This window comes from Helianthus annuus, chromosome 1, assembly GCF_002127325.2.
Source record: "Helianthus annuus cultivar XRQ/B chromosome 1, HanXRQr2.0-SUNRISE, whole genome shotgun sequence".
NCBI classification, from domain to species: Eukaryota; Viridiplantae; Streptophyta; class Magnoliopsida; order Asterales; family Asteraceae; genus Helianthus; species Helianthus annuus.
This window is the reverse complement of record NC_035433.2, coordinates 142,550,869-142,695,047: the sequence shown is the minus strand read 5'-3', so window position 1 is coordinate 142,695,047 and position 144,179 is coordinate 142,550,869. Positions and strand designations below refer to the sequence as shown.

The 144,179-nt window shown below is 36.7% G+C and overlaps 5 long non-coding RNA genes across 57 annotated transcripts; 2 read left to right on the top strand and 3 right to left on the bottom strand.

Annotated features, from left to right (window-relative positions):
• Positions 1–23,899: 23,899 nt before the first annotated feature.
• On the bottom strand, positions 23,900–42,883 carry LOC110940749. Its single transcript, XR_002593503.2, has 3 exons — positions 42,756–42,883; positions 41,472–41,555; positions 23,900–24,040 (listed from the first exon to the last, which is right to left on the bottom strand). It is a non-coding gene; the product is annotated as an uncharacterized LOC110940749 (long non-coding RNA).
• A 6,113-nt stretch (positions 42,884–48,996) lies between these two features.
• Positions 48,997–51,446, bottom strand: LOC118480905. The gene is made up of 2 exons (XR_004864228.1): positions 51,003–51,446; positions 48,997–50,522 (listed from the first exon to the last, which is right to left on the bottom strand). It is a non-coding gene; the product is annotated as an uncharacterized LOC118480905 (long non-coding RNA).
• A 6,392-nt stretch (positions 51,447–57,838) lies between these two features.
• Positions 57,839–59,036, top strand: LOC110882829. Its single transcript, XR_002560245.2, has 4 exons — positions 57,839–57,887; positions 58,195–58,237; positions 58,630–58,779; positions 59,004–59,036. It is a non-coding gene; the product is annotated as an uncharacterized LOC110882829 (long non-coding RNA).
• Positions 59,037–60,392: 1,356 nt separating this feature from the next.
• On the top strand, positions 60,393–63,171 carry LOC110882816. 5 transcript variants are annotated; one of them, XR_002560235.2, is made up of 6 exons: positions 60,393–60,974; positions 61,093–61,192; positions 61,259–61,373; positions 61,502–61,599; positions 62,178–62,257; positions 62,948–63,171. It is a non-coding gene; the product is annotated as an uncharacterized LOC110882816 (long non-coding RNA). The 5 variants fall into 5 exon arrangements; XR_004864227.1 differs by having other exon boundaries at positions 60,409–60,666; positions 60,811–60,974; positions 61,093–61,373; XR_004864226.1 differs by having other exon boundaries at positions 60,409–60,666; positions 60,807–60,974; positions 61,093–61,373.
• A 9,094-nt stretch (positions 63,172–72,265) lies between these two features.
• Positions 72,266–80,174, bottom strand: LOC110882788. Of its 49 annotated transcripts, XR_004864209.1 has the most exons (14): positions 79,950–80,166; positions 79,779–79,845; positions 79,430–79,503; positions 79,170–79,308; positions 78,894–78,945; positions 78,528–78,831; positions 77,415–78,236; positions 77,068–77,297; positions 76,909–76,984; positions 76,266–76,349; positions 75,669–75,942; positions 74,693–75,361; positions 74,369–74,465; positions 72,266–72,524 (listed from the first exon to the last, which is right to left on the bottom strand). It is a non-coding gene; the product is annotated as an uncharacterized LOC110882788 (long non-coding RNA). The 49 variants fall into 49 exon arrangements; XR_004864195.1 differs by having other exon boundaries at positions 76,266–76,984; positions 79,950–80,171; XR_004864181.1 differs by having other exon boundaries at positions 76,266–76,375; positions 77,068–78,236; positions 79,950–80,167.
• Between the last annotated feature and the right edge of the window lie 64,005 nt (positions 80,175–144,179).

Here is a 144,179-nt window from a genome sequence, read left to right as displayed (position 1 = left end):
ATTAACTTCTTCATTCTCCCCCTTAATCTTGAATTGGACTCACTTCATATCCGCATCGTTATCGACTACTCCAATCCCTTGACCTCGCTTCTTGCTACTTGCTAATTCGTTCTTGCTTGCTTATGTTCTTTCACTCTTTTCTTGCTTTAGCTGAAAACGGTTTTCTTTCTAAAACGTGCTTTCTCGCTTGATTCGAATTTGTTCTTACTTGCTTGCTTCGAATCAACTTTCTTTCTAACTTGCTATTCGAACCATGCGGTTCGGTCTTTCTCGTTCTTCTTTACGAACCACACAAGTTCGCTTCTTTCTTTCTTTCGGTTATCGATTATCTTTCTTCTTTCTGATCGACTTCCGTTCTTTCTTTCTTGTGGCTTGCTACTTTCTTACTTTCTTGCAACACCATCTTTCTTTCTTTCTTTCTTATGAGGCCATCTTACTTTCTCCCGAAGCGACGCCTGCCTCTTTTTTTCACTTTCTTGTGACGCCTCTTCTATCTTTCTTGCTTGCTTAATCCAAATTGGATTTCCTTTCAACATGAACCATAAAGGTTCAAACTTGCAAACATTTTCAAACTTTTTTTTTTTTTTCTCAACCTTGCTTGCTATCACTTGCGAAAAAATAACTTTGCTACTTGCTTTAGGAACTAACTTACTCTCTTGCTAACTTGCTTGCCCGCAAAGACCATACATTTGCAACTCTTTGCTGTGATCACTTCTCTCCTGTGTCGGGCTATTTTTTCGCTGCTTCATTCATTAAAAAAACTAGTTGCCTTGCTTTTTGTTTCTCGTTCTTGGCTGCTTCAACAAAAAACAACCACACAACCAACAAATTTGCTTCGAACAGACCATGATCTTGCCGCTTGTGGTGGATTTGTGTATATTTGTCTCAAAAAAACCAACAACTTGTTGTAGGTTTGAATTCCACAAAATAGAACAAACAAAAATACCTTGTGTTTAGAATCTTGGTGAGAGAATTAAGGTATGTGCCTTCTTGCTTAAAAAAATAAAATTCTTTCTTGCCTGATTCCTTTGATGATGTCAGCCGTCACTTTGAAATTGTAGTGCTTCCTAAAATTAACTCACCACTCGCTTCCTTTTCAACGTGAATTAACTCCTCCACAATTCCTTTCTTCCGTTCGTAAGTAACCTATTTATCACCGTTGCTTTCTCGTTCTCTTTCTCTTCTGCGACTTCTTCGGCCCCGCAGCCAATGGCTGCTCTCTTACTCGAAAACGACTCTCAAAACCGCAGGCACCAAGCTCTGATACCAATTGTTGGAAATCAGGCCCTTGATCAAATAAACAAACACGTAATATGAACAAACTTGTTCGACTCTTTTATTAATTTATCAATGAAAGCACACTAATTACAATGACTCTAACTATCTATTTATACTAAACTTATTCTAGTCCTAACCCGACTCAAACTCTATTAATAAAATAAACAAAACATCCTATCCTACCCATACTAGAATTAATTTACTTGCATGACATCCTAAACCTACCATAATTCAAAGCCTACAAACTAGATAAACCTATCTAATAAACCTAACAATTATCCATATAAAGACTCAATAAACAATTCAGTATAATTATCTATAGCCCGTCTTTATCTTTATCTCCTAATTCAAGATTAACTTCTTCAAACAGTATTCCAAAATATTCATATATGTTATAAAAAATTTGAAATAAAACTAAAAATTACGACTAATTTACAATAACATTTGAAGAAAACATATATTACCTGCTTGTGCCGATGCTGTGATAATTAGTAAAAGGCCAAAGAACATGCAAACCATAAGCTTCATGGATGATGTTTTGTTGTTTTATATTCAAGTGTAGTGCCTACAATGAATTGAAAAGTTTTGTATTCAGACCACCCGTAGTGGTTTAGAAAAATAATGCCCCCACCATGGGGCATTATTCGACACGTGTCATCCCAGTCAGCATGGGGCGTTATTGCAAAAGTGGCGTAGTGGGAATAATGCCTGATAAGGCCCCTTCCAATCATTAAACAAAAAAATGCAAACTATTTTCTCATTGGTGGGTCAAACCCAGTTAAACCTTCCTTCTTCCAATTTAGGCGTTTTAATTATAATGCCCAAGCAATTTTTTTTCAAAAATAATGCCCCATAATGCCCTATGTAATGGGAGAGTGAGCGTTTTTTTTTTTGAAAATCATGCCCCCATAATGCCCCATTACACATGGTCTCATAGTTTTCCTTTTATTGACTCCAAACATTAAATAAAGAGTAAAATACCAAAATTGTCCTGGTGCGTTTTTTTGCTTGTTCCATCCTAAATAAGATTTTTTTGTAACTGGATTTCTGACGTTTTATTTTTGTTTTCATTTCCATCAAAATCACTAATTCAGTTAAAATGTATCGTTAACTTTTATGGATGATTTTAGCGATTTCCAAACACTACTAGAAAAATTAAAATTTCTGACACCATTTTTCGTAGTAAATGCGTCACAACTCGCGATTTTCTACGAATTTATGACAAAATGCATATGTAGGAAAACCACTCGTAGGAAACTGGTTTCTTATGCATTTTTGACGCATTTTCCTACCCATTTCTGACAGAAAAGGGTTGTCACAAATTGCTACACATTTTCTACGCATTTTCCTACCCATTTAACGGAAGTTAATTTTTAATTTTTGCTACACAATTGTCACGAAATTTAATTTTTATATTTTTTCATAGTTTATGACAAATTTTTGACTACCTGTTTACTACGCATTTCTGACGAATTTGTAATAAATAAAATGAAAAAAAGAAAAGGTTTTTGGCGATATATTTTGTGTCACAAATCCATCAGCAAAAATATCTGATATTTATTTTGTAATAAATATATTTTGTTTTATTCTATTTATAAATCATCCGAAAGATCTGATACAAAAGCAAATAAAACTAAAAACTATACAAATTTAATAACATTAATCATAAATTTATACAAATTTACATACAAAAAATATATAAAATCTAGGTACATAAAGAAAATATAATTACATATTCCATTAACAAATTCAATAACATTTCTATCTATCTTAATTTTTATAAAATCTCAGTCGGAACTTGAAACAGATCTTGAGGGAAACGTAACCCGAATCCCAGTCGCCTGAACCGAGCCATCATATTCTGAACCGCCAAATAGAACATCAGTGTAACATCTTTCAAACCTGAACATCATCTGCTGGATTGTTGACCGGATTACTTGTCGGAGCCAGGTAACACCGCCGCCATTGTCGCCTGTTCCGCCATCGATCTCTCTCCAGTGCACCATGAATTATATGAACAATATGTGCAACAAAGGTGGCATCATACCTGTAACAAAAGAGAGAAATGAGCAGAGGATGACACTAAAACCCTAATACATTTAGATAAAAAAAAAGTTCGCATTAGCTTCTCAACCATTGAAGCATACCCTGAATAAATAGCCCTTTCGTCAACACTCTACCTCTCTACTGTGTTTTTCAGCCGCCGTATGCCACCACCATAGTGTGGCGGCCTGTTGTTTTTCAGTTCGGGTGGGGGAACAAGGTGCAAGGAAGTGATGGTTTGTTTGTGTGGGTTTGTGGTGTGCTGCTGCAAGTAAAAGGAAATTAGGTTTTAACTAATGCTTTTGTTTCTAGAGGATTTTAAGCCGTTAGATTAAATATATGATGAACAATGGCCATTGGATGATGATCCATGTGAAGCATAACTAAAGGTTTTGATTGGCTAGTTAATTCTCCATTATCCTTTTAATAAAATAGAAAATGAGAATATATTACTTATATTATTATTAACTAGTTAATTAATGAAAAAATATTATTATTAATATGGTGACACATAAATTATATCCAGTTTTTTTATAAATCACATTTTTCGTAAACTATACTACGTGATGTAATTAGATTTTAAATCTTAAACTAGTTATAAAAAATATCGCCGCGTTGCAGTTGGCACCGGTTTTTACGTTTATATACCGATACCCCATCAGTTGGCACTGAGCTCATCCCTACCCTGGAAACTAAAAAAAAAGGTGTACGATACCGTTGTTGTTCGTGCGGTACCCGTGATCAGGGATGAACAAATGGTACTGGGTAGCAGTACCAAATTTCTCGAACTTAAAGACTATCAAACTCAATCCGGTACCGACTTTTAGCGTTGAACCGGTATTTTCGATACAAGTACTGGTTGACACCAAACTTAGCAAACTTAAAAAATAAAGAGAATAACAATTATTATAATATTTTATTATAATATAAGATATAGAAAATTACTGAAGTTGTGAAGTGTTAATGCGGAGAAATTAGAACGAAACATAAAACATAGAAAATAATAACTAAGTCGATTTAGGACCCGTGCGTCACGATGAACCTATCAAACGGGAAAAAAAGGACGATCATTAAAACATTGAACCACACACGCACGTTGCATAATGTATTTTAGTTGAAAATTGGAATCTATGAGTTTTATTATTGTTGCACATAAATTATCAATGTATTATTGAAAGGGCATTTATATTATCAATGTTTTAAATACCGGTTTTTAAATCAAACCGAATTAGGCTAAAAAATGGTTCAACCGGTTGAACCAGTTTGTACCGAACGGTATGTTTAAGCCATTTAAGAGTTGAATACATCAAATTCACAATCGCATAAAACTATTGAATAAGAACTTTTAGTTACAAATAATAAAAATAAGTAACAACCCAAACTAAAATAACCCTGGGTCGGTACCGGTATTACGTTTCAAACCGGTATACATTTCCTACGCAATAAATTTTCCATCACAAATGCGTAGCAAGTTGCTACACATTTCCTACGCAATAATTAATAATAATGTTGATTAAACATTAAAATATAATCTAAGTATAATAAGAAATATTTCGTCATAAATGCGTAGCAAGTTGCTACACATTTCCTACGCAATAAATTTTCCATCACAAATGCGTAGCAAGTTGCTACACATTTCCTACGCAATAATTAATAATAATGTTGATTAAACATTAAAATATAATCTAAGTATAATAAGAAATATTTCGTCACAAAATGCGTAGCAAATTGCTACACATTTCCTACGCAATAATTAATAATAATGTTGATTAAATATTAAAATATAATCTAAGTATAATAAGAAATATTTCGTCATAAATGCGTAGCAAGTTGCTACACATTTCCTACGCAATAAATTTTCCATCACAAATGCATAGCAAGTTGCTACACATTTTCTACGCAATAATTAATAATAATGTTGATTAAATATTAAAATATAATCTAAGTATAATAAGAAATATTTCGTCATAAATGCGTAGCAAGTTGCTACGCATTTCCGAGACAATACTTAGAATTAGTATTTTTGTCACTATTGTGTCGCAAATTGGTCAAAAAAATGAAGGTTTTTTTTCCGAAGGAAATGCGTAGTAAATGTGTCAAAATTTGCGACGCATTTTTTTGCGTAGGAAATTTCCGTAGCAAAATGACCACTTTTCTAGTAGTGAAACCTCATAGCTCATTTTGACAATTTACCCATTTATTCTTTTGGTTTTTAAATTTTTCTTTTTTATCTTTAAATAAAAAAATTATAAATATAATATATATATATATATATATATATACACACACACCGCTAAAATAAAAATCACCTCCAGTTGTAAGAACCGTGAGAACCAGTCTCCACCAATCAGATTATGTCAACCAAAATGGTAGTTTGGTCATTTACCCAAAATGTCAAATCTCCCCATCTCTCTCTGCATTTAAAGCCATGACTCCTCATTTTGATTCCTATCACGTTCTCTCTCCTCATTTCTTGATAATCAAAGAGACCTTCATCTTCTTTGATTCCAAACCATAACCCACCACCATCTTCTCCAGACAACACACACCCACACTGCCCTTCTTCTCCAGATCTGAGTTTTACGTATATGGAACATTGTGCGGGTGCCGGAACATTGTGCGGGTGCCGGAACATTGTGACGGTGTCAGATGACGGTGCCGGAACATTGTGACGGTGCCGGATGAAGGTGGTGGGGCAGGTGTGTTTTCAGAAGTCGGTGGTGGGGCAGGTGGTTGTGGGGAAACGGTGCCGGAAGCTACAGATCTGAGTTTTACGTATCTGGAACATTGTGCTGGTGCCGAAATCAAGTTTAGGCTGTCTGTGGGGAGACGGCGCTGGAATCAAGTTTAGCCTGTTTGTTTGTTGATTCGGAATTGTTAACTTATCTCCAGACGGATCTGGAAACATTTTTGCCGGTGGTACCGATGGCTGTTTGTTTGTTGATTATGAATTGTTAATTCATCTGCACACTGATCTGGAACATTGTGGGTATGATGGGTTTCTTTTGATTTTGGGTATGCTGGGTTTCTTGAATTTTTTTTGCTGGACTTTTTTGATTTTGGGTATGCTAGGTATGCCGTATTCTTGATTTTTCTGGTGATTTTTGGTATGCTGTGTTCTTGATTTTTCTAGTGATTTTTTGATAAGTGAACTATGTGGGTTTTGATCGGTTGGATTTTTGGTGGCGATGATGAAAAAAACCTAGATTTTGATGACGATGGCGCGGCAACGATGGTGGAGGGTAGGTTTTTGAACCTGCAACCCCACTTTGCAGCCTTTTGATTATCGGAAAATCTGAGCCAAACCCCGTTTTTTTCGATATACACTTTGTTTTGATGTTGTTGGTTTTTTATATTTTTTCCCTAGTCGATGATGATAACAATCTATCTGAGACACCTACCGAGTTTGCGGTTTCTGGGTGCGTTCGTTTCACATAAAAAACTTTTTATATAAAAAAAGTTAAACTATAAAATTTTTAACGTAAAACGGAAAAACGTAAAACGTAAAACGTAAAAAGTGTAACGTAAAAACGTAAAAAGTGTAACGTAAAATGTAAAATGTAAAAACTTTAACGTAAAACGTAAAAAGGTTAACGTAAAAACGTAAAACGTAAAAAGTTTAACGTAAAATGTAAAACGTAAAAAAGTTTAACGTAAAACGTAAAAAGTTAAACGTAAAACGCAAAAAAGTTAACGTAGAAACGTAAAACGTAAAAAGTTTAACGTAAAATGTAAAACGTAAAAAGTTTAACATAAAACGTAAAACGTAAAGTTTTTAACGTAAAACGTAAAAATTTTAACGTAAAAACGTAAAAAGGTAAATGTAAAAACGTAAAACGTGAAAGGTTTAATGTAAAACGTAAAATGTAAAAGTATAAAAAATCGTTAAAAAAAATCTGAATTTAAAAATGCTTTTAATAAATAAATTATGTTTAAAAATAAAACTAATGTAATAATACACAAAAGTAATAAAAAACAATAAAGACAAAAAGACAAAATAAAGTAATTTTACCAAACTACCCTTTTTGATTAAAATATTAAAAATATAATAAGACAAAAAGTATTTTATATGAATTTTAATAACTTTTAATCTCACGCATCCATCTTGTTAATCTAATAGCTAGAAAGTGGTTCTCTCGGTTCTTACAACTGGAGGTGGTTTTCATTTAACCGGTCCCACCCACACACATATACTACACACTTATTTTTTAAAATTTTCTTTTTACCTTTAAATAATAAATTAATGATGTTTGGTACGACGGGAGAGACATGTGATGTTTGGTATGATGGATCGACGTGAAGAGATGAGGTACGAGTACCGAGATAGACGAGGTGGTTGTGGCGATGGTTGTGGTGGCGATGGTTGTGGTGGCGATGGAGGTGGATAAGATAGAAGGACAGAAGAGAGAGTGTGTGTGTGTAATATAATTATAAATGTGTGTGTAAATGTATATGTATTATAATTAATTTATCATTATTATTTATTGAGTTAATTGCCATTTTCGCCCCTGGGGTTTGGACACACTTGCCATTTTCGTCCAAAATGAAGGTTTTGTACCATTTTGCCCCCAACGTTTGTAACTGTTTGCCATTTTCATCCAAATTCCTAACTAAGTTACTTTATATCTTATTATGGGTTATTTTTGTGACAACTCGAACTTTAGACCTATTTTTGTGTAACGTTATGAACACGACACAACTATATGAACTTGATTGATTAAGCGAATATTTATTGAATGTTATGTGACATGTGTGTTTTAATGAATGTTTCGTTATTGTGATGTAACGTATGTATGTATGTATTAACCCGATCGCACAACATCACACATCCACTCGACCGCACAAGGCCATTGGGCCATATCACTTGTAAACGGACTCAAGGGCAGCCCGAGCTAAGGGGCCGGCCCATCCCTTGTATACGTTCAAACACCTTTAGGGACTTGGTTTTTCCTCATTGTTACAATCCTCACAAGAACACACACACAACCCTAGACAACTTTTGCTCTCTCTCGTTTTGCTTGAAACCGGCGGCCACCAAGACTACTACTCGGATCATTCTTACTACTCGTAATCCAGTTAGTGTTTGATATTAGATTGCTTGTTAAATGATGCTTTGATTATGGATTATCGGATTGTTTGTATGATGTTAATAGATTAATTGTTGCTAACCGGCTGTTGATTGACGTTATGTGGTTTTCGCATGTGTTAGAATTGCATGATGATAAATTAGGGTTCATGTTAGTAAAATCATTGAGAATAGAATACATGGTTGTTGATGATGTTAATCCGTTGCTATGATTCTGTTTCGGATTGGTAACTTATTGATGTTCATTGATTGACTTCATGATTGTTAGAATCGGATGTGTTTATGTGTTTGGATAGGTGTTCTTGATTTTTGGGTTATTAATATTCAAACGAATTCATGATGAAAAGGCTTGTTTGATCGGCATTAGGGTAATCGTATGCTGGAAATCATGTTGATTGATTGAGGAAAAATAGGAAACTGATGATAGAATGTAACTGATTGCATAAATTCTGGATTTTTCAAACCGATCGCACAAGGGTTGATGCATTGCACAAGTTGTCCAATTGTTCAACTGTTGGGCTTATCCTACCGGTTGGGCCATAAGGCCCAAGACCCACTCGCACAAGCTGTTACCAGACGCACAAGGTGCCCGAGTCGCACAAGTGTGATGTTGGTCCGGGTGTACAGTTTGGGCCGGACTACCTTAGATCGCACAACCCATTTCCTGATCGCACAACCCAGCTGAATCGTACAAGGTCAGCTGGATCGCACAACGTCATTGTGTGTTTATTTGGGCCGTACATGTGTTATTTGATTGTTTGGGCCGGATGGAATGTTGGGCTGGGCTACTATAGATCACACAACATGAACTGGATCGCACAATGTTATCCGTATGCTAATTATTTGGGCCATGAATGGTTAAACTGTTTATGTGTATGATGGGCCGGGTATAGATTGGGCTTAGTCATGTAATCGCACAAGATGGATTGGACTCGCACAAGCACTTTGGCCCAACCATCCGAATCGCACAAGTGGTGTATTTAATGTGTTGACTATTTGCGTGCCTACGTGTTTGCTATGATGTATACGTGCATTTCCTTAGTCAAAACCTGACTTGTATTACAACCATGATAGGACGTGGTTGACCATTTACTAGCTTATCTGTACTCTTTTGTGTATCTGCCGAGCAAACCAAGGTGAGTTCACACAGCCAAGGCATGGGATTCCTGGGTTGGGAATTGGGTTGGAGATGTTGATATGGAATGATTACTCGTACTTACGCATTCACTAGACTATAGACCATCGTCCTCAGGATAGTCAGGACACGTTACGTAAATCCTGCGTAACCCAGTAATTGCCATTTGTCTCCCGGGTCGGGAGGACACGTTACGTAAATCCTGCGTAACCCAATACCCTCTACTGTCTTCCGGGTCGGAAGGACACGCTGTGTAAATCCTGCATAGCCCCCACGCGTACCACTGTCCTCGGGGAAGGGCACGTCACGTAAATCCTGCGTGACCCTGTACGTATTCCTGTTCTCGGTTTAAGAAGAACACATGGTTGCACTAGTCTAGTAAGTACTATAATGGGAATCCCCCATTGTTAAGGATAAACGTGAGAATCCCTCACCACTAGATGAACTTACGCATTACTGTTATGAACTTACTTTCTGTGAACTCGCTCAACTAGTTTGTTGATTATTTGTTGCATGCCTTGCAGGACCTTAGGTATATTTGGAGCTTGCACCAGAGGAGAAGCGGGTCGTTGTGGACAAGAACATGTGAATGCTTATTGAACACTTTTACATTCACACATTGATACTTATGTTTTGGGTTTTACATTTAATGCTTCCGCTACATATACAATGTTTGGTTTTGAACATCAATTATGTCTATGATTATTATTAAATGCTATGTTTGATATAATTGGTGGCTTGATCCTGGTCAGTCACGCTCCCAAGCGGTGGTACTCCGCAGTGTGGGATTTTAGGGGTGTGACAGATTGGTATCAGAGCCATTGGTTATAGAGAACTTGGTTTTAATATGGGAAAACGTTTTTATTAAAACCAGACTATAACCAGAACAGTGCTCTCAACGATCCACAACGACGCTTCGCTCCACGTGCAAGACTCGTCATCCTAGGTAATAAGGTTTATGTTTATTGCCTGTTTGCTAGAACTGCTTAGAACTTTGCTCGCATTACGTTTAGATACACATGATACTATAGCATGAGAATCCCTACGTGCTTACACTTTTCTGTCATCGCCCTATTCGCGAACCACTCTCACTCACGTTACTTTTTACTATGAAGATCATGTCTGGACGAATCAACATGACTCAAGCCCAGCTAGAGGCTCTCGTTCAAGCTCAAGTTGTTGCGGCACTTGCAGCTGCTCAAGCAGGTAGTATATCCTGTAGTCATAACTTACGCTAGGATCTTTAGATCTTACACTCCTAAACTAGCCCTCGTATTTAAACTTTGCCCTATTCGTACACAATAGGTCAACCAGCGCAGCAAGTTTGCACCTTTAAGAACTTCATGGACTGTCGTCCAAGTATCTTCAGCGGCACCGAGGGGGCAGTGGGACTCCTCCATTGGTTTGAAAAGCTAGAGTCAGTATTCGAAATGTGCGAGTGCCCTGAGGCTCGCAAGGTTAAGTATGCAACCGGCACCTTGGAAGGAATCGCGTTAACCTGGTGGAACGCGCAGGTGCAAATTCTGGGGTTGGCAGCTGCTAACGCCACACCCTGGAACGATTTTAAGGAACTTATCAAGAGGGAATATTGCACGCGTGAAGATATTCACAAGTTGGAAGACGAGCTGTATAATCTGAAAATTGTTGGGTCAGAGATTGAAGCGTATACTAAGCGGTCGAATGAGTTGGCCGTGTTGTGCCCAACTATGGTGGACCCTCCATACAAGCGCATTGAGATGTATCTCAAGGGATTGGCGCCAGAGATCCAGAGCCATGTTACCTCGGCTAATCTCGACAACATCCAGGATATTCAGCGTCTCGCTCATCGCATCACCGACCAGGCAGTGGATCAGAATAAACTGCCTAAGCGTGTCAACGCTACTGCTACAGTCACTCCTTCAGCTACTCCTGCTACTACTAGTGACAGCAAAAGAAAGTGGGATGGAGATTCTAGTAAAGGTTCAGCATCCGTTCAGTCTCAAGCTCAGCAACAGAAGACTGACCACTACCAGAGTCCCAGTCAGCAATCCTCTGGTGGTCATAGACGGGGAAGATATCAGGGATTTCACCCCAAGTGTCACAATTGCAACAGGCACCATAGCGGCCCATGCAGCAAGGGTCGTTGCCAAAGGTGTCTCAAGATGGGGCATGAGGCCAAAGACTGTAGGAGTCCACGGCCTGCAAATCAGAACCAGCAACCACAACAACCAGCTCCACAGAACCAGCAGCAGCAACAGCAGCCACAGCGTGGAAACCGGGGATGTTTCCAGTGTGGGGCTGAAGGCCATTTCAAACGCGACTGCCCTTAGTTGAACCAGAATCGCAATAACAATAACCAGGGCAACGGGAACCACAACGGTGGAAACAACAACAATAATGGCAACGAGGCTAGGGGACGCGCTTTTGTGCTAGGTCGAGGTGACGCAGTGAACGATCCCAACGTTGTTATGGGTAAGTTTCTCCTCGACAATATTTATGTTACTATCTTATTTGATTCGGGTGCGGATACAAGCTATATGTCTGTGAAAATGTGTCAACTGCTAAAACGTGCACCAACACTTTTACCCACCAAACACGTAGTAGAGTTAGCTAACGGTAAAAGTCTAGAAGCCACGCACGTAGTTCAGGGTTGTAATCTTAATTTAGCTGGCCAAGCTTTCTCTATCGACCTCATTCCCATAGTTTTGGGTAGCTTCGACGTCGTGATTGGGATGGATTGGTTATCCCAACACCAGGCAGAAATTTTATGTAGCGAGAAGATTATTCGCATTCCTCGTTCTGGTCAGGAACCTCTCGAAGTTCAAGGTGACAAGAGTGGTGCAGTGGTCGGCATCATCTCTTTCTTGAAGGCTCAGAAATTCTTACGAAAGGGGCACACTGCCATTCTGGCACTCGTTACAGACGTATCAGCAAAGGAAAAGAAATTGGAGGATATTCCAATTGTACGTGACTTTCCTCAGGTGTTTCCTGAAGACTTACCTGGCTTACCGCCTCATCGTCAGGTCGAATTTCAAATCGAGCTCGCTCCAGGAGCAGCACCCATAGCTCGCGCACCATACCGTCTAGCTCCATCAGAGTTGGAAGAATTGTCAAAGCAGCTACAAGAGCTCTTGGAAAAGGGTTTCATTCGTCCAAGCTCTTCGCCTTAGGGAGCTCCAGTGCTTTTCGTGAGAAAGAAAGACGGTACGTTCAGGATGTGCATCGACTACCGTGAACTCAACAAGGTGACGGTGAAGAACCGTTATCCTCTTCCACGCATAGACGACTTATTCGACCAGTTGCAAGGGTCGTGTTACTATTCGAAGATAGACTTGAGGTCTGGTTATCATCAGCTGAGAGTCCGGGATGAGGACGTCTCCAAAACAGCATTCAGAACTCGCTACGGCCACTACGAGTTTCTTGTCATGCCGTTCGGGTTAACGAACGCGCCTGCCGTATTTATGGATCTTATGAACAGGGTGTGCAAACCCTATCTCGACAAGTTCGTCATTGTTTTCATCGACGACATTCTGATCTACTCCAAGAGTCAGGAGGAACACGAGCAGCATCTACGCCTCATTTTGGAACTCCTTCGGAAGGAGCAGCTATACGCTAAGTTTTCGAAATGCGACTTCTGGCTTCGTGAAGTCCATTTCTTAGGCCACGTAGTAAACAAGGATGGGATCCATGTCGATCCATCCAAAGTAGATTCGATCAGGAACTGGCCTGCACCACGAACACCAACGAAAATACGCCAATTCTTGGGTTTGGCAGGTTACTACAGACTGTTTATCAAGGATTTCTCGAAGATTGCGCAGCCGCTTACGCTCCTGACACAGAAGGGTGTTACCTATCGCTGGGGAGAGCCCCAGGAGACTGCTTTTCAGCACTTAAAGGATAGACTTTGCAGCGCACCTATCCTCTCTTTGCCAGAGGGCACAGATGACTTCGTGGTTTATTGTGATGCATCCATTCGGGGACTTGGATGTGTGTTAATGCAGCGCGACAAGGTTATTGCTTACGCTTCACGCCAACTTAAGATTCATGAACGGAACTACACGACGCACGATTTAGAGCTGGGAGCTGTTGTTTTCGCGCTTAAGATATGGCGACACTACCTGTACGGTACCAGGTGCACGATTTACACCGATCACAGGAGTCTCGAACATATCCTTAAGCAGAAGGATTTGAACATGCGTCAACGGTGATGGGTCGAGTTACTGAACGATTACGAATGCGCTATCAAGTATCATCCAGGCAAAGCCAATGTTGTGGCTGACGCCCTCAGTCGGAAAGACACTTTACCTCGGCGCGTGCGAGCGCTACAGCTTACGATTCAGTCTAGCCTTCCTGCACAGATACGAGATGCTCAGGCAGAAGCATTGAAGCCCGAAAACGTCAAGGCTGAAGCCTTACGCGGCTCACGACAGCAAATGGAACAGAAGGCAGACGGCGCCTACTATGTAACGGGGCGTATTTGGGTCCCACTTTATGGCGGTCTACGCGAACTTGTAATGGACGAAGCACACAAGTCTCGCTACTCGGTACATCCAGGGTCGGATAAAATGTACCATGACATCAGAACCACTTATTGGTGGCCTAGCATGAAGGCCCACATCGCTACTTACGTCGGCAAGTGTTTGACCTGTGCGAGAGTCTAGGTTGAATACCAGAAACCAGCGGGTCTACTTCAGCAGCCTAAGATACCTCAATGGAAATGGGAAGAAATTTCCATGGATTTCGTTACAGGCCTACCCAGATCCCAGCGTGGGAACGATACCATATGGGTGATCGTGGATCGACTCACCAAGTCTGCACACTTCCTACCCATAAAGGAAACGGATAAGTTCTCCACTCTCGCAGACGTCTATCTTAAGGAAGTTGTTTCAAGGCACGGGGTGCCCACATCCATCATTTCGGATCGCGATGCACGATTCACGTCAGAACTTTGGCAAGCAATGCACAAATCTTTCGGCTCACGTTTAGACATGAGCACAGCATATCATCCTCAGACGGATGGGCAGTCTGAGCGAACGATCCAAACTCTAGAAGACATGCTTCGGGCATGCGTCATCGATTTCGGCAACGGCTGGGAAAAGCATCTCCCTTTGGTGGAGTTCTCGTATAATAATAGTTATCACACCAGCATCCAAGCCGCTCCATTTGAGGCATTGTACGGACGTAAATGCCGGTCACCTCTCTGTTGGGCAGAGGTGGGGGATAGTCAGATTACGGGTCCAGAGATAGTAGTGGACGCCACGGAAAAGATAGCACAGATACGACAACGCATGGCGGCAGCACGCGACCGTCAGAAAGCTTACGCGGATAAGCGTAGAAAGCCGTTGGAATTTCAGGTCGGGGACCGGGTTTTATTAAAAGTTTCACCCTGGAAGGGTGTGGTACGTTTTGGCAAACGGGGCAAACTGAATCCGCGATACGTCGGACCATTCGAAATCATAGAAAAGATTGGCAAAGTAGCCTACAAGTTGAACCTACCAGCTGAACTCGGGGCAGTTCACAATGTCTTTCATGTGTCAAACCTAAAGAAGTGCCTATCAGATGAAAACCTCATCATTCCTTTCAAAGAACTCACTATCGACGAGCGGTTGCAGTTCGTCGAGGAACCAGTTGAAATCACGGACCGGGATGTGAAGGTCCTCAAAAACAAGAGAATCCCTCTTGTTCGAGTACGTTGGAACTCCAAACGTGGCCCAGAGTACACCTGGGAACGCGAAGATAGGATGACAGAAAAGTACCCCCAATTGTTCGTGAACAGTACAACCACTGCTGAGGCTGAAGCTACTACTTCGGAATTTCGGGACAAAATTCCAGATCAACGGGGGGGGGGGATGTGACACCCCAGGAAAATCAGTGAACAATACAGTTTACCTAGCTTCCTCAGTGAGTGCATACCAAATTTCGGGACGAAATTTCCAATTAGTTGGGGATAATGTGACAACTCGAACTTTAGACCTATTTTTGTGTAACGTTATGAACACGACACAACTATATGAACTTGATTGATTAAGCGAATATTTATTGAATGTTATGTGACATGTGTGTTTTAATGAATGTTTCGTTATTGTGATGTAACGTATGTATGTATGTATTAACCCGATCGCACAACATCACACATCCACTCGACCGCACAAGGCCATTGGGCCATATCACTTGTAAACGGACTCAAGGGCAGCCCGAGCTAAGGGGCCGGCCCATCCCTTGTATACGTTCAAACACCTTTAGGGACTTGGTTTTTCCTCATTGTTACAATCCTCACAAGAACACACACACAACCCTAGACAACTTTTGCTCTCTCTCGTTTTGCTTGAAACCGGCGGCCACCAAGACTACTACTCGGATCATTCTTACTACTCGTAATCCGGTTAGTGTTTGATATTAGATTGCTTGTTAAATGATGCTTTGATTATGGATTATCGGATTGTTTGTATGATGTTAATAGATTAATTGTTGCTAACCGGCTGTTGATTGACGTTATGTGGTTTTCGCATGTGTTAGAATTGCATGATGATAAATTAGGGTTCATGTTAGTAAAATCATTGAGAATAGAATACATGGTTGTTGATGATGTTAATCCGTTGCTATGATTCTGTTTCGGATTGGTAACTTATTGATGTTCATTGATTGACTTCATGATTGTTAGAATCGGATGTGTTTATGTGTTTGGATAGGTGTTCTTGATTTTTGGGTTATTAATATTCAAACGAATTCATGATGAAAAGGCTTGTTTGATCGGCATTAGGGTAATCGTATGCTGGAAATCATGTTGATTGATTGAGGAAAAATAGGAAACTGATGATAGAATGTAACTGATTGCATAAATTCTGGATTTTTCAAACCGATCGCACAAGGGTTGATGCATTGCACAAGTTGTCCAATTGTTCAACTGTTGGGCTTATCCTACCGGTTGGGCCATAAGGCCCAAGACCCACTCGCACAAGCTGTTACCAGACGCACAAGGTGCCCGAGTCGCACAAGTGTGATGTTGGTCCGGGTGTACAGTTTGGGCCGGACTACCTTAGATCGCACAACCCATTTCCTGATCGCACAACCCAGCTGAATCGTACAAGGTCAACTGGATCGCACAACGTCATTGTGTGTTTATTTGGGCCGTACATGTGTTATTTGATTATTTGGGCCGGATGGAATGTTGGGCTGGGCTACTATAGATCACACAACATGAACTGGATCGCACAATGTTATCCGTATGCTAATTATTTGGGCCATGAATGGTTAAACTGTTTATGTGTATGATGGGCCGGGTATAGATTGGGCTTAGTCATGTAATCGCACAAGATGGATTGGGCTCGCACAAGCACCTTGGCCCAACCATCCGAATCGCACAAGTGGTGTATTTAATGTGTTGACTATTTGCGTGCCTACGTGTTTGCTATGATGTATACGTGCATTTCCTTAGTCAAAACCTGACTTGTATTACAACCAGCGGGTCTACTTCAGCAGCCTAAGATACCTCAATGGAAATGGGAAGAAATTTCCATGGATTTCGTTACAGGCCTACCCAGATCCCAGCGTGGGAACGATACCATATGGGTGATCGTGGATCGACTCACCAAGTCTGCACACTTCCTACCCATAAAGGAAACGGATAAGTTCTCCACTCTCGCAGACGTCTATCTTAAGGAAGTTGTTTCAAGGCACGGGGTGCCCACATCCATCATTTCGGATCGCGATGCACGATTCACGTCAGAACTTTGGCAAGCAATGCACAAATCTTTCGGCTCACGTTTAGACATGAGCACAGCATATCATCCTCAGACGGATGGGCAGTCTGAGCGAACGATCCAAACTCTAGAAGACATGCTTCGGGCATGCGTCATCGATTTCGGCAACGGCTGGGAAAAGCATCTCCCTTTGGTGGAGTTCTCGTATAATAATAGTTATCACACCAGCATCCAAGCCGCTCCATTTGAGGCATTGTACGGACGTAAATGCCGGTCACCTCTCTGTTGGGCAGAGGTGGGGGATAGTCAGATTACGGGTCCAGAGATAGTAGTGGACGCCACGGAAAAGATAGCACAGATACGACAACGCATGGCGGCAGCACGCGACCGTCAGAAAGCTTACGCGGATAAGCGTAGAAAGCCGTTGGAATTTCAGGTCGGGGACCGGGTTTTATTAAAAGTTTCACCCTGGAAGGGTGTGGTACGTTTTGGCAAACGGGGCAAACTGAATCCGCGATACGTCGGACCATTCGAAATCATAGAAAAGATTGGCAAAGTAGCCTACAAGTTGAACCTACCAGCTGAACTCGGGGCAGTTCACAATGTCTTTCATGTGTCAAACCTAAAGAAGTGCCTATCAGATGAAAACCTCATCATTCCTTTCAAAGAACTCACTATCGACGAGCGGTTGCAGTTCGTCGAGGAACCAGTTGAAATCACGGACCGGGATGTGAAGGTCCTCAAAAACAAGAGAATCCCTCTTGTTCGAGTACGTTGGAACTCCAAACGTGGCCCAGAGTACACCTGGGAACGCGAAGATAGGATGACAGAAAAGTACCCCCAATTGTTCGTGAACAGTACAACCACTGCTGAGGCTGAAGCTACTACTTCGGAATTTCGGGACAAAATTCCAGATCAACGGGGGGGGGGGGATGTGACACCCCAGGAAAATCAGTGAACAATACAGTTTACCTAGCTTCCTCAGTGAGTGCATACCAAATTTCGGGACGAAATTTCCAATTAGTTGGGGATAATGTGACAACTCGAACTTTAGACCTATTTTTGTGTAACGTTATGAACACGACACAACTATATGAACTTGATTGATTAAGCGAATATTTATTGAATGTTATGTGACATGTGTGTTTTAATGAATGTTTCGTTATTGTGATGTAACGTATGTATGTATGTATTAACCCGATCGCACAACATCACACATCCACTCGACCGCACAAGGCCATTGGGCCATATCACTTGTAAACGGACTCAAGGGCAGCCCGAGCTAAGGGGCCGGCCCATCCCTTGTATACGTTCAAACACCTTTAGGGACTTGGTTTTTCCTCATTGTTACAATCCTCACAAGAACACACACACAACCCTAGACAACTTTTGCTCTCTCTCGTTTTGCTTGAAACCGGCGGCCACCAAGACTACTACTCGGATCATTCTTACTACTCGTAATCCGGTTAGTGTTTGATATTAGATTGCTTGTTAAATGATGCTTTGATTATGGATTATCGGATTGTTTGTATGATGTTAATAGATTAATTGTTGCTAACCGGCTGTTGATTGACGTTATGTGGTTTTCGCATGTGTTAGAATTGCATGATGATAAATTAGGGTTCATGTTAGTAAAATCATTGAGAATAGAATACATGGTTGTTGATGATGTTAATCCGTTGCTATGATTCTGTTTCGGATTGGTAACTTATTGATGTTCATTGATTGACTTCATGATTGTTAGAATCGGATGTGTTTATGTGTTTGGATAGGTGTTCTTGATTTTTGGGTTATTAATATTCAAACGAATTCATGATGAAAAGGCTTGTTTGATCGGCATTAGGGTAATCGTATGCTGGAAATCATGTTGATTGATTGAGGAAAAATAGGAAACTGATGATAGAATGTAACTGATTGCATAAATTCTGGATTTTTCAAACCGATCGCACAAGGGTTGATGCATTGCACAAGTTGTCCAATTGTTCAACTGTTGGGCTTATCCTACCGGTTGGGCCATAAGGCCCAAGACCCACTCGCACAAGCTGTTACCAGACGCACAAGGTGCCCGAGTCGCACAAGTGTGATGTTGGTCCGGGTGTACAGTTTGGGCCGGACTACCTTAGATCGCACAACCCATTTCCTGATCGCACAACCCAGCTGAATCGTACAAGGTCAACTGGATCGCACAACGTCATTGTGTGTTTATTTGGGCCGTACATGTGTTATTTGATTATTTGGGTCGGATGGAATGTTGGGCTGGGCTACTATAGATCACACAACATGAACTGGATCGCACAATGTTATCCGTATGCTAATTATTTGGGCCATGAATGGTTAAACTGTTTATGTGTATGATGGGCCGGGTATAGATTGGGCTTAGTCATGTAATCGCACAAGATGGATTGGGCTCGCACAAGCACCTTGGCCCAACCATCCGAATCGCACAAGTGGTGTATTTAATGTGTTGACTATTTGCGTGCCTACGTGTTTGCTATGATGTATACGTGCATTTCCTTAGTCAAAACCTGACTTGTATTACAACCATGATAGGACGTGGTTGACCATTTACTAGCTTATCTGTACTCTTTTGTGTATCTGCCGAGCAAACCAAGGTGAGTTCACACAGCCAAGGCATGGGATTCCCGGGTTGGGAATTGGGTTGGAGATGTTGATATGGAATGATTACTCGTACTTACGCATTCACTAGACTATAGACCATCGTCCTCAGGATAGTCAGGACACGTTACGTAAATCCTGCGTAACCCAGTAATTGCCATTTGTCTCCCGGGTCGGGAGGACACGTTACGTAAATCCTGCGTAACCCAATACCCTCTACTGTCTTCCGGGTCGGAAGGACACGCTGTGTAAATCCTGCATAGCCCCCACACGTACCACTGTCCTCGGGGAAGGGCACGTCACGTAAATCCTGCGTGACCCTGTACGTATTCCTGTTCTCGGTTTAAGAAGAACACATGGTTGCACTAGTCTAGTAAGTACTATAATGGGAATCCCCCATTGTTAAGGATAAACGTGAGAATCCCTCACCACTAGATGAACTTACGCATTACTGTTATGAACTTACTTTCTGTGAACTCGCTCAACTAGTTTGTTGATTATTTGCTGCATGCCTTGCAGGACCTTAGGTATATTTGGAGCTTGCACCAGAGGAGAAGCGGGTCGTTGTGGACAAGAACATGTGAATGCTTAATGAACACTTTTACATTCACACATTGATACTTATGTTTTGGGTTTTACATTTAATGCTTCCGCTACATATACAATGTTTGGTTTTGAACATCAATTATGTCTATGATTATTATTAAATGCTATGTTTGATATAATTGGTGGCTTGATCCTGGTCAGTCACGCTCCCAAGCGGTGGTACTCCGCAGTGTGGGATTTTGGGGGTGTGACAATTTTTAACCTAACAAAGTTAGTTTATACCTTATTATGGGTATTTTTGAAATTTATCAATTATAAGGGGGTATTTTATAAATTATCATCTAGCTGACATTAACTCAGGGGCATTTTTGTCACTCTACATTTTTCTTTTCATTTTGCATTTTCATCCAACCCCTTTCATTTTAGAATACAAAAAACAACAAATATATTTACTAAAAATTCCTACAGTCCATGTATCATCTCAAAATCTCATTCAAACTTTAATTACAGAGGATGGTGGTTCCGGTCACCATATGTGGATCACCAAATCAATTATATATACACCCACTTAATCACTTACATACACACACCACCATAAAAGTTGCAGATCATACAACAGTCTTCAATGGGCGAGGATGATGACAGTGAGCGGCGGCCGGAGGTGTTCTTGAGCGGGGAAGGGTGTGGCAGCTGGAGGTGTTCTTGAGTGGATCTGGACTCAAATCAAAATTTAGATCCATGACCACCACCATCGTCATGAATCTGGACTCAAATCAAAATCGGCAACTAGCCCCACCACCACCTCTTCTCTCTACTTTCTCTCTCTACCTATGAAACCCTAGACCACCGTCTCCCACCTATCTCTACCATGTAACCGCATAGCCGTTCAAACACCTTGCATCCACACACCGTTCCAGCCGTCGTTTCAAGCCCCTAGGGTTCCGGCGAAGTGTAGCCACCGACGAATCAGGGGATAGGGTTCTAAGGTCTTTGATTAGTGAAGAATAATGTGTGCTTGTCATTGGTGAGTTGTAGTGGTTGGTTGTTTGAACAAGATTTGTGTTTTGGTTTGAATGGTGGTGCTAGTGGGGGTTACGATGGGCTGTGGTGGCAGAAAAGAATTACAGAAAGAGGTGGGTAGCGGCTGATGGTGGTTACATGGTGAAGGGGGTGACGGCAGTGGAGGTCGGTCGTGGAAGTCAGTAGTGGAGGACGGTGGTTGTGGGTGTTAAGGAGTGGTGGTTTATGGTGGGTGTTATATACTGAAAGAGGGAGAGAGATAATTGAGGTGAGGTAGGATTTCTAATAATAAAAACAATAACTAGAAGATAATTTATAAATTACCCTCTTATAATTGATAAATTTCAAAAATACCCATAATAAGGTATAAACTAACTTGGTTAGGTTAAAAATAACCCATAATAAGATATAAAGTAACTTAGTTAGGTATTTGGATGAAAATGGCAAAAAGTTACAAACGTTGGGGGCAAAATGGTACAAAACCTTCATTTTGGACGAAAATGGCAAATGTGCCCAAACCTCAGGGGCGAAAATGTCAATTAACTCTTATTTATTTAAAGGTAAAAAAGAAAATTAAAAAATAAGTGTGATGCGTGTGTATATTATATTATAGGATTATTGGATTTTAATAATCTTAAGTTTCACCTGTTGGCCATAATAATCACAACTTTAAAAGTTTCCTCTAACGATCCCAACTTCTAAAAGATTGGCCCCCACATTTTCTAACATATAAGAATTTGGCTTCCTCAATAAATTTCAGTACACCTGCAGACTTCTTAATTGATTTAATTGCACCTATGTTAGAAAAGGGTCACTGAAGGCCAATTTTTTACATGTTGGATCATTTGAGAGAATTTTTAAAGTTGTGATTATTATCAACTAACAGGTGAAACTTAGAATTATTAAAATTCAATAACCATATATTATATTTATAATTATTTTCTTTAAAGGTAAATAATAAAAATAAAAACATTAGAATAGATGGATAAATTGTTAAAATCGTCCCTAAAGTTTGAGAATTGCCAACATATACATTTTAATTGAGTTGGTGATTTTGATGAAAATAACAAAAAAAAACTTCAGGAGTCTAGTTAAAAAATAAAAAACCCCTCTTAATTTAGATGGAGCAAATAAAAGTGTCCAAACCTCATAAATGATTCTAGTATCTTACTCTTTAGATAAAAGTTTAACATATTAAATGGCACACGCACACACAAATATATAGGTGCAGATTCATTGCATAAAAGTAAATTATTATGATAACAAAATAAACAAACCTAAATCATTTTTTTTTTCAAATTTAAATTTTTTTTTTTTCTAAATAATTCAATTTCATTCATACTTGTAAAATTACATCAGAACAGAAGGTAGACGGGCAACAAGCTGCGCCGCTACCCCTTTCTGAATTGCAAGGTCTCATCTGTTGTTTCGTAATTTGCATGATATTTATTATCTTGATGTCTTACTCTACTACAATGTGTACACAATTTAAATCATTTAATATTTAAATTAATGAATTTTATTTTTTATTTTGTTTTCTAACTTACATAAAATTGTGTATGTTATATACTAGCAGGAACCCATGTTTGACTGTTGCGTTTGGTCACTCTCCTCGTTGGTGTTGTACATTATACAAACATGCTTAATGTGTAATATATGGGAGAGGGTGTACAATTTTTATAGGAAATAGGTGTACACATTGTAGTAGAGTAAGACATCAAGATAATAAATATCATGCAAATTACGAAACAACAGATGAGACCATAGCGATTTCTAAAAACAAAGAACATAAGTGAAGAATAAATATTAAGATAATTTTTTTTATACATTTTTTTTTTTGCCTTTAACCACAACAATATCATTCCACACGAAAAAGGGCAATTACAAGCCAATGACTGGTAGTCGGGCAACAAGTTGCGCCGCCACCCCCTTTTGAATAGAAAAACTAATTCTACTAAATACAAAGTTTGAAACCTTTAGCGACGAAGAATTACTATTAACGACTAAATGTTTGAGGAGACAAGAGTCTCAATCTGAAAGGATCCTATGAGGAGACAAGAGTCTCAATGTAAAGGGATCCTTTGAAGGCGGAGAAATATTTGTATACATAGTGCTAATCTCATTCAACTACATCATATTCGTAGACATCTTCATAACATTCCATCCAAAGGAGGAGATGGTTAGGAATGGCAAAAATACCCGACTCCGACGGGTATACCCGACATTCCACATAAATGGGACGGGTATACCGATACCTGACGGGTATTGGGCCTGGTATGGGATTAGTTTTAAAAATTTTCGTGGGTACAGGTCGGGTATGGGAATAGGTGATACCCGACCCGGTTACCAGTAACGACATACCCGTTTACCCGATGTAAGACCCTAACACGCTTTAACTGAAAAGACGCAGCGGAAATACGTACCATAAAATTTCTTTCATTATAAACGCTTTGACTTACTTGAAAGTTCATTTTAAAATAACTCTTTTACAATATATGCATCTTCGTACTCATTTAATAAAATAAAAGCATAACTTATGTTTATCAAATTACATACTCAAGCATTCCCGTACAATCTATCTTGTGACACGGTCCTTGATCGCTACTCCTCGTGATGATAATCTGTGATTCGTACAACCTGCACCCACCACATACATTCGCAACATTAGTATACATTATATACAAACAAGATTCCCAATCATGTAGTCTCGTTACGTTCTATCCACATATACTTTCCATCCCAGATCTTTCTACATTTAATCATTCCATCCGGGTGTCTAATCCTTGGCGAAACTTCAATAATGTACCTACATTACATTTCGTTCTCGAGGCACACTGTTAATAACGTCAATACTTAAATGTATTGAAACCATGTATACAATACATACATAACTACGTACATACATACATACCTTTACTTGCATACATACGCATCTACTTACATATATACATGATTACGTCTTCACATACGTATTTACTTACATACATACATACATACATACATACATACATACATACATACATACATACACACACACACACACACACATACATACATACATACATACATACATACATACATACATACATACATACATACATACATACATACATACATACATACATACATACATACATACATACATACATACATACATACATACATACATACATACATACATACATACATACATACATACATACATACATACATACATACATACATACATACATACATACATACATAGCTACTCACATACATACATAACTACATATATACAAGTCACATTCACTTATTTGTAAGTTGAGTCTTAACTACAAACATATCAACACAAATCGATGCAATTACAAACAAACATAACCGACTAACTTCCAACAAACATGATGAACATTCAGCAACATAATGAATATCCCATCAACACGATGAACATTCACCAACATAATGAACATTCCATTAACACGATGAACATTCAGCAACATAATGAACATCCCATTAACACGATGAACATTCAGCAACATAATGAACATTCCATTAACACAATGAACATTCAGCAACATAATGCACATTCCGTTAACACGATGAACATTCAGCAACATAATGAACATTCCATTAACACAATGAACATTCAGCAACAAAATGCACATTCCCTTAACACGATGAACATTCAGCAACATAATGCACATTCCGTTAACACGATGAACATTCAGCAACATAATGCACATTCCATTTAACATAATGAACATTCAGCAACAAAATGCACATTCCCTTAACACGATGAACATTCAGCAACATAATGAACATCCCATTAACACGATGAACATTCACCAACATAATGAACATTCAGCAACATAATGAACATCCCATTAACACGATGAACATTCAGCAACATAATGAACATTCAGCAACATAATGCACAGTGACACCTCGAAAATTCCTGTCCATTAGAATAAAGACACGTGTCATGTGTGACAGACGTGTCAGAAAAACCGGATTAAATAAAGAGATATGTGGTAGGATTTCCAGGGCGTCATGTTATTTAAAATACCTCTGAACGACCCAAGGGCGACACGTTATTAAATCACCTCTGAGCGACCCAAATTTTATAAATCCCAAGATCCTTAAATCAATTGATGATCATCTCATACGATAACCGGTTGTTCTCGAATAAATAAAGTTTCATCTTTATTAAGGGCTATGGAATTATAAGTTGTTACTACTCCTAATTTAAATAAAATTCTTATGAATAAGAATTGATATAAGCTTGGCCAACTCTTATGAAAGTCCAAGACTTATTCCTTTGAATCTCCGTCAATTACAAGTCCCTTAATGAATTTAGTGAATGGGGAACATGTAAGAGGAAGTGAGGCATGCAATGGCTGGTCTTGAAGGCCCCACATCTGAAAAGAGACAACATGTTTCGGGTATTGTGGTTGCATGGTCAAGACTTAAAAGTTTTCAAACTTTTGTCTTCTGGCCATCGCTTACGGACCGCAAGGCCCTAGGCTTACGGTCCGTAAGCAGGGTACCTAGGAATGTCCCGCAAGGAGTGGTTACGGACCGCAAAGCCTTAGGCTTACGGTCCGTAAGGAGGACACCTGAACCATGTTTTAGCAAGGTCGGTTATGGACCGCAAAGCTTTAAGCTTACGGTCCGTAAGGAAGGCATACGGACCGCAAGGCCATATGCTTACGGTCCGTAAGGACGTCGCTGGCAGCAGGTTTTGGACAGCTGCCTGTCCAGCAAGTTAAACCGACTTAAAACGTAACATTTTGATTCTATGGGCTTCCTAGGCAGTATATAGACCCTTAGGGACATTTGGGATGATCTTGTAACTATCCTAGAGTTGCTTGGCATGATCCTAAAGCATCTAGTTCACTATATAAAGAGTTCAAGTGTGTTCTTTGAAACTTGCTCATTTGGAACATTTGGCTCAAAGCTTTCTGGAACTCCTCTGGTCACCAACTCATTTTCTTAGGCTCTCTAATCCATCTTAGGACTCTTGTAAGTGTCCTTAACCCTCTTTAATCCTTTCTAGCTTAGCTAATTAAGTAAAAGTCAAACCGTCGTAATTAAGGTTTGACTTCGTGATTAAGCATAATGTACTTTGTCAAATCACGAATTAAAGATACCTTTAGGAAGGTAATTAAGTGGGTAACAAACCCTTAAAAGGGTGTTTCCAGATTCCCACTCTAAGCATGTCAATTGTCGAGTCAAAGCTAATCGTAAAAAGTCAACAGAATGCTTAATTTCGAATTAACGCATAATTAGCAATGTAGGTTATATGTAACCTGTTTGAACATTAATATAACTTGGTAATAAGTATAAGAACATGTTCCAACATGTTCAACTCGACAATTTTCGGTTTAGACCCGGTTCGGAACCGAAAGTCACATAGTTTGACTTTCGCTTTGACTTTCAGTTCTGACCCGTTTTAGTCAAGATTAAAATTGCCTTAGAGCTTCTTTTGGACCTATTAACATGTTAGTATATCCTCCTGTGATTATACAATGTGGTTCATTAGATATCTAGTTCGTATGCATGTTTCCGTTAAATGCCCATATGTTGACCATTATGCCCAAATGTCCAAAAATCATGATTTTTGAAAATATAAAAGGGTAGGCACCTTAGTTACGAAATATAAAGTTGTCCCCAAAATTTGACATCAGTTTGAGGTCTAGATTAAGAGTTATGCTCATTAGCGTAATTAGAAGCTTTCTTAATGAATAATTAGCGTAATTAACGCATAACCTATTTAAAACCGAATTTTGCATCAAAACTTTATACCCACTGTTATATAATAATATTTTGGGAATTTTAAAGATTTTTGTTCATTTTTAGGCTGAGCATAACTAGAGGTTCTAAGCTTATTTCAGCTTATGCCGGTTTTACCCTTTTCGGCCATAAAAAGAGATTTACTAAACCTTTTGACCCCAAACCTTTTCCTACTGATTCATTATGATAAATATGATATTTTGAGCCTTCTGGAAATATAAAAATATCAGCTTTTCTTTTAAAACCCGGAAATGGCTCCAAATCGCCTTTTTAGGCATTTTTACGACATAGTATATGTCGAAACTAGATTTTATGTAAAAGGTTTGATACCTACTGATGTATTTAATAAAAATTTATATTATATCAGTAAACTAAAGTTAGAAACTCAGATTTTCCGTTTTTACCCTTTTAGCCTATGTAAAATTACCAAAATGCCCTTTCGAGGCGTAATTGGCGTTTAAAAACATTTGGGGCATATTTGGACATACCTTACTGATATGACAACATAATTGGTGCATATTATCTCAGGAAACTTGCATATGACATATATGGCTACTCGTTACGCACTTTCGCGTTCGGATCGGCTTATGTGACTAGTTCACGCATATTAGCCGAAACGGGTCAAACCGTATCATCTTAGTCTCTAAATTCTGAATGTGATTAGTTTACCCATATTATACGAGTATCCAAGCTTGTAGGGTCTAAATCACATTCCTCCCCGGTTTTCGCATTCCTCGCGATTAAACCATATTTACTCTTTGAAACTAACCGGTCTAAGCCTAGGCTATATTAAAGACCCGTTAGGATTCTAATAGGTTATTATAACCTTCGTTCCAGAATAGGAGCCCAGTAAAAGACACGTGCATTTTGAATTTGTGGTTATACTTGCTCAGGTAAATACTTTTAACTCATTTTCCCTTATACGGGCTTGGGGGTACGGTATATAAAATACCGCTTGGTCGGGCAATTGACCCCAACTCATTAGTAGTTGGGTATTATCAATGTGACCCGTTTGAAAACTTGGTGTTGTTTGTTTTTATGCCTTTGGGAGCTTAATGACCATGTCCCGGATATCCTTGGCATCATTTTTGGCCACGACCTTGACACCCGGGTGTAGGCGTACACCCGGTATTATGTCCATTATTAAGGTATAAAAGTTGGCTTCCCGCCGCGGACTTATACTAAGTGGTGTGTCATTTAACCTTAAACCCGATACGGCTCGGGCGACTGAACGGTTAACAAACATGTAAATCTTTTACAAGTTTAACTCTGATTAATTATTCCCAAGTTATAAAATGTTTTGTGCCTTGTGCATTTAAAACCAATTTTTCAAATGTTTTCAAAATGAGTCAGTTAAATTGTATTTACCAGTGCAAACTGACGTATTTTCCCCAAAAAGATTAAGTGCAGGTGCTATACGAAATAGGCTGGTTTCTCCTTAGCATCGTAGAGTCTCGCAAGCTTTTGGGATGCATATATCTGTTGAACAATTTCCTTCTTTTATTTTCTATCCGCCTGTGGATCTATTTCGACAAATTGTGATACTTGATATTACACTTTAATGTTGAAATAAATCTATTTTCTTTTGCTTCCGCTGTGCAATATAATTTGTGTTGTTTGACATATGATGATATCAACTACGTCACGATACTCCCCCACCGGGCCCACCTGTGACACGTGGAAATTAGGGGTGTGACAGGTTGGTATCAGAGCCAACACTGAGTGAATTAAACACTAGCCTTTTGTGTTTAATCTCAGTGCACAAATTGCACATTCTTCGAGTTCCAAGTCTAGACATTGAACATAGGACAAACTCTGCTTTGTTTTATTTTTGAGTCTTTTATTATATTGTTGTTGTTATCTAAATATTGTATGCAGGTCATCATGCCACCCAGATTCCTTCGAGGTAGAGGCAAAGGACCCGTGTCAGGCCATGATCACGAGGCCGGGCCGTCGCATCGACGTACTCCATCCATCACTATGAGCACAAGCCCGCAGGAGCCATGGAGGCTCTATGTCGAACCAGGAAGGCGATCTGTATCCCTTAGCTCTTCACCTTCATACCAACACTCTTTTGGGCCCCATTCAGAAAACGAGCCCAACAACCAGCCGCCAGCTTTCATACCTCTACAGAGATCCAACTCTCATCATTCTTTTGGCGACCCAACACCCGTTTTCCAAAGCCGATTTAACCCGGCTAACCTTCTGCCAGAACCCGTGGGTTTTAACCCACTTGGACCGGAAGACCACTTTTCAGGAGAAAACGACATGGATGAGGATACTGACCCTGTGGAGCCTGCATCAGGAACACCAAACCATCCCATTGAGATATCAGATGGGTCATCCTTCCATGGATCGCCATACCGCGGACCGGACAGTTTTATGGAGAAGTTCAACCAGTATGATTGGTATTTTACCCCGTCTGAGCACTCGCATCACGAGCAGCAGCAGGATCCTTCGGTGGGTCAACAGTTTGTGGCAGTCACGCCGCCGCCACCACCGCCAGTGGATCAGCAGCCGCCTCCGGAGCCACCGAGGCGAAGAAGGTCAAATGCACGGATATCCGTGCGAGGTGGAATTCGGATTAGTACTCCCCAACCATCGAGTGGCAGCCATTACCCGCCACTCCAGGAGGAAGAGGACCCGCAGATGGGTGGTCCAACAAGCCCTATACCAGATGTCAACTCAGTACCAGTGGTACCACCTTTGGGTTTCGATAACCCGATTCCTGCGTATGTTGGGTCAGCGGCATACAACCCATTCGAGCAGCCGGCGCACACCCACTACAACTACAACTACAACTACGGTTATGCGGAGGTAGATCCGTATCAAGTAGCTCGGGATTACAATGCCCTTCACCCTGAAGGACCATACGGAGGGCCATGGACTACTGGTTACCCGACTTATGGGTACCAGCATCAGCCACCTCCTCCACCGGTGTATCAGCCATCACAGCCACAGATTCAGCAGGAAGTTCTTGAAAGGCTGAACCAAGTCGAACAAGAGGTTCGTGAAGACCGCAGAGAGCGGCAAGGTTTCTTCAAAGGGCTATCAGACTTGCTTAAGGGGAAGTCGAAGAGGAGGGGTCATTGAGAACCCTTGTTATATTTATATTGTGTTGTAATTCAGTCCCTGCGTGGACTTGTTATTCCAGTATTCAGCTCCTGCGTGAGCTTGTTGTTGTATTCCGCTCCTGCGTGAGCAAGTTTGGTTAGTTAACCCCTGCGTGGGTTTGTTCTTGTTTCCCGCCCCTGCGAGGGCATTTTCATCTATTTTTAATAGAAGTCCCGTTTGGGCAAATGTTGTTCTATTTTAGACAATTTGTGGGATGTTTTAATTAAGTTTTCATTTTATTGCATGCATAAAATATGAAGATAAATGAAATATTTAAAAGGATCTGCCATTATAATTAATTGGAAAAATCTAAAGTGAACCAAGACCTAGCCTTATAGTTTATAAAACAAGGCCAAGATGGTAGCTCCATAATTAGGTTAAGATCCATAATTAACATCTCAATTTAGGACTATTCTGCGTTAATTATTAAAGAATCTTAGAGGTTAAACCTAGCCCTTGTGTCATTTCAGACCTGGCCAAGATGGTATAACCCACATAATAGATTCAAATTATTAACATCTGTTAGTATGTTAATGCTCTTGGCAAACTGTGAATCAGTAAAGTCACACAGGCCATATATTTTTGGGTTAATTTTAAATTCCCTTAAATTGTTTAACCACTTCTTTGAAGTGAAGTGCCTGTGGGCAATAATTTAATGTCCTCTGTGACTAAGGACAGTGGTAGCTTATGACTCCCTGTTAATAGATGGTAACGAACTATGATTCGACCTAAAACACCTAGATACTATGAAATCTTGGTTATTAAGTATCTTAACTGTCCTTGTGACTAGGCCTTATGTGCTAATATTAAGAGTATTATAGGATAATAACAACATCCTAATGTTTTGATAAATTAACCTAAAATGGCAATTCAAAACCTTGGTTAATAAAACATAAAATACTATAAAGAGCCTTTAAGATAAAACTTTGCCTATTTATCATATGTAGCGTTGAAGCTACATGGCCAGATCAGAGGAAGCCAATAGCCATCCGGTTGAGAACCGTGAGGATGCAAAGTTCCTAGTGACTAGTGCTGAGCTAAAAGCAATTGTGAATGAAGCGGTTGAGAAAGCCTTAGCGCGACAGTACAGTGAGTACAGTGAAACCCGCAGTAGAACTCTGCCTACACCGCATGCTAAACCAAAGAATCATTCTGAGATTCGTAACAAGCCGCCACCTACTCCTCCCAAATCTAAGAAAGATGATGATCGTCATTCCTCAAATGAAAACAGTGTTCACCCCAAGAAGCTTGTGGTTGACGAAGCCCCACGTGCTAAGGGTTGCACGTATAAGTATTTTGTGTCATGTAAACCTCGAGAGTTTACTGGGGAGAAAGGGGCAGTTGATTGTATGACATGGCTTGATGAGATTGAGACGGTAGTAGATATCAGTGGATGTGCTGAGAGGGATATGGTTAAGTTTGCATCCCAGTCCTTCAAGGGTGAGGCTCTAGCCTGGTGGGGAGCATTGATCCAGGCTTCTGGAAAGGCTACCCTGTATAGCATGTCTTGGGAGCAGTTTGTTGCTCTTATCAAGGAAAACTACTGCCCTCAGCATGAGGTTGAGCGTATAGAGTCCGATTTCCTATCTCTGACCATGAAGAACCTTGATTGCCAGGCATACCTCACCAGTTTTAACACCCTATCCAGATTAGTTCCTTATCTGGTAACCCCTGAACCTAAAAGGATTGCGCGTTTTATTGGGGGTTTGGCCCCAGAAATCAAGGCCAGTGTGAAGGCTTCGCGACCTATTGCATTCCGATCTGTCACCGACTTATCTCTGTCTCTCACTCAAGATGCAGCGAGACAGAGAGCTCTGAGAAGTGCGGAATCTGACAAGAGGAAGCGTGAAGATGATAATTCACGTAGATCGAGTAAGAAGCATAGGGGAAACCGTGATGGTAAGAAAGGGTTTGAGACCAGGAGGAGTGAGCACCAGTCGGGCGATAGGCCCAAGTGCAAGAGCTGTAGGAAGCACCATTTTGGAAGGTGCAGATTTGAACAGAAATCCCAGTCTAAGATGTATGGGATATGCAAGTCTTCTGAACACCGGACTCTTGAGTGCAAGAGGTTAAAGGATGTGATGTGTGTCGGTGTGTATATATTTTTGATATATATTTAAGCCCCTTTTTACACTTTTAACCAAGTTTTAAATTTATAAAACACGATATTTACTAACACTAAACACACATATGGGCAAGTGCACCCATCGTGGACGTAGTATAGTGTTGGTAAGATACCGAGGTCGTCCAAGGACACAAGAGCTTTTAGTACCGGTTTATCCTCAACGTCTAATCAAATCAAAAAGGTTAGAAAAATGTTTTAAACTAAGAAAATAAAAACTAACTAAATGCTGAAAAATAAAAATAAAATAAAAACAGATAGACAAGATGAATCACTTGGATCCGACATGTGTATTAGTATAACCTTTGATTATTTTTGCACTTTTGCACTTATTTAAGAGATTATCTTAGTTATTGTAGTAGGCCCCTCTTTTGAAGGCGATGTTACCCTCAACCCAGTAGTTTGAGTCAGCAAGGATACAATCCTAAAGGGTCGGATTATTGAAAGATAATTAATTAAGTTATTAATGCAAATTGTGGTAGGCCCCGCTTTTGGCGGTGACGTTACCCTCGGCTAAGTAGTCTGAGTCAGCAGGGATACAATCCTAAATAGCCGGGTTATAGTATTAATAGTAGTTAACTTATGAGGGGGTCAAAGAGTTTGGATCCCCGCCATCCAATACCTATGGGCATTGAAGGAGATCCTACTAAATTTGACCCAGGTCCCAAGCAGGACCTCTAAACGCTGAACAAGGGCAAGACCCTTACCAAACCGTTCCCTTAACCCCCGACCAGGTAGCCAACATACCTCCATATAGACCGTGGAGATATGAATGGTGAAAATCTTTTATTTTATATAGACAGTAAAATAATGCCAAGACACCACGGACAAACGATAAGGAAAGATCACCTTCAACATAAGTAACTAGTTATTAAAGTCATTAATACAAAACCAAATAAAAAGTGCAAAAGATTAAAAATAAAAAGTATTATACTAAACACTTGTCTTCACCAAGTGATGTAAGAGACTTAGGCAAACATGGCCTTGATTGTCAAGAACTCTTACGATCAATCTTGGATCCCGAGACGACTCACACACTCTACGATGGACAATGGATGATGGTGGTGGATGATGGTGTTATGGTGGTGGTGGGTGGTGGATGAAGTGTGAGAGAGGTGGTGTGCCAAGGGATGAGAGAAAATGAAGCCAAGCTCCTCTATTTATAGGCTGAACAGAAGGCTGGACACGGCCCCGTGCCCGTCTGACATCTTTCACCACACCCCCGTGCCCGCTGGACACGGCCCCGTGGTGGGCAATGGAAGCTTCTACTGGTTTGTCTTTTCTGCTGCTTCCTGGGCACGCCCCCGTGTTCGCTGGACACGAGGCGTGTTCAGACTCTGTTTCTTCTCTTTTGCTTTGGGAGGTGTCGTTGAGGGTCCGGGCAGTCTACTTTTGTTCCTTTTCTTGTATTTATGGTAGAATTAGTTGTCTTTTTGCTTCTTTTGTGATTTTGAGCTCATTTAATCCTGAAAATACAAAAGGAAGACAAAAACACTCTTTTTCCAACATTAGTACTTAAAAAGGGTTAGTTTTATGCCTTAATTGATGTGATTATATGTTGCATTTTACACACATCAGGATGCAACTTGCTTCAGTTGCAACGAAAAAGGGCACATCAAGACCAACTGCCCAAAGAATGCTAAGAAGACTGAAGAAGGAAAGAAGACCAATGCCAGGGTCTTTCAAATGAATGTTCAAGAAGCCATCCAGAACGATAACGTCATAACCGGTATGTTTCTCATTAATGACGTTTTCGCAAGAGTATTATTTGATTCTGGGGCAGATAAATCTTTTGTGGATAGTAAATTCTGTGAGCTGTTAGGATTGCCTGTTAAAGCCCTTAGTGCAAAGTATGAGGTAGAGTTAGCAGATGGTACCTTAGAAACAGTCTCGACTGTGTTAGATGGATGTGCTATATCCATTAGGAACCACTCTTTTCCTCTATCCCTGCTACCCTTCAAGTTAGATGGTTTTGATGTAGTATTGGGCATGGATTGGTTATCACATAACCAAGCCCAGATTGTATGCAGTAGAAGGCAAGTAATAATCAAGACTCCATCTGGTGAATCTCTCACCATTCAGGGAGATACGCGTCATGGATTGCCTAAGTAGATGTCTATGCTCAAAGCATCCCAATGCTTGAAGAATGGTTGTGTCATCTATATGGCACAAGTAACCATTGATGAGCAAAAGCCCAAAATTGAAGATATTCCCGTTATATCCGAATACCCTGAAGTCTTCCCAGAAGAACTGCCTGGTTTGCCACCAGATAGGCAAGTGGAGTTCAAAATCGATATCGTTCCTGGAGCTGCACCTATCGCTAGAGCGCCTTATAGGCTAGCGCCAACGGAGATGAAGGAATTGAGAACGCAGCTAGACGATTTGCTAGCCAAGGGTTTCATTAGACCTAGTTCGTCCCCTTGGGGAGCACCGATTCTATTCGTCAAGAAGAAAGATGGTTCGATGCGTCTATGTATCGATTACCGAGAGCTTAACAAGGTTACCATTAAGAATAGGTATCCTCTACCCAGGATCGACGATCTATTCGATCAACTTCAAGGGGCAAGCTACTTCTCCAAGATCGACCTGAGGTCGGGATATCACCAATTGAAGGTTAAGGATGAAGATGTGCACAAGACTGCGTTTAGGACTCGTTATGGCCACTACGAGTTCCTAGTGATGCCTTTCGGGCTCACAAACGCACCTGTCGCATTCATGGATCTCATGAATCGCGTTTGCAAACCTTATTTAGATAAATTCGTCATCGTCTTCATCGATGACATTCTCATTTATTCCAAGAGTCAAGCTGATCACGAGAAGCACCTCCGTTGTATTCTGAAGCTGCTTCATCAAGAAAAGTTATATGCGAAGTTTTCCAAATGTGAGTTTTGGTTGAGAGAAGTCCAATTTCTTGGACACGTGGTCAGTGAGCGTGGTATTCAAGTGGATCCCACTAAAGTTGAAGCTGTCATGAATTGGCAGGAGCCAAAGACGCCTACGAAAATCCGCAGTTTCCTAGGTTTGGCAGGATACTACAGGAGATTCATCGAGAATTTCTCAAGGATTGCAGCACCCCTAACTTTGCTGACTCGCAAGAGTAGCAAGTTTAATTGGGGACCTAAGCAGCAAGAGTCATTCGATACTTTGAAGCAGAAATTAAGTAACGCTCCTGTGTTGACGTTACCTGATGGGATTGACGAGTTTGTAGTCTATTGTGATGCATCACACACCGGGATGGGTTGTGTGTTAATGCAGAGAGGCAAGGTCATTGCCTACGCTTCACGACAATTGAAAGTGCACGAGAAGAATTACACCACTCATGATTTAGAATTGGGTGCCGTTGTATTTGCACTAAAGTTGTGGAGGCACTATTTGTATGGCACTAAATGCGTGATCTATTCTGATCATAAGAGCCTTCAGCACCTGTTCAACCAGAAGGAATTGAACATGAGGCAGCGACGATGGATGGAAACTCTAAATGACTATGATTGTGAAATAAGATACCATCCAGGCAAGGCCAATGTAGTCGCAGATGCCTTGAGCAGGAAAGAAAGAATAAAGCCAATCAGAATAAATGCCAAAAGCATTGAGGTCAGGAACAGTTTGCATGAAAGGCTGTTAGCTGCACAGAAGGAAGCAGTGCTAGAAGCTAACTACCCTAATGAGAAGCTAGGAGTGACTGAAGAACAGTTATCCTATGGCAAAGACGGAATCCTGAGATTGAATGGAAGAATATGGGTTCCTGTTTTTGGAGGTCTTCGTGACGTCATCCTTAAGGAAGCCCACAGTTCTAAATATTTCGTCCATCCTGGAGCGGATAAGATGTATCAGGATGTAAAGGCGAATTACTGGTGGATAGGCTTGAAAAAGTCTATAGCCACCCATGTGGCTAAATGTCTGACGTGCGCACAAGTTAAAGCTGAGCATCAGAAACCGTCAGGATTGCTGCAACAGCCTGAGATTCCCACCTGGAAATGGGAAAAGGTAACGATGGATTTTATTACCAAGTTGCCTAAGACGCCGAAAGGAAATGACACTATTTGGGTGATAGTTGATCGACTGACTAAGTCGGCACATTTCCTACCCATTAGAGAAACTTTCAGTTCTGACATGCTAGCTCAACTGTACGTGGATAAGATAGTATCCCTGCATGGCGTACCAGTATCCATCATCTCTGATAGGGATACCAGATATACATCTCATTTCTGGAAAAGTTTCCAAAGGTCTCTGGGTACGCAGCTGAATTTTAGTACAGCTTATCGTCCTCAGACGGATGGGCAAAGTAAGCGTACTATTCAAACCCTGGAGGACATGCTTCGTGCATGTGTGATAGACCTAGGCGGAAGTTGGGATTGACACCTGCCTCTGATCGAGTTCTCATACAATAATAGCTACCACACCAGCATTAAGGCTGCGCCTTTTGAGGCATTATACGGTAGGAAGTGCAGAACACCCATCTGTTGGGCAGAGGTAGGAGACGTTCAAGTATCAGGACCCGAATTAGTCCTGGAGACGACTGACAAAGTTACCCAAATTACTGAGCACCTAAAAGCTGCCCGTGATAGGCAAAGGAGCTATGCTGATGGTAAGCGAAAGTCCCTCAAGTTCGAGGTTGGCGATAAAGTTTTGCTCAAGGTATCACCTTGGAAAGGGGTAATGAGATTTGGCAAGAAAGGTAAGCTAAGCCCAAGATATATTGGACCATTCGAGATCATCAAATGTGTAGGATCAGTGGCTTATAAGTTGAACTTACCAGAAGAGCTTAGTGGTATTCACAATGTGTTCCACATCTGCAATCTGAAGAAATGTCTAGCTGATGAATCGCTAGTCATACCGCATACAGATGTGCATATCGATGAAAGCTTGAAGTTCATAGAAAAACCTGTGTCGATTGAGGACCGACAGGTAAAGAAGCTTCGGAGAAAGCACGTACCCATTGTCAAGGTCAAATGGGAGGGCCGCAGAGGTCCTGATTATACGTGGGAGTTAGAATCCACGATGAAGGAGAAATACCCTCAATTGTTTCAGTAAATCTCGAGGTCGAGATTTCTTTTAAGGGGGTGAGGATGTGACACCTCGAAAATTCCTGTCCATTAGAATAAAGACACGTGTCATGTGTGACAGACGTGTCAGAAAAACCGGATTAAATAAAGAGATATGTGGTAGGATTTCCAGGGCGTCATGTTATTTAAAATACCTCTGAACGACCCAAGGGCGACACGTTATTAAATCAACTCTGAGCGACCCAAATTTTATAAATCCCAAGATCCTTAAATCAATTGATGATCATCTCATACGATAACCGGTTGTTCTCGAATAAATAAAGTTTCATCTTTATTAAGGGCTATGCAATTATAAGTTGTTACTACTCCTAATTTAAATAAAATTCTTATGAATAAGAATTGATATAAGCTTGGCCAACTCTTATGAAAGTCCAAGACTTATTCCTTTGAATCTCCATCAATTACAAGTCCCTTAATGAATTTAGTGAATGGGGAACATGTAAGAGGAAGTGAGGCATGCAATGGCTGGTCTTGAAGGCCCCACATCTGAAAAGAGACAGCATGTTTCGGGTATTGTGGTTGCATGGTCAAGACTTAAAAGTTTGCAAACTTTTGTCTTCTGGCCATCGCTTACGGACCGCAAGGCCCTAGGCATACGGTCCGTAAGCAGGGTACCTAGGAATGTCCCGCAACGAGTGGTTATGGACCGTAAAGCCTTAGGCTTACGGTCTGTAAGGAGGACACCTGAACCATGTTTTAGCAAGGTCGGTTACGGACCGCAAAGCTTTAAGCTTACGGTCCGTAAGGAAGGCATACAGACCGCAAGGCCATATGCTTACGGTCCGTAAGGACGTCCCTGGCAGCAGGTTTTGGACAGCTGCCTGTCCAACAAGTTAAACCGACTTAAAACGTAACATTTTGATTCTATGGGCTTCCTAGGCAGTATATAGACCCTTAGGGACATTTGGGATGATCTTGTAACTATCCTAGAGTTGCTTGGCATGATCCTAAAGCATCTAGTTCACTATATAAAGGGTTCAAGTGTGTTCTTTGAAACTTGCTCATTTGGAACATTTGGCTCAAAGCTTTCTGGAACTCCTCTGGTCACCAACTCATTTTCTTAGGCTCTCTAATCCATCTTAGGACTCTTGTAAGTGTCCTTAACCCTCTTTAATCCTTTCTAGCTTAGCTAATTAAGTAAAAGTCAAACCGTCGTAATTAAGGTTTGACTTCGTGATTAAGCATAATGTGCTTTGTCAAATCACGAATTAAAGATACCTTTAGGAAGGTAATTAAGTGGGTAACAAACCCTTAAAAGGGTGTTTCCAGATTCCCACTCTAAGCATGTCAATTGTCGAGTCAAAGCTAATCGTAAAAAGTCAACAGAATGCTTAATTTCGAATTAACGCATAATTAGCAATGTAGGTTATATGTAACCTGTTTGAACATTAATATAACTTGGTAATAAGTATAAGAACATGTTCCAACATGTTCAACTCGACAATTTTCGGTTTAGACCTGGTTCGGAACCGAAAGTCGCATAGTTTGACTTTCGCTTTGACTTTCAGTTCTGACCCGTTTTAGTCAAGATTAAAATTGCCTTAGAGCTTCTTTTGGACCTATTAACATGTTTGTATATCCTCCTGTGATTATACAATGTGGTTCATTAGATATCTAGTTCGTATGCATGTTTCCGTTAAATGCCCATATGTTGACCATTATGCCCAAATGTCCAAAAATCATGATTTTTGAAAATATAAAAGGGTAGGCACCTTAGTTACTGAAATATAAAGTTGTCCCCAAAATTTGACATCAGTTTGAGGTCTAGATTAAGAGTTATGCTCATTAGCGTAATTAGAAGCTTTCTTAATGAATAATTAGCGTAATTAACGCATAACCTATTTAAACCCGAATTTTGCATCAAAACTTTATACCCACTGTTATATAATAATATTTTGGGAATTTTAAAGATTTTTGTTCATTTTTAGGCTGAGCATAACTAGAGGTTCTAAGCTTATTTCGGCTTATGCTGGTTTTACCCTTTTCGGCCATAAAAAGAGATTTACTAAACCTTTTGACCCCAAACCTTTTCCTACTGATTCATTATGATAAATATGATATTTTGAGCCTTCTGGAAATATAAAAATATCAGCTTTTCTTTTAAAACCCGGAAATGGCTCCAAATCGCCTTTTTAGGCATTTTTACGACATAGTATATGTCGAAACTAGATTTTATGTAAAAGGTTTGATACCTACTGATGTATTTACTAAAAAATTATATTATATCAGTAAACTAAAGTTAGAAACTCAGATTTTCCGTTTTTACCCTTTTAGCCTATGTAAAATTACCAAAATGCCCTTTCGAGGCGTAATTGGCGTTTAAAAACATTTGGGGCATATTTGGGCATACCTTACTGATATGACAACATAATTGGTGCATATTATCTCAGGAAACTTGCATATGACATATATGGCTACTCGTTACGCACTTTCGCGTTCGGATCGGCTTATGTGACTAGTTCACGCATATTAGCCGAAACGGGTCAAACCGTATCATCTTAGTCTCTAAATTCTGAATGTGATTAGTTTACCCATATTATACGAGTATCCAAGCTTGTAGGGTCTAAATCACATTCCTCCCCGGTTTTCGCATTCCTCGCGATTAAACCATATTTACTCTTTGAAACTAACCGGTCTAAGCCTAGGCTATATTAAAGACCCGTTAGGATTCTAATAGGTTATTATAACCTTCGTTCCAGAATAGGAGCCCAGTAAAAGACACGTGCATTTTGAATTTGTGGTTATACTTGCTCAGGTAAATACTTTTAACTTATTTTCCCTTATACGGGCTTGGGGGTACGGTATATAAAATACCGCTTGGTCGGGCAATTGACCCCAACTCATTAGTAGTTGGGTATTATCAATGTCACCCGTTTGAAAACTTGGTGTTGTTTGTTTTTATGCCTTTGGGAGCTTAATGACCATGTCCCGGATATCCTTGGCATCATTTTTGGCCACGACCTTGACACCCGGGTGTAGGCGTACACCCGGTATTATGTCCATTATTAAGGTATAAACGTTGGCTTCCCGTCGCGGACTTATACTAAGTGGTGTGTCATTTAACCTTAAACCCGATACGGCTCGGGCGACTGAACGGTTAACAAACATGTAAATCTTTTACAAGTTTAACTCTGATTAATTATTCCCAAGTTATAAAATGTTTTGTGCCTTGTGCATTTAAAACCAATTTTTCAAATGTTTTCAAAATGAGTCAGTTAAATTGTATTTACCAGTGCAAACTGACGTATTTTCCCCAAAAAGATTAAGTGCAGGTGCTATACGAAATAGGCTGGTTTCTCCTTAGCATCGTAGAGTCTCGCAAGCTTTTGGGATGCATATATCTGTTGAACAATTTCCTTCTTTTATTTTCGATCCGCCTGTGGATCTATTTCGACAAATTGTGATACTTGATATTACACTTTAATGTTGAAATAAATCTATTTTCTTTTGCTTCCGCTGTGCAATATAATTTGTGTTGTTTGACATATGATGATATCAACTACGTCACGATACTCCCCCACCGGGCCCACCGGTGACACGTGGAAATTAGGGGTGTGACATGCACATTCCGTTAACACGATGAACATTCAGCAACATAATGAACATTCCATTAACACAATGAACATTCAGCAACAAAATGCACATTCCCTTAACACGATGAACATTCAGCAACATAATGCACATTCCGTTAACACGATGACATAATGCACATTCCATTTAACACAATGAACATTCAGCAACAAAATGCACATTCCCTTAACATGATGAACATTCAACAACATAATGAACATTCCATTAACACGATGAACATTCAGCAACATAATGCACATTCCCTTAACACGATGAAACTATCATCTTAATTTACATTAAGGATAGACGAAGTTCATATGAACTTACCTTGGTACTTACCCTTACCTGTAAAGTCTTACTTGGTTTCCCTATATACAACATACCAAACTTCATTTATAAATAAGAAGTGATTTCGGAAATCACTCACCTTAAGTGTCTGTATTCGCATCCGTTTCCTCGCCTCCTTTTGACCCGTTAGCCTTCCATGCTTCCATCCATCTTGACATGATCCCTATACTTTCATGTCGTCGCATTCACATTCTTGTTAGCATACATGATTGTACATATTAACGATCATATCAAATTCATGTTTTACATTTGACTTTCATTAGTCAATTCTAACAAGTATAAGGCATATTTCCACAAGTCAATCTTTTCAAACTCATATAATTCATCACGTCATCACATATAACACATATGGAGACTTTCTATAACATTACAATTGTGACAAAAAGTCTAACATTGCTACTTATGCACATTTGACTTTTAGAAAGTCAACGATTTATCATATGACCTTTCGACTTAACCTCATACATCCATGTCATTATAGTAGACTATACTAATGACACTATACACATTTCATACTCACGATGCAATAAGCATACAACCACATGATCATCTAGTTATATGCACACACCAAACATATTCAATTTCGTTCATTATAGTAACATAATTCTACAACTAACACCATGACCTATGCTTAACAAGACAACATCATTCTAACTTCATCATGTTCTAATGATCTCATATGCTTCACATTTAGTGTACTTTTACTTATCAATTTTGATTAAGCAATTATTCAAACATGTAGTAAACATCATACCACTCCAACATAGAGTACAATATTCTAACGCATACTTTTACCAAATAACATGGCTAACCAAATCCTACATGAATTCCATCTAAAAATAGATTTTTCATGTTTAGTTATCATCAAATACATCATATCCCCATATTACATGATTTCATCCATTACTTGCATACCATTTCATCTATTAATCTCACCTAGGCATTTCATCAAACACTTGGTGTGCATACCACAGTTTATGCATAATGTACAAGCTCCTAATGCATAATCTTCCGAATTCATACATAATTCATCAAATCCTCCTACTAATTAACATATATCATTCACACATAAACATTCAAACATACTATCATCATATTTCTTTCAATTCTTCTAACAAGACTCCGTATTAGTCACATAATACATCAATATTCAACAAGAATTAGACATGGATGATGATTCAACCCATCATTCTCACCATAATTAATGGGTTTCACCTCTAACCATCAAACTAACCTAAATAATACATAACCCATGTTCTATATGATGATTCTAACATATCCTCATACTCAATTTCATACCAATTCACAATCTACAACATAACCCACTTCGTGAAAGATCACCAATCTAACTTTTAAGACATACCTTATGATCCCCTCGTGTAAGTGATCATTAATCCGTGTTTATTCATGAATTTAGACCTCGATTCACCCTTCAATTTGATGATTCTTCATGCTTAGGGTTTCTTGAGCTCATGGAGCTCCTGCTTGTTCTGGAACACACACGATTTGTGTGTTTGTGTGTGTTTTTCATATATTAAATTCAACTTTTACTTTGCCCCACTTTAGTCCCTCAAGTTTGCCACTAAATAATATTGGCACAACTATCATCCTTTTTACCACCTTTCTAACTTGGTTAAATAGCCTAGTTGTTTATTTCATGATATACCATATCAGAACATTTACCGAATATAAACATTCGGGTTTTGAGGTGTTACACCCGAACTATATACCTAATCATGTACCCGCTTTTCTTAATTATATTTTTATTTTCCATTAACCCTTGTCTATTGGTGATTTATTTTAGTTTGTTCATAATGTGAACAAAAATAAATTTTTCTTTTAGTCTATGCATTTGATAATAGTATTTATATTTGCAATAACGGAATTTAATAATCCCAACTTTCACCAGTTGGTCGATAACGGACCCAACTTCAAAAATAACCACTGGCGGTCCCAACTTTTGACATTTTGTAAACCATTGGACCCTTGCTGGGAGAGTAGGAGAAGGTGATCCCAACTTCAAACATTGGACCACTGGCGGTCACCACTAACATCCCTTGGACGGTGTTAGCAAGGGTCCAATGTTTTACAAAATGTCAAAAGTTGGGACCGCCAGTGGCTATTTTTGAAGTTGAGTCCGTTGCCGGCCAACTGGTGAAAGTTGGGATTATTAAATTCCATTATTCCTTTATATTTTGTATGTTGTGAAGTATATACATGTACATGTATAAGTATTATAAAGTTATTATTAATTTATGATAAAACTTATATATATGTAATGTACATTTTTAATTTATAATTGTTGTTGTATAAACAAAATTATATAATAATTATAATAGTAAAAAATGTACTTAAAAATCCTAACGTATATCTTTTAACAAACTAATATGTATACCCGACACCCGACAGGTAATTACCCAACAAATACCCGATGAGTATTGGATCGGGTATGTGAAGCGATTTTATAACCGAGTATGGATTTGGGATTACCATACCCGACCCATTAATTACCATCCCTAGAGATGGTTGCTTGTGTGCATGTGGATAGGGGAAAACCATGGCAAGTAGTCAACAAATTACAAATCCATGTGTGACAACCATTTGAAGAACGTCAAACACGTTAACTATAGATCCATGCCAACCTCTTTGATAAGTAAGTGGTGGAAAGGGTAATGGAGTAAAAGTCCATATTTTTATATGGTAACGTACAATGTTGTGTACCCAAGGACCCTAAAAACTCCCCGATGCCAAAGAATGTTCCATCTTCACAAATACTATGAAAATGAGTATCTTTTAGGAAGTTGATTTTTCTCCAACGTTGTAATCCCAAAATGAGTATGGCGACCCATCATGCCTACGTCATATATGCAAACCAAAACAAGCCCATAGCAAGGTGCTATGTAGCTTATTAGAGTACAGCAGGATTTAGAAAAAAAATAAAACTTAAAGTAACATAATGCTAATAATCATGATATTCGATTAATGATTCTGCGTACATCCAGCGATACAAAGTTTCTGTTATATGCAGATTACAAGAGCTAACTATCCTATAATTATGGATCTATCTAAACCAAGTCTTAGGCTCTCATACATTGAACCTAGACACAACATTAAATGATCAATTACACCTAAGTCACATACGGTCACTAATATACCCCCTCAGTTTGAACGGGAGTTTAAACGGACGTTCAAACTGAAACGGAATTGTTGAAAAAGCTGTCTAGGTAGACCCTTTGTGAAGATGTCCGCATACTGGAATGAAGAGGGTTCATGTAGGACGCGAACCTGACCCAATCTGACCCGTTCTCGAACAAAATGTATGTCTAATTCAACATGTTTGGAACGTTGATGTTGAACCGGGTTCTCGGACAGATAAATGGCAGAGATGTTGTCGCAGTAGACTATGGTGGCCTTTTTAACCGGAACTTTTAACTCGAGAAGTAGGTTTCTTAGCCAAGATGTTTCAGCCACCGCGTTTGCAACGCCACGGTATTCTGCCTCGGCACTGGAACGGGATACGGTTGGTTGTCGTTTAGACGACCAAGACACAAGGTTGTTACCGATAGAAACACAGTATCCAGATGTTGATCTACGTGAGTCCGGACACCCGGCCCAGTCGGCATCCGAATATGCAACAATATTGTGGTCAGATTGGTTGGTTAAGCGTATACCGAAATCGATAGTGCCTTGAATATAGCGGAGTATACACTTCAAGAAGTTAAAATGTGACTCACGAGGTGCGTGCATGAACAAACAAACTTGTTGAACGGCGTAAGCAATGTCCGGTCGTGTGAATGTTAAGTATTGGAGAGCGCCGGCGAGACTGCGGTATAATGATCCATCAGGAAGAAGGTTACCTTCGGTTGCACTAAGCTTCGAGGATGTGTCAACTGGAGTGTGTGAAGGTTTGCATGAAGTCATGTTGTCTCTATGTAGTATGTCCCGAGCGTATTGAGATTGAGATAAAAACATGCCCGTAGAATCTCGTTTGACAGAGATGCCCAAGAAATGATGAAGAGAACCCATGTCTGTCATGGCAAATTCATGGGACACCAGCTGGATGGTCTTGCGCAGCAACGAATCACTGGATGCAGTTAGTATAATATCGTCTACATATAGTAGAAGATAGGCCAGGGAGTTACCATGCTGAAAAACAAATAAAGAGTTGTCACTGAGACTGCTTTTAAACCCGTGTTTTGTGATGAACGAGGAGAACCTTTGAAACCAAGCTCGCGGTGCTTGTTTAAGGCCGTAGAGAGATTTTCGCAGCCTACAAACGTGTCCCGGTTTTGTTTGATCCACGAATCCCGGTGGTTGATGCATGTATACCAATTCATTTAGCGACCCGTGTAGAAAAGCGTTTTTCACGTCCAGTTGATTAATGGGCCAGTTTTTCATCAAAGCTATAGAAAGAACCGCTCGGATTGTAGCCGGTTTGACCACCGGGCTGAAGGTTTCGTCACAGTCAACACCAACGGTTTGGGAATTACCGTTGACGACTAGTCGTGCTTTATACCTGTCTAATGAGCCGTCTGCCTTAAATTTATGACGAAATAACCAATGGCAACGGATAACCGGATGATCTACTGGACGGGGAACTAACTCCCAGGTACCATTGTCTAATAATGCCTTAAATTCTGTATGCATGGCTCTTTACCATTGAGGATCCGTCAACGCTTTTAGGGGAGATGTAGGGACTGGTGATATAGTTGAATGAGTAGAGGATAAGAGGTTGAACTTTGAATTAGGTTTTAAGGTACCAACTTTTGAACGTGTTGTCATGTGATGTTGGTTGGATGGTAAGTTAGTGGATGTTGGAATGACAGATGGGGACGATACAGTAGATGAGGTGGTAGGTTGATTTTGTTGGGTGTGGGAGTGGTGATGTAGGTTAGGTGTTGTGGAGTGTGGTACGGCAGTAGATATAGGAGAATGTTGAGGTGAGTTAAAGTTTGGTAGGGGATTAAGTGTAGGTACAGTAGGTGGGGTAGTCAAGTGAGTGGTTGAGGGAAAAGTGAAAGACATGGATGTTGGTAATAGGTCATCTAAGAATTGGTAGGATTGGGGCGGTATTGGGTCAGAGAATGGAAAAGATGATTCATCGAAATCAACGTGTCTAGAAATATGGACTTTACCGGTTGAAGGATCAAAGCAACGATAGCCTCTGAAATTTGGTGGGTACCCAAGAAAAATACAGCGGACCGAACGAGCATGCAATTTATTTGGTTGAGTAGAGGACATGTTTGGATAGCATGCGCAACCAAACACTCGAAGGTGGTCATATGTTGGATGAGATAGATATAGAGCGAAGGTAGGGGTGTTTTAATTTAAACGGGTTGTTGGAAGTATGTTATGGTAGTAAGTGGCGGTGTGTAAAGCCTCAACCCAATATTTAGGAGGAACATGTCCATGGACGAGTATGGCACGAACAATATCGTTTAGACGTCGGATCATCCTTTCAGATTTCCCGTTTTGTGGTGAGGTTTGGGGGCAAGAAAATCTGAAAACGAGGCCATTTGTAGATGCAAATTTTCAGAATTCATGGTTATCGAATTCTCCTCCAAGGTCACATTAAAAAGACTTGATGTTTTTGTTAAACTGGGTAAGGATGTGTTTGTGAAACTTGACAAATGTTGGGAATACTTCTGATTTTAGTCTCAAAGGGTAGACCCATACAAATTGAGAATAGTTGTCAACAAGGAGCATGTAATATTTATAGGATGCATGGCTAAGTACGGGAGAAGTCCATAAGTCGCAATGAACTATGTCAAAAGGTGCAAATGTGAAAGAATTAGAATCATAAAATGGAAGTCTCTTGCTATTAGATAAATGACAAGAGTTACAAAATGATGAAACATTCTTATTACATGCAAGTTGAAAGCGACTAGACATAAAATCTAAAACTTGCGAACTTGGATGACCCAAACGTTCGTGCCATTTATTTGATGAAGATGCAACAAAAACTTGAGTTGGTGAAGTGAACGGATAGAGATCGCCATCGCTGTCATGGCGTGAAAGTACCCGGCCAGTCTTGAGATCCTTCAAGGTAAAACCATATGGGTCAAATTCAATAGAAACACGATTATCTCGAGTAAATTTACGAACGGAAAGCAAATTTTTAATAACGCTAGGTGCATAAAGAATATTATTAAGGTGATAGGTACGGTTTGGGGTTTTGTGAAAGTCGTTTCCGGATCCAACAATGGGCAACATGTCACCATTACCTACAAAAATATTGGCGTTAGTAGACGTAGTAAAATGAGAGTTAATTTTACCTTTTTCCGAAGTGAGGTGTGACGAAGCTCCGGTGTCAAAGTTCCACATAGGGTCTGGTTGGTTCCGATTGAGAGTTGATAATGCAGCACCTAGTTCTGTGGGTTGGAGTGGATCAATAGTTGACTGCAGATTGGGTTGCATGGGAAGTGTTGGGGTGCATGGGTAGGGAGGCTGTGGTGGAGTGACAAGACCAAAACCTGGTGGTGGGTGATTAGGCGGCTGATTAGGAGGGTGTGGTGGGGCAGTAGGACGGTTCCATGAGGAGGTCCAAGGTGAATGAGCAGGGTGTGGAGAGGGAGGTGGGGCATTCCACCATCCGTAGGATCCATAGTTGGGAGTGTAAGAACCGTAGTTGCCATAGGAGCCATATGAATTGTGATAAGATTGTCTCCCACGACCACGGCCGCCTCCGGAGTAACCACGACCATGGCCTCGGCCACGGTAGTTGGATCTTTGTTGGTACGGGTCAAAGGTTTGAGAGGGATTGTAGGGCTGCGGAGGGAGAGGTCTAGGTGATGGCTGGGATTGCTGAGAATGCGTTTGTGGTGCTGGAGTAGGATTGGTCACGGGTGCAGTTGGGTTGTGTGATCTGTTAGCAACAAGGGCAGATTGGGTGGAGGGCATTTGTTGTCTCGCTGCTTGTCTACGTTGTTCCCGATCCAGCATTTCTCTTGCATTATCCCACGATGTCTCTGACTGCGTGATAAAGGATGCTACAGTATCAAACTCACTTGGAAGCCCGAGAAGCATTTGCAATACAAGCTGTTTCTCTGAAACTGGGTGATCTACATCTTTTAATTGATCTGCCAAGTCTTTCATTTTCTGGAAATATGCACTTAGAGATGTGCATGAAGCCATAGTAGTAGTAGTAAATGCATGTTCAAGTGTGGCAGCCCTGGAATTCTTATTATTGAGAAAGATAACCTTGATCCGGTCCCAAGCTTGTTGAGCGGTTGAATCAGCCTCTAGTACACGAGCCAGTAGGTCGTCCGATAGAGTTCCATATATCCACTGAAGGACGATGGAATCTACCTTGGACCATGCTTCATAAGCCGGATCTGTTGCAGCAGGTGGTGGTGTTTCATCGATACGATTCAATACATCATACCCGTGTGCATGAAGTTTGAATAACTTCACCCAGGAAGAGTATGACACTTTCTCACCATCATCTGACTTTATTCTGTATATTTGTGACAGAATATACAGGGTGCAAGGCTTTGGAATCAGCGCTGTTGTCTTTGTTGGAGTCTCCCATGTTTGATCGAAATCAACAGAGGAGAGGTATGAAATAGAAAACAGCGATTAATGATTGATGAAGGCTGAGTGGATTGAAATCAATAAAAAAGGAAGATGATTATTAGCTCTGATACCATGCTAATAATCATGATATTCGATTAATGATTCTGCGTACATCCAGCGATACAAAGTTTCTGTTATATGCAGATTACAAGAGCTAACTATCCTATAATTATGGATCTATCTAAACCAAGTCTTAGGCTCTCATACATTGAACCTAGACACAACATTAAATGATCAATTACACCTAAGTCACATACGGTCACTAATACATAAGACCTCAACTTAACTACACCAAGAGAAAAACAACCAACTCTCCCAAGAAGTCAATTGCACCTTCGATTTATGCTTCATCCATTGATACGATTCTTCTTTTATTTCTTCTATCATTTTAAACACTTCACCATTCCTTTCTTGGAATACTTTTTCGTTCCGTTTTTTCCAGACGGTCCAAGTTGTCAACAAGAAAATAGCATGTACAACCTTTTTTCTTTTCTTCGGCCATCTTTGTTCCTCAATTGCATTGAATAACTCTCCTAAAGTCTCCTGCTGAATAATTGTTGGTGCCTTGACCCATAAGCCGATTTGTTCCCATACTCCTTTAGCCTCTCTACAATTCACAAGAACGTGGTCCGGTGTTTCTTGGTCACAGCCACATACTCCGCATAAATCCGATGGTATCGGTACTCCTTTTTCTCTTAATTGCGTCAGTGGCGGATCCAGGAATATTTTTGACCGGGTTCACTTTTTTAGATACTTCAATTTCATGTGATTGAACGTAAAGAATTTCGGGTCGGTTCGATAGTTCGGATCGGGTAAGGTTCACCACATAATAAAAGTAAGATACAATGATGAAAAGAAAATCGTCATTAGAAATTTAAAATCACATAATATAAAATACGATAGTCTTTACAAATAAAAAAAACTACCTAAAGTTGTTGACGACGAGTTTTCATACGAGTTTTCATCTTTTGAAAACGTTGCATTACACTCTCAACGGAAACTTTTTGTAAGAACTCCTTTTCAATGTAACAAATGCAAGAATCGTTCATGTATCCATCACCCATCCTATTACGTAATTCTGTCTTCACAAGCTTCATTGAAGAAAAACTCCTTTCAACACTAGCCGTTGCAACCGGTAAAACTAGTGACAACTTTATTAAACGATAGACCAACTGATACTCAATGTGTTTCCTTGTTTCCACCATCCTTTTGGCAAGATCACTAACCCCACTCAGGTTATCAAACCGACTATCTTTTTTCATATTAGAAATGTAGTGGCCGAGTTCATCGATAAGCTTATCTTTTTCATCAAAAGTAAAATCATACGGATACATTTCGGCAAACTTTAGCAAATTTAGTTTATTAAAGGAACTAAAATTATCACGCGGGCTCAAAGAACTCATACACGTAAGCAAGTTAGTGGTTACCTCGTTAAAACGGTTTCCAAGCTCTTGAATTTGCATGTCGAGAACCGTGTTGTAGATGACGATTCAATGTTAGGTGGTGGTTGCCTTTGAAAAAAACTTGAAATATTCTTCTGCATAACTGATAATGCCTAAATACAAAATTCAAGTTTAAAACATACATCAAACCTGTTTATTCTCAACTCAAAAACCCAATTTCAACAGCAATATTAACTTAAATAAAACAAACAGTCAAACAGATGTAAACTGAAATGACAAATTCAGATGCAAACTGGTTATTTATAGTTTGGAATTGATAATCCTGATGACTACAACACATATACTTTATTTATAAAATAAATAAAACAAGGTAGTGACTGTCATAATCAAATTCAGAAGATAATACCCCACTATTAACTTGACAAATAAATTCTCATTTTTTTGGATGTTAGTGTAATTGACTAATGGAAAGATTTCAATTATTTTGGTATTATCTTCTTAATAATATGTTTTAAATTAAAAATAGTAGAGAAAATGTCAATAAAGCTTTCTAAGATTGTTTTCTCGTAAACTAACCTTAATCGACAAATTCAGATGTATACCAAATTGACAAAATCAGATGTATAACTAACCTTAATCGATGTTCGCTGATTCGTATAAGAAAAACTCGGCGGTGGGCTGGTGGCGGAGCGGCGGAGCAGCCGAGCACAGTGGCAGAGCGGCAGCAGACGGCAACAATCAGGAAGAAAAGCTCAGAAGAGAAAAAAGATTTACAGTAAAAGGGTTGTTCGTTATGTGGCTTGCGGCGTATGTAACATAACCCTAAAAGGGTTTTATTACATTAAAGAAAAAAAGTTTAAAAGAGAAAAAAAAACGAAACAAAAACAGTTGAAACGGGATTCGAACTTGGGTAAATCAGGAAGAAAAGGGTGGACTTACCAATGGAACCAAGGCTTGTTTTGTTTATAGGTTCCCTTTATAATTTACTTATGGGTTCCTTTTCAGTTTCTTATATATATTTACACTAAAAATTAAAAACCGACTGGGTTCCCGGGAACCCGTTTTTTCTACATAAGTCCGCCCCTGAATTGCGTTGCCGTCGGTATCCTCCCTTTCAGAGCTCTCCATACAAACATGCTGCATTTCTGTGTTGCCCAATTGTTCCAATAATAATTGTCCGCTACTTCGTTTAGATTTATATTTATGTTTTTTTCCAGCGTGTTTCGGACGCTTTTAACCGAAAAACCTTGCTCTTTGTCGCCTCGCCACACCCACCTATCGCCGTCTTCCGCCACCCGAAACTGATTTAATAAGCCCAGTAATTCATCATAGAACGCGGTTGTGTTTGTTAGTTTATTGAAGAGGCGCCGTCTTTAGATTTGTAGTCGCTTGTAGAAGGTGCATAGAACGCGGTTGTGTTTGTTAGTTTATTGAAAAGGCCTTGTGTTATAGAAGTTGGCAACTTTTTATGGGCACCGGTAAGTGGGTTCCAAATGAGAATTTCGCATGTAGTGGTTAAGTACATATTTAACATGCCATCTAGATTGGCTAATATAGTAAGGTCTATACTCTATAGGGTAGCATGGAGTTATAACTCAAATTCCAATTAGACCTCTCTAATCTATACATATAATAAAAGAAACCTCTTTGAGACACATGGCACTCAATTAGAGCATCTCACTCTTTTTTTCCCGCTTAATTTTTTTATTTGGGTTTAACGGAGATCCACCAAATTACCCATGACCCGATTTTTACAAAACATCGAATATAATCTCCTTCTTATCACAAACCCTAATCCTCAACCCTATCAGTTTCTCACTTCCTCTCGATGGAGCCGCTCCTCTTTCCCTCCTGATTTCATGAAACGCATCAATGGCAACGAATCTTCTCCGTGCGAAGACTAACTAATCATCAATATCTAATCATCAATATCATCATCTTTAACAGGTATGTCATCATCATCATCATATTTCACTCCATTGCTGCATCTTTTTCATGTGTTGTTTATAATTGTTTTCATTTGTTGAGAAATTAGGTTTTTTGTTCCTTCACTATTTTGAGATTTTCTAAATTATATATATGTAGATACGCAGGAGATCAACCATATGTAGGATTTATAAATGAAGCACTCTATGTGTTTTCTCCATTGAAGCATGACGGGTAGTCCGTAGGACAACCCTTAAGTGGTATAAATGATATTAAAATCCCACATTTAATCGGGTAATTGTCTAGAATTAGATAACTACGGTTGCTTGTGTTTCAGGTACATTTGGGGCTTAAAAGTGTGGAAATGAAGCTTCGAATAGGCGCAACTGGATTGGAGATTGAAAGATGGAGAGTATATGAAAAAAATCAATTATTGTTATGGAAGAATTAAGAGGATAGAATTATAGAGGACGAAATTACGAGAACGTAGGCGAAAACGGTGAAGAAAACGGAGTTGAAACGAAAAAGTTATGCTGAAAACAAATTTCATGCTGAAGCCTACCGTAACTTACGGTGGTACCGTTATTTACGGTAGACCCCAGCATTTTTCTTCCACCGTAAGGCAGTAGAGACCCACCGTAAGCCATTCCAAGCCACCGTAAGCTACGGTGGTACCGTAATTTACGGTGGAGGCCAGCGAGAAATGTGTAACTGCCCAATTTTATGATGTTTTATTGTGTCTTTTCAATGGCAATCAGGGTGGACTGTTTTGGAGCAGTTTAGGGGCGATTTTTGGCTATCTTCTTGTGTTCTTGAGTGGTCTAAACATGAGGACTTTGTTTTGGATTCGAATGAACAAAGGTTTGATTGTGATGATGATTCACCACACTATGAGCGGCTAGGTTTGCTTGGTGATCATCCCGAATGTAAGGTTTACTTGTGACAATTATGTTTTGTTCTTTAATTTCTGGAATAATAGACTTTGCATGTGTTGTTTAGTTTATTATGGTGTTTGAATGATTGTTTGTAAATTGTTAACGTGTGTTTAATAATAGTTCTAAACCATACGTTCTTGGTGCCGTTGGCAATCGAGATATCATGGGAGGGATTAGGGTTGGATATATGTTGATTGGTCATCGGGTAACAACCTCGCGTTATAGGAATCCGAGTACTTAGTTCCCTTTCATCACAAACAATTGATCTTGCATGAGCTATGTCTACGTAGTTCTTTCCAGTTGAACATAAACCTTGATTGTCACTTAAAACCTGAAACTCGGGATGATCGCTACCTTCTTATCCTGTTACAAAACTTAACTTTGATTTGTAATCTAATTTAGTTCAATTTAGATAATTAAAACCAAACAACCAAATCAGTGAATTTACTTTTCTTGCAATTTAGTTTACTTTAGTTAATTTAAACACACATCGAGATAGCACATATTCCACAAACTCCCTGTGTTCGATACCCACTTACCGCTAGCTAATTAGTTGTAATTGGATTAAATTTGCGTGACCCACGACATCACGTCAAATTTTGGCGCCGTTGCCGGGGAGTAGTGCGCAACGTGTGTTATCTTGTGTATTAGTTTGAAAAAAAAAATTAAAAAAAAAATCCCAAAAAGATTTCTTTTATGTTCATGATTTACACTTGGTAGTTGAGTTGTGTTGTGCAGGATGACAGGGCATTACACAAATTTCAGCTTATTTACGTGTAGATTGTGCGGGGGTCCACGACATCCATGTATTGGTTGCCACGAGGCTCACTACAGGAGGGCACATGGAAAACCGGTGTCTTATGTTTCACAGCTTCCACCTCCATCATACGTTGACGATTATGAATCAGAAATGGAGGATGACTATTATTCATATGGATACGATCGGGACGAGGAAGTTTATTATGAGGCAAGGATGGATAGTCTATGTTTTTGTTGCGGTCGCGATCACACTTATGATTATGATGTGTGCACGGTGTATTCAGAAAACCCAAAGTATTAGAATAAAAAGATGATGGAAGCGCGCATCTATAGATCGTATCAGGGATATCGACAATATCATCCCGAAGAATATTCTGAGCCCGAGGGTGTTTATGTTTATGAGACCGAGGAGGAAAAAGAGCTTGCTGTATTGGAAGTAACTTTGTCCAAACTCGAGCAATATTTAGCAACACCCAACCTGTCCGATGAAGACCGAATCAGCTGCTTAGTTTCTAAGTGTCATACTTTAAAATTGAAGATAGAGATAGAATAACGCCTCTCACCATTACCTGACAATATTAGAGATTATTCTCACATGAAGGAGGAGGTTGTGGAGGATAATACCACACCAATGAGTCCTTTATCTGATGAAGAGTCACTTGTAGATCAGATGATGTGTGCAGATTATGAGGTAGAGCAGGCTGATGGGATGGATATGTGTACCGAACCTCTTCCCATATCAGTGATTCAAATTAACAAGTGTGGGGAAGAGGGTTCGAGGAATAAGATGAGAAGGGTGAAACTACCAGACATTAAGGTATATGTCATGAAGTGGACTAGCAAAGCTCGTAGGAGCAGCTTTAACATGCCAAATATACTGACAAATCCATGGAGATGGCATGTAAATTTTCGGGCATTTGTTGGAAATGCTGCGGGTAAGTGTGCATTAAGACCACCATAACGAATATCAGGTATGGTCTGGCTGAAGACCTTTAAACTTAGCGCTCTCGGGAGGCAACCCGAGGATGTAGAGTATTGTATTCGTGTTTTGTATTTTGTTTTGTTTTGTTTTGTTTTGTTTTGTTTTGTTTTGGTGTTGTGTTTGTGTTTTTGCAGGTTACTATGTTTCAATCCTCGCGGATGCAATGATTCAAGTGTGGGGATGTTTGGCAACATCCCCGTTGAGATATCAGTGAATCCAAGAGATGTTTATGTTCATGTCCGATTACTACAGCTGCATCATTACCAACACTACTGATTTACAGATCAGGTCGTGTCTTGTTCTCATCTTGTGCACCTTTGTATATATTCATGTTTAAGTTTTTGGTTGGGCGGTTGGGTGGTGTTTTGATGTGTTTAGTTTATGGGTTGTGAAGGATTGGTGGTGTTTCTAGTAATTAGAATAAAAAAAATACAAAAAGAAATTTGTGGTTTGAGTGTACAAGCTTGTGGTTGGTGTTAAAGAGTTAAGTGATCAAATCCTCTCAAAACCATACATTGGGGTCAATGTATCCCAAGTGTGGGGATGGGAGGAAATTTTGAGGTTTTTGAAAAAAAAATTTAAATCAAGCAAAACATGGGAAAATTTGAACATCTTGGACTAACACCAAATAATGCACCGGCAACCCTTAATACCCTTTTGTTCCTGGTGAGAGTTGAAGCCACACTTGTACATAAATAAAATTTATCTTTGATGAGAGTGGCAACGGGCGGGGGTGCATTAGAACTTGTGCTTGAATACGGTTCGAGACCTTAGTTGAACATGAATGTAGAAAGGATAAGGGCATTTAGGTAGCCTCGTCATAGTGTGTGTGAGTGTGGGATTTGGGGGGTTGGACCTCATAAATTATATATATGAGCTTGGTAGTGAGAGGGGCGGGGGTTTGGACATTTAGTTGCCCATTTTTGTGCCTAAAAGCCGATCATTTGTTACCCCTTAGCTAGTTCTCCAAAAATTTACCCGACTTAACCTGGTCTTATAGTGTTAGTAGTTGCTTTAGTTGTGTTTAGATATGTTATGTGAATGTTTCTCTATGCTATGATAAAAAAAAAAGAGAAAAGAAAGAAAAAAAAAAGAAAAAAAAATGAAAAAAAGCAATGAAAAAAATGAAAAAGAAGGATGTGTGAGTTATCTTGTATATAGAAGTTATGTGTTATTTATTTCATTGTGTAATAAAAAGACCGGGTTAAGTCATTCGCTACTATACATATATATTTCCATTTCCTACTCGTTTGCCTAGCCACGTTACAACCTTCAAGTCCCTTTGATTTGCATTCATGTTTTGGCACTTGTTAGGCGGAGGACCAATTTAGGTACAAGCATATAGTTGTGCAATCACCCGTTTGCCTTTTGTGTGTCTAGCGTATCTTTGCTAGTGTTTACTTGTCATCCAGAGGAGAGATATAGTAAGGGGTGTGTTGTTTGGGTGTTAAGAACGGGTTAGTAAAAGGATAACATGTTTATGCTTGATTTATGTTGATCGCTTGTGTTTTGAAAATGGTTTTGATGGGTTGCTTGGGACAAGCAACGGTTAAGTGTGGGGATGTGACGGGTAGTCCGTAGGACAACCCTTAAGTGGTATAAATGATATTAAAATCCCACATTTAATCGGGTAATTGTCTAGAATTAGATAACTACGGTTGCTTGTGTTTCAGGTACATTTGGGGCTTAAAAGTGTGGAAATGAAGCTTCGAATAGGCGCAACTGGATTGGAGATTGAAAGATGGAGAGTATATGAAAAAAATCAATTATTGTTATGGAAGAATTAAGAGGATAGAATTATAGAGGACGAAATTACGAGAACGTAGGCGAAAACGGTGAAGAAAACGGAGTTGAAACGAAAAAGTTATGCTGAAAACAAATTTCATGCTGAAGCCTACCGTAACTTACGGTGGTACCGTAATTTACGGTAGACCCCAGCATTTTTCTTCCACCGTAAGGCAGTAGAGACCCACCGTGAGCCATTCCAAGCCACTGTAAGCTACGGTGGTACCGTAATTTACGGTGGAGGCCAGCGAGAAATGTGTAACTGCCCAATTTTATGATGTTTTATTGTGTGTTTTCAATGGCAATCAGGGTGGACGGTTTTGGAGCAGTTTAGGGGCGATTTTTGGCTATCTTCTTGTGTTCTTGAGTGATCTAAACATGAGGACTTTGTTTTGGATTCGAATGAACAAAGGTTTGATTGTGATGATGATTCACCACACTATGAGCGGCTAGGTTTGCTTGGTGATCATCCCGAATGTAAGGTTTACTTGTGACAATTATGTTTTGTTCTTTAATTTCTGGAATAATAGACTTTGCATGTGTTGTTTAGTTTATTATGGTGTTTGAATGATTGTTTGTAAATTGTTAACGTGTGTTTAATAATAGTTCTAAACCATACGTTCTTGGTGCCGTTGGCAATCGAGATATCATGGGAGGGATTAGGGTTGGATATATGTTGATTGGTCATCGGGTAACAACCTCGCGTTCTAGGAATCCGAGTACTTAGTTCCCTTTCATCACAAACAATTGATCTTGCATGAGCTATGTCTACGTAGTTCTTTCCAGTTGAACATAAACCTTGATTGTCACTTAAAACCTGAAACTCGGGATGATCGCTACCTTCTTATCCTGTTACAAAACTTAACTTTGATTTGTAATCTAATTTAGTTCAATTTAGATAATTAAAACCAAACAACCAAATCAGTGAATTTACTTTTCTTGCAATTTAGTTTACTTTAGTTAATTTAAACACACATCGAGATAGCACATATTCCACAAACTCCCTGTGTTCGATACCCACTTACCGCTAGCTAATTAGTTGTAATTGGATTAAATTTGCGTGACCCACGACATCACGTCAAAGCATATTTCAATCAGTCAAAAACACACATCCTTAACAATTCTTTGAGGTATCTTTGCCTTTTACAGATTTCAAACAGTATATCAAATCATCAGATCTAATGTGATCTTTTTCCTTTCTGTTGCACGTCTACGAAGCAGATCAAATCTGTTTAGAATTAGAGTTTATTGAATTTGACTATTCATCTTTCATCTATTTAGCTTTTTATTAATCTTTATTTGATCCATCATTCGTTTAGTTATGAAACCCAATTTATTTTCTTTTATGTCTTTTTTTTCCAACAGGTAGAGTTTGTTTCACTCGATCATATCTTTTATAATATTTAATTCACTCATTGGCATGATATGTTTCTGCAGATGTCATGAATATTCTTAAAGTTGAAATTCTAAGAACCATCAGGTATATAGTATTCTTTAATTGAATATTCATGAAATATTAATTTGTTTACGAACTTATTAGTTTAGTGTGTCTACTAATTTATTTCAATGGTTTATTGGTTTATTTAGATGAACAAAACATAATAATAAGATGCCATTGTTTTGTAGTTTATTTGCATCTGCATTTGATTTGAAGACCATGATTTTTATGTCCTTTTTCGACCCACTAATAGTAATTCATGACAATGTTGAGACCATTTGCAAAGCTCTGAATTTTGGTGTAAATGTTTAGAAGATTAATTAGTGGTAAATAATCATATTTACTGATATTAGAATCAATAATAATAATTATTATTGTTAGTATTTATTATTATTACTTTTATAACTTATGAATTAATTTTTATCAAAATATAGGTGTATCGCCAAGGAGACTGGTAGACGACTTGGTAAGGGACAAACATTTTCCCTTCTTCTTTGCTTGGTGTGCACAAGGATTTATCTATAGCAACTTACTGTATTTAAGAGTGCACAGAGAAAGCTATGTGTTTGACAAAGTTTTCCTAGGTTAGTGGTTATTTTTATCCTTTTAATATTAGTGTTACAGTATTATTGTATGCTATTCTTATGCTGAATAATGATTTTTTTTTTCCGAATACCTCAATCATATTCTATTGGTGATCTTCATAAAGGTAAGAGTTTTTTTTAGATTGTTGTCATCGAGATATTGTCAGGGTTTGTTGTCATTTCTATAATCTAATTCATCGATTCATCTTTTTTTTTGTCTTTAGATTACGAGTGAAGAACCAATACGAGAATTTTCCGGTAAGCGGCGGCAACTCTATTTCGCTTTTGGTTATGAGCTTGAACGACGAAGATGACGCCTTCAAAATATTTAAATAATTAGTTTTTAGGTCTTAACCTCTTATGGTCTTTCATTTAACTAAAAGCAAATACACCATATAACTATCTATCCATCTGTATATAAAATATTAAATTTAATATTAAAGGATTGCACAAGACACTATAATCATCGGTGGGCATAATTGATTTTTGGGTTTTTACTTATTGTTTGTTGGGCTTATTTTAAGAATTGTATATACAGTTTGGTTCTTTTTTTGTCATTTAACATATATATATATATATATATATATATATATATATATATATATATATATATATATATATAGTTCGGATATTAAGGTAAATATTTTAAAATAAGAAATGTTGATAGTAATTGAATGAGATTATTTCCGCTTATTGTTTCTTAATTATTTATTATTTTTCTTTATAAATATTCACTTTATGAATATTTCATTTCTTTAGTATTTTTTTGAATGTTTCTGTATTTTTTTTGTTGCTTTTTTTAATAATTATATTTTATTGACTTAACCCCGTGTAATACACGGGGCTCTAACCTAGTATATATTATACAGTAATCTCGTGATGCGGGAAAGGGGTCAATATCACCATAATAATAAAATTTAAATTTTTTTTTAACGGAATAAAATTTAAATAAAGTTCAAAAGTTGAAAAAAGAAAATGAAGGTATCAGTTATTAGAAGGTTAAATAGATATGGATATGTTTTCTATTAATTAGCAATCCTTGCATGTAATATCTAGGAACCCGATTCTCAAGACATCATTTATGTCCAATTCTATTAGACCACGAGTAATGGACATTGTAGGGCCATGAGGTGGCTTGATAATGCCCCCAATGCCATTCCAGGAAGAGGAATTGGCATTTCTGGTATAATGTCCAATAAGGATAACAAAATTGAATTGTAATGGGCTAACCATTATACATTTTTAAGAGGTGTTATGATGTTAATGTGACAGAAAATGCCCCTTATGAGACATTAACCATTACGTATTGGTTTTTGCTTGTTATTTTATTTGATTGTATTTTTAAACTCCAAGTTACATAAATGAACTCATTAATACCGCCAACAAGTCCACTTTGAGCGTAACGAAAATGCAAGATATATCTATTATCTATTATATATAATAAACGAATAAAATTTGGGACACGTGTCGCAATATTAGGGCTTCTTAGATGTGGTTTTGGCGGGAAATTAGATTGGTATTAAAAATGAACGCGGATCCCCGTTTTAATGTGATCCGACCCGTTTTATGACCCGGCTATATAACTCACCTAAAAAGCCTAAATTCATGTCTCTCATTCTTTTACTTGACTACTTCACACCGAAACCCTAGCCTCCCTTCCCTCTTTCTTCTAGAGCAATCATCGTCATCTTCACCACTTATTAAGGATCAATTAGATGTTGATCAATCAGTACAGAAATGAATACAAATATATACAAATATATGTGATTCGAATAAAGGAAGATGGTGACGTTGGTTGTGGCCTGAAGAGAAACGACGACGAAGAATGGTTGATTTAGGGTTCTTCAGTTCGGGTAATGTGATGGTTGATTTAGGGATTCTGAAACCGTAAGTTTTCTTCTCCCGTTTTACACTGATTTCTTCATCTGGCGAACTTCCAGGTTTTTGATGTGGATTTTTATACTTTTTATTCTTTTCACCATCTCATTTTTTTTTTCTAAAACTGTGATTGTTTAATCAACTACAAGGAAGATGGTGATGGTGGCCTGGAAAGGAACGATGACAACGGCATGTGTTGATTTAGTGTTTCTCAAGTGGTGGTCTTATGATGGTTGTTGTTTAACGCAAAGACGGAAGGGCGGCGGCTAGGGTTCCACCACATAACTTTGACCAGTTGTGGTTTCCGCCGGTTATCGGTAAGTTGTTGATCCTTTTTCTCCAATTGAATTAGGGTTCTTAATAATGCATATCCTTTATATTTCAATTTCATTAATTGTTAAAAATTTTGCTCAAATTTATGAAATGTACTGGCAGGTAGATCAACCAGGAATGATATTGTACGAGTTATGCGATTTGTTTGGAATGTACATGATAGATGAAACAAGTTATGGACCAAATCATGTTGCTCTTGCTGGTATAACTATCTTCAAAATTTTATTAATACAAAGTAGAGGTGGCTAAATGGGTGTGCTCGTAATAGGCCAAAAGAGTTCCAGTAACAAAGACCAATCTTTGTACGCGTTGGTCGGGGTGACCAGAACCACTTATGAGTTATTTTCAATAACTGGTTGTGGTATTGATATCGGTATTTAAAGGTAAAATACCAGTACCATAATTGCCAAAAAGTGGGTACCGATTCGGTACTGAAAATAATTCGATACGGGAAATTTTTTATTATGTGTTACTTATCATTTACTTCTTTGCATTGTTTGGTTTTTTCCAGAAAACTTTGACTGAGGAATGTATGCTTGCCTAATTTGGTTGTTTGGAAGAGGGGAGAGTGAGTTTTCTGTTGGTATAAGGCTAGCCTTGGTTCAACAGGTGAGTAAATATTTCCCATTCGTATTTGATATCCTGAATCGAATCATCATCAAGTTGAGTGTGGGAATTTTTCCCATCTTGAGTAGAGTTTGCTCTGGACTTCAGAGTATATGTTTTGAGTTGTCAATTGAGACTTCAGTTGATGGGCTATGTTCATTACAATATTCTTTTTTGTCATTAGATCAGTATAAGCTTAAAATACCCTTTAAATTATCAGTTTTAGACATTTATCCAAAGAATCATTGGTTGTTTCAGGGTTTGAGAAAATATTAAAACCAAACTTATTCCTATAAGTGTTAAAATACTTTTTATCTCTGTGTTTGTGTGTGCATAGCTAACACCTACCAAATCAATATGATGGATTCCTTTCAGCCCTTTAGAGGGTTCTTTTGTCTAATTCCACCAACTCTCATCATTTAATCAAATATTTATGTCATTTAATAATGAATTGTTTATGATCCGAGCTTGAAGACCCATTGGTATTAAGTTATGAAATAATATATAGGGAGTATTTGGATTGATCATGCAACCACAATGATCTAAATGTATATATGCATTCACATATGTCTTGGATGTAGGATTAAGACAGTTTGACTTATAAGAAGTTAACCCAAAGTAGAAGTTGAAGAATATCATGTTGGGGCATCATGAGGCAAAGGTAAGTACCATAATTTCATTGTCTTATGCTTTACATACATGATTATGAACTCATTTTATGATGATTTAAGTATCCTGGGTTGGTGTATTAAATAATGGATAAAAGGTGTAATATTTAACTTATTTATATTTTTGTATTTAAAATTTATAGATAGAACCTGGTGGAATTTTTGTTTAATACAAAAATGGGACTTTGAGTCTCAAAGGGTGGTGATGAAATTGAATATATATATGGTAAAGGGTGATGATTGACATGCCTTTAGTTAACCCTTATAATGTCTTTAGAAAACCCCAAAGTTCCCTCTCCAAAAAAAGTAAAACAACTAAATCTTAAAGTAGCTATTAATGAAGTCACTAAACCTCAAAAAAAAGTATGTAATTTGATATAACAACTCATAGAATTTATAAGAAGGAATATCACTTTCGATGTGTATGTCACGTTAACGAACGGTATTTTTAGTGATATATATGTTGAATAATATTATGTTTAAAATTGCCAGTAATTATGTCATGACTGCAAATGAATTAGATGATAATGTGGGTTTAAGAAAAAAAATGTAGGTATGGGTATACAATATGGCCAACTGGCCAAGTTGGCGTATTTTAACCTGGTGTAAATTTTGTATTTTTTAATATGTAATGATATGGTACTTGAAATTATGTTAATGATGCTATGTGAATTTACTCCCAGGTAAAGTATTAATATTAAAGCTCCAACATAATGATGATGCTGCTGCTCAAGTCTATGGTCGAACTACATAACCTGTGGAAAAGCATATGAATAACTCTATAAGTGTGTTTGTATCTCACAACTTAAATTATCATTTTCTCTATAATATTTATCTTCATCTTACTGTATAAATGACATTGTTAATAATAAACTTGGAATAAAACGCTTATGACACTGTTTTAATATACATTTTATTTAATATTGCCTAAGTTTATTATTATTATTATTATAATATATATAAATGACATTATTAAGAATTAAGAATGTTCTGACAAAGTTTAATGAAATAATATGTTATATTTTAAAAAAATATGCATGTTTAATAAGTAATAAAATAAAGCTACCCGGGAAGCAGTCCCGGGTGATAACCTAGTATAGTTTATATACCAAAAAAGCTTATAATCAAATTGGTGTTTAACGGCTTCCAATATTTTGATTTTGGTGTTTAACCATTCATTAATTTTAGGAATAATGGATTCTAATAATCCCAACGATTATCCGTTGGCTGACAACGGTCCCAACTTAAAAAATAACCAGTGGTGGTCCCATCTTTTCATATATTGTAAACCAATTGACCTTTACTAAACTGAAAAGGATAAGGTGACAAAAAGAATTTAAAGTTTTGTTAGTAAAAGCCCATTAGTTTACAATATGTGAAAATGTGGGACTACCACTGGTTATTTTTTTAAGTTGGGACCGTTGCTGGCCAACGGCTAATAGTTTGGATTATTAAAATCCATTATTTCTTAATTTTAATATAATGGTTATAACTAAAATGGGTTTTTAACACTATCATCATCATCATACTAACTAAATCTCACCAATAGCAAAGCTAAGGTAGAGTCTGAAAAATGTAAAATGTAGACAGTCTTACCTCTACCCCGTAAAAATAGAGAAGTTGTTTTCAGTAAGACCCCAGCTCGAAGGGTTTTTAACACTATAAGGTTATTATTAAATGGCTATAACTAATAGGCTGTATTTTTTGTAAGCGACTAAATGGTATACAACTCCTTCACTACTAATATACATAATATTATCATTTTCATGAACCTAAGAACTTTCACTGCAATTAAAATGGCTTAAAAAGAAAACTAAATAAGATATATTGATTTTGAAATCAAAAAAAAAAAATGTGGATAATAATTAGATCAAATCAATTGAATTATGTTCACCGGTTAACTCACATGTAATATGATTCATTAATTAATAATAGATGCCGCGTTTACTGATGGCGACGTAGTTGAACCTCCTAATTCCGGTAATGTTTGAGAATGGTGAACGACTCAAACGGTGATGTAGCAAACAACGAAGACGAATTTAGTGTAATTTATGCCGTTAAAAAATCAAAGGACAAAGATGTCACAATGGAATAGCTTGTTTGTTTAACAATTAAATTATTGTGGTATTTAGGTTTATTTGCATTCCATAGTGTGATTGTGTTTATTTTTGTAAAAAAAAATAGTTAAAATAATCAGTATTTGACTTTTCTTTTTGAAGTCTTAACATATTTGACTTCTAAAAAAAGAATGCATTACCTTGAATAGAACAAATTTGATTATATTTTGTATACGCCTATACGGAGGTTTTTTGTTGAATTTAATGAATTAACCATCGCATTTTCATTTACTTTTGCATGCAGATTAATGCAATTTAATGAATTAACTATCACATTTTCATTTACTTTTCGCATAATGCAATATAATGAATTGCCAATGAGCTAGTGGTGGAGTGGTAAGGAAGAGATCTTGTGTTCCAAGTGACTCAAGTTCAATTCCTGCCACTAGCATTTAGTTTCTGCGGCACCTGGTGATGATGGGAGACTAGGCGAGTAGGCGGCGATCGCTAGTTCGATCCTTGAACTGAGCGGGTTTTACCTCACCGCACTGTCGTGCCTTCGGGCGAGTGTTCACGGCTTCGGCCCTAGGTGGGGGTTTTCCCCGGTTCGGAAGGCGAGTGTATCCCGATGTGGTGAATTTCGCCAGTAGCCCATTTGGAGGATTCGTTGGCCGTTCAAAAAAAAAAAAAAAATATAATGAATTAACTATCGCATTTTCATTTACTTTTTGCATTAACGATATATACATGTAGGTAAGAGTTTTCTCTATAATTAACATTTTTTTCGGCAAAGTCTATATAGGTATTGTGTTTTAAATTTGGACATGATGTTTAAAATTCTTTTGGTATGATTCAACTTAGAAAAACACCAAACTCAACAAGTTAAAACACAATGAGATGTATTCTAGACATAAAATCAAAACACCATGAGAAAAAAGTTAATCAGTGTGTCTTAAATTTAATGTCTAGAATAAATATGATTGTGTTTTAAATTATTATTTTGATGTTTATCTATATTATACCGTACCAAAATAATCCAAAACATCATAACCTAAAACTTACACCACAATGCCTACAAAGGCTCCTCACGCTTTGTGGGAGCAATGTCCTTTGTAGATTAACTCTACCCTATGAAATACAATTAATTTGTTTATATATATTTTATAATTATTTAGATATGTTCATGTAACGCACATGGCAGTAATATAGTGCTACTGTTAATGTGGGGCTAGCTCATTTGATAGATGCTATTGTCTCTTAGTGGAAGTTCTTGGGTTCAGTCTCATCCAAAGAGTAAATTAAGATTTATTTTGTGTAATTTAGTAGTATGTGGGGATGTCATTCAAACAAAAAATAATCTAGTAATGTTAGTTTATCTAAGTAATCATCATTTAACATTTCAAATCATATAGGAGACAAATAAATAAATATTGATTAATTGAACCAATTTAAAAATAAACTATCATTTTATTCGCTTTATTTAAAATTATTGCAGTTACACGATATCTGAAAGCTATGCACAAAAATATTCGCAGTCACACGATGTTGCATTGTTGCATTTTCCCCAAGACCGCTTCCCATGCCGATTCTTACACATCGTAAAACATTGTCCATTATCACAATTAGGGGCAGGCCAAGGAATATAGTCATCACATATACGAAGATTTATCTTCATATCGTTCTCATCACCTGACAACCAATAACAGGATATGTTAAAAAAAAGTTATAATAAAACTAAAAGATTGCTATTAATCTATAATAACATTTGAACGAAACATATATTTACCTGTTTGTGACGATGCTGTGATAATTAGTAATAGACCAAAAAGCATGCACAGATTAAGTTTCATCGCTCTTGCTGTGTTTTGTTGCTTTATGTTCAAGTGTTGTGCCAACAATGAATTGAAAGGTTTTGTTTACATACTTGTGATTTTATAGAATTCCAAACAACATTTAATAAAAGTTTTAACATATTATAAATGATACACATTCACCCACCTCTCTCTCTCTCTCTCTCTCTCTCTCTCTCTATATATATATATATATATATATATATATAAAAGAATAGATAAAATGAGAACTCTCTCAAGATAAAAGAACCCAAGAACTCCTTGAAAGAAAAGGTATTTTAATAAATGTTACCAAAATTTTTTTTTTTTAAATTATGTAACTTTTTAAAAAAATAATAAAATATGAAAATTTACATCAGTGTAAAAACAATTTGCATAAATAAAACCAACGCAAAACGTTTTTTCTATGTTTCTTAAAATTATGTTTCTTAAAATTACGTTTTTTCTATGTTTACGCTAGGCAAGTTTTATGTATTTTATTTTAAAATACATAAATCAAAGTTTAACATATAAAGTAAATGCGTCAAATGAAATCCTTATACCCAACGACAACTAAACACATACTAATAGTCATTTTTAAGTTAAAACAAATAAAATGGTCATTTATGATGTAACTTTTTTAAAACATATAAACGTATGATCGCGTCTCCACTGTAATTCGCAGGTTAAACTCCTTTAGTTTACTAGGAGGGTGAGAAAGTTAGATGTGGATCGTGTACCGTGAGAAACTAGAGGCTGTTCACATTTGAATTTTTTTTAAACATTTCATCAGACAACTTATATTGATTTCACAACTTCAATATATTGATTGGATTAGAAATTAATATAAAATAACAATGAAATTAATACATCACTATATATGTTGCCATTTTATTGAATCTGATAAAGCACTGGAAGTCCCTTGTAATAACACTGTAATTATATTATATTATATTATATTATATTATATTATATTATATTATATTATATTATATTATATTATATTATATTATATTATATTATATTATATTATATTTAACGATTCTACGAATTAGTTTTAAATATCAATGTTATTTTTCGATAATTCCAGAATATGCCATTAGAATGTGTTTTTCCTCTAGGTCTTAATGTGCAAGTGAACTGATATCGACCAGATTCCCTCCATGAAACGTATAGAGAAATCCACCAGTTAATATAAAACAGAAAAAGAAAAACCACATTCTTCTATGTCTTAAAACATGACGTGTCCAAACGTCACCCATGGTCACATTTAATTGCAGCACCTTAGATCATGTGTAATGGTTAAGAAAAATAATGCCCCCATCATGGAGCATTATCCGACACGTGGCATCCCAGTCAGCATGGGGCATTATTGCAAAAGTGGTGTAGTTGGCATAATGCCTAATAACGCCCCTACCAATCATTAAACAAAAAAAAAAAACAAACTCACACTCCCATTGGCTAGTCAAACCTTGGCAGACTGAAGAACACTCCCATTGGCCACATGCACTTGCTCATTTGACCACTTCAACGCTTTATTTAAAACGCCAACATGCAAACCTTTCAAAAAAGCGCCTTATAACGCCCGGTGTAGTGGGGGAGGGGCGTTTCTTTTTAATTTTTTTTTAAAAACCACTCCCCACTACGGGTGGTCTTAGAGACATAGTACCAATTACTCTTTGCTAAATTGATATTATTAATAAAAAGCATGGCCGACACTGAGAATTCGTATACATTGTTCGAGCTCGAAAAAATATGCCTTTAGGCCTTAACGAAATTGGATGTTTGGCTCACTAAAGGTCTAAACCTAATGACAAAGGGGTTAATAACTAATCTAAACCATAAGAATAGTTTTGTAAGAGCGCTTATGTTGGTGTTTGTATAGATGTACCCAATTAAAAAAATATTTTACATATACATATCGAGTTTTTTTCATAAAAAACGTGCCCCTCGAAATATCGAGCACTGGCCGGTGATCCTCCCCGCCCACCCCCAGAGCAGGCCATGATAAAAAGCAAAAAAAAAAGCAACTAAATAAATAAATGATATGATTAATAAAAAGCAAAAAGAAAAAAAACCAACTAAATAAATAAAATTATATTAAATAAAGACTCATTCTATTCTCACGTCCTTAAAATCTTATTTCCACGCATTTTTTTAGCCTATCTCTCTTTATACATGTCTATTTATATATATAGATGCTGCCAGTCACCACCCCATATAGGTACCGCATGAGGCACAATGATCTTCCTTAACGGTACCCTATATGGGTATCGGAGGTGAACAATAATAATTAAAAAGACTAAATATATTAACTTAAATGTAAACATTTAACAATTATACTTTTAACTTTTGAATCTTACATAATTTGTTTCAAAAACCGAAAAACTGAACCGAACTGTTGCGAAAACCGAAATAACCAAAATCAAACGGTTTTCATCAACCGAAAACCAAACTTTCGGTCACGGTTTTAGTTTTACCCAAAAACCGAACCGTGCACACCCCTACCCACTCCTAGGAATTCTGGTTTACTGAATTACTTTACGATATAAGAAAATTTTTATAAATCCGTCATCATGAATTAAACTTAGACGCCATTAAACTTGTGAAGACCACTATTTTGGTGTATATTGAAGAGTTTACAATTATATCCTTAGATTAAGACGTTAAATTTAAATCATATAAATTGTTGGAATTAATTATCAAATAAATCCCCTACTTGTGGCCTAATGGTAGGGGCTGAGATTTTCCAATACAGACTCAAATTCAATTCCTACTTGTGTCATATTGGAGTTGATATATGTAATGAAGAATTTGGACTAGGCCTTGTGTGAGGTTGTCAATTTGATTCCCGAGCGCAACCGGGTTTTCGTCCCACCGTGTGTTAAAGCCAGAGAGTTACACTTCTGTGGTGGCACGACTGTGAAGTGGCAGCCGACGATGAAATTGAGCCATACTCACAACGTATCTTTTATCTATGTTTCATTGTGTGAAAAGTTATAAATCCTAAAATATTGTATCTACATCATGACGATTTTAACATCTGTGTTTTGCTGTGTGAAATCGAGCCGAACTCATGACGTATTTTTTTATCTGTGTTTTGTTGTATGAAAAGTTATATATTCTAAAAGATTTTATTTACGTCACGAAATAAGTTTTTATTTACGTTTCGTTGTGCGAAACTCAGCCAAGCTTAGAATGTATTTTTCTAAGTTTCGTTGTTTGAAAACTTATGTAGGGTCTATATATGTTTTGTTTACGTGTCAAATATACGATATTTGGGATATTGGGTTTGGGAAATCGTGTAACCGTGAACAAGGGTTCACATCTTTGGGTATTACGGGCCTTTGGGTATTACGGGCCTTTGGGTGTTATGGGCCTGTAATGGGCTTAGGTTATGTGGGTCATGAAGGGTCTAAGATACCCTATATATTATTTCTTTATCATTTGTCTAGGGTTGACCATATGAGAGGTAGTTAGACATCTAAAGTTGTTTTGGTAGAAACCCTCTCATTGTATCAGATGATTCAAAGCTAATTGAAGTCGCATGAATTGAGTGATATCTTGTTCTTCTTGTTAATTGAATCACACAATCATTAGTTTCCACCTTATAGATTGTGATTACTTGATATCTTATTGAAGATCCGGATTTTGAGACTAACAAGTTATATATTCTAAAGTATTCTATCTACATCGCGCCGTATTTTTTTATCTGTGTTTTGTTGGGTGAAATCGAGCTGAACTCGTTACGTATTTTTTATCTACGTATCGTTGTGTGAAAACCTATATATTCTAAAATATTTTAACATTTTAAAATGCTGGCCGAAGTGGGTACATATATACATTATGATTTTGTAACGGATAGAGAGCTGACCCTAATGAATGTGCTAAAGTATTCCCGAACGCCTCTAGGTATCTATGCAAATTTCACAAACAACAGAATATTTGTAAACATTGCAAGAAAGCGTTCACTAACGAAGACTATGAGACATTTCTGTTCTATGGAACATTGTGTGAGTCTCCTTCAATACCTATATACGATTACAACTTGCGCAAATTGTATCAGTGACTTGTGGCTTGCAACCATTTAAGTAAGTTTTTTTCAACATATGATTCACACCTTCCATTATATTTATACACATGTGCATTTAATTTATTATTTTAATTTTTCTAGGGTCTTCAACTATGTGTATGATAATTGGCTGAAAGATTATAAAGAAATATTTGTCTTTGCGTGGACTAATAAGAGACAACTTTGGTCAGCGTACTAAAAATAGAGTTAAGAGCCAGCACACCAATGTGAAGAGATACATTCGAGATAAGAACTCGTTGGACCGAGTAGTGGGATGTGTCATGGACTCATGGATATAGATCAAACACAGTTCGGATAAATAAAGAACCGTTTCTAAGAAAACATCAAAAAAACGATCAACCACCACAAACTACCACTGTTTGACAACCTACGTGGAAAGACTTCCAATACAACACTTGACTTACTGGAATGAGAGCAATTTAGGAAGCTGGACGTGTTGCACAAACTTCATACAACATGTGGTTGTCAGATGTGGATATGTTGTGGATTGTCGTGTACATGTCGGCTGGATAAGTACGTATGTGCAGGTAATAAATGTTGAACATACAACCCTTTGGTGATTTAGAACACTTTATGTAGCTTAAACATTGCATAGTTTTAACTATGCAGATCAAAAGATTCAACTCGAAGACGTAGATGTCTTCTCGCACAAGCTTAACTTACTACCGTGTAAACTGTGTAAACTGATGGATGAGGAGGTCGATGTAGCAGAAAAGCTCAATATTGTGAGGCAACAATTAGAGCCGCACCCCCTTGCTCAGGAAAAAGCTTGATGCCAAAGATTAAAGCGGTGTTGACCCCAACCAAATCTACCAGGAAAACCACCGGTTGTCCAACAAGATACTCGTGGTCGCCACACCAAAGAAAGTACAACAAGGCTAGACAAAGCTATGAGGATATACGAAAATGCGAGAAACAACTCCTTCGGTGAGGCTAGCAGCTCCTTTGCAGGTTCCCAACAAAATAGGTATGATACTCCCCGACACAGCTCATACGTACCGTCACAGGTTGGTTGAGTGTGAGCTGTTACCTGAGCGATCGCTCCCTCCGCCTCAAGGACGACATCAGCAGCACAAGGATCCGCAGCCATAGACTAGTCTGTTGTTCTTGTTGTTGTATCTAGTAGTCAGTTGTAGTTTATCTTTTGTTATGTATGTGCAAACTTATGCTATGTATATCATACTAGTGCTAATACCCGCGAATTTCGCGGTGTTGATAAATGATATGTTTCTTATTTTTAGAAAAAAAATTATTTTTATACTGATCATAAAGAAACTGTACGCATGGACTTATTACGGACCGAGGTATAGATTCAAAGAACATTATACGTTTATGATTATCATAATGAAATTCTCCCAAGGAAATAATATAGTGAATTATAAAATTGTCATGACCCATACCTAAACCTTACGTTGCAACCACCATGCCAACACATCATTTGTTATTCAAATATATAGAAAAAGTTACTTATAAATGTAAAAAAAGGTTATCCCAACTAAGATTATGAACTTGGGTTATGTAGTTATCTCAAATGGGTTCATCCATTAGGATAATTAGATGGGTTGGGTTAAATAGGTTAAAAGTCACCCACTTCTTTTAACACATACTGTTTCCTAAAGTCAAACAATGAAGCAACAAATTCTAGATGCATAACCTAATCAAATGTAAGGTTAAAGGTTAGCAATATACATAATCAAATGGGTTAAAAGTCACCCAATACTTCTCATATTATCAAAATTTGCAACAGTCCGACTAAATGCGAGTGAAACCCTCAACAATATAACCTAATCAAGAACGAAGCGTGAACGGATTTAAAAAACTCAATACTTACTTGATGTATATTGATCTTCAATCACTCAAAATGCATTGTTAAAATACAATAGACCCACTTTATTATTTCAACAATCTTGAAAACCCCAATCGCACACTCCTTTGCTTTTCCTTAATACAAAGCATCTAAATATGGATAAGAAATATCGAGTATATATGTATTTTATAAAAAAAGTGGAGGATCTGTACCGAAGCATCTAAAATCGGATGATCATTAGATAGTATAGATAAATTATCTAATTACAGATTTTGTTATACCTAAAACATATGTTATATCCAAAATACAAAAAACTTGTGGTACATCGGCATAACTTGACCCGATTCATTGTAAAGTAATTCTCACCTCCTGGTATATCTAACTTGATATTCATCAATATTGACCCCTAGAAGAGTGAAGCCTGCCCTAGTGAAACAAATTGCTTGCGTCTCGCACATGTGAAAGTAACCAAAACTGTAAAATAAAGTCTACATTTAGGTTAAATATAGAAATTAATAATAGAGTTAATTGCCCGGATGGTCCCTGTGGTTTCACGTTTTTTCACGTTTTTATAAATTAATAATGTAAGTTATAAATTTAGTTATAACGACAAAAATAGATAAGAAAATGTTGAGTAAAATGTAAATATCGTACAAAAATTGAAAATGTATGACATACATGGAAAATATAAAATCATCCTAAAGATATGGAATGAAAGAAATCATTTTAAATGTGTAAAATTAAAATTTATAAATATATTTTTTTTCCCGCCGGAACAATGAAGGCCAACCAACAACCCAATGTTCGCTCTCCCCATGTATCGCAATGCGCGAAATCTAAACACGAATCCCCAGCCAAAGGTCACGGCTTAGTTTGTTTAATTTTATAGCCAAGAGAATATTGTTGAAGGTGTTATAAAAAAACTCAGTTTGAATCACTCTAGGAAAAAATACTTTTTTTGTTATGCATACCTAAACATATTCTTTTAAAAAAACTACACAAAATGGTATTAAGTTACATGACTCATTGCCTTTGCTTAGTTTTTTAATAAAAAAATAGTAATGATTCTAATACCAATCTCAGGTGGAAATGCCTCACATAATTCAATCATGGTATGTCATTAACTCGTTATTTGCTCCTCACATTTCATGCACATTTTGACTTTTTTGGTCAAATAAGCACTCACATCAGTTTAATGAAATTAAAGAGTTACATGTGCAATGCTATGAATTAAATTACAATAAGAAATGATTTAAATCTTTGAAATTAAAATAGAGTAGTTTTGCTTTTAAAAGATATAACCTTTGACTATAAAAGTCAACCTTGTTGGTTTCGAAAAGAATATAGACCAAACTCATCAGAAAAGTAAGCTAAAAGAATGTTCAGTTTTGTAAGCTTATGTTATCTAATGTATGTTGCCAGAGTTACAAAATTTTGTTTAAACTTAGATACATCTAGTCACCAAATTTTGTTTAAAGTTGGATACATACAATCTAGTCTTGTTCTCTCTCTTCTATATCAAATTTACCCAAAACTTATATTAGATCAGATCAAAGCTCATCACCTATACTCAGTACTCACTTTTTGTGTCTACACTCTACAACACCGCTTGCTTATCTAACAAACTTTGCACCATATCCATGAGCGTTTTCGTCGAAGCGATTATGATCAAATAATGTGTGATTCCCGCAAGAATTGTTCTTTGCCGGTAAATCGGCTAGGGATACCTTTACAAATCACGTTTGAAGAGGTCTTTGTGCACATGTTGACTTATTTTAGTCTACCTTAACAGGAAAACCTTAGACACTATGTTGTCCTTTCAGTTCCCTAACTTCTGGGTTTTCTTAAGGTTCCCCAATTTTATTCCTTTTATTGTAATTCTAACTTCAGGGTTATCTTAAAGTTTTGATTTTTTTTACAAAACCAAAACTAATTAGAAGCTTAAACTGATTTTGTAAAGAATATGAAAGTAATTCTAACCTATGCATTAGTCTAAGCTTCCTCTATTTCACTATTCTTAAGTTAATATTACCTAAAACATTCATCAATTTACCTCCACAATTAAGATGACATCCAAAGTCAGAATTCTTTAAATTCATAATACCAAAAAACAATGAAAACTGAAGGATTTCTTCGACTGAAAAAATCGCCCAATTCCTAATACCATAAACCTAAACGTCTCATTCCAAAACAACCAATAAACATTCAACTCCCCCAAAATTAAGAAATTACAACACAATAGCAAACCACCCTAAATGAACCAAGAAAGAAACTAAAGCCCCAAATCATAAAATTAAACAAAAATCAAGGTCACATACCTGAGGTATTGACGATGTTGTAGTCATACCAAATATGCATATTACTTTTACATGTTCTCTTGGGTGCACCATGTAGCCACTACTCTCGATACATAGACTACAAAACCAAACCAAACCAAACCAAAACAATACAAACTGATTATATATAGTAGCAAAGTTTTGTACAGGTAAGTTCCTATGAGCAAAAAGAACACCTTAATTTAACTAAATGAAACTAATGATCAAATCAAAACAATACAAAACCTCCATTTTTATGTTTTGTTTAAGAAACATATATTAAACTACTGGAAATAAGACCATGCCACCTAAAGAAGGATCTCTTACCATCAATTTTAGGGTTTGAAACAAAAGAGGCGACGAATCAAGTCGCGTGGGAGAGAAACGGAGAGAATGGGAGCGAAATCAAAAAAATGATATGTTTTGTGGTTTTGACAAAAAAAATTATACGTTTAATGTTAAAAGTTTGAATCAGTTCCATAATACTTAATATCAGTACACTTAAATAAGGGAATAGTGCTAATACCCGCGAACATCGCGGATTGGACAAAATAATATGTTTTCAAGGAACATTATATATTTATTATCATATTATTTCATGTTAAATTTGAATCTATAAATTTAATGCACGTTTTTTTTTTAACATAATCAAATTTCTTCTTCGTTATAGAGCTTTGCCACACCTATTATCACAAGCTTCAAGTGAGTCACCCTATATAAGATTAATACACGAAGTGACACTAAGCTTAATATAACACAAATTTAGTTACAAATTAAAAAAAAAAAAGATACAGAAGGTGTTTGCCGGTTGACTCCACCCGGCCTGTTGTTTTGACTCACTAATACCCATTTTGACACCATACCACAAATTCTTTTAAGCATACTCAAGGGTAAATTTACAACAAATACTTTTGAGTCGTTAATGTAGTCAAAACCTTGTAGTTTGACTCCGCTAGTCCGATGTTCCACATTCCAAAACAGACAAAGAAACGACTCCTGCACATAATACATATGATTAAAATCTCAAATTTGAAGCAAGGAAATCAAACTACACATAATTCACTTAAAGCCAAATCCACTGTAGTAATATCTATTAAACATGAAGGGCAAAAAATACAACCTAAGATAATAAGCATGGCATCCTAATATCACAAAGATTCAAGCAAAATTTCAAAGTTGTTTCTTTGTGGTTTTTGCAACAAAAAAATAACTGTATTTTCTTCTACAATATATATGTATGGAGTTAAAATAACAAATAAATGAATAGTAATAGACCTATCCGAAATAGTAGAACAAACAATACCTTCGAAATTCGGCTCTGGGCAAACCATCAGCGAATAAAACCACATAAAGCAACCAATTGGTTATCAGGTCCAGTCGCAACCCAAAACAGAAGCATAGATGAGGATGATGGATTACGAATCAAGAAAAATAACACAAAAAAAAAATGATTTCCTATTCAGAAGGTTGTAACGTGAATGATCACCAACAAAATTAGTCGCAACCTCCACCACTCAACATACTGCTAGGTCTTCTGCCCATACATGAGTGCCTAGGATGATATTAACTATAACAACCTGCATATTAATTAAACCAATCACATGTCAGATGTTTAGGGAGCATATAAAAACCTCTAGCTTTCATGTATTAGTTATCTAATTATCATAACAATATAACATGTAATTTATTTTAAGAGAATGAAATACATATGCTAAAATTAAATTAACTTTCACTTGTTGCTTAATGTGCCAATATACGCTAGGCAAATCCTTCTTTGGTTATATTTCATAAATATAACTTCCAGGACCAGATATGCTAGAAATGCAGTGATCCACATTGTATAAACGTGTAATTAAATGAAATCAATAATGTACTAAGTTGTCGGGTTATGCGTTTATACCTTCAGATGGACCACTCTTGACTGTGATTGACCGTAGTTGAATGTCGTTGACAAAGTTTATCCATGATCCGACCCGAACCATCACTAAGCACCAAAACTTATATATAAAACTATAAATCAACATATGTAAAAGAAACTATATTGGTTAGTGTTTCCATAGCAATAATTAATAGACTGGTTGTGTTACAAACCACAAAGACAACGAAATAAAGGGTGTATTTAGCCTTGGGGTTTCACTTATTCCTAGTCGAATTCTGAGAATTTGGATTGGTCATACGCCTTATCTTTTAATTAATGTAGTTCTCTTGTTTTAGTGGTGGTTTTGTACTCTGCCCCTCTTCTTAGCAGCTGTTGTTTGTTTTTTTGGTAGTATATAATTCCATTTTATTGAAGATGATGTTTCAATTTTGTCATCTGCTTTATGTAGGCCAGTTCTCCCCGCATTCTCTATTTCTCTCGACATCTCATCAATTCAAGTTAAATTTATAAAACTTTTAACATTACATAAGGGCTCTTGAGAATATAGAGTTTTAAAAAGGCAATGCATTAAACTAAATAAATACAAATCAAACATTAAAAAAAAAACCCTTAACTAATTGATAAGCAAGAAAATAATCAACATCAAGGGGGATTTAGAACTTACCTGTCAAGACATGGGCTATGGCAGCATTCCAAGATGAAGAGCCTTCTGTTTCTCCAAACCAAAGTTGTTAAAAACCCTGCAATACATTAAAGATACACATAAGAATCATAAAATTTGGCAAACACATAGAAACATCCTAAATCACAAGTACTGTCGTACCAGTATCGACATGCATTTTTATGGTTTTCAACTGATGGTCAGTTGCTATACTGAATGCCGGCATCGTACCGATAAAGTAACGAACCGATCCAGTACTGGCAGAAAACACGCCTCGCAAAGCGCGGAGAAGATGAACATAAAAGGAACAAAGGTACCAACAATTTTCAGGGCTATATAGATTTTCATCTAATTCTCTGAGAAGGTGTGGCCATCTCCTCTGTTCCTTTCACCTACCAACCATGTGAAAAAACATCATATAGAGCATAAATCATCTTACTCACTAAAGCTCAAAAGATGGTGTAGTATCAAATGTCAATAAATTATCAAGGAACATGAACATGACTAACCTTGTATCTTGCAAGTGGATGAGATAGAAAAGATGTTACCAGCTTGTGTAAGTAAGCATTATATATGTAGATCATATCTTCATCATTTTGTGAAGCATACGCACATGAAGTTACATTGATAAATAAATTATTCCAGAAATTAAAACCGAACTCAGCTTACTTTGAACTAAAACAAATTATCATAGCCCACAGACACACAATCATGGTAAAAGTAAATTCATTCGCATTTAACCTCAAACCCATCACCATATCCTACAAACATGAACAACTACCGTGGATGGAAAAAATATAAGCGTCAATAACCTTAAAAAACGTAACATCATAGGCTCAGAAATGCGAAGATTTTAAGAAATAAAGATTATGCTCTATGGCTGCATACTAAGAGATTGCCTTCTAAACAAAAAAATACCTTAGTTGTCGCACCAATAGACATAAAAATTCATGTTTCTTTGAACTCATACAAATCATCATAGACATTGATATCAAACATAATCCATCATGGCTAGATAGGACGATTCCTCAAGAAACATAAAAATGCTCATGTGCAAAATCCTTCAAAGAAAGACCAGCATATAAGATGTATATAAGATGTATAAAAAAACTGAAAAGGCGAAAGGAAGGAAGTTGTAAAACTCATAGGTAACCATATCAACACAAATCTAACAACATTACCAGCCCAACAACCATGGTAGCCTTGCAAAACAATAGTCAAGTACATGACCATTGAACGCACCATCCAAAGGTAATCATTCAAAGGTTAGAATCGCCTTTCTTATAAAAAAAAAGCAAGAAATCCCATCATAGCCGCTTAATGGCTTTCACCTAAATAGAAAGAAAACTCAAAATTATCTTCCCAACAAACCCCTAACAAAAGTAAATTCAAATAAAACTTGATATATACAAAAGAAATTCAAAAAAAGAAAAAACAATTACACATCATTAATCATCAGTTTCACTTTTTTTCACCTGGTTTCATTATCCTATCCATGAAAACCCGCAATACTACCCTACAACCCAGTTCGTGTTAACCACCCAATAACTAAAGAAAGTTTTTTAGTAATATAGGTTCCGGTGAGGTGCAACCGAAGAAATAAAGGCATATCGATGGCATACCTGGTGTTTGTTGATTGATGACGATTCTCGACTACTCCAATGGAGAGTTAGCGCAAAAGCCTAAATTCCAATCTACCACCATCTACACTCGACAACAACCCTAGTCGTCGGCATCATCCACACCTTAGCAACCATCAGTGCAATTCAGACCTAAACCCCTGTCTCGCCAACATCTGAGACCACCGACTCTACTACAGTTGCTCACTTCGACGTCACCACACTGCGATATGACCTCTTTTATGACGTGCTGAAGTTGTGGGGAAAAATTCGGATGCAGCCTTCGTTGTCGCGGTTGATTTGTTATCTAGAACATTGAGTTAGTCACACGTTTCGACAAATTTCATTATCAAAGATTAAGCAACTAACCTGATCATGAGCCTTACCGATCTTTCTTCCTTTTCGCTTTTACCACGCCTTACTGATTAAGGCATAATAAAAGATAAATATTAAAACGATATTTTTTTGAAAAAATAGCAAAAAACAGATCTGGAGCAAAATCGTAACACAATATCATCTAAAACGGCATGACTATTAAAAATCCCTAAATAGGATAAAATCGACAATTTTAATTAAAGAATCTACAAACAAATTCTAGTATATGAACATAAATATCTGAACAATAGATGAATATTCGAATAATACCTTGGTGTGGATGACATTTGTGTCTCAAAGAAGTCCAACGTCGGAAATAATTCCACCCCGAGCTCCCAAGTCTTCCAAGATTCATCAAATGCACACGTAATACTAAAGATTTATGTGAGCAAGTGGGTTCAAAAGACATCTGTTACCCATGCAATTTGTCAAAAATACAAAACTTGTGGAACAATCAGACCCCAAAAAATAATCATCAAAAGGGTCATCATCAAACAAACAATAATCCATTAAAAATAAAAATGTATAACCTAAGTTCTTTGTCTTCAAGAATGCTCTGTTCACTAATGTATAATGTCAAAACTGATCATCACAAACAAATTAACTGAAATCACACAATATAAGATAAATCAGACCTGAAGAAGTATATATTTACTACTGTATAATGTCAACACTGATCATCACAAACAAATTAACTGAAACCATACATTATAAGATCAGTCAGACCCAAAGAAGTATATTCAAAACCCCAAAAAACCCTAAACTAATTTCTTCTATCGTTAAATGAATCAAATATAAGTTTACATAAAACCTTTATGTACCAAATTATCATCACAAGCAAATTAACTTGATGTTAATAGAAAGAAATCGGGATCGTACCTTGTTATTGAAGATCTTTCAGTGATGCGAATTAGGGTTCGAAGTAATGTTGATACCATACAATCGGCTAAGATCGTATGAATGCAAAACAAAAAGAAAAAATATATTCAACAATCAAACATAAAAACTCAAGAATCAAGATGATTAATGGAAGATTATTGGGATTCTTACATTGATTTTCAAGTTGTAGGTGGATACGATCATAAGAGCGAGAGACAATTATCAAAATTCTAGATTGAACAAAGGTAGAAAAGGAACCGAGGGGAGAGCGGCTGATCAAAAACCCTAATCGACCTTGTTGCTGTATCAGAGAAGAGAAGATGAAGATTGTTTATCTATGGTATGTAATAAAGTCGACCCGAATGGATGTAAACGGATCCCGCGTCGGGTTTCACATGAGGTGATTGAAGGAATTGCAAAATGGCGGGAAAATGAGATTTAGAGGCCCTAGGAGGTGGACATGTGTCCCCTAATTAAGGCTTTTATTAGGTTGTATAGATTCAGTTGTACTTATATTCTTCAGTTACGTGATGTTTGTTTGTATTACATAATATCTAATAACAATTTACTCAAACTTTAAAATTGAAATAATATAATATTTTGAAACGATAGAACTAGAACTGAATGGTATAATGTTTAAATGGTATACATTAAAACAATGTAATATTTAAAACGATAAATTGGAAACGGTATAATGTTCAAACGTTAATATTTGAAATAATAATACTGAAACGGTAAACATTGAAACAATATAATGTTGAAACGGTATAATATTTTCAACGATGTAATATTGAAAGGGTATAATATTCGAACCGGATCAGAGTTTATACAAAAACGGTATAATATTTCCAACATATAATATTGAAATGGTATAATGTCTGAAGAGGATGAGAGTTTATAAAATAACAAGATATAATTCGAATTGGACTGGAGTTTATAAAAAAACGGTAGAGTATTTTATACAATATAATATAATATTGAAACAGTATAATGTTCGAATCGGACCGGAGTTAAAAAAAATAAACAGTATAATATTATAAACGATATAATATTAAACCGGTATAATGTTTGAACCGTACCGAAGTTTATCAAACAAATTAACGATATAATATTTTAAACGATTGTTCGTACCGGGCGTGAGTTTATATCACCAAAACACCATATTCATCTATCAAAATCCAGTACCCTTTTGTACGCCTCGTACAACCCTATACTTTGCGTACATACCCCCTCAAATTCATGCTAACAGTTTGTAGACACAGAATTTGATGCAACCCTGTATGCCTCGTACAGGTCTGGAAACCCTAAAGTGTGCAGATAGACACCCAGGGTGCGCCAATAGTTTGAGCCAAAGAAAAGTAAGCAAGAAAGCAAGCACCTAGATTTATAAACCGGCATTATTAAAGGAAGAAAGCATGCACTTGAATTAATTTACGCAGGAAGGGTGCTGATTAGGTTGAAACTGTGATTGGAAATGCAACGGGTGCAACCATAACAAGGTGTTAATTTAGAAAGGGAGTAGATATTGTTCAGGTGTTATAGCAACAAGTAACAAGTTTTACAAGAAAAACTAATACATATTATAGAAAGAAAAACAAGAATGAACGTTAGCAAGAAAGAAAGAAGATGCGCCACAAGTAAGAAGAAAGAGGTTGACATCGCTTAGAAATTAGAAAGGAAGAATGAATGAAGGAAAGAGTCTGGTGTCGCAAGAAAGAAAGACGTAGCATCGATGAGAAAGAAGAAAGAATGGGCGTCGATCAAAAAGAAAGAAGAAAAGCGACAACCGAAAGAAAGAAAGAATCAAACCTTAGCGGTCCGTATAACAAGAGCAAGACAGGAACCTTTGTGGTTCAATCAAGAAGCAAGAAAGAAATGGGTCAAATGTCAAGATTAAAGGGGTGAATGTTGGATTAATCTTAAGGGTCAAGTCGGGTCGGTAGAAGTATTTTCCTTAACAGATCAGTAGGTTTTTAATGGGTCAATTTTTATTAATTAATCATGTGTTTTTTGTGCCGAAGTGTTTAGCAAGATTAAGTTAGTGGGTTTATGGGTTTGTGACCTTAGTTATTAGTTAATGGGTCAATGGGTCTTTGTTTTATTTATTCTATATAATGTAAGTTTGAGCATGAGTGAAAGTAGGGTTTTCAGTAAACACATCTTTTGTATGTGAGTAGGGATGGCAATGGGTCGGGTTTAGGTAATCCTAAACCCAAACCAGGTTAGGTAAGCTTGTCCTAAACCTGTCCTAAAACCCGTCGGGTTTCTAGCGAATATATACTCATCGGGTATCAGGTATACCCTTGGGTTTCTTGTAAACCCATTAGTTTAAGAAAATTACCCATTGGGGATACTCAACCCAAAACTCATCGGGTACCTATCAAGTTACTACTAATCAGTTACATTTAGTATTATCGCTATAAATATATATATATATCAATAACTACAACGTATAGGAAATAAAATACCTATATGTATAAAAAAATTGGATGCATCATATTTATACATATTTAAAAATATAAAAGAAATTATATCGGGTATACAATCGGGTAAACGGATACACTTTATCGGGTACTTGGGTTGGATAAACGGGTATATCACCGAATACCAAACCCGTCCCAAACTCGCGCAAAAAATAAAAATTTGTCCCAAACCCGTCCCAAATGTGTCAGGTTTCGAATTTACCCATCGAGTTTGGGTTCAATTGTCATCCCTATACGTGAGTGAGATTTGTGTGATTGAAACCTTAAATCCCAACATTGTTATGTCTATATAAGGATGATCTTTGTTATCTTTATGATTATCCATGGAAATCAAATCTATAAAATTAACCTACTCTTTTTTGCTATCCCTTCTCCCTCGACCACCACCATCACATCCGTACTCATCTTAAATGGGTTAAGTTTTGTGTGTATCCTTCTTCATAACTAGTTTAATAATTTGATTTCTATTCTTCACGTTTCAATTATTTCACACCACATATGTAATCAGTAATTATGTAAACAAATACTTTCAGAACCGAATGAAAAACAAAGAACTGAAATGACAAAACACACGCAGACACATTCTCCCAAAATTGTCACGTAGTCACTAACACCTCAAAGTAGTTCCAAAATCTATATCTATATACCAAATATACGAAAACATATAAAGGTTAAAAGGCATCTTATTGATATAAAACAAAATTCTTAAAGCGTCGAAGAAGAAAGACAACACAAATGACAGTCTTTGTATTTGTTGCCATAGATCCTGACAACTTGGCTAATCGATTAGTAGCTGGTGGCGACGGCTAACCCACACGTTGCAATGGTTATGTTGTATACACGTTGTAATAGTTGCTGTCTAGAAAGAAAACCAGAATGAACATTTTGGTAAGAGACATAAAGTGTGAAAACATATAAAGTTAGATGAGCAAACATATAAAATCATTAAAGGGTAAAAGACATAACAAACGACGATCAGTCTTTGTATACATATATGTGGTATAAATGCAATTCGTCTACGTATATGCATGCATGTGTCCGTCTCGCAGTTAATCCACACGTTGTCACGACATGTCTTGTCCACATATTAAAGACGTGGAAGATTTGTCTTGTGTACTCGTGAACTTTACTTTGAGGGTCCCCATGCTTCAAATCAATTTCTTGATGATTGAAACTTTTGTTTTCTAGCTGTACTTGTTTGTACGATTAGAAAGAATATATTTGATCGAGAAGGTGACAATATTAGAAGAATAAGTATCATCGACGAGGAGTAATCAACGGATAAAATCCGTCGACAAATCCCAACAAAAAACAAAAATAAACTCGAAAATTAGATAAGCAGTTAATAATCCAAACACTATTCGTCGAGGTGGGGATTGATTTCTAAACGGCCATTCCTCGACAATATGTCGGTAAAAGTGAAGATAAGATTTTGCTTAAGTTTCTTGTCCAGGCTTTTCAGTTGTTTGTCGAGGTGTGTAAATGTTGCGACGAACCATCACTTGATAATTAGTTGGTGATATATAATACTGCCTGTTTGCAAAGGGTGTTTCCATTGCTAATTACATCGGCAATAAGATCTATATATAGCAATGAAAACCAACTATAAATGTTAACCCTGCATCAACAAATTCAAACAAAAAATTGTTAATAGCTAATAGCGACCTATAGTTGTTAATAGCGAATAGCGACAAGCTATTTTCACGTGTTATATCTTTGTTCATTTGATGATAATTAGTAAATTGTAGGTAGAGTCGTAGAGTCTTCAAATCCTCATATTTGTACCCATAGTTTTTAATAGCGAATAGCGACAAGCTACCTATATGCTACGTAGCGAGCGCTATTTGATTTTTAGCGATAACGTATTAGAAAAAAATTACAAAAAATTAGGGTTTTTATTCACAAATGTAAGGTTTTTAGATGCAATTAGTGAAGATTACAGCTGTTTGGTCGATTAAAATGCCTAAAAATTAGGTTTTATAACCTTTTAAAAAAGAAAAAAAAAACCCTAATTGTCGCTATTTCACACTATTAAGCGTTAAACATCAAATAACAATGATCCAGGGGTACGCTACGCTACACTATTCGCTATAGCACTCGCTATGTCACTATGAACAACTATGTTTGTAGGTGGCAGCCTCGTTTATGTTGGGCTAAACATTCATATACTATAGATGTCCACACCATTTGCATGAGTTTCTTTTCTATCTCTTGAAATGATCTTTCTATAGCAAGTTTTCTCTAGAGAGACCAAGTTATAAATTACAGGTGGTAATTGGTATTTGGTAATTAGTCTCTCGTTTTGCACAAGCTAGAAACAAAAATGGCAGTGTGTGAGTCACATCTTCATCTAATGAAAGCTCACATGTAGACTTACCAAACAAAAAACATTGCTTATATAACTTTGTATAAGTATAAATACCACTAACGATTTCTTACAAAATAAACATAAAAGAATATTTATTCCTTATTGATAGTAAGTTACTGCTTTATTTCATACAACACACAACTCAATTTTTATCAGTCTTTTAACAAAATAAGTGATGAGTGAGTTACGAAATACGAGTTATTTGCCCCAAATAGATTATCAAGTAGTTTTCTTCTTTTGTATCTTTAACCAGCATTACAAGAAAAAGACCCTATAGAGATGACATTTTTCTAATCATGAATAAAAAAATAAAACAAAATTATTTTCCCTACAGGGAGGAGATGTTTCTATATGTTAGATATTTTTTTCCAAATTTTTTGACGAAAATGGTGGGAAATTTTGTTGCCTAAATGTCAAACTTTTTAGTGACGACATGTCTCTGTAAGTTAAACTATCTTTTTATTTTCATATATATATATATATATATATATATATATATATAGGGTAGGGATACGGTAAAAAGTGTCCAAAGTGTAAGAAGTGTAAGAAGTGTTTTAAACCATTGGATCTTTGATCTAATGGTTGAGATCAAAAGGGTATTAAAATGTAAATTGTGTTTTAATTAGAAGGGGCTTTTGTAAAATTGAAGGGCAATAGTGTCTTTTCTATTCTTTCAAATATGGTAACCGTTTCAAACACAACCATCAAACTCCTAAAAATCAGCGAATTATATGTAACCGCCATCAATCTCCAAAAAAAAAATCAGCGAATTTCTTCATACTTTAAAACATTCCCAGATTTTTAAAACATAATCGCAGATTCAAGTCATGGTGTTTTATCTGGAGACATTGTTGATGGCGTGGTGTTTTATCTGGAGACATTGTTCGTGGCGTAGTGTTTTATAAATACAAAACATTCCCAGATTTTAAAACACCAAGACTAGGATTCAAGTCATGGTGTTTTATCTGGAGACCTTGTTCATAGTGTGGTGTTTTAAAACATCTATGATTCAAGTCATGGTGTTTTATCATGAGACATTATTCATGGCGTGGTGTTTTATCTGGAGACATTGTTCATATCGTGGTGTTTTATCTGGAGACATTGTTCATGGTGTGGTGTTTTATCTGGAGACATTATTCATGCCGTGGTGTTTTATCTGGAGACATTGTTCATGGCGTGGTGTTTTGTCTCCAGATGTTTAAAACACTATGCCATGAACAGTGTCACCAGATAAAACACCATGCCATGATTCAAGTCATGGTGTTTTATCTGGAATCCCCAGCAACCTTCTATATAAAACACCATGACCAACATCATAGTCAATTTATCCAGTTGTTTTAAAACACCACGCCATGAATCTGATTATAGATCTATTTATGATAAAGTATGAAGAAATTCGTTGATTTTTTGGAGATTGATGACGGTTACCATATAATTCGCTGGTTACCATATAATTCGCTGATATTTGAATTAAATGACAAAATGTACAATTACAAAACTACCCTTTTGAATTAATTAAGAGGATGGACACTTGTCATTCCAGGAATATTTCTTACACTTCTTACAAATTAAGCACTTTGTACAGGATCCTAAACCTATATATATATATATATATATTGATCATTAATAAAAGAAATTCAAAAGAAAAATATTTAAATTTGTTGAGACAAAATGTCGTCTCTATAAGTTGAAACGTTTTTTAGGGTTTTTAATTTATTAAACTAGAGAATAAGAAAAAACAAAAACAAATTATTTTCACTCTATAGAGACTACATGTTATCCCTATAGGGTAATCTAGCTTAAAAAGCACAAGAACCCTATAGAAACAACATGTCGTCTTAATAGGTTGATCTATAGAGACGACCAGTATTCTTTCTATAAGTGTCGTCTTTATAGTGGGTTTTTTCTTGTAGTGGAGTTTTTGGATATCTCTTATGTGTTGGTGATACCACTTCTATAACTTTTGGTGTATCTATTGTGTGCTAGTGATAGCATGTACTACTACAATAAAGTTCCAAATTATTGTGGACCAAGACGATGAAAACCTTTTCATCGATGACAAAAATATCAAATCATGAAAGTAAAGGAAAACAAATATGTATTAAAAAGTTTAAAACTGTAAAATCTTCAAGGGAGACAGACAAGAAAAACCAATGCATAGTCTCAACACACTACAGGAAAACGGAGACTTTTCTGAAGTCGTCGCTAAAAAGGTCGCCCCTATTGCTTATATTTCTTGTAGTGACAAGTTGCATTATTTGTAAGATTCTATGAAGATACGAGTTATTTCTGTGCGAATTTAGTTTAGAGCATCTACAACAAAAAATCTTGCCTCATCTTACACGATTTCAAATCTTATTAAAAAAACACGAATTTTCACACGAGGCGGTGTTGCCGCGTGGCAAACCCGTTCACCGGTGCCTTCCCCAAACCCACCCCGTTCACCCTTAGAACTGAAAATATAGGTTGTTATGGGGTGTTAATAGTTAAAAGCGTTTGGGTCTCGTTGATTAAACAGACTAATAGGTTTATTTGGTTAGTGGGTTTATTGTTTAATGGGCGTAACTGAACTAAAACAGTTTTGATCAGGTTTATTTCATTCACTCATTTTTCTTTTTCATTTTAATGCTAGACGATGAAATAATAAACTAATTTAGCCCGTGAAAGTTGGTCTTTGGAGAAACCACACATATAGGTTCTAAGTTAAATATTCTCAATTAGACATGTTCAATTAGCCAAAGATAACACCATACACTCTGATCATCACAAGATAACATATAGGTTCTAAGGTGAAATATTCTCAATATTATATGCACCAACATATAACACCCTGACCGATGACGAAAACATCGAGACGAAACGAAATTGTTCACCAGCTCATAATCATCAACTAAAGTTTGAACATTTTATTAAAAAACAATTCAAATAACAATCCAAAGAAACGAACAATTTAAACTAAGTCCCAGCTTCTATGTGATTTAACGCTCAAAAGATTTCATGCATAATTCCCTGGACCATGTTAAGATAAAAAAGGGTCTATTATAAATAGTTGAAGAGATACATAGGTTTTATATGTTAAGTAATTAGCATGTCAAAGGTTTATTTAAAACAGCCTTTTGAAAACAAACACCTTAGAACAAATGATGATGTACAATCATCCCTAGTGATTGAAAGCAGGTTCAACTCCACGATTTAACCAAATGTTAATGATGTTATTTCAATAATCCCGCTCCCCCCCCCCCCCTATATAGGGTCAATGAATATGATGGGTTGTCAAGCATATAGCACTATAATCTACTAGATCAAAGTTAATGATTATACTGTTTTTAACGTTAGTTCACAAAGTAATGTCTAAGACAAGATGTATAAAGATAATATGATATGGCATAGATAATTACTATTGTTCAAGTAATTGTACATATTTCACCCAAAAAGTTTAAAATGAAAAAGGATTATGTAAACTCACCTTCTGATTGTGTGGCTTAATTTGACTTGATTGTGATTGCGAGAACTGTTTTATGGATGCTCTAAAGGTTTGTGTGAGATTAGTTATGATATTTGAAGGTGCAATGTAAAAGTTGTTGCATACTAAAAAGGTTTATTAAACTAGAATAGAACATCTAATAAAAGGATTCACAGGAAAAAGTTGATGGATGCAAAATCGCTCAAGTACCCCATCTTTGCCTAGCCAGAAATTTTTGTTTACCACATAACCACATACCGGTTTAAATGTTTAATGGCTATTCTATTTTTATGAAAAATGAATAAAAAATCAAAAGAAATCAATTGGATAAAATAAGATTGTAATGATATCAATATCAATACCGATACTGATACTGAGAAGGTTAACACGGACCATTGTGACACCCTAGACAAATCCCACATCGGTCGTGGCCAGGAGAGATTCTTGGTTCATAAGACATTCCCCGCCTCTTAAAACACTAACACGTTTTGGCCTTAGTTCGTTGTGGTGCACATGAAAACTCCACAGTTAAGCGTAAAAAGGTGGGAGTAGTACTAAGATGGGTGACCTCCTGTAAAGTCTCCACCCGGGCAACCGAAGATAAAACCATGAGATCCTAGATGGGCAACCCATCGTGGGTAAAGCGGACAATATTGGTGGTGTAAGGGGCCAGATGTTAGAAAGATAGGTTTTTTTTTTAAAAAAGTTTGTCATTTTTGCGCACTGGTTTTGTATAGGTTGTAAAAGATAAAATACTTGGAATTAGAAGACCCATAATATATGGACTTTAATATAATTCATAGATATACATCTTTAAAGAAAATTAGACTATTTGAGGCTATAGGGTGTGGTCATGACCCTAATGGTTATCATGACCCTCCACATCAACGCCATGTCACTCATTTCTAATCCATCATCCAAAATCACTACCCTAAGGGGGTGGTCATGACCCAAACCACTATTTTCTTATTTTAATTTATTTTTGTGAAAAGGAAAATGAAACATTAAAAAAGGAAAGGAGGCTCATGGTTCCCATGGTTTAATCCATGCCAACCATGATGGATGATGCAAGGGGATGGTATAGCAATCCAATAATGATCCTATGTGGCATTAATGACCCAAATCATGTTCCCCACACCCTTTAGCCTGAGAATGTTTGTACTGGTTTATGGACCCCCGAAGTTCAGTTCAGATTGCTGGAATTTCAAAAGGTGTTCATACTAAAAATAGATTTGGATTTTTATTAAAGTTGTGATCCATCATTCCACATGTTTAGATGTATGATTATGGATCATTCAATAATATTTTGATGAATATTCAAAGTTTTTAAGATGATTCATGTTGTTGACTAACAAGATCATTATCACTATGAGTAAAAGTGATAAATGTTATTGAAGAACATTATCAGTTTCATAACTATTTTTTAATCCTACGAGAGGTTCATGATTATTATAATTGATTATATAACTTCTGAAAGAGCATAATAGTAAAGATCATTAATGTAACAACATAAATTAAAAAATCTAAACTACAAAATTAGAATTAAACTAGAAGAACAAGAACAAAATTAAAAAAGAGAAAAAAAATCTTACTTAGAACTTCTATTCATGGTTTAGAAATTGGGTTTAAAATAAGGTTGAGATAGAATAAAGAGTAAATTACATTTTTGGCCCTTGTGGTTATATCACTTTTACTATATTAGCACAGAATAAGAATTTTTAACATATCTGCCCTCATGGTTTCTATAACTAACCATTTTGGCCCCTAAGTCTAGAGATCATGGGGGTCAAAATGGTTAGCTATAGAGACCATGAGGGCTAAAATGGTTAGACTTAGGGGCCAAAATGGTTAGTTATAGAGAGCATGAGGGCAGATTTGTTAAAAATTCTAATTTTGGGCTAATATAGTAAAAGTGATATAACCACAGGGGCCAAAAACGTAATTTACTCTAGAATAAATAATAACATAGATTTTAAAAGATAAAGATTTGAAAATAATATTAAAAAAATGGGTTAGATAAATATAAAAGATTTAATGTATTTATCCTTTTTTAAATTATCAGTAAAGTTAAACATAAATATTATCCTTTATATATATATCCATTTACTAAATTAATATAATAAATTATTAATTTTTTGTTTTTTATTTATTTATTAATCCTAAAATTAGTATAATAATTATAATAATTGATTAAATTTTTATAATTATCTTTTAAAACCTTTTTATCAAGATTGTTAAATTGGTTTATCAGGTTTTAATGCTTTAGGGTTTAAAATGAAAAAAATCCAAAAAGAACTAAGTATATTAGCTTAATTTAATTTTAAATTAACTAAACCATTATTAATTAAATTAGACGTTAAAATTGTTTAGGGCATATTGGTTTACGATCGTGAGATTTTGAGTGTTTGTGATTACAATATTGCATGAGAACAAATTGTATTTACAAATCAAATTGCATACAAAAATATTGTGACAACTCGTACCCGTGTCATTTTCTCTCGCGTTTCATCATACGTTGTATAGATCGATAAACACAATTTAATATATTGATTTGGTCCTTATGTGGATGTGTTGAATTATATTTGATTTGTTTTATTGTTAGATGAATATATAGTAATTGAATAATCAGTCGCACACTTATGTTGTGCATGAGAATTAAATGAATTTCTTTGCATCATGAATGAACTGGTCGCACACCATTACTCTATGTGATATATATAAGGCCGCACAATGTATAAAGACATATACATATGAATAAATGATGTGAATGCTATAAATATGTGAGTGTCGTTGCACACTCTAGAAGTGGCCGCATAGCACACCCCTAGATTCCTTTTGACTCCGCACACCTATTAATCCTGGCCCAATTCTAAGCCCACAACTAACCCTAATATACCGCACACTCTTAGCCGTACTTGGGATCACAAATGTGAGTGTGTGTGCGGAATCTTTCAGTGTATATAAATACCCATGCGGTGCAAAACCCTAGGGTAATCTCTCAATCATTTTGACGGCGACATTACAGAAACATTCTTTCCCTTTTTGAGAAACATTCCTTCCTACCTTTTTAGCAACAATAATCCTTCTCCCTTATTCATGGAAGATTTGCAGCAGCTTTAATACCCTTGGAGTTTTCTCTTCTCCTCACAAAGATCTCTGATATATCTTGCACACTTTTGCTTCATCATCCCTGGTTAGTGCGATCCTACCATTTTAGATTAATGTTCCTTTATTTGATAGTCACTAGTTGATTGTATGAATGGTAGTGTTTATGCTTGTTTGAAGATGAACATGAGGACTTATTACAATAATGGTCTAGGGTTTGTTAGAAAACATGTTTAAACCTGCTCGGATGAATAAAGGATGATTTGATGATGATAATGATAGCTTAGGGTTTAATATGTTCATATGAACTTGATAAGATCTTGTTGTTATTTATGTTTTGAATGAAAGATGGTTCTAATACCATTGTTCTGATTTTATAAAATGCACAAATGGATTCTGCAAGGTTTAAAGATGTTAGGCACAAAAGAAGTGTTCTTGATGATATAAGAAATTTAGATCTATTTGGTGATTGTTGTTTATGAGATATAAGAAAACCCAGAAATATAAATAATGTGCGATTATGATGATATTGTCCGATAATAAAGTATCGTAGTCTGCTGAAACATGATGAATATGATGCTATAATTTATTAGGATTGATGTTGAGTCTATGTTTGATTTATTTGATCATTGAAACTTGGGTGGATTACTGTTTGAGTAAATTTACACCGCACACTCATATATGTACAACTCAAACTGCACAACGTACAAGCTCGCACAATACCCCGCACATTTACTAGCCACGTGTGTCGTACACTCCTGCAATGTACATGCTTAACCAGCACACTGTACAATCCTTCTTAGCATGACCGCACACTATCAGGTGGCCGCACACCTGATAGTGGGCGCACACTTACCATTGGGTCGTATGTGTTTGGGCCGCACACGTAGAAATAAAGACATTGAACTGCATAACTTTACTGTATACTATTTGTTCTTGGATTGTAATTTAGAATCCTGGTTTGGACACTTGACTGTTTATATGATAAGGAATATTATAACTTGTGTGCTACTTGTTAAATACGAGTACAAATACGTGGACTACTTGCATACGAATCTGATAAATATTGATAACCGTAATAGGACGTGGTTGACCAACTTAGAACAAGTAAATAACCTGCCAAGCAAAACAAAGGTGAGTTCACACATTTTACTAAAAGCATGTATTCCCGGTGGTTGGGAACGGACAACACTTTCCCTGGTTTGGGATTGCCTAGTATTCCTGGTTTAGAATACTGTTAAATGCTATTGATATTTTATGTCAAGCGTACTAAACGAAACTCTATCACGAAGTCCCCACTTACTATACCGACTAATCGCCTGGCCTGGCGAACGGGATATTAGTTGATAGCGCTATTAGGTTTCACTAACCTCACACTGTGCCTTAGAGGACGGGGGTGAACTATTATGCCTTGGCAACCGTCAATGATGATAGACATTGACAAACGGGGCAACAACGATACAACAATCGCAAGTGTTCGGTATTACGGAGTTTAGTAGCTTACAGATGGGGTAGCTCCCCATAACATGATTATAAATGAATAATTTAACAACATACGTTTTTGGAATTAAAACTGGAAAACCGTGAACTCGCCAATTTTATGTTGACACCCTACTGCATACTTTGCAGGTACTTAGGAACAGCTCTGGAGCTTGCAGCGGAGGAGTGTAGTGGTTGCCTTGAACCAATGATGGTTCTAAATAATTATTTATGAACTCAAAACTTGTGTTTGGATTGTTAAACTTAATGTTTCCGTTGTTATCGTTAAACGTTGTTTTTGGACTTTGAACTTTGGACTTTAGTCACTAATCATATTGGTTGTGATGTGTTAACTTTATTATATTTATTGTTCAATACGATTTGTGGCATGATTCTGATCAGTCACACGACTTACGGTACTACCCTGCATGTGGAAATTAAGGGTGTGACAAATATCATTAATTTAAAACCTGAAATTCATGGATGTTACACAACAAAATTAGTCTCTTGCATATGGTTTTTTAAACTATCATTGGAAAGTGGAATTTGCTAAGAAAAAACTTCTTTTATATAGTAGATTGGATATTCATATAAGAGGACTCACTCAACAATCGAGTTCGTGTAACCACATATACAATATAGACATCGTAAGCCTATATTGTAATATAAGATAAGATATTAATCTGATAGCTTTATATAAACAACTTACGGTTAAATAAGATCTTAATACTATCTTGTCCACCATACATTACTTTTTAGTTTTTAATATATTATATATAAATACATACATATATGATATATATTACCAAACATGCATGTGTTGCATTCTTACATTGCATTAAATGATGTTGTCTGAATGTACACTAACGTACGAGTTAAGGATTTTTTTTTTAAATATAGTTTGAATTTTATGTCATGCACGAGGACCCTGCATATGCATCATTTCCACTAGGGATGAGCATAGTACCTGTTCGATACCAAATCTGTACCGATACCAAAAATACCGATACTGAAAAAGGGTAATTTTAGCATATGTCGCATGCATTCATCTTTGTGAGCCTCACTCACGTTTATATGTTGTTCTACATTGTTCATTCTTTTGCTTATGTATATCAATGTATATGTAAAGATGTTGTAAAAGTAGTCTTATCGTATAAAACGTACGAAAGGCATGAAAATGTAAAAAATACGGTGATATTTTCGTAATTAATTTTTACTCATAATTACCCTACATGATCAAAATTATCTTACAAGATTAAAATGACCCTAGAAGATCAAAATTATCCTAGAAGATTATTTGTAAACTAATTATGATGCTCTACAAAATTACCCTACAACATCATTTGTAGGGTAATTTTAATAATTATTTTACGAGTAAATAATTACGAAAATGTCACTGCGTTTTTTTTATCTTTTTATGTCTTTTGTACGTTTTGTACGATAAGGCTATTTCTATTTGATCTTTTGCCCAGTGTATACATGTGTACCTATGTCACGATTTTAAAACGTTTCTATTTCGAAAATGTGGACATGTAAAACCATATATGATGAATCCATTTGAAATTTCGTCCGGACCACTTGTCATTGTAGTCCTGAAATGTACTATGCGTTAAATAATTGTATGATATATACTCATATATTAGAAATCAATTTGAGATATATTTTTAACTACTGTTTCAGAAGCAAGAATAAGTTGGGAACCATTTAATGTAATTGCACTTTATGCATACAAGATAATCAGAATCGTAGTGAGGAGACAAAACTAAAGAGGTGTGGTTACATAAGCGTCATATATATGACATTTGAATCAATAGGTACAATTGTAATCTTCAAGAACAAGTTGCAGATCTTGAAGAAAGTCTGGATCGCAAGCTCTCATCAGATTAAAAAAAAAATAGAAATTAAGAAGTGAGAGAATTTTATACTTTGTGTGTTTTGTTTTTTTAACTATAAAGGTTGTATTTATAGTTTTGTATACCGAGTATCATCGACTTTTAGTTAATAAACTAGTTACTATTCTACACATGTACTAAGCTACTACATTGAGCATATTGTACTTTTAGTTTTATAACCAAAATTCTTCACAATATTAAAAACATCAAAATGAAAATAATGTTCTGCCAAAATGGATAACTTCATCAAAAGTAATACTAATCTTATACGGTTTACCGAATATTACATAATTAATTAATACTATAAGATTACAAAATATAAAAATATTCGGATTGGAAAATATAAAGTTCAAAAACATTCAGATTATTTAGTAATACTTTTTTAGTGCCCGTTATGCTTTTACAATGCAACAAATCGAAAATCTTTTTTTTTTTTTGAACAGCAAATCGAAAATCCTTTTAAAGACCCTACAAGAGTCGTTGGTGGATTCAAGATTCAAACATGATGTCGACTTAATGATAATATGAGTTGGTAAGTGGGAAGGTTGACTTAACATGTAAAAACATGGATATTTTTTTAAGAAGGATCGGGTTGTTACTAAAATTATTTTTTTAATGATAAATTTGGATTACTGGCGGATTACTAGAGTATTATTGTGTTACCGGAACCATCCGATAATATCCATCTTCACTAGACAATAATGCGTACACACCAATTCAGTAGAAAACCCTAAAATCATATTAAACGAATTTAATAGTACTGTAAATTCAAACATATATTCAAAACAACTAGCATAAAATTATTATATTTGTCCCTTGTGAGTTTTTATAAAATTCTTATGGGAATTATTTAGAAAATTGTTATCCTGTAAACTCAATAAAGGGTTAATTTGTTTTAGTGCATTGAAGACGTTTAATACAATTTAATTCTCTTCTTTAACTCGTTTTGGTTGTCTCAACTCAAATGCTGTATAAATACAACATCATACCCACTGCAGAAAAACAACAGCAACATATGCAACTTATGCAAACTTCCCTCTACACACTTCTGATCTTTCTGCTTCTTGCTTCAAGGTATTCTTTGGGTCCTCGAGGCAACTCCGACAGTACTACTGCTCCGCCTGTTGTACCATGTGAAACAAAACGAGTTCTCTTGGGAGACTCAGAATTTGTTTTAAGGGCTCTGTGTTAAACACAATCCTCAACCAGTTTCATTTTGTCTCATCTTCTATTCTTGTATTGTGTTTATTCAGTTGTAATTGTACTGTTTTTTAGCTTTCTTTATTTCTGTATTGTAATTGCATAATAAAATTATTTTATTTTATTTAATACGCGAACGGTTCCTCCAATTATAAATAATATTATACCAACTATGAAAAACCATATATTTATACGGACGTGATGCTTGCATGTGTTAAGAAGCTAAGTACACCACACCAACTAGTACTCTTACATTGATGACTACTTACTTTTTTTGAAAATATGATGACTACTTACTACTTGTATAAAGTTTCACTATGATATGCTACGGATATTTTTATACAATCTAATAGACTCGACTTCAAACTTAATTTTTATCTTACCTTAGAGCATTCTCATCCTGTCACACCCCCAAATTACCACATAGGGAGTGTCCCTGTTAGGCGTGTGACATACCAATAACGAGCCACCAATTACATTGAACCCATACAAGTTATAAATAAAATCCCCATTATTAATAAAAACATCTTCAACAAGTTTTAAACGAAAATCAATAAGTTCAGCGGAAGCAAATAGTAAACCAAGTTAAACTGTTTCAAAACCAAAGTATAGTTTCATGAAATCAATCGCATAAATCCTCCCAGTCGACCCATGACCACTCCAGCTACTCCAGACAGCAAGTTCCCCAAATCCAAGATACCTAACGACCTGCGAGCATGCAACAAGTGTATCAGACAACGCTGGTGAGTTCATAGTTTTACAAAAACGTTGTTTACCAAGTGTTTAGTTAATCCGTTGAATTTAAATTTGAAAGTAATGTTGAAACCAATGTTGATAATACCCCAATACAAGACGGCTTCTGATTATTTTGCCCTTTCTCCAATGCTCCTATCAAAGCATTGGTCATGACTAGGTCATTAGTTCAACACCCGTCCTCCCAGATACGGGGTGAGGTTGCCAAACCTAAGTAGCGCTACTAACTAATACCATGTTACCTTCCAGGTAACCAAACAACACGGAGGGACTTTAAAGGTGATAGGAAGAGTATATTATCCAACATTCCCGTTTTAACCCAAAAGACTTGTCCCTCCCAGGAATACCCACTGACTGTCCCAACCACCGGGACGCATGCTCAAGAAAGATGAACTCACCTTTGATTTGCTCGGTAAGATTAGTTACTTGTTTAACAGTCGGTCTCAAATGTCCTAACATGGTTACCGATAACAGTCAGTTCTACATGCCCATGAATCACATCTTTCACATACAATTAATTCACATATTCGTAGTTCACATGAAGCACACTTATTGTATTTGTAATACACATATGCATATTAACTCATGACAGTTAATCCATTACCCTAATATCATCAAGAAATTCACCTAGCATGTAACGGGTCAACCATACTACATACATACACTAGCACTTAGTTCACATAGTCCTGTCTCATGTTACCCTTCACATAATACTCATGTAATAATTCACATACGCAATAATTTATACTCATGTTGAGCACACACAAAATACATCACAACAGTTTATACATCCATCTAGGGCACCAACAAACGCTTATCATGCACTCACTTAAACATGCCATTTACCTACATATATAACCTATTAATACACCCATCAATCAGCTATTTAGCACGTATGACCCAAAGAATAAACATGTAAGTATCACAATTTCTAGCACATACAAGACACCCATTGTCCAGCAAAAAAAACATGTATGCGGCCTTTGCTTTGGCAGTCATAATCGGCCCATGAAAAAAAAATAAATAAAACAGCTTCATTCCAATCTCTATATCACCGAATAAGACAAAACAACTTTCACCAGCTTTTTCTAATATTTATTACACTTATCTTCTTCCCATCATTCAACATGCATCGTTGACTTATACATCATGCTTGTATATATATGTACCCTCCATAAAAACACAAGTTAACATATATCATTCTTGCTAATAAAATCTCATTCATCTACAATAGTGTCTCACATGCATATAAGATAACCCCACTTTGCACATATGATCTGGCAACATGTTCGGCCCAGCTTATCAAATGAAACCCAATCATCAACACCCTAAGTATTACTACAAAATTAATAAATCATGTTGCTGTTTTTAAGAGTTTAATATAACTATATACATACAGTCACCTACATACAACCATACATCTTTCAGGTTGGTTGTACCCTACACTTATAAACTTGTACATCTCCAATAAAACATATAAAAGGTTCATACCAGATCATTAAACCATTCATCATCATATGAAACACAAACCAGCGAACCTCCTACTCGAAAACGGACCGAACTCTTACACTTACAGCCAAAACATGTAATATACCAACAAAATAAGCATCGATCACCAACATAGCTTCATATTTTTCTGTTTTCATACACACATCCGTATCCCGACCTTTCGACAAACTTTCGAGCGCTAACATAATCGTTTACTATCCACACACACATATATATATATTCCTATACAAACTATTCTATTCCATCATAATACACATAGTAATTACAACAGTTCATTTATATTTCCATAATTCGCATGAAACCACAACATAACATCACATCACAGTTGCGTAACAAGTCTAACATACCCTATTCATTCATACGTTCACTGTTTACACCTAATCACATCTAATATTTTGACAACTTTCATGCGCAAAATCATACTCTACCTATCCTCTACAAACACAAGTACATATATATATCATCGTACCGGTTATTCTTCATCAACAACATGCGCAAGAATAATCACCTATCACCTACCCATACAAATACATAACGAAAAACAAACATAAAACGTTGCTAACATCGAACCGAAACCGCGACGAGTCCATTAACCGGAACTACGGACGAGAGAGAGTTCTTACCGGCGTTCGTCGGAGGTTGAACTTGCCGGAGAAGAATGTGATGGCGGCTGGTTTGTTGCAGGGTTCCGAGTAATGGGGCGGTGAGGAAAACAGCGGGTAGGGTTTTTCCTTTAGTTTCGTTATTCCTCTAATAAGATTTCATGCACAATATATATATATCAAGTTTGGCGGTTAGATGTTGCTTGGGCTGAAAGACAAAAGTTTTGGGCCAGGGAGGTTGGGCCGAGAATGCAGGAGTTGAACCGGGATTTAAATTTGATTGGCTGGGCTGCCATTTCAATGAGTGGGGGAGAAGAGTCATTTGGGATGGTAACATATGGTATGGTGTTACCTATACATTCGATTATTATTATTGTTATTATTATTATTTTTTACTAACAACTAATATTAGTATATTCGTGTAAGATATATAATATACACGTTACGGTTTGGACCTCAAAGGCTTCGTGTTACGCGAGTAGGTTAGGTCGACTAGCGAGACATGGCTACGGTTCAAACAGTAATAAGTATAAGGTCCAATTAATAGATATGAAAAATGAACGGTTTATACCTTGAAGTTACGGGTTGTCACATCATCCCCAACTTGAAAGAAATTTCGTCCCGAAATTTAGCACGTGGTTACTGAGGAAGCTAGTTAGGTTGCGTGGTTTACTGGTTTTTCTTGGGGTGTCACATCATCCCCAACTTGAAAGGAATTTTCGTCCCGAAAATTGATCTAAAACAATGGCTTGAAGTGAGTTCCGACGAACTCGATCTATAGATACTTCACAACGCCTGGGGGGGGGGCTAATCTTGTGATCGGTGGAAATCATGGTATGGTTGTTAGCGTTTTGTTATATCAGTTGCCAATCAAAGAAACAGGGAATTAATGAGGTTCGTACAAAGAATCGAGCGAAACAGGGGTCCATTAAACATCCGAAGGATTTGGCCAGCAAATTTGTTGTCTAGAAGTAATTTCCAGTAGTGGTGCATGGCGGCATGGCACAACAGGGAGGTTCGTTACATTGCGGTCGCGCGAGTGTATCATTTGTCCAATACAGAGTTTGGTGGGTAAAGATTAGTGTTGCAAAACGACAAACGCGTGTAACTGTGACTGCTTCACTTCCAGCGGCGATGACAAGTGAAAGTGGTAAGGTTCGTCTACAGGGATGCGTGGGTATAGTTCTCCTAATCCCGTGTTCGTTCGGAAGTTCCATCTAGCGATGCCATCACATGGTTAGCTCTATTGAAACAAGGGTGCACTGGAGGCCCTTGTGATCGGTCTAATTGGCGCATTCGGTACCGTCCAAGTAATGCCTCCCACTTAAATCCAATGACCACGGGTTCCACCGGAGATTGTAGGTCGTGCAGTTCCTCTCCGTAACACCATCATGGTATATCGCTGGATCATCGGTACCCTCGGATAGAAGCGATGCTCCGCGTGTTGTAGGGTTGGGTTTCAAAAGCTGAAAAGATGTTCCCCGATTTTATTTCTCAGGAATTCACAGCTCCCCGCTATGCTAAGGAGGTTGAAGTTGCGAAACCTTTCAAAATCCTATGATGAAGCTGTGATAGTATCCAGCGAACCTAAGGGATTTCTGTTTCCCATAAGGAATCTGAAATTGCATAAAGTCAATCTGAAATTCCACCTAACGATGTGGAAGTAAACCAGCTCACTCTTCAGAAGGCATGTCAGAAAATTCATGGATAAGTGGAAGACACTCGATCTTCCTTTCTTAAAGTGGCGAATCGGTGACAAGAGCTAGTATAGCAGAGTAGCCCTTCCGTAGACACTTCTGGGCTTTCACGACTGAGACAATACCAACAATGGCACCACTACGATGATCTTAAACTGATAAAGATTTCCCCACTGGGGAGAGGGACACGCGCGATTTTCTCTTTCCTGAGAATTTCTGCTTGATGCATAGATAACTAAATCCATGCCAATGACCACGTCAAAACTTACAAGAATATCGAGGAGTAGGTCAATGTCGAACACTTGACCCATGAGATCAAGTTTACAACCAAGAAGAACATGAGAAGCTCCAATCGATTTACTATCAGTTAATTCTACTACATGCTTATTTACGAGAAAGGTGGGAGTCAGTCCTAACTGACGACTGAACCCTAAGGCACATAACTCCAATCGAAACAAGAGTCAAATAAAGCAGGTTGACCTAGAACGAAGGAAGTAAGACGCACAGGTAAGATTCGAGTATATGACACAAGGATAGAAAATAATTGGCACGTATCGTACCAGCCTGGTAAGCCGCTAGGGCTTCAGCTACACGAGTGTTGATCAAGTCGGTTAATTCGGCCTGGGTCATAGCAATGTGACCACGTCCACCACCTCGGCCTCCTCCACGTCCACTCATGGTTCTAATAAGAGAAGGGAACTATCTTAAGGGTCGAAACGAGGTAAAAGTCAAACATCACGTTGAAATATACTAACTATCAAGTTTACACACAATAGGGCAGAACCCCTCCCACGCTCGTTAAGCCTCACTGGGACTTGCATGCACCTCGCGTTATTATTATGTGTGCACCCATATTAATAAGGCGATTTGCATGCTTATCTCAGTGCCTCTTAACTTGCGCTAAAAGGTTCCCCACATTCAAATAGCATGCGTAAAGTTTTATATGATCAAGAATCACAATAGTCGAAGGGTAGGGTCACACTAACAGTTCAAATAACAGGGGTTGGTAATATAAGGGCTCATGCTGTTGTGCCAAGTGTGCATTCACGTGCAATGTCATACATAAGTGTACACTAGATATACTATGCAATCGTAAATGAGAAACGAACCTTGCAGTCTGGAGCTGAGTGTCATGGTCGATTTCGGTACTGTTCGGTTATAGTCTGGTTTTATGAAAACGTTTTAAAACCAAGTTCACTATAACCAGTGGCTCTGATACCAGACTGTCACACCCCCAAATTACCACATAGGGAGTGTCCCTGTTAGGCGTGTGACATACCAATAACGAGCCACCAATTACATTGAACCCATACAAGTTATAAATAAAATCCCCATTATTAATAAAAACATCTTCAACAAGTTTTAAACGAAAATCAATAAGTTCAGCGGAAGCAAATAGTAAACCAAGTTAAACTGTTTCAAAACCAAAGTATAGTTTCATGAAATCAATCGCATAAATCCTCCCAGTCGACCCATGACCACTCCAGCTACTCCAGACAGCAAGTTCCCCAAATCCAAGATACCTAACGACCTGCGAGCATGCAACAAGTGTATCAGACAACGCTGGTGAGTTCATAGTTTTACAAAAACGTTGTTTACCAAGTGTTTAGTTAATCCGTTGAATTTAAATTTGAAAGTAATGTTGAAACCAATGTTGATAATACCCCAATACAAGACGGCTTCTGATTATTTTGCCCTTTCTCCAATGCTCCTATCAAAGCATTGGTCATGACTAGGTCATTAGTTCAACACCCGTCCTCCCAGATACGGGGTGAGGTTGCCAAACCTAAGTAGCGCTACTAACTAATACCATGTTACCTTCCAGGTAACCAAACAACACGGAGGGACTTTAAAGGTGATAGGAAGAGTATATTATCCAACATTCCCGTTTTAACCCAAAAGACTTGTCCCTCCCAGGAATACCCACTGACTGTCCCAACCACCGGGACGCATGCTCAAGAAAGATGAACTCACCTTTGATTTGCTCGGTAAGATTAGTTACTTGTTTAACAGTCGGTCTCAAATGTCCTAACATGGTTACCGATAACAGTCAGTTCTACATGCCCATGAATCACATCTTTCACATACAATTAATTCACATATTCGTAGTTCACATGAAGCACACTTATTGTATTTGTAATACACATATGCATATTAACTCATGACAGTTAATCCATTACCCTAATATCATCAAGAAATTCACCTAGCATGTAACGGGTCAACCATACTACATACATACACTAGCACTTAGTTCACATAGTCCTGTCTCATGTTACCCTTCACATAATACTCATGTAATAATTCACATACGCAATAATTTATACTCATGTTGAGCACACACAAAATACATCACAACAGTTTATACATCCATCTAGGGCACCAACAAACGCTTATCATGCACTCACTTAAACATGCCATTTACCTACATATATAACCTATTAATACACCCATCAATCAGCTATTTAGCACGTATGACCCAAAGAATAAACATGTAAGTATCACAATTTCTAGCACATACAAGACACCCATTGTCCAGCAAAAAAAACATGTATGCGGCCTTTGCTTTGGCAGTCATAATCGGCCCATGAAAAAAAAATAAATAAAACAGCTTCATTCCAATCTCTATATCACCGAATAAGACAAAACAACTTTCACCAGCTTTTTCTAATATTTATTACACTTATCTTCTTCCCATCATTCAACATGCATCGTTGACTTATACATCATGCTTGTATATATATGTACCCTCCATAAAAACACAAGTTAACATATATCATTCTTGCTAATAAAATCTCATTCATCTACAATAGTGTCTCACATGCATATAAGATAACCCCACTTTGCACATATGATCTGGCAACATGTTCGGCCCAGCTTATCAAATGAAACCCAATCATCAACACCCTAAGTATTACTACAAAATTAATAAATCATGTTGCTGTTTTTAAGAGTTTAATATAACTATATACATACAGTCACCTACATACAACCATACATCTTTCAGGTTGGTTGTACCCTACACTTATAAACTTGTACATCTCCAATAAAACATATAAAAGGTTCATACCAGATCATTAAACCATTCATCATCATATGAAACACAAACCAGCGAACCTCCTACTCGAAAACGGACCGAACTCTTACACTTACAGCCAAAACATGTAATATACCAACAAAATAAGCATCGATCACCAACATAGCTTCATATTTTTCTGTTTTCATACACACATCCGTATCCCGACCTTTCGACAAACTTTCGAGCGCTAACATAATCGTTTACTATCCACACACACATATATATATATTCCTATACAAACTATTCTATTCCATCATAATACACATAGTAATTACAACAGTTCATTTATATTTCCATAATTCGCATGAAACCACAACATAACATCACATCACAGTTGCGTAACAAGTCTAACATACCCTATTCATTCATACGTTCACTGTTTACACCTAATCACATCTAATATTTTGACAACTTTCATGCGCAAAATCATACTCTACCTATCCTCTACAAACACAAGTACATATATATATCATCGTACCGGTTATTCTTCATCAACAACATGCGCAAGAATAATCACCTATCACCTACCCATACAAATACATAACGAAAAACAAACATAAAACGTTGCTAACATTGAACCGAAACCGCGACGAGTCCATTAACCGGAACTACGGACGAGAGAGAGTTCTTACCGGCGTTCGTCGGAGGTTGAACTTGCCGGAGAAGAATGTGATGGCGGCTGGTTTGTTGCAGGGTTCCGAGTAATGGGGCGGTGAGGAAAACAGCGGGTAGGGTTTTTCCTTTAGTTTCGTTATTCCTCTAATAAGATTTCATGCACAATATATATATATCAAGTTTGGCGGTTAGATGTTGCTTGGGCTGAAAGACAAAAGTTTTGGGCCAGGGAGGTTGGGCCGAGAATGCAGGAGTTGAACCGGGATTTAAATTTGATTGGCTGGGCTGCCATTTCAATGAGTGGGGGAGAAGAGTCATTTGGGATGGTAACATATGGTATGGTGTTACCTATACATTCGATTATTATTATTGTTATTATTATTATTTTTTACTAACAACTAATATTAGTATATTCGTGTAAGATATATAATATACACGTTACGGTTTGGACCTCAAAGGCTTCGGGTTACGCGAGTAGGTTAGGTCGACTAGCGAGACATGGCTACGGTTCAAACAGTAATAAGTATAAGGTCCAATTAATAGATATGAAAAATGAACGGTTTATACCTTGAAGTTACGGGTTGTCACATCATCCCCAACTTGAAAGAAATTTCGTCCCGAAATTTAGCACGTGGTTACTGAGGAAGCTAGTTAGGTTGCGTGGTTTACTGGTTTTTCTTGGGGTGTCACACATCCAGTCCATCATATGTAGTGTGTGGGGTTTTTAAAATGTAAAGAGTATAAAAAGTGGTTGTGAGTGAAGGAGAGAGAAAATATTACTGTTCATCTGTATATTTGGGGGGACACTGTTCACCCACTATAATTTTTTAATATATATTGAAAGTGGTTGTGAGTGAAAGAGAGAGAAAAATGTAATATATATTGAAAAGGAGAGAGAAAAAGTATTTGTTTTTAGTGGAAATATATTGATATAGGAGTTGTTTTTTAGTGAAATGTATGTATATTTTTAGTGGATTGGATGTGAATGCTCTTAGTTTTGTAAATCAAATATGATGTTTGGCCATCCAAACATTGCTTTATGGGTAAATTACTTTTTGAGTCCCTGTGTTTTAATGGTTTTAACTAGTTGAGTCCAAAAGCAAAAAGTTTAACGACCTGAATCCTTATAAGCATTTTCATTAACCATTTGAGTCCTTTTAAGTCCAAATTTTAACATTTTGAGTCCAATTTTATGGACTCAAATCGTTATAAAATGAACAAAATTGGACTCAAAACGTTATAAAATAAATTGTTAGGGACTCAGGGCGTTAAACTTTTTGATTTTGGAACAAGTAGTTAAACCACTAAAACAAAGGGACTCAAAAAGTAATTAAATAAGAGATGTTTAAAACTGGAATTAAATAAGTGATGTTTGGATGACCAAACATCATATTTGATTTACAAAAGATAAAAATTTAAAAAAAAAATAATTCCAGTGCAAACTTTCTGTTTGAAACATAATCTTAATAAAAAGTAAAATGTCAAAAGCTGCCTAAAAATCTGAACATTCACGGATTTTATATACATTATACATTGATATATACTGACTATGATAAAAAGTAAAATGTCAAAAGCTGCCTAAAAATCTGAACATTCACGGATTTTATATACATTGATACATAATGACTAGAATTCAAAAATATATAGTTTGTGCCCAACACAACCAATACGAACAAGAAGAAAGTTCCAAATAGTAAAATATAATTTTCAAATCTCCAAAGTCATAGGCGTGGTGCAAATATTTTTGTTTGCTACAGTTTGTCAGTTAGATTTCCCTCTAGTGGATTTAAATTCAGAAGTATTTTGTCATGAGCCATATAGTAATTCTTATATATAGTTGTTTTAAATCTACATAAGTTTTAGGTACTTTATTATTAATTTTAAAAGGTGATAAAAAAATTAAGAATTTTGTTATACTTCGAGTATACTATCACTGTATTATTATTTAAAGTGACGCTTTTTTTAAATGTTGATTAGAATTGTGTGTCGATCTAAACAAGTTAGTTGTTACAACTATGAGTTTAAACGAATTACAACGGTGAATCTAAGTTATCCATGTATGGCATGTGAATTGACTATGCGATTATAATGGCACTTCCAAACCATTACAATGGCGCATCTAAAGCACTTTTTGTTCAGCGTGTGCATATACCCTCGCCCTAAAACATATGAGTCACGTCTAGGATACTCATACGCTTCGAAAAAAGATCATTAATTAATACGGTAACAATTTATATTAAACCTAAACTCATTCATTTTATATCTATAAATGTAACCTAAATATGAACCTTAAAAGCCATATCTAAGAAAAACATTTAAAGCCCGTTTATTATCAAAGTCTTAATATTTCATACGCACATTGAAAATTTTCAATGGCGAAATTTGCAAGCACTAGCGTAAGTTTGACAACTGAATTTTTTTAAGGATGGAAGGGGGTAGGCGATTCCAGGCCCGAGTTAAGAAAATTCAAGCTGGTTGGCTAGGGTTGTAACCCATGTTGGCTTTCATGGTCGATTGAAGCCACAGTTCGTGAACTCGTTGTTGACTCAGACTTTGCAGGTATGCTTGAGAGGATTTGAAGTCGAATGCTATTGTGGGTTCACCTATGAGTGACCCTCTTAGTAGGTTTGAAACGACTTGAATTGGGTTCCTGTGATATGACACGATATTATTAGATGATAGAGAAAGTACTTGTAGGTTCAACTAAATACCCTTTCACCCTTATAGGTCTAAAAAGCATACATTGATGTATGAATAATAAAGTTGGAGAAGGTTCATTTGAGAAGAAATTTAATGTGAGAAGAAAAAGAAGAAAAGGCATAATGGTAAACATTAAATAGTTTATACCTTCTCCTATTAATTATGTTATCTCTCATTAATAAAGCAAAAAAGAACATTTTATTCTACACATGTCAAAATTTATCCAACATATATCTTACACTTACAGAAATTTACTCTACGCATATCTAAACTTATCATACACATTTAAAAATTTATCCTAAACATACTAAAATTTATCCTACACGTGTCAAAAATTGTCCTTCACCATAAATTATTTTATCTTGAAAGAGTATATTTAAAAGTGAATTACAAATTTAATTAGTTAGCTAATTAATTACAATTATAAATTTACCTACATGCCCTTAATAAAAACATTAAACACACACATTAAATGAAGTAAAATGGAGCATTTCTATTGTTTAAAACTTATTCTTTTTATTCTTACAAATTTTTTCTTCTCATTTGAACCCACCACTAAGGCTAGAGGGTATGGTGCCCATCCTCCCTTGGAAGATGATCCGCCACGTAGGCGCCACATCATAGTCCTCCCAAGGATGGTCCATTCCACAAAACAAGAGGATATGGGAGGATGGTCCTAGATAGGGCTGTAAACGAACCGAACGTTCAGCGAACAATTCGTGAATCGTTCGGCAGGAAGTTCGTTGTCACACCCCGATTTCCACGTGTATCACCGATGGGCCTGGTGGGGGATTACCGTGACGTAGTTGGCAACAATATAGTCAAACCACACAATTATATGAATGCATAGCGGAAGCATAAAGATAAATATAATTCAACCATTGATTGTAATATCGAATGTATCACAAATAGTCGAATGGTATCCACAGGGGGATCAAAATAATAGAAAGTGTTGTTCAACAGACAAGGCATCAAAAGCTTGCGAGACTCTTTAAGATGCTAAGGAGCTATAGCCAGCCGATTACGTTTAGTACCTGCATTTAATCTTTTTGGAAAAATACGTCAGTTTACACTGGTAAATACATTCAACCGACACTTTTGTAAAATGTTTATTAAAATTGATTTGAATGCACAAGGCACAAACTCTTTTATAACTTGGGAGAAATATTTAATATTATAATCTTGTGAACGAATTACATGTTCCTTTTGCGTTCGGTAGCCCGGATCTAGTCCGGGTTAAAGATCAATAGACACACCACATAGCATATAACACCGTGGCGGGTAACCAACGGCTATGCCTTTATAATTATGGACATAATGCCGGGTGTACGCCTACACCCGAATGTCAAGGTCGTGGCCATTTCGTAAAATGCTGCCAAGGATATCCGGGACATGGTCATTAACCCCCCACCCCCCAAAGGCTTTTAAGTAACAAGACTGTTTAAACGAGCCGATCAAATTATTCAATTAACCACCAAACGATGGAAGATTTGATGCTCGATCAAGCGGTATTTTATATATACCGTAACCCAAGCCCGTATAACGGAAAATAAGTTAAAAGTATTTACCTTTGCAAGTATAGTCCTTTATTGATTAAATCACAGATATCTCTTACTGGTCTCCTAATCTGGAATGAAGGTTTTAAAATAACCTATTAGAATCCTAACGGGTCTTTCTATTAGCCGTAGCCTAGACCGGTCAGTTTCAAAGGATAGATACGGTTTAATCGCGTGAAAGGCGAAAACCGGGAATGGAATGTGATTCTGACCCAACAAGTTTGAAGGCTTGTTTTATATGGGTTTAATATTCACACTCTGGATTTTGGGGTCAAAACAATATGGTTTGACCCGTATCGGCTAATTTATGTAAACTAGTTACATACGCCGAACCGTGCGCGCAATAGGCGCAACGGGTAACCGTAAGAGTCCTACACTGTTTTCCTAAGTCAATATGCCTTAAAGAGGTTGTGGTATCAGTAGGATACCTTCCGTAATGCCCGTAACGAGTTAAAGTTGTTATTATGCCCCGTAGGGGTATTTTGGTCTTTTTAAAGATTATAAAAGAGGTTTTAGAGTTCTACAGGAAATTTGAGTTTCCCGAACAGTTTATAAAGTCTAATATACTTTATTTATTATTTAAAATCAGTAGCAACTGGAATCGGGTCAAAAGACCTTGTAGAACTCAAGTTATGGCCAAAAAGGGCATATTCGGTATTTACCGAACCGTAGCCATAACCGCAGGTTATGAGCAGGTTAAAAATAATTAAAAATCTTTAAAAATCCCAAAATATTATTTTACAACAGTGAGTAAAAGGTTTGGTGTCGAAATTCGGGTTTAGATAGGCGTTATGCTAATTGCGCCGTTTATTACAAAAGTTTTCTTTAATTGCGCTATTTAGCATAACTCATATTCTGGATCTCGGATTGACGTGAAATTTTAGGGACATGCTTAGAAATTAGTAACCAAGGTTATGATCCTTTCACATGTCCAAAATTCTCGTTTTAATTTAAAAAGGGCGTTACGGTCAACTTTTAAGCAATTAACGGAAACGCGTAAAAGACTCGGACAAACAACGAACCGGTCACAGAGGGTTATACCATCATGTAACCTGGTCCTAAGAGAGTCCTAAGGCATATCTAAATCTCACTTTGACGGGTCAGAACTGAAGTCAAAGCAAAAGTCAAACTTTTGCGACATTCGGCTCCGAACCGGGTCAATATAGCAAATGGCCGGATCAAACAAGCTTAGACGTGTTAATACACTTATTATCATGTTTTACGAGTGTTCAAACAGGTTGCATACCATCTACATTACAGATTATATGTAAAATCGCAAAATAGCTTTCTGTTGACTTTTTCTAAGCACGTTTGACTCGACATTTGAACTAGTTAGAGTGGTGATCAGAGGGAACCCTTTTAGGGGTTTATTACCCACATAAATACCAACACATAACTATCTTTGATTCGACAAATCACTGGACCATTCGTGATTTATCGCAAAGTCAATCGTTAGTTACGACAGATTGACTTTTAGGCAAAACTAAGCAAAAACTAAACCACAAAAGGGTTAGACAACTTACAGAAGCTTGTGCACGACTTAGGATGATATAAGAACACTTGAGAGCTTCAGGAATGATCTTGAGAGCAGTGTTTTAGGTGTGGTGAACTTATGCACAATGTAGGCCTATTTATAGTAAAGTTTGGTGCATAAGATCATTACAACACATCCTACATTGCTCATGGATGATCAACAAGTGTCCTGAGGTGCTAGGGGTCAGGTAGAGGGCGCCCATGCTTCATTGATTGTTCACAAGATCGTTTTGAAGCCAAATCATTGAAGCTGCCCATGTTTCTGTTACTGTGTGGTTCACGCGGCCCGCATGGGAGATCAGGCAGCCTTGTACGCGGGCCGCCTGGATCTTTATGACAGACGCGCATAATCAGGAGGCTCGTGGCCCGCGTTAACTTACCCAAATCCTTAACGCGGCCCGCATTAGGTCAGTTTTTCTAGATTTCTAAATCTTTTATAATCATTAACGAAATCTTTGTAATTAATAGCCTGACCTTTCGGTTTTGAAGGGGTAACTTTGCGATTTGGCCCTTGATTATTTACAACTAAGGGCCTCGTGTTATTTACCCGCATTGTTAAGTCCCCGGTTAGTTTGTTAGTCATCTGGAAGGCCTTAACTTTCATTGTTGACGCTTTTAACCCTTTTCATACGAATTTGATCATAACTTTCTCGTTTTAAAACAGAACTTCGCGGAATTTATATAGCACATTCTAGTGAGCGTATTTTACTGTTACAAAGCCTCGGGTACGTCAAAGGGTCACTCAGAGGTATAATTAAACATGTTGACACAGTTAACCCCTGCAGCTTGTAATCTCTCACTTTCTTCCGCGTTTCGCTTCCGTACGATCCATGATTTATTCGTTTGAAGGTACGAGCATCGTTTTAGGGTTACTATACAGTATACTTACCCTTGTTTGACATTTATAACCCTCGAATTTACATACTTTCAAGGTTTGTCAACTTTAGTCCTTTATTTAATATTAAATGCCACGTGTAAACTCAAGACACGTGTCAATACATTATTGGACACAAAATTTCGAGGTGTTACATTCGTTTACGTTCGTTCGTTTAATAAACGAACGAACATGAACAAGGAATTTCGTTCGATTAGTTAAATGAACAAATATGAACAGAGGTCTCGTTCGTTCAATTGTGTTCGTGAACGTTTGATAAGATGTTCGTGAACGTGTTCGTGAACATTCGTTTATTTATGTTCATTCATGTTGGTTTGTTGGTGTTTTAACTAAAGATTTTTGTACTTTCACATATTTTATCTAAGCTTTTTATATTCTTTTATTTTTGTTTATCTTTTACCCTGACAATTAAACTAGGAAACCCTATTTCCACCTTGTTTATGCATTGTTCCCTTTTCTTTCTAATTATTCACATCAACGAATATAACCGACCTTCGTTCTAGTGTTGCTCTCTCCGTCATCCACCTTTAGCCTTCGTCGTGTTCGCCAAATTTATTTGTGTTCGTGAACCGTTCGTGAACACACTCATTTTCTTAATGAACGAACACGAAGATAAAATCTGGTTCGGTAAGTGTTCATGAACCTTTCGTGAACACGTTTATTTCCTTAACGAACGAACACGAACAAGGGCTTGTTTGTGTTCGTTCGGTTCGTTTACAGCCCTAGTCCTTGATGATCCTACCCCACTAATTATGGCAATTAAATTATTTTTTTTTTATTTTTGAAAAGGAAAACACAATGAAAAGGGAATGGTTTTGTCTTCTTCTGGATATAACATTAGAAAGCTTTTTTTAACAATAAATAAACCCGTGTAATACACAGGGCTTTTAAAGATATAACATTTTTTTTTAATATTTGCTATATAAAATTAAATTTATTCAACCCGTACAATACACGGTTTTTTTTAATATAACTTTTTTATTATTTAGTATATAAAATTACATTTCTTCCACCCGTGAATACACAGGGTTTTTTTAAAATATAACTTTTTTATTGTTTGGTATATAAAAGTACATTTATTCAACCCGCACAATACAAAAGATTCTTAAATATATAATTTTTTTATTATTTAATGTATATAATTATATTTACTCAACACATGTAATAAATGAGGTTTATAAAAATGTATTGTTTGTTTAGTTAGTATATAAAATTATATTTATTAAACCCGTGTAGTACACGAGGTTTTAACCTATTATCTCTTTAAAGGAAATTCAAAGTATGAAAACTTTTCCTATGTGTGGAATACCTCTTTAAAGGAAATTCAAAGTATGAAAACTAATATATTAACAAGGGTATTTAAAATAATGTAGAGAAAAACTAATGAATAATGAGGTTTCAGAAAAATAATTTTTTTAGTTAGGGGTGTTAAATAACTATTTAAGTGTAATCGTGTGTATACTTTAGTCAATCAAATTTGAAATGATAAAAATGATCGCGTTCATGTGATTTGGATTTCTTTCATTTGTATCAGCGTTTGATCCCTCTTTATTTAAAAACTCCCAACACTTTAATTTCGAATTATCACACAAATAGTATTTACAGAATATAATATTACTAATTAGGAATGTGTCCACTAGTATAATAATTCAAAATAAAGCTCTATGCTAACAACAATTTTAAGACATTTAATTACATTATTATTAAGCTATGCATTAGACCAAATCACACTTTATTTGAAATCATGAATACGTATTATTAAAAGGAGTGGGCCAATTTTCGCTGGAAAGGCGTATATTAAATAATCTTACCATTCATGTGTACTTTTCCAAACAAGCGTGCACATGGTATATTTTAAAAGAAATAAAAATCAAACTTTTATGTTTCATGCTTCGATATACTCCCGTATCGCTTTAATGTTGTTACATATATTTAGCTATATTTAATTTAAAAAATTATAATGGAGTTTTAATTTTTATATACTTACTTTTTTGTGTTTATGTGTTTATGTTATGTTCAGTTATATTTATTTTGTGACTTTGTCCAAAAAACTTATTTGTGTTTGTGTTGATCAAGTTATATTTATTCTGTGACTGTCATAAAAAACGGCAACTATGCAATGTGGTTTACTTAGAAATTAGAATATAGGGTGTGGAGGATGGTAGTTCTCAAATGATGTTTTGTTATGTATGTGTTCATGTAAGCGGGTGTGAGAATGAGCCTGAAGAGGATGGACCTAGTGTATTTTCATCATTAAATAATGATCAAATCTTGGTCATTGATTTACACTTGTGTATTGATAATCAAAGGTTAGCATTTTTCACAAATGAACCTAACCATATATATATGTATGTATATATATGTGTGTGTGGTTTAAAGACGAAAGAGGCCCGACACCAACGTCTAGGAGGAGATGGAGAGGACGAAGACGCCCCGGGGGAGGGGGCGGTGTGCAGCCCCATCGTCGCACCAGGGCCGTCCCCCACACCAAGCAGTCTTATTAGTCTAAGCAGTGTGGGGCTCTTCCCCGGGCCGACGAGCTCCGACTCCCCCAGCACAACCACCCCCTGGCCCGTCAGCGTCGCCTCCGGCTTCCCCTTGCCGCCTGCGACGGAGCTGTCATACACACACACACACACACACACACACACACACATATATATATATATATATATTTATAGATGCTCATCCCCACTACCCTAGGTTCGTCCCCTTCAGGCTCATCCTCACACCCGCTTATGTGGACGCCTACAGGGCGGAGCATCCTTTGAGGACTACCCTCCACCACACCCCATAGTCTTAGAAATTCTGTTAAAATGATTATTAGTCGTTAATGCATTAAATTATTATTATTATTTTTTTTTTGAACAACGGAAAATTCTACGATTATAGAACAGGGCCAGCGTAGCTGTAAAAACCCAACAGAGTACAAGACAACAAATAAAACAAATACAACTACAAACGACATAAAGAAAAATTACCTGATTACATCTCTTATGTTGAAATCTCGCCACTTCTCCAATACTAAGTTCTTTATCTTTGATCTTTCTCTTAACCACAAAAACGAACTTTCCATGATTTCTTCCACCGTATTACTGATTTGAGAATCACAATTAGAAACTCTAGATCATTTCATGCCTTCCAAACATGCCACATTGTTGTGACATATACCATGCTGATAGTTTTCTTCCATAGTTTCAATCCATTATATATATTTACTGCTTCCAAAACCTCCCTGCAGTTGCTGATATTTTGCATCGTAGGAACTTTTAACCATAACCACATAGACTCCCAAATGCTTCTTACAACCCGGCATTGTACCAATAAATGGTCTGTTGATTCGTTCTCGATCCCGCATCTGGAGCATAGTACCCTTATGTTCACCAAATCTCTTTTTTGGAGCTATACTTTTGCTGGAATTTTATTCAGTATTGCTCGCCAACAAAGGTAATTTACCTTTGGTGGCACCCAACAGTTCCACAAGCTCTACTCCTTATCATCTACTCCCATTAATGCCTTACTGATATCCGTTCTTATTCCAGCAACATCGAACCCTCCACCTGTTTGGTTTTTCCATCTTCATTTATCCTTACCAGGTGTAAAGCTGTACTCCTTTAACTCTTTCATCAAATCCGTCAACTGCATCCATTCTAGTGTACTCCTCAGCCCACGTTTCCAGTCTCATGCCCACACATTTTCGTTTCCCAGCCTATTTACACAGTCCTTCACTGCACAATTTTTGTTATATGCAACCGCAAACATCGTGGCATATCTCTCCTTTATTGGTCCCTCCCCTAACCAGTTATCATACCAGAATCTTACATGACTACCCTCTCCTACTTCAGCTACTACAAGTACATGTGTTTTCAACGATAAATTCAATAAACCAAATTCTTTTTCAACTCCACCTATATCTTTCCATACACCATTATACCTTTTTTTTACTGATATAAATTTATGAACTTACGTACTAGTATGAATCAACGTCACCACTCTTGCCCACAATGCCAACGGATTTTCTTTGTATGCCCACCACCATTTTGTTAATAGTGCCAGATTCGTATTGCGGATGTTACCTAACCCAAATCCTCCAAGTTTCTTTGGCGCCACGATTTTTTTCCATAAAATCCATCTAATTTTACTTGAATTGTCAAAAGGGTTGTTTTATACAAAAGAAATATGTTTAGTGAGTTAGTGGCAACTTTAATTGATTTATTTCAAATGGGTTGTTTTATGTTATTTAGGTGTTATTGCGAATCCTGTCCTATAGCCCAGTTGGTAGTTGGGCCAGTGCCCTCAGGCACTGGTTCGACTCTTGCTTGTGGCGAAAGGCGCAGGACCAGGCAATGATGGTAAGAACTTGTTAGCCACTAGTTGCGCAAGTTCGAGCCTGAGCCGGCCCCGGTTTTCATCCGGCCGTTACTCTAGCGAGGTCACTCGTGTGGAGGCGGCACGGTTTCCGGGCGAGAGCCGTAGCCAAGTCTGACTACCCAGCGCGGGCCCGGTTAAGACAACGTAAGTCTGGGCAGATCTTGGCTAGGGTCCCCGATTTGGGGATGTGAATAACCTTATAAGAAGTTCACCTTTAAAAAAAAAAGGTGTTATTGCGAAACGTAACGAAATTCTACTTGAATTGTCATCATATATGTCCTTGTTTTAAATTTATTATTTATTGTAATAAATAAACTTTCAGGTTGTTAGCAATTGATGTAACTGGTCATTCTTTATTTCTTAAATTAATTTACGTTTGTTATAAATTAATGTATTAATTAATGTATTAATATTAAATTAGTTACAAAACCACAATCACGGCACCACCATTGACCACCACCTCTCCACCCGATTGCAAAACAACCAACCTATCGGTCAATCTACAACAACAATAACAACCATTGCCCGTAGATCGGCAAGAAAGTTTTAATAAAAAAACAATAAGAAGTTTCAATAAAAAAATCAATAAACTAGCTAGTTTTATTTTAAAGTTATTCATATTCATGTTATTATTACTATTTTTTAACGGCAAATTTGGATCACTGACGGACCACTGGAGTATCATCGTGCCACGAGCAGAACCACCCGATCATATCCATCTCCACTAGGCAATGCATATACACAAATTCAGGAGGAAACCTAATAAATATGGGAAAAACTCCCTTTGTGGAAATCGAACCCAGACCTATTGGTCCCAAAGGCTTATCTCACCCCGAAGATGTAACTAGGCTATAAAGCCACAGATGTTATCATTATTACTATTTTAATTACAAAAGCAACTAGGCTATAAAGCCATAAGCGTTATTATTACTATTTTAATTACCCAAGATGCAACGGATATGATTATGACATATGATGAATGGAGGCAATGGCGATTGATGGTGGTGTGAGGTGGCGACGGTGATTTTAATTACAAAGGCAAAATCACTGTCACCACCTCACACCACCATCAATAGCCATTGCTTCCATTCATCATATGTCATAATCATATCCGTTGCACACAAATGCAAAGGTTGATTACAAGTCTAAATACAAAAGCAAAATAGATAGGAACCCTAAAACATAAAAGCAACCAAGGCTAAATACAAAAGTTGATTAAGACAAAACTAATAATGCGAACCCCAAATCGGTTGAGGCTAAAACAAGCAATCAATTGAGCTAAAATAAGCCTCTGACCTAACAAGCCGATTAATTGAGGCCAAAAAAGATGCTAACAAACTTATAAATCATTTTATTTAAATAATATATACTATATCATAATGAATGAATGGATGACATTTTAAGTTATCAAAAAATTAAGAATTTTTTTAGTTTAATACATGAAGAAACACTGACCTTATGGGTAAGTTTCGGCTAGGACTTCAACTCTTTGGCGATCCGAATAGCTGACTGCAAAACAGAACACCGTTAGGACTTGTTACAGAAATGGAGTTATTCCTGTAACCACCCTCCAGCGTGAGAATAAGTCTCGGTTTGGGAGAAAGAAAGTATGAATGTAGAGAGAGAGAGTAGACGAGAGCAAGACGATCATACCTTAGATTTTTACCTCTATTTATAGTTTACCATTAGGGTTTCCCCTAACTTAGGATGAGCTCCGATAAGTTAGGGATTTGCATGATCTTCCCAAAAGGTTGGGGATTTGGTTACGTGGTTTATCCATGCAGAATAGAACATTCTAGAATAAACGTTTGTAATTAAATATTTGTAATAAAATAATAGGTGATGACCGGGTCGGGTTATTCAATCCGGGTCATACCTCGTCAGTACAAAATGAGGGTGAACTATTCTTTAAAACACTAATTACAGTTTAATCTTCTCGTCTTAATTATATGTTAATTTCGTCATCTTTAACCAATTTATGAACAATTAATTAGTAGTTAAATTTTTCCCACTTATAAAAAACTAACTACTCGACGTTTTTTAAATGACAATAACTTTTACGTACGTTAATATTAAAAAAAAATACATCATAAAAACGGGTATTTTATTCTCTTTCAATTGAATATAGATTGCTATAATTTTTCAATTAAAAAATTGATATATTACGTGATTAACAGTGTCTATGAGTGAGCAATAATTGAATCGTTAATTGAAAACAGATGAAATCGAACAACTGATTAGCCAAAAACCGACTAGTCGAACCCGAATTAACCAAAAACCGATTATCAGTTTTTTTAGCCTTATTTAACCAAGATTAACCAAACCTAACCGATTATTTATATTTTCATATTTTCTAACTTTTATACCTTCAGTTCATATATTTCATATTTTATACATCCATTTCATGTATTAACACCTCAATTTCATGTATTTCTAAGTTAGAATTTTAGCTCAAATTTGGTTTTGCCTATTAACTGTGATTAAACGAACTGAATAAAAACCGTCAATCTAACCTAATAAACGAATTGATAACCGAAAACCGATTAGTTAATAAAATAGACTAACCGATGACTTCACTTCATGATAATAATTGACCCGACCAAACCATACACACCACAGTGAGATGGACTAACCCTTGACTTCGCTTATGACTATGGGTGCAAACGAGCCAAGTGACTCACGAGTTGCTTGAGATCGGCTTGAGAAAAAGCTCGGAATGAGCCAAGCTTGAGACTAAAATAAAGGCTGTTTATTTATCGAGCCCGAGCTCAAGCCTGACACGTGAAGCTCGTCAAGCCTTATCGAGCATTAGTGTAATACTAGTTTTTAGTAATATTTAATAACATGTACTCTTTATTTTAAATTGTCTTATAAACAAGCTGAGCCGAGCTTATTTAAACTTGTTACGACCCGAGCCCGAACCTAAAAATAAGCTTGTTTAGTAAACGATCTCGAGGCAAAGCTTATCGAGATCGCTAGTCTAAACGAGTCTATTATTTATATTATTTTTATTTCATATACTAATTCATAGATAATAAATGAGCCGAGCTCGAGAAACCAACAACGAGTCGACCTCGAGCTTTGAAAACAAAGCTCGAGCTCGGCTCGTTTGCGCGCACCCATACTGAGGTATATCCACCACAATAAAGCTACAATAAATATTATACAAATGAGAAAACTAACAAAAACGAGTATCGCAATACAAAATGTCGTCTCCGGCGTATCGCGCGGGTACTTGCTGGTTATATTATAATATAAAAACAATATGTTATAAATTAAGTGTTGTTAAAAAAGTACATGTTTTTAAACTGAATAAAATGCATAAAGTACTAGTAATCATGGTACGATGTGAAAAACAAAATTCATTTATGAAGTAAAAAATTACGAATAAGGAAAAAAGTGCCTTTTAATCAATTTCCACTTAAAAAAAACTTTAATAACCATGCATTCAGAAAAACACAATGATTGTTAATTAAAAAAGAAAAGTAGAATGAAAAGTAAAAGATACTATTACCAAGAAGAGTTTTGAATTAAAGTGGACTGTTAAGAGGAAGTGGACTGATCGGGTCAGAGAAAAAGGGAACGGATCCGGTTCAGACAGTCAATATGAGTGGCTTCGGATAGGAACGTCTCTCAACGTGCAACGATTCAGACAAATTTATGGATGTGGGAGTTTGTTTTCACCAATATTCTTTAACCTGATAGTTCGGTGGTTGGGCAATGATGGTGACAAACTTATTGAGGGGGTTCGATCCTGAGTCACATCCTGGTTTTCATGCGTCTGTTACTTCAGCGAGGCAACTTGTGTGTAGGTAGTACGACTTTCAGAGGAACACTGTAACCAAGTCTAACCAACCTAGCATGGACCCGATTAAGACAACGTAAGTCTGGGCAGATCTTGACTAGGGCCGCCGGTTAGACGGTGTGACATTGGGTCTCTCAAAACGAAAGTTACCGTTCAAAAAAAAAAAAAAAAAAAAAAACTGTCCATATTCTTTAAGGCCATTCCTTTAGTTTTACAAAGATTTTTTTTAAAAGTCATATACTTTTATTTAGAGGTGTAAACAAGTCCTGAGGCTTGAGAGCTACTCGTTATCGGCTCGGTTGAAAACTCGAACGAGCCGAGCTTTAACGAGCCCAGGCCCGAGCTCATGCCTGTAATAATTTTACTTTTTATATATAATATATAATAATAATGATGATAACATTGGCGAGCCGAGCTTTGGCTCGTTTAAGCATTATTGATCTGAGCTCGAGCCAAGCTTTTAGCTTGTTTGAGGTTGTTCTCAAAATAGCTTGAGCCGAGCTCCAGCTTTGGGTTTAACTCGTGAGCTGAGCTCGAGCTCAAATAAGTAGAATCGAACCGAGCCGAACTCGAGCTTCATAAAAACATGACGAGCCTAGTCGAGCTCGGGCTCGACCTAGCTCGTTTACACCCCTACTTTTATTCAGGTATCAATTTGTATTTCATTAATATTGACTTTTATTAAATTAAAGAGTATAGATAATCAAATTTTGTTCTTGAATGTTTGATGTTCTTATTTATATGTTCTTATTTATATGTTTCATGTGAGTTCAATTGTTTATGAGCTGGGAACATAAGGGTATAAGGGGTGGGATCGGGAAAGGCATTCGGCATCTTTGCCGATCGGGAACACTGCCGCCATCTTCATTTGCCGCGCGGGAAAGATGAATTTCGAGAATGTTTGTCGCATTGGGGAAAGGTGAATTGAATGTTCGTAAGCGACCGTTGTCAAGGTTTTTGATACGTGGTTGAAAACCAGTGATCGTTTATGCTTACGTTGAAGTTTTTACGTAGCTTTTAATCTTGAATAGCCTTCTTTTAATGGAATTTGTATTTTACAGGTCTAAAAGAGTTTAAGGAGCTAATCGGGAGCTAAACGGAGCACCAGGACGCGAATCGGGTCAACCGGGATCAAGAAATGGAAAAACAGAAAACAAGTTGGTGTTAACCATGAAGATTGGATGTGTTGTAGGGGATGTTAATGGATTGAAAATGAAGATATTGGAAGATGGCATGATAGAGGGCTGAATTACCAAGACGTAGGCGAAAACGGTGAATAAAAGGGAGCTCAAATGAAGAAGTTATGAAGAAAACAAAAAAAAATGTGTTTTAGAGGCACCGTCGGCGACGCCCAAAAGGGCCGTCAGCGACGCCGAAGGCTGCACCAGCTCGCGATTTTTGAGTTTCTTTCAAGTGGGAACGAACTAAAATAAGAGTTTTGACCATCATATGGGGGGTTACGAGTGGAGGGGTTCAAAAATACCATCTTGGCTCATGTAACTCACCTCTAACTCATCCCTAACATCATCATCATCTCCTCTAACCTCTAAATCCTAACCAATTCTCCATTACCTCTAACCCTAATCAATTCCACCATCATCATCATCACCATCATCTTCATCATTCCGCCTTCACCTTCAAACCCTAACCTTCACCACTCCTCAAAGACTAAAAGGTCATAGCTTGGTGTGCGCGCTCGTCGCACGGTGAATGAGTCCATTCAACCTTGAGCGGCTAGTCTCTTCGATTTCACCCCGGCATAGATTGTTGTAAGATTTTCTAGGGTTTATGCATTTATATTTTAATTTGATTTTGTGACAAATTGCTTAGTATTTGAAACCTTTGATAATTGTCTTGCATTTGTTTCGAATTCGTAAATTGTCGAGTGATGATAAAATTTGACTTTGCTAAATGGTTATGTGCAATCATGCCTTATCTTAGGTTAGGATTTACATGTCCGAAGTAATAAAGTGCATTACGGTCCGTTGTCTATGACGTTGATAGCAATTTGCACCTAAGCTTCGTGATAGAAATTCGTTAATCACTATAAACAATTGAATCAAGTTAAACCTTGTAGGAACCCTTGGTCTTACAATTATCGAACCGGGTGTGATCCGTGTTCCCAATTATTTTTTTCAGTCAAATAATTTAGTTTGCAATCTTAGTTAGTAAGTATTTGTTTTAGATAATATCAATTTGTCGGTTCACTCCGAGTTCTTTTAAAAAATCAAACAAACTTATAAAAATTAGCAAACTTCATAATCACTTTGTACATTCTTGTAAATAGTCTAACTAATCGAACAGGTCATGCGATACTGACCACATGCTCTTAGTGGATACGATACCTGACTTACGCTAGCTACCTAGGTTAATTGGGTTTTTGACTGATCAGGACGACACGGTCACGTCAAAATGGCGCCGTTGCCGGGGAGCTAGTGCGCTTAGTATTTCATTACTTGTTCGATTTTAGTGTTAGTTTCCTTTCTTGTTTTTTTGTGATTTTACTCTGGGTGGTCGATCTTGTCTGTGCAGGTACATGTTTTGCAGGCACCATCTTTCAATATGAATTGGGTAGATGATGATCCGTGTGAGTGTTGCGGAAGCGGAGAGCATCTATTAGAGGATGCTCTATTTTCTACGAGAAGGTTTAAGCATACAAGGATCAGGAAGACTACCTCAGCGGATTGTACGGATATGGGAGGGCGGATTATGAAGATTTCAATGATCCATCCTCACATTATCCGTACGTTAAACCGCCACAACCACCACCAAATCATCAAGAATACTACCACCCCGATATGGATTACCATTACGAGCAAGAGTGGGATTACAACAATTATGCACAAGAGATGCCACATTACTCAAGTTACCGAGAGGAGTATATCGATTATTACCATGAATACCCGTCTGCATACAAGGACCCACAAGATTCAATGCATTCCAAGCTTCATGCTCTCATAAACATGGTGAAAGGATATCACGAGGATATCAAAGATATGAAGAAAGCGAATGAAGTGAGAGATAAAGCCCATGAAGTATTGGTGATGCAAGTCGGTCAATTAGCGGAGGAAATAACCCAAATTAAACGCGAGCGAGATGTTTCGGTTAATGGTACCATGGTTGATGGTGATGTGGTGGAAGAGGTCATAGATCTTTCGAAGCAAGAAGTTGAATGTCTGAACCGAGCGGAAGACATGACACCGCGAGACGAGTCGGATCCGAAAGAAGCCCACATTCATATCCATCCTTCTCCCATACTTATCACTCCAACCAACAAAGTTGGGGATGCGGGTTCGGGTATAAGGCTTCGAAGGGTGGCGTTGCAAGACATTGGCCAGTTTAGAAAGAAGCGACCCTGAAGTTGTACAGTACGCATGCCGAATAGAAGAAAAAGAGAGTAGATTCGGCATGCCAACTACCGAGCGTATGCTGGAAACTCGGTAGGCAAATGTGCACTTCGACCACCATGAGAGGCAAATCAGGTATGATTGTTGTAGAGTTTGTACTATTATTCGTTTTATTTTATTTTCTTAGTTAAATGAATGTTGTGGGTGTGTTCCCTATATAACCCTCACGAGACCTACTCGTCCTCCCGAGCTATCGGGAGATTTAAAAGGGCTTGTTGCATAAGCTAAATGCAACTGTGATTCCTACGAAAGTGAGTTAGGTTTGTTTTTATTGTACATTATTTTTTCCACATAAATCAAAGTGAAATAACGTATGGCGTGGTAATGTTTTCATAAAAGTAGTAGAACTAAGTAACTAACAAATTTTGATGATTGTGAGAAGCATGCTTCTACACAAGGGTTGAGATTTGTAGGTACATCATGTTCGTGAGACGACCACTTTGTTGAAAGATGAAGAGCACACGAGGAACGAGCGAAAAACCAGGTGCATACGTTTCTTTTTATCTTTGATTTTTAGTTAGCAAATAAGTGGATTGTAAATTGTATTTAATTTTCCAGGATGAAATTTTGGGGAAGGTTAGCCGTGTCACATCCCTTGTGTGTTTTAAAAGCTCTATTCTTACACATTGAGGACAATGTTTTCCTCAAGTATGGGGATGGGGGAGTAAAAGTTTTTCGATTTTTGACCTGTTTATTTAAACACTACACATTGAGGACAATGTTGACCGCAAATGTGGGGATGGGGGAAAATTTCAAAAATTTTTCAAAATGTCTTTGTTTTAAGCAATCTAAAAAGCACAAGTAACTAAGTCAATGAGGGATAACACACCCATTTGGTCTATTGTCATGGTCAAGTTCAAACAATTAACATAAAGGGTATTTAGCGGGTGGTTATTTGGGAGTAGTCCACCTAAGAAACTAACATATCATGCATGTCACATACCATACCCTTTATACGTGAGGTTTTGAGCCACTTTTACATCATATATACACATATATTTTTGTTTGAGTGGACCATTAGTCATGTATTGTAGAACTTGCATCTTTTGATACGTCTGAGACCATAGACCGAATACAAGCACGAGAATGATTTAGGCATTAGGTGAACCTTTTCCATTAAAACCACTTATCTATCCTTACCCAAACAAATCCCCTAGTCGCCCACTTTGATCCTAAACCTTTCGTTTGACAACCCGTTTAGCCCATAACCATAAGCCTTTTCTTTTTAAACCCGTGTGATGAAAGTTCGATTATAGGATTATATGTTTGTATAGTTGTGATTTATATTCGTAAAAAAGCAAAAATTCAGAAAATGTTGCGAAAAAAAATAGAAAATCATCGAGAAAAATACAAAAATATGAGTTAGTAGTTATTGAATAAAAGGAGAAAATCGTTGCCTCGTAGTTGATGTTTATAGTTTAGTTTTGGTTAGAGTAGTCGTTTGTAATAAAAATTGAGTTTTCATCACCATAGCCACTTTAAAAATATCCTATTTCCTACCCTTAACCTAGCCCCGTTACAACCCTTTAAAGACCTTTTGACTTGTGCTTAGTGTTCGTGTTCGGTGGTGGAGAATGATTGAGTTGCAAGCATATGCGGGTACGTGTTCTAATCGGTTTTTGAGTGATTACTTGAAAAGTGCTAATTCATTATCTATTAGCCAAATTTTAAACCAAGTGGAGAGAACATTGTGAGGGATGTGCATGGTTTATTATTTCGAGGGCGGGTTAATCTTGGTTAACCATTCTTATATGATTAATCAGCTAGTGCTAAATATGTTGAAAATTGTAAAAAGTTTGAATCGGGTATGACATTAGACCTTAAATTGAGTCTCGGGAATGGGACGTGTGTTTCTCGTTCGACCCACGTGAAAGTGAAAAACAGATTTGCTTGAGGGCAAGCAAACGACAAGTATGTGGATGTGATATGTGGTCGAAAACCGGTGATCGTTTATGCTTAAGTTAATGTTTTTACGTAGCTTTTAATCTTGAATAGCCTACTTTTAATGGGATTTGTGTTTTACAGGTCTAAAAGAGTTTAAGGAGCTAATCGGGAGCTAAACGGAGCACCGGGACGCGAATCGGGTTAACCGGGATCAAGAAATGGAAAAACAGAAAACAAGTTGGTGTTAACCATGAAGATTGGATGTGTTGTAGGGGATGTTAATGGATTGAAAATGAAGATATTGGGAAATGGCATGATAGAGGGCTGAATTACGAAGACGTAGGCGAAAACGGTGAATAAAACGGAGCTAAAAGGAAGAAGTTATGAAGAAAACAAAAAATGGGTTTCAGAGGCACCGTCGGCGACGCCCAAAAGGGCCGTTGGTGACGACCAAGGCTGCACCAGATCACCATTTTTGAGTTTCTTTCAAGTGGGAACGAATTAAAATAAGAGTTTTGACCATCAATAGGGGGTTACGAGTGGAGGGATTCAAAAACACCATCTTGGCTCATCTAACTCACCTCTAACTCATCCCTAACATCATCATCATCATCTCCTCTAACCTCTAAACCTAACCAATTCCCCATTACCTCTAACCTTAATCAATTCCACCACCATCATCTACATCCTTCCACATTCACCTTCAAACCCTAACCTTCACCACTCCTCAAAGACTCAAAGGTCATGGCTCGGTGTGCGCGCTCATTGCCAGATGATCGCATCCATTCAACCATGAGCGGCTAGTCTCTTCGGTTTCACCCCGGTGTAGATTGTTGTAAGATTTTCTAGGGTTTATGCATTTGTATTTTGATTTGATTTGGTGACAAATTGTTTAGTATTTGAAACCTTTGATAATTGTCATGCATTTGTTTCGAATTTGTAAATTGTCGAGTGATAATAAAATTTGACTTTGCGAATTGGTTATTTGCAATCATGCCTTATCATAGGTTAGGATTTACATGTCTGAAGTAATAAAGTGCATTACGGTCCGTTTTCTATGACGTTGATAGCAATTGGCACCAAAGCTTCGTGATAGAAATTTGTTAATCACTACATACAATTGAATCAAGTTAAAACATGTAGGAACCCTAGGTCTTACAATTATCGAACCGGGTGTAATCCGTGTTCCCAATTCTTGTTTTCAGTCAAATAATTTAGTTTGCGATCTTAGTTAGTAAGTAGTTGTTTTAGATAATATCAATTTGTCGGTTCACTCCGAGTTCTTTTCAAAAATCAAACAAACTTATAAAAATTAGCAAACTTCATATCACTTTGTACATTCTTGTAAATAGTCTAACTAATCGAACAGGTCGTGCGATACTGACCACATGCTCTTCGTGGATATGATACCTGACTTACCCTTGCTACCTAGGTTAATTGGGTTTTTGACTGATCGAGACGACACGGTCACATCAGTTTTTTGAACGTTGGGATTCTTTTTGAACGGTAATATTATCGTTAGTTAATATAATGTTTTTCATTTATTAATTAGGTAGTTTAGAAAAAAAAAATTACTTTGCCTAATCTCATTTAGGCATGCACCCCTTATGTTTTTTGGGTAATAGGCAAAAGTTATAGGCAACTTACATGACACAACATGATTGGATGGGGAAAACTTTGCCTAATCCCTTTAGGCATGCGTCCCTTACGCCCTAATAGGCAGGGTGATATGGATAGCGTTAGAGGTGTCTAAATAAGAACAAAATTTTCTTTGAAACATTATCATTTTTTTGATTTTTGCAGTAGCTTTACAAAACTTAAGGATAGGGGTGTTAAAAAAAACTCGCGGCTCGCAGCTAGCTCGAAAAAAATTCGAAAAAAGCACGGCTCGAAATTGGCTCGGTTGTAAATGAGCCAGCTCGGCTCGGTTTGTAAATGAGCCGAGCTCGAGTTTGGCTTGGCTCGCCTCGTGAACTCGTGAGCCGGCTCGATAAGGTTTACATGCTTCATTTTTTTGTCCCACATCGCTCCGAACACAAAAACTAAGGGAGTATCTCTCCTATAAAAGAAAGTAAAGACACTGTACAAAGTGAGCTAACTATTTATACTTGCATATTTATCTATTTGGTTAAATTAAATTGTAATTATGGTCCTTAGTCTATGAAGATATACACTTAGGGCTTTTTAAGTACTAAATTTTGCGGTTCTTTGTTAGTTCGAGCTAGATCGAGCCGAGCCAAGCTAGCTTGAATTTTAATCGAGTCGAGCACGAGCCTCAAATCTCAGCTTGATTTGAAATTCGAGCTCGAGCTGAGCTAACTCGAATTAAGTTCGAGGCGAGCTCGAGCTGAGTCGAGCTCGGTTTGACTCGGCTCATTTACAGCCCTACTTCAGAATCACTTAGGCATGGAAAAGACATCATCAAATAATAACAAAATTTAATTTTTAGTTTTGTATCACTCCAATCCATAGATAGATTAGTTGTAGTATAGTAACATTCCAATCCTTGCGTATTATTAACATTTACATTTGATAATAGTACAAAACTATATGTTATGTGATTTCTAATCGGGTTTTGGATTTTTGTATTAGGTTAAGATAACACACTACTTGTACAAAACTATGTATTATGTGATTTCTAATCAGGTTTTGGATTTTTATATTAGGTTAAGATAACACAATAGTTAAGTTTCTGCATAATCCACTAATCAAGGTTTGAAAAAAATTAATCAATTCATGGGTAAAGGTACAAGTAGATCATGTTCTTCCGGCATTCATCGGTATTCCGGTCCCTGACAAGACTTGTATAGAAGGTAAAATGCTATTGATGAACCAAACTTTAAGAAAGCTTATACAATGGCCAAGAAAGGCAAATAAGGTATATTTAGTTGATAAACAAATTATGTATTAGTTTATCTTTTGTTATATTACTATTTACTATAACATTTCTATTAATTGTAGATTTTGGATGTACCAACTCACCGTGCATCTATGGAATTTCAAACCCCACCCTAAACACGCACGTGTACATCGACAGTTGAACCATATATACCGGAGGTAGTTTATATTACTTTAGTTATTATTTGTTTTATATTATAACAATTGGTTTATTATTTTAGATGCAGCTTTCCTCGGAAGTTTCTATTCAGATAGGAGCTAATGATTTTTTGAGTGATGACTTTTTACTACTCGATGGATTTTTCACACAAGAATGAATGCGTCTGAATGCCCTCAAAATCAAGATGTTGAACAACAAATGGTAATTAATCATTTAATCTTAGTTTAGTTGTGTGCATATATATATATTAAAATTTAAACTAAGATAACAAATAGTTTTTTATAATTTAGGTTATGAGACCTGTTGTTCAAAAGTCCCAAACTAAACAACCAAAGCTGAAAAAAGCCATGGCAACAGAAAACAAGTCCAAAGGCAAACAAAAACAGGTTGAAGTTAAATTTACGTATCAAGAAATGCAAGCAGAAAAAGTGAAGTTACATTTGCAATTGATCGAACTAAGACCCGAATGACATAAGAAGATGGTTGGTCGACTAGGTGGATACATAGGGAACGACTGGGCTACTACGCTTCCATTTTCAGTTTCTGAGAATATGTTTCCTAGCAAGAGTGGTACCTATATTGAGGCTGAATCAATATTAGGATTATTTGTCAAAGAATGGGTTGATCTCACCATTGTGGTTTGGTTTACATCGTAAGTTGTTAGCAATATAATATTGTATAGATATAACTGAATTTAATAAGTTTATCATATTTTTATTCTTGTTTTAAGGTACTTTTATAAGGAGTCGGAGGCTAAAAAACACAACCGGTGCGCCTTTTTAAATGTAAACGCAATCACAGGTGATCATGTGTGCGAAAGAAATCCTAGAGAGGTTGAAGATCATATCTTCAGTTTAGCGATTCATCATGTCGATAAAGATTTCATTCTTGCACCACATTTGGCTGAGTAAGTTTATTTCAATTAACTTTCTTTTATTTTATTACTATAATTCACCTAGCTATTCTATAACGTTAATTTTGTAGCAACCATTGGTCATTGTTCATTATTGCTCAACACAGAGGGCATGTATATATTTTTGATTCAACAATGATAAAAGGCGAAAAGAATGCTTCTAGCTATCGTCTTTCAAGTCTAATTCCTACCGCCTTAGGATCCGAGTTCGACTACACAATGGTTGATGTATGTGTGTTTGCTATTTCTTAGTTTTTTGATTTTCTTAACTTTAAATAATAATTTGTTAATTTATTATAGTGTAAGCAACAAAAGGGTGAATGGGAATGCGGCTACATGGTTCTCCACCATATGTTTGACTTTGTCAATTTGTATCAAAACCAATTTCCTGATCAAGTAAGTAATATATATATCTTAATTGTTTGTTTTTTTTAAACTTAGAAGGTGTAGTTGATTATATACTTTTTTAGACGTATATAACATGTATAAATATATCATAGTTATCAAAGGCGTTAAGCGCACTCAAGGCGCATAGGCCTCACTTGGGGCCTAGGCGCAAAGCGCAAACAAAGTGAGGGCTTGAGAAAAAAAACGCGCTTAATTGAAATATATATATAGGGTAGGGATATGGTAAAAAGTGTCTAAAATGTGAGAAGGGTAAGAAGTGTTTTAAACCATTGGATATTTGATCTAATGGTTGAGATCAATAGGGTATAAAATGTAAATTGTGTTTTAATTAGAAGGACCTTATGTAAAATTAAAGGGCAATAGTGACTTTTCCAACGTTTCAAATATGGTAACCGTTTCAAAATCCCCATCAATCTCCTATAAATCAGCGAATTTATGGTAACTGTTTCAAAACCCCAATCAATCTCCTAAAAATCAGCGAATTTCTCGTACTGAAATAAATTCTTCGATTTCCTTCACAACAACTTTTATAACATTATAAAGAACAGTATATTACATGATAAAACACTATAGGAAGATATAACACTATCTGTTTACTGTAAGACACTATACATAAATAAAACACTGTTGATGGGGGATAAAACACTATGAAAAGGAACAGTATATTACATGATAAAACACTATAGGAAGATATAACACTATCTGTTTACTGTAAGACACTATACATAAATAAAACACTGTTGGTGGGGGATAAAACACTATGAAAAGGAACAGTATATTACATGATAAAACACTATAGAAAGATATAACACTATCTGTTTGCTGTAAGACACTATACAGAATAAAACACTATTGATGGGGATAAAACACTATGAAAAGAAGATTAAAGATACCTGTACATAATATAACACTATTGACTGGGGAATATAACACTACAACAAGAACTTACCGTAAACAATTAAATGTATAGAACAAAGCGAATTCGAATCACATCCCTAATATATCGCCTGATATTTTTGGCAGTTATCTTTGGAAATCAATTAATTGATAAGAATGGACAATTACTAATATACCCTTTTGAATTAATTAAGATAAGGGACACTTGTCATTCCCAAATTATTTCTCACACTTCTCACAAAAGTTGGACTTTTTACAGGATCTATATATATATATATATATATATATATATATATATATATATATAGAGAGAGAGAGAGAGAGAGATTATGTATTGAAAAATTATACTTTTTTCAAATAAAATAAGCAAAAACTTGAAAGTAATTAAAAAAGTAAATTAATTGAATGTCAAAACTGGATTAATTAAAACTAAACTTGAAAAATAATACCTATATGTTTCAGATAAATATAGGATTTCAAATAAAATTTACTTGAATGTTCAAATCATATTAACTGAAACTAAATTTGAAGAATAATACGTGAAGGTTTCAGATAAATAGGACTTCAAATATAATAATACTTCAATGTTCAAATTTCAAACCAGATAAACTAAAATTAGACTTGAAAAATAATACTTGAATGTTTGAGATAAATAGGACTGAGGTTTTTAATTCAAGGGAAAAGATCAAATAGAAAGTTTATTTTGGCTAGCAAGGATAGAAAGCAATAGAATTATGACATGTGGCAAATTTTAAAATACAGAGAAAGGGTATTTTAGTCAATCTCATCCTTTCTTCTTCCTTCTTCTCCCCAGTTACTTCAAAACCCACAATTTTCAAAACCCACCATTTCCAACCTTTTCTTCACTTACTATCTCAATAATCACTACATTATAGTGTGATTTTCGTCATCAATCAATGATTCAAACACCCGATCAACGTGTTCTTCATCTTTTTTTTTTTTGAAGAAAACCCAGTTTAATTTCATTCAAAATCTCGTTTTTCCCGTGATTTTGAAGATAATCACTCGATCCGTTCGATTCAGCTGATAAGTGTTTTTATCATTCAAATTTCGTCAATCGATGAAGAAATCGGCTTCGATCCATGTAAGAAATTCTTTAATTTCATTTTTACGATATGGGTTTTTGATTTAGTCATTGCGTTTTACGATCTTGGCGGGGGTCCAAGGGCGGCAGCCCCTGGCGGGGTTCAAGGGGCAGAGCCCCTGGCTGGGGTTGAGCTGGTTCAATGCGTTTTAGAGAGAACACTTTCTTTGGTGTTTTTATGCCATTGCGTTTTAGAGGGAACACTTTCTTTGGTGTTTTTATTCCATTGCGTTTTAGAGGGAACACTTTCTTTGGTGTTTTTAGAAAAACACATTTTTGAAGTGTTTTTAGTCATTGCGTTTTAGGTAAAACACATTTATAGGTGTTTTCAGTCCATTGCATTTTACAGAGAACACTTTCTTTTGTTTTTTTAGGCCATTGCGTTTTAGAAATGAGACATTTTTAAGTGTTTTCTAGCAATTGCGTTTTATAAATAAGACATTTTTTTTGTGTTTTTTGTGCATTACGTTTTAGGTAAAACACATTTTTATGTGTTTTCAGTCCATTGCGTTTTAGAAAACAGACATTTTAAGTGTTTTCTGGCCATTGCGTTTTAGAAATAAGACATGTGTTTGTGTTTTTGGTGCATTGCGTTTTAGGTAAAACACATTTTTATGTGTTTTCAGCCTATTGCGTTTTACAAACTACACTTTCTTTTGAGTTTTTAGGATATTGCGTTTTAGAAATAACACATTTCTTTGTGTTTTCTAGCCATTGCGTTTTACAAATAAGACATTTCTTTGTGTTTTTGGTGCATTGCGTTTTAGAAAAATGTCATTTTTTGGGTTTTTTTCATTGCGTTTTACGCAACTGGGTTTTTTTCATTGCATTTTACGCAACTGGGTTTTCAAAAAAAAAATTCGAAAATATAGCAATAGTATACTCGTTTTAAAGATAAAAAAAAACGCTCGTTTTTTTGGTGCAATTTTTATAAAAAAAATAATGTCGTATGAAAGAGTTATTAACGATTAAAAAATGGGGGGGGGAATTGTGTAGGATCGTTTTCGGACCCGAACGAGTCGATCAGAAGAGTTTATACTCAGTTTGAAAGGCGGAAATAGTCAAACCGAGATCAATTCAGCAAGATATACACTTTAAACTGTCGTATGATTGATTTGAACACAAATTACAGTGAGACGACACTTCGGCAGCACTTCGTTACACTAACCGGAAAAGTTCTAACTAATTTCGCGTGAGAGGGGTATTTATAGGCTTGAGATTCCGTTTGAAAGAGGTTCCAAACGGAATTAGATTTCACACGGAATCTAATTCCATGCGGAATTACATGCAACTCTCTTTCAAGCGGAATTACCCACTCATGCGAAATTACCTGATTTCTCGTAATACGTGCCCTGTTCTAACATTCTAAGTACAAGACTCGATACAAGATGAAGTCAACAGATGCATGCATGCACTAACAGACTCCCCCTCGAATGTTGACGAGTCTTCAGTGTCGAGTCTTCGCATCTTCAGACTTTATCAGTCTTCGGGCTTCTCTTCAAAGTATCTTACACTGTAAAGTATCCTCAAATCTTCATCTTCTCTTTCTATCTCCAGGATCTCGACCTGGCTCTTTTCTTCAAACAATCAATCTCCCCCTCGAATGTTGATCTCTTATCTTCTTCCCAGAATCGCAATCTGACTCTCACATACCCTTGATCAGATCTCTTGATTCCTTAAGTTCATCAGCATTATCAGCTTGCGTGCTCTTTGATCTCCAGGATCTGAACTTGGCTCTTGCTTAAATCACAGAATCCTCAAGTATCGGAACCTGGCTCTTCTCAGATTTCATACCTGCACGATCTCTTCCACAAACATAAGTTTTATACCATTAAGATTTTACAAACACATACACCACTTGTAAATCTCTTTCAACAATCATCATTTATATTGTGAGGTAGAAATATTATCATTTCAAACACAGACTCCTCCTCAAAATGATCATCATTTGTAAGCAAACACACACAAACTCCCCAAACCTGTTCGTCATGCATAGCACTTGGAATTTTGAAAATCAGCTTTTCAACATCAGTTGTCAAAAATCTTTTTGGATTTTACAAAATTTATGCTAAAACACACTCAAATCTTTTTCTATTTTGAATAGATGGAATGCAGTAAAGAAATATTTATAGACAATATTTTTGTGAGTTTGTGTAAGAGGATCGTATTAGTTTTGAGACAACCCACTAACACCGTTAAGCTTTAGACATTTTAAGTTCTAAACAATTCACTTAGATTTTCAGTATACTGGTCCACTTAAATTTTCACACAAATTTCAACTGTTTCGAGATACGAGATTAATGTCTTAATGGACTTAAACTTATTCGCGTGTCCCACTAGTTGAATATACTCCCGTATCCAGATCCCAATATTCAGTCTTACAGGTGAGAATACCTAGATGATATCTGTAAGGGGTTAGATGCGAAACCGTGAGAGCTCAAGTCAGAACTTCCGTTCAACAGAGAGATGACGGCTCGACTTTTGGTTTGTCCCCTTTAGAGGATCTTTTCTTCAACAGCACATGATTAGCATTTTTCAATGTTTCATCATTTTTTGTACTGAGGGCAGCGCTTATATTTCAAGCAATGCGGAAAGTATTATACGGGGACTAGGCCATTGCTTCTGCAAAATCAGAAGTCCTGGGATAATACCCCAGATATCACTAAGCATAAAGACCCAGTATCTCAGAAAGAGGGACCTTTCAAACAAGATTTCGGGGGTTACCCATATATCCAAGACATGTTCCCTATGAGATAAGCAAGTTTGAAATTTAGGTTTATATCTCGTCAAAATCTACTAAATGTGTAAAAACCTACTGACACATCTGTAGTGAGATTGTTTATCACATTTGACTTTCCATTTCTTTAGCATGTTGTGATAGTCCACTGATGTACTATCATTTCCTCTTTTCACAACAAAACTCAGTTTTGAATTTTATAATGTTTTTGGTTTTTTCAAATTTTCTAATGTTTTTGGCTTTTTCAAATTTTCTAATGTTTTTGGCTTTTTCTGAAATTTTTACTCTCCCTAAAATGCAAACACATTTAAAGAAATTTGAAAATAAACTGTACAAATAAAATGACAACTGATATCGACTTGCCTCAATTCGCCATCCACTTGGCATAAAACAATCAGAACTCCCCCTTACAACAAACTATTTTCCCATTAAGATTTCAAAACACTTAAGTTTGTTTTAATCAAAATGGTTTTTCCGGAAAATATGTTTTGTTGAGTTTACCACTTGTAGGATGGGGATCAATTCATCACCTTGTTTTCGACCACTTGTAGGACAAACCAATTACCAATTGTAGAAAATCAGATACAACTTAATGTCCCTGATTTACCACTTGTAAGTATGCACAATCAAACCTGATACAAAGAATGATGCTGATTCCTGCTCCACTCTTACAAACCTGGGAACTCCGGCAAATCACACTTAATTTTTTCAAAAACTTTTTTTTCAATAAGGATGCCGATTCACGCTCCGCGATTACCAACTTGGGAGCTCCGGCAAATCACACTTAATTTTTTCAAAAACTTTTTTTTCAATAAGGATGCCGATTCATGCTCCGCGATTGCCAACTTGGGAGCTCCGGCAAGTCAGGTTTTTAATCAAAGAATATATCCACCCAAGCCTGACCAGCCTTGGGTGATACCGAGTTACCAACACTCGGTTTCTTACCTCCCATCTTCTTCTCATAGAACTCTTTAACCCCTTTGACTTTCTTGTTAACCATTTTTCCAAAGATGTGTTTCACCTTGGGGTTAAAGGCTTTTTCAACATCAAATTCCTTTTTATCAAAATAAAATTGGTTTGAAATTTCAATTTTACCAACTTTCTTCTTAAAATTTTCAGCCCGAAGTGGTTGAAAATTCACATCATCCACAGTCGGCACTGATTTTTCACCTTTTTCCTCAACCTGTGGCTCCTCTGACTTTGTTGAATCAGATTCATCGCCAGAAGATAGCTCCTCCGATTTTGATGAATCAGAATCCTTGCTAGACCCATTGTCAGATTTCTTAACAACCCATTTCTGGTTGTCAGAATTTGCTCTTCTCTTGTAAAACCTGTTTGAACATTCACCAATTTCAAATTTTGAATTTTTGAAAAGTTTAGTTCTATCAATTGGTGGTTCAAACTCAATCACTTTTTCTTTCAGTTTGCGAGACACTCCCTGTTTTGATTGAATTGCCTTAGAACAATCCTTGGCAATATGTCCAACTGTGTTGCATTGGAAACAGGTTCTCATTTCTTTCTTCTGATCAGCAAACTTCATTTCTTCTTGCTTCTTAGCAAGGAATTCCCTATTTGATTGCTTCCAGAATGGACTTTTCATCTCTTCTTCCGAGCTTGTTCCTGAAATAAATACAGTTTTTGGTTTATAAGTTTTCTCATTTTTATGATTTTCTGATGGAATAAAACCTAAACCTTTCTTTTTGAAATTACCGTTATGGTTTGGTTTCTTTCGATAACCTGAACCAGAACTGTAACCCTTTTTCTTGTTTTCTCTTTGTTGAACTCTTGAGGTGCATTTTTTAGGTTTTTCAGAAAGATTTAAATCTTTTATTTTGGAAATTTTAATTTCTGTTAATTTGAAAACCTTTTTGATCAATTCTGTTTTAACACCTCTTATTGGAAATTCCTCATCAGAATATAATTTGTTAGAATCATTCAAAGTATATGCAACTTTAAACTTTTCGTCATCCAAATTAGATTTTGATAACAAGAATTCTTTATTGTAAACTCTTTTGCCCTGTTTTTCTGTTTGACTCGGAGTGCTGGACTCAGACTTTGACTCAGACATCGACTCCGACTTTGACTCCTCAGTTTCATCGTTATCTAACACATGATCCACCACTTTCTTCATCAATTGAGATTGTTGATCAGTGTCAGACGATGTAAAAATGACATCAATAGTTTCTGGTAGATTAACTGAAGGTTCAGACTCCCACTTTAAATTGGTTGCCTTTTCGACTCTTTCTGAATTTGGATTTCTTGGTGAATATCCATTTTCCAGCGGGGGTGGACACTTGTTGTAACTGGCACCTTGTTTCTTACCAGATGTCTTCATTTTAATATCCTTCTTCTTTTCTTTCTTCTTTTCTGGAGTCTTTTCTTTAGATGCCTTCTGTTCTTCAGTTACTTCATCATCTTCAAATGCCTTCATGCCTTCAATAGTCGGATAAATCCTGTCAATGACATAAGAAGTACATGAGTAACTTTTTAATAAACGATTAACTCTTTCTGTTTCAATTCGTTGAGTTTCCAGTTTTTGTTCTAGCACAGCACACTTCTCTATGTAATTGTTTACTACTTTCTGCTTTGTCATGAAAGCTCCCTGAAGTGTCTTCATTGTTGTTGCTTGTTCATCGCTTGTTTCATTATACATATTCATTGCTTTGTTCAACACATCATAGGATTCCTTCATCCTGTTCATGTTGTTAATCAATTAACTGTTTTTCTTTTTCATGATCTCACAGGTTTCACAATTCACTGGAATCTTTCGAACATCAGCTTCTTCATCAATCTTGAACTTTGGAACTTCTTTTACTTTTCTTTTGATCACTGGAACTTCCTCATCGTCACTGCTGACTGGTGTTTTGACCTCTTTCTTTTTCTTTTTAGCTTTATCATCTTCACTATCACTTTCTGCCATCATTTTCAAATGATCTCTCATTCTTTTTGCATAATACTCAGTATCATCATCACTGTCTTCTTCAATTCGAGCATCAAACGCTTTGTGAACTGAAGCTTTGTTTGGATCATAATCATCCCAATTGAAATTCTCCCAACTAAAACATTCAGGTAACTTTTCATCGTCTTGGTTTATCAAACATGCTTTATCATCAGCTGAGATATATTTGTCCCAACTGAAATCATTAGACGACTTTTGATCATCCTGATTCACCAAACATGCTCTCTTTAAAGATTCTTCTGTTATTTTTCTACCATGTGCCACTTGTGGTTCTTGTAGTTGTTGAGCAACTTGATGATAAATGGACTTCGGTAGTAATCATTGTTGATGAATGGATTTTGAGCTCCACTTGCTTCGCGATTAGTGCACTCCCTCTTGAAGTATCCTTTTTCCCTGCAACGAAAACAAGTGACTTTAGATTTATCAAAACCTAAATTAGAAACAAATGCATCACGGAAGTCATCTCTTCCTGTGATTTGTTTGAATTTCTCAGCTCGTCTCAACACGCTTGCCAAACACCATTTTATGTCCATCAGTTCCATCTCCTCATCATCGATCTGATCGTAATCCTCTTTTGTCAGCATTGGATTCCCAATCCGACCTGCAACTAGACTCCCATACGACTCCAAAACAGTTCCTAACAAAGACATGTGGCTTTTTGCAACTTCTTCAGAATAATCTTGATCATTCTCAAGATTTAGCACAATATTGCACTGTAACTTTCTGCCATTCTTTGTTGTAGACAAATTTGGATCAAATGATGGAAATGATGAGAAACTTGTGTTGCTGTTTGATCCTTTGGATGAACTCCCAGATGAATTCTTTGCATTGAATGCTGTTTCAACTTTTGGTGACACGTTTGTCTTTTCATTCAACCCTGCTTTGTAATACAACCCAATATCTTGTTCACCATCAAACAGTTTCATTCTTGAAATCTTCTTTTGCTCCATCTCCTGAGCTTCAAGTTTTTTCAATGAATTTACTCAAAGTTAAATTGCTAAACCCTTTCTTATTTCTCAACATCATCAAATATGTGCCCCAAGTCTCATGTGGCAATGCATCAGCCAGTTTCTCAGTCAACTCTTCATTACCTTTGTTGATGCTAACCCTCTTCAGATTTACCAACAAATTGCAGTATCTTTCAATTATCTGCTTTGTACTTTCATTCTTCAAACCACGAAATAGATCAAACTCTTTTTTCAGAAGTGATTTCTTGTTCTTGATCATTTCTTGACTTCCAACAAATTTGGACCTTAACACTTTCCAAATCGAATATGCACTCCCACTGTGTTGCAATAAGACTAATATATCTTCTTTCACAGCTTGTTGCAATAAACTGATCATCATCTTTTCGTTTAATTTGAAAAAGAAGGTGTAGAAATCAGAATTTGCAGCTGAATTGGTATGAACTCTTCCTCCTGAGCTCTGATACCACATGTAGGATCGTTTTCAGACCCGAACGAGTCGATCAGAAGAGTTTATACTCAGTTTAAAAGGCGGAAACAGTCAAACCGAGATCAATTCAGCAAGATATACACTTTAAACTGTCGTATGATTGATTTGAACACAAATTACAGCGAGACGATACTTCGGCAGCACTTCGTTACACTGACCGGAAAAGTTCTAACTAATTTCGCGTGAGAGGGGTATTTATAGGCTTGAGATTCCGTTTGAAAGAGGTTCCAAACAGAATTAGATTTCACACGGAATCTAATTCCGTGCGGAATTACATGCAAGTCTCTTTCAAGCGGAATTACCCACTCATGCGAAATTACCTGATTTCTCGTAATACATGCCCTGTTCTAACATTCTAAGTACAAGACTCGATACGAGACGAAGTCGACAGACGCATGCACTAACAAATTGGAGGAGAGAGAAACTATTGACTTGGATTGACTAGAATGCCCCTAAACAAACTCACACGCCTCTTTTCTTCCCTTCAATTTCCATCATTTAATCTTAGCCCTTGATTAACTAAATGGATGGTCAAGATCACTTCCTAGCCTTTTTAGCCAAATAAACTTCCTATTGTATCTCCACCCTTTAATTCAAATAAAATTATCCCACAAATATAGGAGCTAATTTAATCAAGGAACCGACTTAATCAAAATATTTTGTTGCGCTTTAATTTCCTAGGAAACAGAAGCGCATTAAATGCGCTTGGCTTTAAAATATCGCCTAGGCGCAAGAAGTGCTCGCCTTTGATAACTATAAAATGTATACATAACTTTATTGACGATGTTGTTGCCGATTTTTTTTCTCTTTGCCTTTAGTTTTAGTTTATAATATGTGTAATAACTCTTTCTATTTACTTTTATTTTAGATGTGGCACGACACGAGAGAGGCTACGGATAATGATATAGATATTTTGTTGATGACGGTGATGCCGAAGTTTTTTAGTGAGTTAGGTATTTCGTTAGTTTAGCTTTATTCGTAGAATTTTATGTAGTTTGTTATGCATTCAACAAAGGATTGTAATTTGACGGATTTATTTCCGAATTGATTGTGTATTGGGTTGATTTGAAAATGTTTGATTAGTGTGTATATAACAGGTTTGGTGTAAGCTTGATGTGTATTTCTGGAAACCTTTTTGCTGTGAATTTATTTGCTTATAAGACGGTGTTAAAAAATATAATGTTTGAAAATCTTTTTTTTTATCAAAAGACGGTGTTCATCAAATTTAAGACAGGGTTCAAAGTGAACATCATCTGAAAACACTTGATTTTAAGATACGGTATTTTAAAACGGGGTTGAAAACATTATCTTAAAAGCCATTTCATCCCGTCTAATATTTTGTTTTGTTGTAGTGGCAATAATTCAACTTATGTCTATAGTTCAAAGAGTGACCAACTTAATACAATCTTTCATATAGTTGGTAAAGCTGATTCAGGTTGCATGAAAATCATATTCTCTTCTATTAAAAGTATGAATACTAATTGGGATATTTTTTAACGGTAAATGTTACTCATTACACCAATAATTCTTTCAACTTTCACCAATTAATCGATAGCATTCCCAACTTTTGATTTGTACTACAACACTCCACACTTTCAACTTATTTTCCTTTGACATTCCCAAGCTAACTAAACCCTAACTTAGTTAGCCGACGTCAGATGATATGTCACTAAACAAGTGCCACAGCAGATGCCACGTCAGCAAACTACCACATCAGATGCCATGTCAGATGCAACGTCAACAAAATTGCCACGCTAGCAAAAAACTAACTGGGTTAAGGTTCCGTTAGTTTAGGAATACAAGGAGAAAATAAGTGGAAAGTTTGGAGTGGTGTGGTATAATTTGTAAGTTGAGAGTATTATCAATTAAACGGTAAAAGTCACAGTTATTTAAATCCAATATATGCTATTAATTCAATGGATAAGGATATTGCAAAAGACACCTTTTTAGATTTGAATGAATGAACAACACCTTTTTCTTTTCCTTGTCAATGTGGAAAAGTTGACATGCTCCATTTTTGCATAAGAATTCACAGCTACTCTTTCTTCTTTTGTGGATCTGGCCAACCAAACAAATATTATTTGCACTTTCCATCAAATGAAAGGATTTGACTCTGTTGTTGTTTGGTGTAGGGTCCCAGTTCCTTGCTGGTTCCCAGTTTTTGGTTTGAATAAAAGTTCCCCTTTGTTGTTCAAGAAAAAAACTGTAAGCCTTGAGATTTTGGTTTTATTATTAATATTTACATTTTTATAATATTTTAAATTTTAGGGTAAAAAGTGAATAAATATAACCACTGCATTTGATAAGTATTTTAAATGAAAATGTAGCAGTTTCACCCCCTAGAAGTTAAATACATGACTCTAAAAAGGACATGCCTTGAGAAGTCATAATAACGAGTGTGCGTCTAAGATACTGTATATCTATCTATCTTAGAATATTTCGTTAACATATCCCACACCGACAACGGCTACTGTATATGACCAACGATAAGTGCGACACATCTCTCAACATGTCAATAGTTGATAAAGACAAATCTGTCACCACTTAAATGAGTAGTTGATCCAGATTTTACGAACTAACACAAAGAAACAATTTAACTTGTCTAGTTTACCACCCTCACATAACCACCTCCATCCATTACCTCTCTTTAAATGGTTTTAAATGACAATTTATCATTGATACTCAATCATTAGATGAAATTCAAGTCCGATACAAAATGAACTATAACGAAGGACTGAAAAACAAATAGATAGTGGGGGAAATGACAATGTGTTGTCAATGAATAACACTATAAGTACATATTGGAATTAAATGCTAAATATCAACATCAAAGTGCACATGCCACATGAACTAGTTTTTATAGCGATATGAATTCATGTAACGGTAACATAGGGGCTGTTTGGCAACTTCTAAATGATTAAGTGCTAAACCAGTAAGAGATCTGAACCATTAAGAGCCAGTATAATCTTTAACCGTTCACATGCAAATGCCTGACTAATTCAGATTAGAGGTCTTAACCATTCAGACTCAAAATAATGCTTAACCATTCAGACGCAAATGTCTGAATCATTCAGACATCTGCTTGCGAAACAAACAGTCTGAACCATTAACTGTTAAACCAGTAAGAAGTCTAAACCATTAAGAGCGTATTAAGAGGTAAATAAACAGCCCCATAGTTAGTCAATTCAATTGGAGCTAAGCTTTTAATAATTAACTATACTATATTTTACCAAAACAATGAAAAAAATGTAAAGAATTTTATGTGTGGTAGATTTGAATTTTGGAATTATGTAAAAGACAAAATAGTCTTACTAACCGAATCCAACCAAAAGTTAAAACATTGTTCAATTTGGTCATGGGTTTGGTAATTGAAAGCAAGTAAACTAATTGGAAGCACATGATTCCTTTTTGTCCCGCTATGAAAGTCCAGTTTTTAGATCCCATCAGCTGCTTGTTGTGGCCATAAAAAGGTTCTCCGAAACTGTGTTGTGGTAGAATTAACTATCAGACTATGTGTTGTGGAGTGCGAGGAGGGGTGCTAAAAGTAGCCATGTGGGGCGCAACGCTAGGGTGCAAAATGGGGCATGGGCAATGGGCAAATGTTGTGAAATTTTTTATCTTGATAATAGAGTAAATTTCCATTTTAGTCTCTGAAGTTTGACATAAAAGTGCACTTTAGTCTAAATAGTTTTTTTCTGCTATTTTAGTTCAAATAGTTTTTTTCTCCCATTTTTGTCTCTGAATTTTGTCATTTTTTTTTTGTCAATTTCATCCAACCCACTAACTCCATTCAGAAAAGTCAATTAACTTAGGGGCATTTTGGTCAAACCACAATTTTCTTTCTTTATTTTTGCAGGTGCGATGGTATGGGGACGGTGGTGTGCCGATTTACAATGAAGATGATGGCGGTGGTTGCTGGTTTACGATGATGGCAGTGGTGTTGGCTGATGACGTGGGCAGCGGAAAAGTGGCCAGTGGTGGTGGTTGAAATGGTGGGTGGAGATGGTGGTGGGGTGGGTGGGTGGTGACGGTGCAGGCAGGTGGTGGCAATGATAGAAGGTTGTGATGGGGTGGGTGGTGGGAGGTGATGGTTACGGATGGCAATGGGTCGGGTTCGGGTCGGGTATTGGAAATCCCATACCCGTACCCGGTTATAAAATCACGTCCCATACCCGACCCAATACCCGTCGGGTATTTGTCGGGTAAATACCCGTCGGGTATCGGGTATACCCGCGGGTATCGGGTTTACCCATTAGTTTGTTAAAAGATATATGTTGGGATTTCTAAATACATTTTTTTACTATTGTAATTATTATATTATTTTATTTATACAACAACTATTATAGATTAAAAATATACATTACATACATATAAGTTTTATCATAAATTAGTAATAACTTTATAATACTTATACACTCACATACATATACTTCATAACATACAAAATATAAATACTATTATCAAATGCATATACTAAAAGAAAATTTATTTTTTCACATTATGAACATACTTAAATAAATCACTAATAGACAAGGGTTAATGGAAAATAAAAGTATAAATTAAAAAAATCGGGTATATGATCGGGTATATAGTTCGGGTAAATGGGTATGTGGTTTCGGGTAATCGGGTCGGGTCTCACCTAATCCCATACCCGACCCATACCCGCGAAAATTTTTAAAACTAATCCCATACCCGGCCCAATACCCGTCGGGTATCGGGTATACCCGTCCCATTTGCGTCGGGTTTCGGGTATACCCGTCGGGCTCGGGTATTTTTGCCATCCCTAGTGATGGTGGATGAAAATAACAAAAATGAAAAAAATCAGGGACTAAAATGGTAGAAAAAAGCTAGTTGAACTAAAATGACAGAAAAAAATACTATTTATGCTAAAGTGGCATTTTAGGTGAAACTCAGGGACTAAAATGGAAATCTCCTAGATAATATATAACGCAATAGTTAAATGTAACCTCAACTCAACACCAAATTAATTTCATATTTACCCTGTTCAAATACAAAAAAAAATATTATTTTAATATGCCCTAAAATAATTATTACTAACTAAATAAGTAGATATCAATATGTGTATTTCATATTCCGATTAAACGAGCCTGAGCCCGAGTCCGATCAGACTCGAGCTTGAGCTCGATTAACTTATGAGAGTTCGAGCTCGAACTCGACTCGTTGGTATTTTCTCAAGCTCTTGTTCGGCTCATTTATTATCTATTAATTAATATATTAAATAAAATAATATAAATAATAGACTTATTAGGGTTGTGAGCTCGATAAGTGAAGCTTGGGCTCATTTACTAAATAAGCTTATTTTTAGGTTCGGGGTCGGCTCGTAAACAAGTTAAATAAGCTCGGCTCGTCTCATTTACACCAAGGCTCGACGAGCCTGATGAGCTTCACACGCCAGGCTCGAGTTCGGGCTCGATAAATAAACAAGCTTTATTTTAGACTCAAGCTTGGCTCGGGCTCGAAAAGGCTCGACACATTTCAAGCTTTTTCTCGAGCCGATCTCGAGTAGCTCGTGAGCCGCTCGGCTCATTTGCACCCCTACTTCTTATTTACCCATGTTGATCCTAGATAACAATGCTCTTTTAACTTAATTTGGCAAGTGATTTCAACAAGTATGAAAATAATGTGCGGAGATAGAAATCAAACTTTCGAGAAACACAACTACAGAATTTTGAAGTTTATATCACTTTGAAACAAGGTTTACAATGTGATTGTGAGGTTATTGGCTAGTATAAACGAATATTTTAAGAAATCTGTAATGAAGGGCAATGGAGTTTTGTTGTATGTAATGAATGCTTGGCTTAACTCAGTTCCCTTCGGTGGTGACTTCTTTATTTATAGAAAGTCTTTGACGAATAAACATTTGTTTATTCATGCATTTGTCTGCATAAAGTAGTTTTTTTTGGCATATTCATTGAATCCATCCAAGGTCAAGTTGCTACTTTACTTTGGTGGCAGGACCTTATCTCTTTGACAAGTTGGTCCATCAGAATTTCTGATGATCAGAAGTTACTAGATTCCCATAATAAACATCAGATTTATCATCAGACTTATCAGATTAGTCTTATCTGATCGTCATTCTTCAGCTGTGATCTAATTTTGATATCTGTTGAAGATGTATCTGCCTTTCTGCTTTTATCCTGTTTATCTTGTATCTTCCTTTTGTATAATCCTTTTGACTTTATCTTCAGCACATGATCAGATTGATCATATTTTTCTTCAATACTTACAAAAAATTTCCTAATAATTTCCCCCTAAGTATTGTAAGAATAATAACTACCCATGACAAAGAACATGAAAGAAATTCAAACCACAGAAATTCAAACTATAACACAAACATTGTTCAACAAAAGAAATAACAGAAATAAATTGTTTATCAAGCACTGTCAAGATTAGTTCTGTAAAGATCACCATCCTTTAATCTCTTCTTGTAATCAATTTGTTTGTTGCATTCCTTG